General features: G+C 41.7%; 1 protein-coding gene and 1 pseudogene across 1 annotated transcript; both read right to left on the bottom strand.

Moving 5' to 3' along the window:
- Window positions 1–5,994: 5,994 nt before the first annotated feature.
- On the bottom strand, window positions 5,995–99,417 carry LOC113888425 (multidrug resistance-associated protein 4-like). Its single transcript, XM_027535551.1, has 20 exons — window positions 98,970–99,417; window positions 87,000–87,110; window positions 86,335–86,455; window positions 80,865–81,089; window positions 73,431–73,520; window positions 72,256–72,419; window positions 70,971–71,096; window positions 69,174–69,423; window positions 58,077–58,178; window positions 44,806–44,895; window positions 43,454–43,645; window positions 34,231–34,325; window positions 33,921–34,007; window positions 26,853–26,949; window positions 23,879–24,046; window positions 22,416–22,556; window positions 21,598–21,635; window positions 21,109–21,203; window positions 8,508–8,654; window positions 5,995–6,458 (listed from the first exon to the last, which is right to left on the bottom strand). Exons 1-20 carry the CDS (start codon window positions 99,023–99,025, stop codon window positions 6,301–6,303), a joined length of 2,553 nt encoding a protein of 850 aa, XP_027391352.1. The 5' UTR covers window positions 99,026–99,417; the 3' UTR covers window positions 5,995–6,300.
- Window positions 99,418–119,086: 19,669 nt separating this feature from the next.
- On the bottom strand, window positions 119,087–119,513 carry LOC113888427 (annotated as a pseudogene).
- Between the last annotated feature and the right edge of the window lie 23,043 nt (window positions 119,514–142,556).

Here is a 142,556-nt window from a genome sequence, read left to right on the forward strand (position 1 = left end):
TGCAAAGAATTGACTCATTGGAAAAGACTCTGATGCTGGGAGGATTGGGGGCAGGAGGAGAAGGGGACGACAGAGGATGAGATGGTTGGATGGCATGACTGACTCCATGGATGTGAGTCTGAGTGAACTCTGGGAGTTGGTGATGGACAGGGAGGCCTGAAGCATGCTGATTCATGGGGTCGCAAGAGTCGGACATGACTGAGTGACTGAACTGAACTGATGACAAGTTTTCTCATAACACAAGATCCACAATTCTCTAGATCTGGCCAACAAGCAAAGAAGTAATGGTTATGCCATGCTTCCAAATACCAATAATGGATGACACTTCATAAGACTTGTCATGAGTCCAAATCTCAAGTATTTCACAGGCTTTACATAATCTCATTCTCACATCAATATGAGGAGGATTATCTTCTCCATTTGCAAAGCAGGAAACTGATACTCAGAGAGCTTATTGATTTGCTCAAATTCAAACAATTCAGTCATTATGACCCCAAGTCTTTTCTTTTAACTTCTTCCTGATACTGTATCACATACAGAGACTGTATCACACATAGATACTGTATCATACATCATATATTTCCCCTTCTGTCTGCATTTTCTAACCCTGTTGGGTTTCTTGTGTTCTATCTGGTTTCCCATGAGGGAGCCAGTTCTAGATTCCCAGCTATTTAGGGAATAACAGCCTGTTCAGTTCAGAGAGCAAAATGATCATTAAAAGATCTTAAAAGTGCTCACTGGGCTTCCCTGGTGGCTCAGTAGTAAAGAATCTGCCTGCCAATGCAGGAGATGTGGGTTTGATCACTGGATCAGGAAGATCCTCTGGAGAAGGAAATGGCAACCCACTCCAGTATTCTTGCCTGTGAAATCCCATGGACAGAGGAGGAGCACTGCAGTCCATGGGGTCACAAAGAGTTGAATGCAACTAAGCGACTAAATGGCAACAGCAAGGGTTCATTCTGTTCATAGTTTTTCAGGCACTCTGTCTACCAGATCTAATTCCTTGAATCTATTCATCACCTCCATTTTATAACCATAAGAGATTTGATTTAGGTCAAACCTGAATGGCCTAGTGGTTTTCCCTACTCTCTTCATTTAAGCCTAAATTTTACAATAAGGAATTAATGATCAGAGCCATAGTCAGCTTCAGGTCTTGTTTTTGCTGACTGTATAGAGCTTCTTCATTTTCAGCTGAAAAGGACATAATCAATCTGATTGGTGTGTTGATCATTTGGTGATGTCCTTTGGTAAACTGTCCCTTGTGTTGCTGGAAGAGGGTGTTTTCTATGACCTTGTTCTCTTGACAAAACTCTGTTAGCCTATGCCCTGCTTCATTTTGTACTCCAAAAGCCAGACTTGCCTGTTACTCCAGGTATCTCTTGATTTCCTACTTTTGCATTACAATTCCTTATGATGAAAAGGACATCTTTTTTTTGGTTTTAGATCTAGAAGGTATTGTAGGTCTTCACAGAACCAGTCAACTTCAGCTTCTTTGGCATTAGTATGAGGCATAGACTTGTAGTACTGTGATGTTGAATGGTTTGCCTTGGAAGAGAACAGATCATTCTGTCGTTTTTGAGTTTGTACCCAAGGACTGCATTTCAGACTCTTTTGTTAACTATGACAGCTTCTCCGTTTCTTCTAAGGGATTCTTGCCCACAGAAATAGATACAATGGTCATCTGAATTAAATTCGCCCATTCCTGTCCATTTTAGTTCACTGATTCCTAAGATGCCAATATTCACTCTTGTCATCCCCTGTTGACCACATTCAATTTACATTGATTCATGGACCTAACATTCCAGTCCCTATGCAATATCATTCTTTACAGCATTGGACTTTACTTTTACCAACAGACACATCCACAACTGAGTGTCATTTCCACTTCAGCCCAGCTGCTTCATTCTTTCTGGAGCTGTTAGCAGTTGCCCTCTGCCTTCCCCAGTAAATATGGATACCTCCCAACCTTGGAGGGCTCATCTTCCAAGTGTCATATATTTTTGCTTTCAACTGTCACGGGCTCTCACAGCAAGAATACTGGAAGTCGGTTATCATTTCCTCCTCAAAGTTGGAAGCCATGTTTCGTCAAGAACTCTCAGTAGACCTGTCCCCTATCTTGGGTGGCCCTGAATGGTATGACTCATAGTTTCATTGTAAGGTTACACCAACCCTTCACCAGGACAAGGCTGTGATCCATGAGGAAGAAAGGAAATGAGGATTCAGTCATTTAAGTTCGGCCAAGCTGTTGATTGTTGTTGTTGTTTTCTCTTCCTGAATGAGGGATGTGTGAGGAACAAAGGTTTTGCAATTTGGTTTTCCTCAAAAAAATTAAAGCATTTTGCTGAGGGCAGCTGTGTGCAACTTCTGATGCTCAGAGAAGTCCCTCTTTTTTTAATTTAATAAGTGATTTTTTTGATATTTTAAAATTTATTTATTTTTAATTGAAGGATAATTAAAATGCCTAAATTTAACTTCCACATCTTACCTTCATTTTCATTTGTCTTATTTGTAGGAAGACTTCTTGGAGGTGATGATTTCAATGACAAAAGCAGTGCATAATTGAGACTATTTACTCCATGTTATTTGGGACTTTGGAAAACTATATGAAAATTATGTTAATTTGAAATATTTAGTGACCAATGGTCAGTTTTGAAAACAACTGGTGTTTATTCTATGAGTCTACATAAGAAAGTATCCCTTAAAATCTTCAAGAATTACAAACCTAGAATCTCTGTAATACAAACTCATGAGATGATATTTATGGGCCTGGAAACTGTGTATGACAATAAATTTAATACAACATAATGCCGATGTCATCAGACAACTTTTCTCACTTAAAAATACATATGATGTTTTAAAAATAACTACTCATTACTTAGTGCTCAACATGCATTCAGATGTTATGAAAATAATAATATTAAAACAACTTCATTTTGCCTTCCCACAACATTTATGGAGTTGGTATTATTTTCTCTATTTTACTGAGAGGAGACTGGCTTTGTGTGGCAGAGACAGGAAGAGGGAGAGCTGGGATTCAAGCTTGGAAAGAGAGACTTCAGGGCTTCCCATGCCACTGTACTTCAAAGTTGTTGACATCATAAATGATTATCAGGTGGAATCGCACTACAAAAATTGATTTTTTTATGCTGCTTTTCCTTCATCCTTTTTGAAATGGTGAACAGCTCCAATTTGCCCAACAACTATAATGTGACCGAACAGGCAACTTCTCTGGTAGAGTCAGTGTACAATATGGTGCACAAACTCATGATTGCCCTCTGTTGGGATGTGGTCTCTGAGTGACATCGTCTGAGTAGATGGACTGTCCTGCAGTGTGGACCACTACTCAGAACCCAGGGTTTCCCTTCCCACACTTGGCATCACTATTACAAAATATTAAATAAATTATCTAATATATTGTTTAAGAGAATGAGAAGGAATTAAATGATGAAAAGTACACCAAATAAACACTTTAGAAGTAATAAAAATGATCAAGAATCTTCCAAGGTTTATAAAATACACCAAGGATAAGCAGAATCATCAAAAGTGAGTTGAAAACAATTGGCACAAACTATTTCTTTTAAAACAAAACTGAACAACCCCCTTCCAGCCCCTTCCCTTCCCTCCTCTCATTGGTGATGGGGAAGAAAGACTGATTCCCACATAGCAACTCTGCTTCCAGCAGCACCTCCAGCCCCACCATCCACAGCAGCCTTTTCTTTTCATCTAGGATCAAAGGTCACCTCCTAAAAGCTCCGCCCACCTCCTGGACCAGGCTCCATAACTGCCTCCAGCCCCCACATCCACTTTGCCTTCCAGGACTTCCTCCACAGAGCTCCCACAATTAGGATTCCAAAGGCAGCAAGGGGTGAATCTCTGGATGTCTCCCTCCCAAAGGGAGGCTGCAGGAGACCACCCAGGAGGGGAGGGATCTGGCTCACCCCTGTTCTTCAGGACCTCAACTCTAAGCACTGTTTGTTGAAGGGAAGGAGGGAGAGAGGGAAATACCACCCACCACCTCACACACGCAACTCACAAACTGTACACCCCAACAACCAGCAATACCTCCTCAGACCCTACATTCCAGATGGGCCTGTCTCCTACTTCATTCAAACTCCTTCCAGGAGTAGCCAGTCTTCACCTCAACTCCCTCCATACCTCCTGGATTTTCAACCCTTTGCACTCTGACCTCCTCACATCTGAAACCTGCTTCTCAGGTCACCAACACCTCCTGATTCCAAATCAAGCAACAAGTTTTCACAGACTCACCTTCTCATTTGCACTGAGCAGATGTGTCCTTCCTTGATTCCCCAACCTACTTCCTTCTTTCTCTCTTGCTGTTCACTGTGTCTCCTCTCCTCCCCTTCTCTCTCTGCTTTTTCTCTGATATCGAGTCTTCTTATATTGGCCCCTAAAAATGCTTCCCTCTCTCTGGGCAATCTTGTCATCTTCACAGATTCAGCTACTACCTGCTCAGTGAAGGGTACACAGGCTCCATGCTCATCCCAGGTCTCTCCCTCAAACACCAAACTCTTACTTCCAATGACCTACAGGACACCTCCACCTTCAACTTCAAGATAACTGAACTACAAGTGGCAGAGCTGGGATTGGAAATCAGCAAGACTGGAATTTTCCCTCCTCTTTAATGAGAATGTTTCCTACTGAAATCAGGTAGTATCTATCCCTGTTCCTCTATACATCATGCAAAAATATGTGACAATCTGACTATGACCACTAACTAACCATGTGCTAGTAAGCACATGGCATAAACCCAAGTTAGCCCACCTTACCATAGCAAAGAAACAGAACCATTCACAAAATATTTTCAAAGTAATTCACAATCACTGTTAAAATGTGACACTGTTTTCAAGCAAAAATAGTTTCTGGGGATAAATTACATAGTTAAACCCAGAAGGGCACATTTATAAAATAAGTTTGCAGAAGAGAAAAAAAAAAAATCAGACATCTTTGCAGTAAAAGTCCTCTGCCTCTGAGTCCCAGAGTAGTTCACACTGGTAACAGTTGAAGCCATGCCCACAGGCTACACTGTCTGCAGTCAGATGTCTGCTGCATTTTTGTGTGCAGCTTTTGACAATGCATTTCATTTCCAAAATTAACACCTGAGAAGAAAAATAAAATTCCCCACAGACTAAATAACTGAAAAGTAGACAGAATTAAATAACAGAAAAATACACCCCACATGAGCAATGATACTGAATGAGGAGATGAGAGTGGAGATGACCCTACATCATTCTTTAGAACCTCAAGTTCACAGACAAAAGAGAGACTCGATAGAAGGTATTCCTGTAGGTCTTTCTCTCTCTCTCTCTCTTAAGACACCTTAAGACAGAGCAATCAACCTGTGAAAAGAATAACTGCCTACAAAACAAAAGACATTTTCTGAAATGACTTTGATCCTGGAATCAAATTACTGGCTTAAAGGCTTTGTATCTTTAATAACTGCTCTCTATTGCCCTTGTTGGACTTCCCACGTGGCTCAGTGGTGAAGAATCTGCCTGCCAATGCAGGAGACCTGGGTCTGGAAGATCCCCTGGACAAGGTAATTGCAACCCACTCAAGTATTCTTACCTTAGAAATCCCATGGACAGAGGAACCTCGTGGGCTATAGTCCATGGGGTCACAAAGAGTCAGACACAATTTAGCAACTAAACAACAACCTTTTCCTCGTTAAAGTATTATTTTCACCTTATTTTTACCAATCTTTTATTTGTAAGTAACCACAATTGGCTTTATCCAAATAAAATAGTGCAGTAAATATTTGTCCTCTGTGGTAATACAATGCATTGTGCATGTCTGACTCTTTGCAACCCCATGGACTATAGCCCGCCAGGCTCCTCTGCCCATGGAATTTTCCAGGCAAGAATACTGGAGTGGCTTGCCATTTCCTTCTCCAGAGGATCTTCTTGACCCAAGGATTGAACTCTTGTCTCTTGTGTCTCCTGCATTGGCAAGTGAATTCTTTAACACTGAGCCACTTGGGAAGCCCAATACAATGCATAATTTAGTTCATCTAGGCTATCTTTCCATGAGAGGTGATTTTTTTCTCTATTATGAAATGTGCTCACAATAAGGGAATCCACACCAGACATCTGGAAGGCAGAGGGAGAACCACTTACCCAGCCTGTCGCTGCTTCAGACCAACCTTGATGTGACTGGGTAGCCACTCCTGCCCCAGGTGTCACTCATGTTAGCTCAGCCTCCCAATGACAGCTGCACCCTTCTCTCACAAATATAACCTTTACTGAGGATAACAGGGCATATCACCAGGCTGAAAGCCCACCCTCAGCCCCTGTGAGAAAGCCTCGAGAAACAGGCATTCTGCTCTTCCCTGTGAGAACTCTGACAGGACTGGTACATTACCTGGATGAAATCTTGAAATATCAGGGGCAGCGAGTCATCCATATGCCCAATGTCTTTCGAGAAGCGATTTAAAATCCTTCCTGAAAGAACAGGATACAAGAAAATACTCATTTCCTCATAAAGGAGCCTTAAGAGAAACAATACGTGCACAAATCAAAACAATATTTTTAAAGCACATGTATTTATGGATTTCTCTGATGATACAGTGGATAAGAATCTGCTTGTCAATGCAGGGGACATTACAAATTCCACTTTTGAAAATAAAAGATAGGAAAGAGTTCAATTTAATATACCACTAAAAGAGTAAGTAATTTACAGCCCCTAAGCCTTTTGGGCAAAGCAGGCCTATCTTTGCAATACTTATTTGGGCTTCTATTTTCTTGAAGGAATGAAGTCGTGCTAAGAGCTAAAGGAGGGGGACACAAGATAAATATTAGTGTGCTGACTGCTCTAAAATTAGTGGCCTTCAGGATTTAAACTTGATCCCAAGTCCTTCAATATAAGTAAGTCAGCATCTGGAGAAGCCTACAGGTCTTGACTATAAAGAGCCTGGTTAACTGTGGTCATGAACACTCAGAGGCTGTGAGAACAGAAATTCAGTCCCACTTAATGCTCCCAACTTTGTGACTATAGTTTTCACACTAACAGGCAAAGTGGAGGAACTTCATACCCATAATAGCATAAATTCCTCCAACCCCTTCCTCACTCTGGCTTCATAATAACCTGAGATCTGTGTGGGCCTCTGCAGTTTACTATCCTGTGCTCTGCTCACAGCCTGGACTAAACAACGTGTGCTGAATAAATCTGAACAGATTTATGAGCTGCTGCCCTCGACATTCTTATTTAATCCTCACAACAGTCTTGTGGAACAGAATGGGCAGTGGTTATTCCCATTTCACAGGAGAGAAGCTCCCAGACACCATGTCCTCATCCTCATTGAGGTTCATTAGGCACTGATCCTGTGCTAAGTGCTGTGAATTATTAACCTGCTTAATGCCCACAATACCAAGATATTGGTAAGTGTGTGAATAGTATCCTCATTTTATAGGTAAGAAGATCAAGACACAGAGAAATTAAATAATTAGCACAGAAGTATTCACATAACTATAACTATTACTATTAGTAACTAGCAACAGGACTGAACCCAGCCAGTTGGCTCCAGAGTCCACACTTAAGACCATGACAGCATCCTGCCTGGAGATTTGCCTGGCTAGGAGAATATACCTGCTTTGGCCTCAGTCACATGCTGAGTTGATGACCAGGCTGAGCCTACACTTGTCCTCCTTCCAGTCACATCCCTGCCTCGACAGGCCCTGTCAGTCATCACCTGTGAGAAAACAAAGCCACCCTGGGCCTCAGCACAAGTACAACCAACTGAACAGAGTGGGCATGTTCACTAAAGAACTGACTCTTCACAGAAACCCAGGTCAGGAGGCTGTCTCCTGAAGCAATACAGGTCAAAGGCCTCAAAGTAGAGGAAGCAACCACTGGAAAACCATCAGGGACACTCTTACTTAATACTGAAGATCCACCTGCTATGTACCACAAGACCTCTTAAATATAACCAAAAGTCCATTATAAAACTAGAGAGTTGATTTTATTGAAGATGATGTATACTTTTAACTGATCTTGTGTTTTAATCAATTTTCCATTACCATTTAGATAAACCTCAAAATATGAGCACATGTCAGACCTCTGTGATCCCAGAAATGGATGAGCAATGAAAAAGAGAAACACATAGCCTGTCTCCTATAGAGATGTTCCTGGAAGAAGGTCCTTCCTAGTTAGCTTAACATTATTAACACGGGAACATTTCAACAACTAGTCAAAAATATTTCAACACATTTGCATCATATGTTGGGTGCTTCATATGTCTTACAAATGGATTCATAAATCATCCTGCAAAGTAAACATTCATTTATCTTTATAGACACACATAAATTGGAATAAAAGGTTACATACTCCTATTCAGATTTTCTCTGGTAGGAAAGAATATCAGTGAAGCTTTTCATAGAAAATGAATGGTGATTTTCTTCTAAGCATCTCTTCCATTTTCAAATATCAAATGTAATCAGGAATTAAATGTGTTAAAAAGACATATTCACTGAGAAACCTGGTGTCTGACTTACCTATTGGATTTCTATAGAAGAACAATACTGGAGCTCTCAAAATGGACCACAAAATTTTGTTATGCAAAGTTTGTGAAGCGTTAACAAGGACGTAGAATATCAACAGAGACCTTGTGATGCCAAAAAGGATGGTAGAAAAAGTTAAACCTGAAATAAAGAAACATCACTCAGTACAAGATCTCTGCCTTATCCTCAATGATGTTAAAGCATGACAGACAGTTTATAAAGATATTGTGTATTTTATTCTATAAATAAGATTTATATAAAAATTTATACATGTAGACTATAGAATACATTTATATATATATAAATGTATATATATGTAAATATACATATGAAATAGGTTGTATAAGAACTTGATGCTGTCACAAAATACATTTATAAAGAAGAATATGAAAATCACTATTTTTCTTTCACTAAATAGAAACAACACAGGGGGGAAATGTCTTATATAAATTACAGTTTCATTCTAGGCTTTCCTAATTCACTTACAAGTTCTAATAACAACTCACAAGAAAGATAATTACAGGGCTCCCTTGGTAGTTCAGTGCTGGAGAGTCCGTCTGCCAATGCAGGAGACATGGGTTCGATCCCTGACCCAGGTGGATCTCACATGTCTCAGAGCAGCTTAGCCTGTGCTAACTATTGAGCTTGTGCTCTAGAGCCCAGGAACCACAACTACTAAAGCCCACTGGCTGCATCTACTGAAGTCCACACACCCTAGAGCCCATGCTCTGAAACAAGAGAAGCCATGCAATGAGAAACCTGCACATCACAATTAGAGTAGACTCTGCCCTTGGCAACTAGAGAAAGTCCACACAGCGATGAAGACCCAGCATAGCCAAAAATAAATAAAACAAACAAACAAACAAAAAAAAACTTTAAAACAAAAAGAAAGATGATTATGAAAAACAGTTGATCTTCTTCCCTTTGCCACATTTCAAATCCCACTAGTTACATATTCCACAATCAAAGCATACCTCAGTTTTAGATATCAGTGTGAGAAGGAAGAGGAACAGGAGAAATGACTTACCATTTCCTTGTAAACAGTAAATTTACAGGAAAATTTACTTCTATGTAAAATAGCTACTTGAGAATCTACTTTTATAGCACAGAAAATTCTACTCAGTGGTGATCTAAATGAGAAGGAAACAAAAAAAATGGGGATATATGTGCACTGTACATATGACTGATGGCACTTTGTTGTACAGCAAAATCTCACACGACACTGTAAAGCAACTGTACTCCAGTGAAAATTAATAAAAATCAAATAAATAAAAAATAACATAGCAATTTCTATGTCCAAGTAGTTTTAAAGAGTACAGAAGGACCATATTAAGTTGCAAACAGACAACTTAATTATTTGCAACTAACAATTAATTAGTTTGCAAACTATTGCTATTCAAGAAATAGCAAGAAACTATTATATTTTGACAAGAGATAATTATAACCTAAATAATAATTTATAGATAATCTAAACAAGCAACTAACCTCTCACTAAGTTTTTTAAGGAAACACAAAGCATTTGTAAATAAATATTATCATTTAAAAAATTTTATCAATGATAAATGAGCATCACTATGCATATAAAACCACATCCAAAGTCAGAAGGAGCAGCCCCACATCCAAGGTCAGGGAAAACCTAGTAAGATGGTAGGCACTGGAGTGGCTGTGAGGAGATACCCCATGTCTAAGGGCAAAGGAGCAGCCCCAGCAAGACAGTAGAAGTGGCGAATTCATGTTTAGAATCAAACCCAATTCCTGCCAGAGATGCTCAGAGGGCTCAAATGAACCTTGTGTGCACCAGGACCCAGAGTCCCCACAGAGACTGAGACAGAACTGTGTTTGAGAGTTTCCTGTGGAGGTATGGGGTTGGCAGTGGTCTGCTGCAGGGACAGGAGCTCTGGGTGTGGGTATGGCATAAGTCCTCTTGGAGGAGGTTGCCATTAACCCCACCATAGAGCTGTCAGAACTTACACAGGACTGGGAAATAGACTCTTGGAGGGCACAACAGAACCTTGTGCACCAGGACCAAGGAGGAAGGAACAGTGACCCCAGAGGAGACTTGCCTATGGGTGTCCAGGAGTCTCTGGTGAAGGTGTGGGTTGGTGGTGGACTGCAGCAGGGTTAGGGGCACGGTCTTTAGCATTACATGCATGGGATCTTGTGAGGGAAGTCACCATTATATTCATTCAGTTCAGTTCAGCTCAGTTCACTGGCTCAGTCGTGTCTGACTCTATGCGACCTCATGAATCACAGCACGTGAGGCCTCCCTGTCCATCATCAACACCTGGAGTTCACTCAAACTCATGTCGATCAAGTCGGTAATGCCATCCAGATATCTTATCCTCTGTCGTCCCCTTCTCCTCCTGCCCCCAATCCCTCCCAGCATCAGGGTCTTTTCCAATGAGTCAACTCTTTGCATGAGGTGGCCAAAGTATTGGAGGTTCAGCTTTAGCATCAGTCGTTCCAATGAACAGCCAGGACTGATCTCCTTTTGGATGGACTGGTTGTATCTCCTTGCAGTCTAAGGAACTCTCAAGAGTCTTCTCCAGCACCACAGTTCAAAAGCATCAATTCTTCAGTGCTCAGCTTTCTTCACAGTCTAATTCGCACATCTATACATGACTACTGGAAAATCATAGCCTTGACTAGACGGACCTTTGTTGGCAAAGTAATGTCTCTGCTTTTCAATATGCTATCTAGATTGGTCATAACTTTCCTTCCAAAGAGTATGCATCTTTTATTTCATGGCTGCAGTCACCATCTGCAGTGATTTTGGAGCCCCAAAAAATAAAGTCTGACACTGTTTCCACTGTTTCCCCGTCTATTTGCCATGAAGTGATGGGACCGGATGCCATGATCTTCATTTTCTGAATGTTGAGCTTTAAGCCAACTTTTTCACTCTCCTCCTTCACTTTCATCAAGAGGCTTTTTTAGTTCCTCTTCACTTTGTGCCATAAGGGTGGTGTCCTCTGCATATCTGAGGTTATAGATATTTCTCCAAGCAATCTTTATTCCAGATTGTGCTTCTTCCAGCCCAGCATTTCTCATGATGTACACTGCTTATAAGTTAAATAAGCAGGGTGACAATATACAGCCTTGATGTACTCCTTTTCCTATTTGGAACCAGTCTGCTGTTCCATGTCTAGTTCAAGCTGTTGCTTCCTGACCTGCAAATAGGTTTCTCAAGAGGCAGGTCAGGTGGTTTGGTATACCCATCTCTTTCAGAATTTTCCACAGTTTATTATGATCCACACAGTCAAAGGCTTTGGCATAGTCAATAAAGCAGAAATAGATGTTTTTCTGGAATTCTCTTGCTTTTTTGATGATCCAGCGGATGTTGGCAATTTGATCTCTGGTTCCTCTGCCTTTTCTAAAACCAGCTTGAACATCAGGAAGTTCACCATTCACGTATTGCTGAAGCCTAGCTTGGAGAATTTTGAGCATTACTTTACTAGCATGTGAGATGAGTGCAATTGTGCGGTAGTTGGAGCATTCTTTGGCATTGCCTTTTTTGGGGATTGGAATGAAAACTGACCTTTTCCAGTCCTGTGGCCACTGCTGAGTTTTCCAAATTTGCTGGCATATTGAGTACAGCACTTTCACAGCATCATCTTTCAGGATTTGAAATAGCTCACCTTGAATTCCATCACCTCCACTACCTTTGTTCATGGTGATGCTTTCTAAGGCCCACTTGACTTCACATTCCAGGATGTCTGGCTCTAGGTGAGTGATCACACCATCATGATTATCTGGGTAATGAACTCTTTTTTGTACAGTTCTCATGTGTATTCTTCTTAATATCTTCTGCTTCTCCTAGGTCCATACCATTTCTGTCCTTTATCAAGCCAATCTTTGCATGAAATATTCCCTTGGTATCTCTAATTTTCTTGAAGAGATCTCCAGTCTTTACCATTCTGTTATTTTCCCCCATTTCTTTGCACTGATCTCTGAGGAAGGCTTTCTTATCTCTTCTTGCTATTCTTTGGAACTCTGCATTCAGATGCTTATATCTTTCCTTTTCTCCTTTGCTTTTCACTTCTCTTCTTTTCACAGCTATTTGTAAGGCCTCCCCAGACAGCCATTTTGCTTTTTTGCATTTCTTTTCCATGGGGATGGTCTTGATCCCTGTTTCCTATACAATGTCACAAACTTCCGACCATAGCTCATCAGGCACTCTGTCTATTACATCTAGTCCCTTAAATCTATTTCTCATTTCCACTGTATAATCATAAGGGATTTGATTTAGGTCATACCTGAATGGTCTAGTGGTTTTCCCTACTTTCTTCAATTTAAGTCTGAATTTGACAATAAGTAGTTCACGATCTGAGCCACAGTGAGCTCCAAGTCTTGTTTTTGCTGACTGTATACAGCTTCTCTATCTTTGGCTGCAAATAATATAATCAATCTGACTTCGGTGCGACCATCTGGTGATTTCCATGTGTAGAGTCTTCTCTTGTGTTGTTGGAAGAGGGTGTTTGCTAAGACCAGTGTGTTTTCTTAGCAAAACTCTATTAGCCTTTGCCCTGCTTCATTCCGTACTCCAAGGCCAAATTTGCCTGTTACTCCAGGTGTTTCTTGACTTCCTACTTTTGTGTTTCAATCCCGTATAATGAAAAGGACATCTTTTGGGGGTGATAGTACTAAAAAGTTAGGACTTCCCTGGTGGCTCAGATGGTAAAACATCTGTCTACAATGCAGGAGACCCGGGTTCAATCTCTGGGTCAGGAAGATCCCCCCGAGAAGGAAATGGCAATCCACTCAAGTACTATTGCCTGGAAAATCCCATGGACAGAGGAGCCTGGTAGGCTGCAGTCCATGGGGTTGAAAAGAGTCAGACTGAGCAACTTCACTTTCATTTTCACTTTCTAAAGGGTCTTGTAGGTTTTCATACCTCCACCATAGTTTATCTTTATTACCTCCACCATAGTTTGGCCCAAGATAAGTAGCAGGGAGGGAACACAGCTCCACCCATCAACAGAAAATCGGATTAAAGATTTACTGAGCATAGACCTGCCCATCAGAACAGGACCCAGTATCTCCCTTAGTCAGTCTCTCCCATCAGGAAGCTTCCATAAGCTTCTTATCATTCTCCATCAGAGGGCAGACAGACTGAAAGCCACAATCACAAAAAACTAACCAATCTAATTACATGGACCACAGCCTTGTCTAACTCAATGAAACTATGAGCCATGTCATGTAGGAGTACCTAAGACTGATGGGTCATGGTGGAGAGTTCTAACAAAATGTGGTCCACTGGAGAAGGGAATGACAAACCACTTCAGTATTCCAGTCTTGAGAACCCCATGAACAGTATGAAAAGGCAAAAAGATAGGACACTGAAAGATGAACTCCCCAGTTGGTAGGTACCCAATATGCTACTAGAGAACAGTGGAGAAATAACTCCAGAAAGAATGAAGAGACAGAGCCAAAGCAAAAATAACAGCCAGTTGTGGATGTGACTGGTGATAGAAGCAAGGTCCGATGTTGTAAAGAGCAACATTGCAAAGGAACCTGGACTATTAGGTCCATGAATCCAGGCAAATTGGAAGTGATCAAACAGGAGATGGCAAGAGTGAATGCCATCAAATTCCTAAAATTCCACATTTTAGGAATCAGTGAACTAAAATGGACTGGAATGGGTGAATGTAACTCAGAAGAACTTTATATCTACTACTGTGCACAGGAATCCATTAGAAGAAATGGAGTAGCCATCATATTCAACGAAAGAGTCCAAAATGCAGTGCTTGGATGCAATCTCAAAAAACACAGAATGATCTCTGTTCGTTTCCAAGGCAAACCATTCAGTATCACGGTAATCTAAGTCTATGTCCTGACCAGTAATGCCAAAGAGGTTGAAGTTGAACAGTTCTATGAAGACCTACAGGACCTTCTAGAATTAACACCCAAAAAAGATGTCCTTTTCATTATAGAGAACTGGAATGCAAAAGTAGGAAGTCAAGAAACACCCAGAGTAACAGGCAAATCTGGCCTTGGAGTACAGAATGAAGCAGGGCAAAGGCTCTTAGCATTCTGCCAAGAGAATACACTGGTCATAGCAAATACCTTCTTCCAACAACACAAGAGAAGACTCTACACATGGACATCACCAGATGGTCAACATCTAATTCAAATTGATTATATTCTTTGCAGCCAAAGATGGAGATGTTCTATACAGTCAGCAAAAACAAGACCGGGAGCTGACTGTGGCTCAGATCATGAATTCATTATTGCCAAATTCAGACTTAAATTGAAGAAAGGGAAAGCCACTACCATTCAGGTATGACCCAAATCAAATCCCTTATGATTATACAGTGGAAATGAGAAATAGATTTAAGGGACTAGATCTGATAGAATGCCAGATGAACTATGGATGGAGGTTTGTGACATTGTACAGTAGACAAGGAGCAAGACCTCCCCAAGAAAAAGAAATGCAAAAGAACAAAATGGCTGTCTGAGGAGGCCTTACAAATAGCTGTGAAAAGAAGAAAAGCAAAAAGCAAAGGAGAAAAGGAAAGATATACCCATTTAAATGCAGAGTTCCAAAGAATAGCAAGGAGAGATAAGAAAGCATTCCTCAGTGATCAGTGCAAAGAAATAGAGAAAAACAATAGAATGGTAAAGACTGGAGATCTCTTCAAGAAAATTAGAGATACCAAGGGAACATTTCATGCAAAGATGGGCTCAATAAAGGACAGAAATGTTATGGACTTAACAGAAGCAGAAGATATTATGAAGAGGTGGCAAGAATACACATAAGAACTGTACAAAAAAGATCTTCACGACCCAGATAATCATGATGTTGTGATCACTCACCTAGAGGCAGACATCCTGGAATGTGAAGGCAAGTGGGCCTTAGTAAGCATCACTACAAACAAAGCTAGTGGAGGTGATGGAAATCCAGTTGAGCTATTTCAAATCCTAAAAGATGATACTGTGAAAGTGCTGTACTCAATATGTCAGCAAATTTGGAAAACTCAGCAGGGGCCACAGGACTGGAAAAGGTCAGTTTTCATTCCAATCCCAAAGAAAGGAAATGAATGCTCAAACTACTGCACATTTGCTCCTATCTCACACGCTAGCAAAGAAATGTTCAAAATTCTCCAAGCCAGGCTTCAGCAATACGTGAACCATGAACTTCTAGATGTTCAAGCTGGTTTTAGAAAAGGCAGAGGAACCAGAGATCAAATTGCCAACACCTGCTGGATCATGGAAAAAAGCAAGAGAGTTCCAGAAAAACATCTATTTCTCCTTTATTGACTATGTCAAAGCCTTTGACTGTGTGGATCACAATAAACTGTGGAAAATTCTGAACGAGATGGGAATATCAAACCACCTGACCTGCCTCTTGACATATCTGTATGCAGATCGTAAGCAACAGTTAGAACTGGACATGGAACAACAGACTGGTTCCAAATAGGAAAAGGAGTATGTCAAGGCTGTATTTTGTCATCATGCTTATTTAACTTATATGCAGAGTACATCATGAGAAACACTGGGCTGGATGAAGTACTAACTGGAATAAAGATTGCTTGGAGAAATACCAATAACCTCAGATATGCAGATGACATTACCCTTATTGTAGAAATGAAGAACTAAAGAGTCTCTTGATGAAAGTGAAAGAGGAGAGGGAAAAAGTTGGCTTAAAGTTCAACATTCAGAAAACTAAGATCATGGCATGTGGTCCCATCACTTTATGGCAAACAGATGCGGAAACAGTGGAAACAGTGACAGACTTTATTTTTTGGGACTCCAAAATCACTGCAGATGGTGATTGCAGCCATGAAATTAAAAGACGCTTACTCCTTGGAAGAAAAGTTATGACCAACCGAGACAGCATATTAAAAAGCAGAGACATTACTTTGCCAATAAAGGTCTGTCTAGTCAAGGCTATGGTTTTTCCAATAGTCATGTATGGATGTGAGAGTTGGACTATAAAGAAAGCTGAATGCCAAAGAATTGATGCTTTTGAACTATGATGTTGGAGAAGACTCTTGAGAGTCCCTTGGACTGCAAGGAGATCCAACCAGTCCATCCTAAAGAAAAGGACTGATGTTGAAGCTGAAACTCCAATACTTTGGCTACCTGATGCAAAGAGCTGACTCATTTGAAAAGACCCTGATGCTGGGAAAGATTGAGGGCAGGAGGAGAAGGGGACGACAGAGGATGAAATGATGGGATGGCATCACTGACTCAATGGGCATGAGTTTGAGTAAACTCTGGGAGTTGGTGACGGACAGGGAAGCCTGGTGTGCAGCAGTACGTGGGGTCACAACGTCGGACTGACTGAGCAACTGATCTGATCTGAACTAAACTGATCCATATAAAAATGAAAATAGCCCTCCGAACATCTCTTCAACTCACAATGGTAAATAAAGGAGTGATGACCCTTGTAATAAATATTCCTTCATGTAGTGTTTTTCCATTCAGCTGACACATCAGTGTTAAACTCTGAAACCTGCTCAGATTCCTGAATTCCATCAACAAGCATTTGCCTTAGCCCACTACCCTATATGAATATAAAACAGAATCCTTTCCTTCTTCCTTTAAGCCCCCATAGTCCACCAATTAAGAAGGTAAACAGCTAACGTATTTGGATTTCTTAGCAAGTGATTCATAAAATAAATACCAAATTTCAAAGAGTGGATTTTTATATAACACATTCTTTGTAGCCAGTTTATACAAGTGTTTCCTGTGGGAATATTGTTATTTATTTATTTTTACTGGAATATACTTGCTTTACAATGTTGTGTTAGTTTCTGTACAAGGAAGTAAATCAGCAATATGTACATATATCCCGTCCTCCTATACCTCCCCTTCTCAATTAATCCCACCCCTCAATGTCCTCAGAGAGCACTGTACTGAGTTCCCTGTACTATCCAGCAAGTTCCCACTAGCTATCTAGTGTATGGTAGTGTATATCCTAACCTGTCCATTCATCTCCTACACCTCCCCCACATGTTTCCACACATACGTTCTCTACATCACTATCTCTATTCCTGCAAATAGGTTCATCTGTACCATTTTGCTAGAGTTCACATATATGTGTTAATATGTGCTTTTTTTTTTTTTTGCTTTTCTTTCTGACTTACTTCACTCTGTATAACAGACTCTAGGTCCACCCATGTCTCTACAAATCAGCTAATTTCATTCTTTTTTGTAGCTGAGTAATATCCCATTATATATAGGTATCATAAATGAGATGAAAACACAATCCTCAGAATGGGAGAAAATAACTGTAAACTAAGCAACTGACAAGGGATTAACCTTCAAAATATACAAACAGTTTATGCAGCTCAATATCAAAAAAACAAACAATCCAATCAAAAAATAAGTGGAAGACATAAATAGACATTTCTCCAAAGAAAACATACCAATGGTCAACATGAAAAAAAAAAAAAGTCTATATCACTAATTATTAGAGAAATGCAGATCGAAACTACAATGAGGTATCACCTCACATCAATCAGAATGGCCATCAGCAAAAAATCTTACAATAAATGCTGGAAAGGCTGTAGAGAGAAGGGAACCCTCTTGCACTATGGTGGGAATGTAAATTGATATAACTACTATGGAGAACAGTATGGAGGTTCATTACAAACTAAAAATAGAACTACCATATGACCTTGGTAGTCCAGGAGCCCCAGTTCTAGACATATACCCAGAGAAAAACATAGTCCAAAAGGATACATACCAGGATATATGCACCCCAATGCTCATTGCAGCACTGTTTACAACAGCTAACATGTGAAAGCAACCTAAATAACCATTGGCAGGAATGGACAAAGAAGAGGTGGTACATACATACAATGGACTATTACACAGTCATTAAAAAAGAATGAAATAATGCCATTTGCCACAACATGGGTGGGCCTAGAGATTGTCAGGCTGAATGAAGTAAGTCAGAGAGGAAAAATATTGTAAAACATCCCTTATAGGTGGAACCTAAAAAGAAATTATACAAATAAATGTATTTATGTAACAGAAACATACTGACAGACTTAGAGAATGAAATTATGGTTGTCAGGGGGAAGAAGAAAGGGGAAGAGATAGTTAGGGAGTTTGGGATCAACATGCACACTCTTCTATATTTAAAGTGGGTAACCAATAAGAACCTACTGTATAACACAGGGAACTCTGCTCAGTTATGTGATAGCCTGGACGGGGGGTGGGGAAGGGATTTGGAGGAGAATGAATATATGTATGGCTGAGTGTCTTTGTTGTCCACCTGAAACTATCACAACATTGTTAATCATCTATGTGTGCATGCTAAGTCACTTCAGTCATGTCCAACTCTTTGCAACCCTATGGACCATAGCCCATCAGGCTCCTCAGTCCATGGTGCTGGAAGCCAGCACAGGAGTACCCTCCCATGACAAGGTCATGCGGGAGAGCCCTGATGGCCAAGGTGAGTCAGGACTCAAGGGGCCCCCTGGATCTGCTTGAGCATCTACCCCAAAACCAGAATCTGTCTGTTTTACTATTTTACGACTTCCACCAACTCCTCTGATATTAACAGGGGGCTATCCTCAACCACCTTTCTCTGAAGGAAATCAACTTACGGCCCTAGTTAATAAGTCTCCTGGGCATAATAGGAGTGTTTCAATCCAAACCCCTCAGATGGCTCTCTTAACTTGCCTGACAGGTTTATCCGGACTCCTACACCTACACATATGATTGTTTACAGCCTCCCAACTGCAAGAGGCATGGGCAGCTTAAGATATTCAAATAGTATAGAGCCTCTTGGGGAGTTAGAAATTATTAGAATAGAACTAGTAGAAGATTTCATTGTTGAGCTAATGCTTGCTGCCAAGTTTCCATATCCCTTACCCACTGTGTCCCTGGGAGTATAATTAATTAATTAATATAGTTGGTATATAGAAAAAATAAGTAGTGGCCTTGGTGTTAACAACTTTAGACCCTTGAGGTAGTAAATTCTTTCCTTGCTAAAGCCCACTGCACATTTGCCTTATAGGAATGCAACTTTATCTAGTGCTTTCAGAGAGTGGCGCCAAACTTTAGAAAATTACTTTTAGAGAAAATAAGTTTTCTGGTTAACTAACCTTTATCAGAACAAAAAGTCATAAAATGTTAATAGGCCTCCTGGCCAGAAGATGATGTAAATCACCTAAAGCATTTGTATACGATAAGTTTGCAGAAAAGAAAGCCTGGTCTCGATGAGGGTCAAGGACTGCTGACTTTGCATGACTCTGCATTCACTATTATCCTCTATGTACAACTTAGGGTATAAAAACTCCTTTTGAAAATAAAGCTATTGGCCTTGCTCATCAGGCTTGGTCTCCCTGTGTCATTCTTGTTTCCTTTTCTCTCCTTTTCTTCTCTGTTCTTCTTTCAGGATGACTAATTGGAGCGTGGGGGCTCTCTGAGACCACTTAACTGCCCGGGCTTCTAAGACCCACTCAAGAAGGTGCCTAAGGTGGGGCACCTTCAGCTATTCGAGAGGGCACCTGTGGCCTCTGTGGTCAGAGAAAGTTCAGTGTTACGAACTTTATTGGTTTTCTGCATAAACCAGTTAGATCAAGCCTCTTTCTCTCCCCTTTTATCTATCCTCTTTCGCCAACGCCGTTCTCCTGAGGGAATCGCTGGATCCAACTGGGGCTGGACCCTGGTACCATGGGATATCACAGGCAAGAATACTGGAGTTGGATGCCATTCCCTTCTCCAGGGATCGAACCCAGGTTTCCTGCATTGTAGGCAGATTCTTTACTATCTGAGCAACCAGTGAAACCCAATCATTTATAATCCAATATAAAATTATTTTATTATTTTTATTTATAATTTAAAAATTAATTAATTGATATTATTATTATTTATTATTATGCCCCAATGTTCATAGTAGTAAATATTTATAATAGCCAGGACATGGCAGCAATCTAAATGTCCATCAACAAATGAATGGATAAAAGATATTTAAAATTTTAGATGATGACATCTTTTAAACACTATGTAATATTATATATATTCTAAGCTCTTGTGAATACAGTGAGTCATGTTAATATTAGTCACATGTTAAATTAATCACATATCTGGAGATAAGATAACACTGTGAACTCAAGGCAAGAAAGAGAAGGAATCTATCCCCAGATGCTGGATTCCCCCTGCTTAGCTTCTCAAGTAATTAGTGATGCCCAAGAGATGAGCAGTGTGGTGAAGGGATTTTGCATACCTTCAAGATCAATAAAAGCCAGAGCTTATTCAGACAGAATTGGAAAACTCTGAACCACAGAGTAGGGATCTGTTTCTAATCCCATTGCCCATTCATATAACAATATAAGATTTAGCTAAAGCAACCTATTAGAATAGACAATACCATGTATTTACAGTGGCTGATTTTCTGAATGTGCAATCCTGGTTTAACTACCAAAACCAGTGCACAATAAATCAAGAATCTCCATTCAACTTCTTTCTTCTAGATTTTAAAGATAATTGTTCTAGTTAATTCACAGAGTAAATGCAAATCAAACTCTTAAATCTGTTGAGACATTACCGAATTATGCCTGGAAGCCCTAGATGCTCACACAGGCTCCTTGTAAGCACCTCACACTCTCATATAATAGACCGGAGAATTCAACTTTACCTGAATAGGCTCCTAAATACCAGTTCAGATCAAGCATCACAATTGTCTCTCCTTTTCCATATACCTCAAAATACAGGGCACTTTGTAAATTTGCCCTATAGAACAGGGAAGAAAAAAATATTATGCTTCAGACAGAATGTATTCAAATATATATATATAAAAAAACTCAATTTGAGAAATGTATTTTATGCTAGAAAAATGGTTCCCAGTTCACAGGGCTCTGTGTCCATCTACCTTATAAAGATTCAATTTGAATCACAACCTTCAGTTTTCAAAATCATCTATGAGGAAGCTGCTGAGGGTCAGACCTGGGGAGAGACAACGGGAGCGTCACTCTCCACCAGCAGGAACTTTACTTTTTCTTCAGGGAAACTATGTGAGGGTCAGAAGAGGAGGCTGAACAAGCCCCTCCCTTCTCCCCCTGACTGTGGGAAAGTGAGATTTCATGCAGATTTCACAGCACTTTGGGTCAGATCAGGAATCACTCACCAGTATGCAAGCCACCAATCCTGCAGGGCGTAGGCAACCTGGAGCAGGAAACAACAGTCACTCACACACTGACGTCACTGAGCCTCACACCCCGCTCAATAGGATGGGGGATGGAAAGGCTCCAGAAAACAGAGATGGTCCTTTCAGCCCAGGCCTGTGCCAAGCCCCACACCTCAGATGGCTACAGGTCAAGGGAGGGCATCTTACATTTTAAACTCTTTAAAAGATATTCTTTTTTCCCTGGAAGTTCTCCATCACGTACATAATACCGATAACCTTCACTTATTTTGCTCCCCACAGATAACGTATCTCAAAGCAAACACAAGTGAATTGCAAAATGCAGTAATCATAGTGCAAATGTAAGAAAAAAACATTCGACAAGTACTGTGATGGTCAGCTGTCTGTGTCAGCTTGGGCAGGCCAGTGTCCAATGATTCAACACTCGTCTAGATGTTGCCATGAAGGTATTTTGTGGATGTGGGTCACATCCATCATCAGAACTTCAGTAGAGGAGATCACACTCAACACTGTGGTGGCCTCATCCAGTCAGTCAAAGGCCCTAAGAGCAAAACCTGAGGCCGCTTGGAAGAAGAAGAAATTCTGCCTCAGACAGCAGGGTCGGCTCCTGCCAGACGTTCCAGCCTTCAGGCCTGCCTTTCTGGTTTCACATTCACCCAGCTAGATCCTACAACTGCATGAGCCAGTTCTTTGAGATAAATATCTTCATATACATATTAAAAATAATGATAACATAAATACAGTATAAATATGTAAATACCAAGCTGAGGGCACACACCAAAATAAATGTCCTTATTTACCTGAGCTGCAATGTTCACTAGAATAAGGAAAATGATGATAAACCATTGAGCACCAGCTGTGAAGTAATCGTTGTAGGTCTTAATACCAACTTTTCCTTCCAAACGGTCCTCTAGAGGAAGTGTGACCTCTATATTCTCAGTCTGGGAGGGAAAAATCGCAGTGAGAGACAAAATTTTAAATAAGGAATCCCCGAATGTGAAAAGTTCAACAAAGCCCTCGACAGCAAAGCTGTGGGGAGACAGACACATCTCATACACTAGTACGAGTGCAAGATGGTCCATCTCCTATGGAGAGGAGTGTGGGAATATCTGGCCAAACCATGTGTGCATTTATCTTTGGACCCAGCCATCCCACTCCTAAGAATCTGTTAGAAATAAGAAAGTATCATTTGTACAAGGTTATTCACTGTTGGGTGGCTTTGCTTAAAGTCAGTCATGACTCTCAGCAGAAGCTTGTTCCAAAATAATACACACAATGATATGAAGCTTATGTATCCTTCTAGATAATTTGTGTCATTCAATCATAGAAACACGAAACATACAGCATACTTGTGGTTCAAAATACTAGCTAAATACAGTAAACTGAGGTCACAGAGTGAATTTGAGTAAAATGGGTTTGGATAGTAAGAGACAAGCCTATTATCTGAATCTATTTGATTCCTAAATTTCAGAGAGTGATTTCTGAGTTTAGAAATTGAAGAATTAATCCAAATGCTTATCAGAATCATCCAGAGTTTGGATACTGAAGAATATCTATGTATGTTTTTAAGGGAGATCTAGTGCATTTCCGCATTTCTGTCTGAAGGACTTAGAATGCATTATAGAGTCACAGGAGCCCAGGATGTCTTCAGCTCTGTCTTGACCACTGGGATTCAAGGTGGATTAGACGTGGTTCTCAGACTTAAAGGATAAGAAAGGAAGATGGGAACTAACTCCAAAGTCTGCTGTTTATCAGGTTCTTTGCACATGCTACCTCTGATCTATCATAAATCATCTGACCATGAGGCAAAATACTACGATCAGTCACCTGCAGTGCCAGAACATTCCAACATATAGAAAAAGTAACTGATTTAATGTGGCACCATCAGGACTCAGTCTAAGGGGGTCTTCATATTAAGCCTCTGGATGCATAAGGGAAGCTGGGGGCCGCCACAATGAGTAGGATGTAACTATGGTAAATGAAAGAGTTCACATATCACTGTGAGTCACATACATCCAGGAAGTCATAGCAGTACACCCACTACTGATCTCCATAAGATCCTCCATCCTACACCCAAAGGAGACCCACAAGCAGGCTTGCTCCCTTCATGCTCTTCTAACTCTACCAGTTCCATGGAACAGGGCCTTGGAATCTTAGGATCTACTTTAGGACAAATGAAGATGTCACAGGTGGAATTGACTGAAGCTCCATGAGTCTATCAAGAGCAGACATACAGTGGCATGTTGCAGAATGAGAAACTCACATCTTGAAGCTCTGGAGCAGCACCTCTCATCAAGGGTCTGGACTGATTCTTCAGGGTAGAAGATTCCAGATCTGGAGATGGTTCTTCCTCATTCCTCTTTAAAAGGAAATCAAAATCTACCCCAGATTTAAGGAGCCCAATGTAAGTCCCATGTTGTACTATTTTGCCCTAAAATAAAGAATTTGAGAGGAATATATTTGTATTAGATAATAGTAATATAATCTGAACACTAATCAACTAAAGTTAACTGGTCATAAATTATGATTTTCCTAAGAAAATGATCCTTGGATCTGACATTGTGGTTGACAAATCTAATGCAGTTCAACTCTACTCAGAACAGAATATTTTATTCTCTGCTAAACCCTGTGTCAGGTTCTGAGGGATATGAAAGACATGTGTGATCATGTGTTAAGAACACAGGCCACTGACATAACTACCGTGGGCACTTAGGGAAGCAAGAAGTACAGAGGTTGGTGGGAGGATCAGCACAGTCTTTTTAGACAACACTGGAATTGAGAAACACCTCATGTGAGAAGCAGAATTTTTAAAAAAATTAATCGGGGAAGATATTCCAGGAGAGAAAAATACTGACACAAAGTGGACACAGCACAACTATATAGGTAACAGTCATTTGTGAAAACTTCACTGACCACTGCCATTTTCATAGTATCATGCACTCAGCTGGGACAGTACATGTAGGAACCAGCCCTGGAGAGAGAACCCAGGAGCTGCATCTTCACAGTATTTTATAGCTTCTCCACAAATGCAGGAAGTTCCTAGCTGAAAATTCAATATTCCACCTGTTAAAGCAACTAAACAAGGAGGCCATGAGATCGGGGTGGCGCTAATGCCTTGGCAGCCAGCAAACCAAAATCTAAGCCACAATCAGTGTACCCAGATCCAAGGAAAAAACTTAGGAACAATCAACCACAAGCAGCCAACGAGGCTTCCCCAAATCAGGTCTCTATTTAAGCTACAGCCAATCTAATCATTTTCTTTGAACACATGTGACACATCCTTGCACAGTTTCCCTCCCTTACAAAGTCATATAAAATAATGCAGATATTTTCACAATTTTCTCACCCCATGAAACAAGACTCAGCTGATTTAGTCAGTGGCAAACAAAATATGGAAAGTTATGACCAACCTAGATAGCATATTCAAAAGCAGAGACATTACTTTGCCAACAAAGGTCTGTCTAGTCAAGGCTATGGTTTTTCTAGTGGTCATGTATGGATGTGAGAGTTGGACTGTGAAGAAAGCTGAGCACTGAAGAATTGATGCTTTTGAATTGTGGTGTTGGAGAATACTCTTGAGAGTCCCTTGGACTGCAAGGAGATCCAACCAGTCCATTCTAAAGGAGATCAGTCCTGGGTGTTCTTTGGAAGGAATGATGCTAAAGCTGAAACTCCACTACTTTGGCCACCTCACGCGAAGAGTTGACTCATTAGAAAAGACTCTGATGCTGGGAGGGATTGGGGGCAGGAGGAAAAGGGGACGACAGAAGATTAGATGGCTGGATGGCATCACCGACTGGATGGACATGAGTTTGAGTGAACTCCAGGAGTTGGTGATGGACAGGGAGGCCTGGCGTGCTGCAATTCATGGGGTCGCAAAGAGTTGGACACGACTGAGCAACTGAATTGAACTGAACTGAAACAAAATATTATAAAAAATCCTAAAATGAAAAACTCATAAAATGAAAGCAGCTCTGGTTAAGACAAGTCAGGTGGAAGAAGATGACCCAGGACCCTCGCTGGACCCCTTCTCACCCTATCCCCTGAGGTGTCCCCTTGGAGAAACTCAGTGAAGACTTTGAATATCATCTGACACTGCAGAATGAGAAAATTATTCAGGATACATTGTGTTATTTCATTTGGGAGGCAAAATTCATGCACCTTTTAAATGAAATTACCACTTTCCACTTCACATCTGTAAGACACACAAGGAAACGACTGGTGGTACAAAGGTTGTAGCTATACTCTGCAAGCAAGTACTGACAATTTCGAGAGGAGAGTCATCCTCTCCCTTCTGCGAATGGGACCAGATAAGAGTAAGGAATCTTTTAAATCCTACATCAGACCATATCACTCCTCTGCTCTGGACTGTCCAAAACTTCCATCCCACTTCCACCCACTGCCCAGTGCTCAGAGACCAGCTCCCTCCACATCCCCCTGTTCATTTTCCCCAGAGACACTGGTCTTCCTGTTGTTCCTCCAAACTGCCACGTCAGCTCCTTCCTTAGGACCCCCTGCCTCAGACCCACCTATCCCAGGTAATTGCATGGCTCCCACCTTCATGTCACTCAGGCCATGTGAGGCACTAGCTCTTTAAGCAGGCAGCCAGGATGCCAGCTCCATCCCTCTCTCTCTGTCACTTTTGTCCCCATAAGAACAGGAGCCCAATAAGGCAGAGGTTTGTCATCCTGCTGCACAGACTCCCACACATATTAGGCATGGAAAGAGACAATGAGATCAGCAACTGGGGACACCAGCAGAGTGGGCGTCTCTGACCCGGGTGCTCAGATACCCAACCTCACTTCTGGTGTTAATGGAAGATGCTCTTTAGCAAACTGCTAAATGACAATCTCATGGTTACAAACAGGTCTTAGTATCTCTAATTTTCAAATAATATACTTTGACTTAAATCCTGGAAGGGGAAAACAAAAAGTTCTATATAAAAGAGCATCATTATCCTTAACAAATTTCACAAGAACAGTGATGACTCAGTAACCCTGTGGTAGCACTTTTATACATTTCAGGGTTTATGTGGCTCAGAGCATAGTAGTGACATTTCTACAGGTCTTTGGATTCTTTGTCAAAGGCATGAACACCACTTTTGAGAAGAAGAAGCTGTAAAACTGAGGGAGAAGAAGGTGTTTACCTTGAATCCAAGGAGAGTGACCTGCTGAGAGGCCTGGCTTTCAGCACACCTGAGTGCTAGCAAGTTTCACAGGCGGCTAGAAATTACTTACACCTTTCAATATCAGAATCCAACTTGCAGCTTTTAGGTACTGCCACTGATGCGTCACTAAGATTGTGATCTTCTCCCTCAAGGCTTGACAAATACACCTACAAATGTAAAACGTACAGTATACAAAAGCACATTAATGGGGCTGCTCCAAATTGGGAACATATTTTGTAAACATGAGACAAAGACAGACAGCAAAGATCTGTAGTTTAAATACCAAATCAATAATACAAATTGAATAAACATAAATCAATAAATCTGACTAGGTCCTCACAGTCATCAGCAGCAAACTTTAAAGAATAGTTACACTAAAAAATTCTAAAAAGCAATCCCATGAAGAAGGTATTAACAGCTAAGGCTTTTTTGCCTAAAACTCAGCTTAACCCATGTACATGTTTCATAAAGAAAAACAACTAATACTGGAATTCTAAAACTTGACTGAACTAAAACACTTTTATCTCTATGCAGGAATGGAAAAGAGGAATCTATGTCATATAAAAAAGTGTACATTTTTCTTAGGCAGTTTGATGTACATATTGCAACAAAAAATAGATTCTTGGTAACTTTAGCCAGAGTGCATTTTCCAGATACTTCTTCCAAAATAGTACTAGATAGAAAATTAATGCCAGTGTGGCATCCATCAGTCTCTATAACATTCCCAGTCTCATCCAGGAAGCAAGTCTTTTTTCACTAAGGCTGAACACCTTCCAAATATGAAAATGAAAGAATGGAATCCAAATTACAGCAGGAATCATCCAACAGCAGCTTTAATTTCTTTTCTACAATAAAAAAAAACTGCTGCTACATTTTAAACGCAGACCCCCAGGAAGTGGTGCCAGTCCTATCCAGGAAGTAATTTTTTTTTTTTTTACTTGCACTAAAAACTTTCTGAATGTGAAAATGAAAGATGAGAGTCCAAACAATCCAAATCTTACTCTGATTTGATCACCCAAGGCTCAAAGGACACACAATTTCCTTAGCCAAGACCTCCTCAGAATTCAAACTTCAGTGTTTTGTTTGTTTTCTTTTTTTCATAGTAACCCCTCAGACTCCTCCTACATTTTGAAGGCAGACCCCTAGGGACTCAGCCCCAGTGTCACCCCCAGAGGGTCTACAGCCTCTCCAGGGAAGCAAGTGAGTGGGTCCAGGGCCCCAGTGACCACAGGCAGGGCTCCAGGCAGGTACTCTGGGAGCCCGAGCCCCTCGTAGAGCAAATCTCAGGGACCTGGGCCAGAGCTCAGCCTGTGAGTGAGTCAGATGGAGAGTCTGGAGGCAGCAGACTGAAGCTCAGTCCCTCTCACGAGCCTGATGACATCAGACAAGTGACTAAACTTCAGACACTTTTTAGGGGACTTCCCAGGTGATACTTCCAGTGGTTGGGAATCCACATGCAAGTGCAGGGGACACAGGTTAGATCCCTGGCAGCCTGGTAGGGGGACTAAGATCCCACATGCCTCAGAGTGCCTGAGCCTGTGCATCACAGCTAGAGAGGCTGTGTGTCGCCAACGGAAGATGCCACATGAAGCAAGATGACCCTGTGTGCTGCAACTAGGACCTGATGCAGTCAAATAAATAAATAAAAATTAATTAATTAAATATAATACTATTTCTCCAAACCACTCTACTTTCCAGGTTTTTAGAGTAAATATTTCCAAGCCATGCCATAAAAATGATTGCTTCAACAGTCAGTTGTTTAATTGTTATTCCTATGTAAGAGCTAGGTTAATCTTATAATAACCATATGAAAGTGAAGTCCCTCAGTCATGTCTGACTCTTTTCGATCCCATGGACTCTAGCCTACCAGGATCCTCCGTCAATGGGATTTTCCAGGCAAGAGTACTGGAGTGGGTTGCCAATTCCTTCTCCAAGGGATCTTCCTGACCCAGGGATTGAACCTGCGTCTCCCACATTGTAGGCAGACACTTTACTGCCTGAGCCACCAGGGAAGTCTAGAAGAATGGAAGTACACCAGTCTGGCAGTACACCAAGAAGTATAATACCATGTATAATTCTATAATGGACTGCGTTAAGAGTGGACACATCCAATGGTACAGGGATGTGTACCAAATAAAACAAAGAAGACAGAGTCCCCACCTTCATTCATCCAGTCAGCAGAGGTTTGTGAGCCAGGCACTGTCTTACATGCCAAGGATACACCCTCAGGTCATGACAGGAGACAACACTATATACCATGTAAATGGGGACACACAGAACGAGTATAGAAAACGTCCTTTCAGGCCATGACATGTGCTGTGAAGGAAAAGAAAAGGGGGCTGCTGTCTTAGATAGGGAGGCACAGGAGCCCTGAGACTCTCTGGGGAAACATCCCTAGAAGAAGACACAGCAGGTGCAGGGGTCCTGGGACTGAACAAGCTGGGCTGAGGCACCTCCCTGCATTCACAGCTTATGGGGGCTTGGAGGGATACTCATAAATGGTCAAGTGCAGCCCTCTGTGGGCTGTTGGAAGACACAGGGCACAGGTACCCCTTGGAGGAGAAGGGAGAATGGCAGGGCCTGTTTTTCACCTTCTTTCTGTGCCCTGGCACATTATTCCCTAGCTTGGGGACAGATGGACCAGAATATACAGACAGGGGTGAGAAAAAAGTGAAAATGAAAGTGTTGGTTGCTGAGTCTTGTCTGATTCTTTGTGACCCCATGGACTGTAGCCTGCCAGGCTCCTCTGTCCATGGGGTTCTCCAGGCAAGAATACTGGAGTAGGTTGCCATTCCCTTCTCCAGGAAGGGGTGAGAAAGGGCTCCCACGAATCCAGCACAGCTAGAAAGGCTGGTGGGAGCAGACAGAAAAGAATCCTGTTCTCTTTTTGAGGACCTGGAGCTGCATCCTGAACATGGTTGGCAGGGGGTTCTGTGAAGGGCTGGAGCAGGAGGGTGAGCTGTGTAGACAGCAGTGTTGGAGTCTGATCAGGACAGACCCAAAGACCTGATGACACAGCATACAGGGGTCTGGTGATATGGGGCTGAAACATGTTAAAATCCAAGATAGACACAGATAACACTGCATCAGTTCCCTTAAGGCTGATAGCCTTCTGTAGGTGATGCTGCTACTGCTGCTAAGTCGCTTCAGTCGTGTCTGACTCTGTGCAACCCCATAGACAGCAGCCCACCAGGCTTCCCCGTCCCTGGGATTCTCCAAGCAAGAACACTGGAGTGGGTTGCCATTTCCTTCTCCAATGCATGAAAGTGAAAAGTGAAAGTGAAGTTGCTCAGTCATGTCCGACTCTAGCGACTCCATGGACTGCAGCTCACCAGGCTCCTCTGTCTATGGGATTTTCTAGGCAAAAGTACTGGAGTGGGGTGCCATTGCCTTCTCCTCTGTAGGTGACAGAACCCACATAATGTCTGCAACATACAGATGTAAATTCACAGAACCTTAATAAACTTGGAAGTATATTCACAACTGAAGGAAACTGTTAACAGCAAGTAGAGTGTGAGTCATTCACTTGTAATATAAAAAATCCCCATTTCTAATACAAAATACTCCCTGGCAAGCTGCAGTTCATGGGGTCACAAAGAGTTGGATACGCCTGAGCCACTGAACAATAACCCCATTACTAAGCTTCGACATGCCCACCATCACTCATAGCATATTATTCCATCCAACTTTCTAACTAGAGAACATTCTCCCCTTGCTGCTGAGTGATTTCATAAACTGCCTTCATGCTCTCTGCTTTAAGTTTCCCTAGAGAATGTGGCTGTGATTAGCAAGCAACAATCTAAACAAGCTTGCTTCCATCAAGGGTACATTTCAAGTCATTAAACCCAAAATGTTTAAGAAAACTTTACAAATACTTCCTGTGTTTGAATAAGAACTTGGGAGAACTACTGTGATCAGCACACTGTTCTCATCAATCAGAATACCTCCCTCTCCCCTCCCCATGACACAGATGCTATGGCCAGCAGAAACTGTTCAGGAAATGATGGAGAACTTGTGCAGCCTCACATAAGATGGGGTGGCAGACATTTGTAGATTCAGGTCAGGGTCCTGGGAAGAGGGAGCCTAAGCTACTCATGATGCCAGGAGGGTGGGGGTGGGAAATCCCTGTCACAGCACTAGCCCCAGTCACTGAACTCATGACAAGTCACAAGGCACTTCTCTAAGGGAAAATTCATCCAGTCAAGATCAAAATAGCGTGGGAAAAGGGGGCCAGATTAGAGAACTGGAGGCCATGCCATGTGTCAGCTCCTCTGCTACCTTGGATTCTGAAAGATGCGATTCTACTATGCAGTTTTGTTTTGTTTTTTTAATTGTGGTAAAATATATTGTTGATGTTGTTCAGCCCCTAAGTTATGTCTGACTCTTTGTGACCCCATGGACTGTAGCCCACCCAACTCCTCTGTTCCTGGGATTCTCCAAGCAAGAATACTTGAGTGAGCTGCCATTTCCTTCACCAGGGGGGTCTTCCCAACCCAGGAATCCAACCTGCATCTCCTGCTTGGCAGGTGGATTCTTTATCACTGAGCTACCAGAGAAACCCTGTGGTACAATATACCTAACATGAAATTTACCATTTCTGCTATTTTAAGCATACAGTTGAGTGGCGTTAAGTACATTCACATTGTTGTGCAGCCATCACCAATATCCATCTCCACAACTCTTTTCATCACCCCAGCACTAAGCATGTTTTTCATACGAGCTGGTTCCATCAAAGTCTAACAACCTCTGCTTAGTGGATGTGGAATCCCAGCTCCTCGTGTCCAGAGGTCAGAGCTCCTCACATATCCGTTGACTCTGCTGAAGTTTCTACTCTGTTACTCTGGACCTGCTGTAAATCAGTCATGTCCCCTCAAAATCCACTTGTTGACATCTTAGCCATTAGTGCCTTAGAATTTCATGACAGGGACTTTAAAGAAGTAACTGTTACCCTTAATTACTCTGGGCCTAATTTAATCTGTCGGGGGTGCTTAGATGAAGAGGAGACTAAGACATAAAGGCAGAGACACAGGCTTGTAAATCAGTGAAGTTAGAACACACCCTCTCACCACCCACAAATATAAACTTAAAATGACTTAACGACTTAAACTTAAAACATGACACCATAAAACTTCTAGAAGAGAACATAGGTAAAATATTCTCTGACATAAAGATATCTATGTTTTCTTAGGTTAGTCTCCCAAGGCAATAGAAATAAAAACAAAATAAACAAATCGAACCTAATCAAATGTACAAGCTTTTGCACAACAAAGAAAACCAGAAAACAAAAAGACAACATACGGAATGGGAGAAAACATTTCCAAATGATGCAACGGACAAGGGGGTAATCTGCAAAATATACAAACATTTCATACAAATCAATAACAAAAACAAAACAAACAACCCAATTGAAAAATTAGCAGAAGAACTAAATAGACATTTCTCCAAAGGATGTGTGTGTGTGTGTGTGTGTGTGTGTGTGTGTGTGTGTATAGATAGATAGATAGATAGATGGCCAATAGGCACATGAAAAGATGATCAACATTATGAATTATTAGAAAAATGCAAATCAAAACTACAGTGATGTACTACTTCATACCAGTCAGAATGGCCATCATTAAAATAACAATGGCTGGAAAGGATACAAAGAAAATATAGCTTTCCTACACTGTTGGTCAAAATGTAAGTTGGTAGAGGCAGTATGGAAAATAGTTTGGAGGTTCCTTAGAAAATTAAAAATAGAATTACCCTATAATCTAGCAATCTCACTCCTAGGCATATATCCAGACAAAACCACAAAAAGACACATGTACCTCTACGCTCATAGAAGCGCTATTCACAACACCCAAGACAAGGGAACAACCTATATGTCAACTGACAGCTGAATGGATAAAGAAAGCAAGAACGAATGCCATTTTCAGAAACATGGTTGCACCTGGAGATTATCATACTAAGTGAAGTAAGTCAGAAAGGGAAAGACAAATATCATATGATATCATTAATATGTGGAATATAAAATATTGCAAAAATTAAATTATCTACAAAACCAGATTTATAGACCTATAGAACAGACTCTGATGTAGAATAAATCATTCTTAAATTCTAGACTTTACTAAGTGTTTTCAAACCTACAGAGTAATAAGCATAAACCAAGGGTCTTTCAAGTCAGTACCGAAACTTTGCTTCTCACAAGCCTTAAAAAAATGATGGAGGATTAACAGATAAAGAAGCTGTGGTACATATATACAATGGAATACTACTCAGCCATAAAAAGGAATGCATTCAAGTCAGTTCTAATGAGATGGACGAACCTAGAGCCTATTATACAGAGTGAATTAAGTCAGAAAGAGAAATATAAATATCGTATACTGATACATATACATGGAATCTAAAAATATGGTATTGATGAATTTATGTTTAGGGCAGCCATGGAGTAACAGACATATAGAAAAGACCTAAGGACACCAGGGTGAGGGAAGGAGGGGGAGGGTGAGATGTATGGAGAGAGTAGCATGGAAACTGACCTTACAAAATGTAAAATAGATAGCCAATGGGAATTTGTTTTATGACTCAAGGAACTCAAACAGGGGCTCGGTGATGAAGGGTAAATAGGGTGGGAGGGAAGTTTGGGAGGGAGGGGACATGGATGTAACTATGGCTGATTCTTGTTGATGTATGACAGAAAGCCACAAAATACTGTAAAGCAATTATCCTTCAATTAAAAATATAAATAAATAAAAGAAAAAAAATGATGGTGGAAAAGAACTGCCAGCCAAATACGAGGTTACCAAGTCCTGTTTTCTGACTTAAAAACCGTGTATCATCTTTCTTATTCCTGGGGTCTGGATACATCAACTGCAATTAGCAGTGGGAATCTGCCATTTATCCCTCACACCCTGAAGCACAGACCCCACTGGTCTCCACACACTGGAACACCTTCTGTATTGTCCTTTCTTGACCTCATCATGATGCAAGATTTCTCTACGATGGATCTTCTGTAGAGGGAAGGGAGGGAAGGGAGGGGCACGAGGGCAGAGTGAGCTGAGTCCCCTGAAGCAAAAAGGCTTTCCTGAGCTGTCTTCCCTGATCTCCTTAGGGTTCCTGGAAAGCATAGATGATAGAAACACAGGAGCAAACTCACTGTTCGAACAAGTGCCTGCTGACTTCTACGTCCACTGCACTGAATGGATCATCCAGGAGGTAGACGTCTGCATCCTGATACACAGCTCTAGAAAACATAGACAGATGTCAGGAGAGGACACTTCATACTGCCTGGGTTTCATCTCTGAATCATGATTGTGTCCAACAACTTCATGTTCAATCCAAGAGTCCATAGAAAGAACCAAGACCCTGCTTCACACAGGCCCACCCAGTGAGCCGGGTCTGCATGCTCACGTCCACTAGGAGCCGCGGAGGAGGAGGGGCAGGATGGCAACCGAAACCGCATTTACCTGGCGAGGCTGACCCGGGCTTTCTGTCCTTCACTCAGCGGGGTTCCTCTGTCTCCTATCACAGTTTCATCTCCATCCTCCAGAAGCTTAAAATCCTATGTAGAGATAGAAAAGGGATAGAGAATAAGATTTAAAATGTGTTCTCCTCCTCTCATAGCTCAGTTGGTTAAGAATCTGCCTACAATCAGGAGACCCCAGTTTGATTTCTGGGTTGAGAAGATCCCCTGGAGAAGGGGTAGGCTACCCACTCCAGTATTCTTGGGCTTCTCTTGTGGCTCAGCTGGTAAAGAATCCACCTGCAATGCAGAAGACCCCAGTTTGATTCCTGGGTTGAGAAGATCCCCTGGAGAAGGGATAAGCTACCCACTCCAGTATTCTTGGGCTTCCCTTGTGGCTCAGCTGGTAAAGAATCCACCTGCAATGCAGGAGACCCCAGTTCGATTCCCGGGTTGAGAAGACCCCTGGAGGAAGGGAAAGGCTACCCACTACAGTATTCTGGCCTGGAGAATTCCATGGACTATATAGTCCATGGAGTCTCAAGGAGTCAGACATGAATGAGCAACTTTCACTTTCCTCTCATCCTATATTTTTTTTTTTTTAGCCAAACCATGTAGCTTGTGGGATCTTAGTTCTCTGACTAGGGACTGAACCCACAGTCTCAGCCATGAAAGCATGGAGCCCTAACCACTGAACCACCAGGGAATTCCCATCCTCCTAATCCTTTAGTACCAGCTCTTCATACAAGCATTTGATGAAGGGCAATGGGAATGTTTCATAGTGATTAAACTATACCCTTGAACAACAACAACAACAACAACAAACCTCTTTGGTTTCCCATTTGTTTTCATTCTATAGTTTTTCACAGCATTTATGAATTTGACTATTTTCACACTTACTTATTGAAGATCGAGCTGTAAACCAGGCATTATTCAGGGCATGATGAATTCAGCCAGAAAGAAACAAAGTCCTAGAGTTTCTTTCCATAGTGTGAGATGGATGATATAAGAAATTAACCTGAGTGCAAGTACTGCAGACAGAAAGGAAAAGCAAGCTGGCTAAGGGGGATGGAGAGTAAAGGAGGGAAGTGAGTCCACACTGGGGTGTGAGGCTCTGCTCAGAGAGGGTGTGAGCAGATCTGGGGAGGAGGAGGGACTCAGGAAGACCTGGAAAGGCTGCTGCACACAGAGGGATGGGTGAGTACAGGGGCCACAGGGAGATGCCCAGGGTATTCAGGACAAGGAGGCAGGAGAGCAGAGTAAGAATGAGGGGAGTGAGGGCAGAGACAGAGCAGGAGGAGCCCTGGCATCACTCCCAGTAACTGGGGAAGAGGGAGAAGGGAGGACTTACCTGGCCTGAGGTTTTTTAAAGAATCACTTCTATGCTTTGTAGAAAACAGGCAGTAAGGGGGAATGGGTGAGGGTAACTACAATTGAGGAGGCAACTGGAATAATCCAGATGATAGATGATGGTGGTCAGGACCAAAGTGGGAGCAGCAGGAATGGAGCGACAGGGTCACACTCCAGACACACTTGGAAGGTGGAGTCTGTAAGACCTGCCAATGGGATCGGAGCAGGCTGTAAGAGAAGAGGAGGACTGTGGTGTCTGAGACATGAGGAAAGGGAAGGACAGGGTCTCCATTTACTGAGTTGGGGAAGATGGTAGATGTCGGTTTAGAAGACTTCACTTGTGGACAATGTGAGATGATATCATGGTGCAGCTGGACATGCAAGTGTGAAGGTCTGTGCTAGAGACACAGGTATGAGAGCTGGTGGCCAGGGTGGTGAAGGCACAGGACTTGTTTTATCAGGCAATGAGTGTGTCTTAAATTTCCAATTTTGCTGAACATGATGTCAGCTTCCCACTTCCACAGAAGGAATAGGACCTGACTGGAGTCTTCACAGTGATACTTAAGACCAGTTATAGAGTGACAGACAAGAACTATACAAGAAAAGGAGCAAAAAAAAAAAAAAAAAAAAAAGCAGGCTGGGCATGAAAAACTAAAGGGAAACAGTGTATTCAAGGAACACAGAGCAGATCAGCTAAACCAAGTAGATGCTTGCCCATGGAAGCAGATAACATTCAAAGTTAAGAAGGATATGAAGCTTTGATTTGAGAATTGGGGAACCTATCATAAGTTTTATCTGAATACTATTTAAGAAATAAATAGAAAAATCTGTTTATTTTCCCCAGAGTACCTGGGGGAAAAAAAAAAAAAAAAGATGACAAGAACATCCACAAAACCACAAAATAGCAATCAAGTTTAAGTTACACAGTTATTATATTAGAAATTTTAGACTGCCTGTAATTATCACTGGACAGATCCTGGTATAGACAAACAGCACTCATTTCTTTGTCTCTACTTTAGCAAATTTGGGCGGGGTGGGGGGAAGCAAGTGGCACACCAGGGTCTCCATGATAAACAAATCCTTAGATCTCCTAAGTCTCACTTTCCTGTTCTACAGAATGTGCTGTAGAAACAAGAGTCACTAAACTCAAGGATGCTGTGAGAATCTAAAGTGTAGGAAAACCCTCCATAAATGGAAAAAGGACAGGAATTGATAACTTGATACTAGTGACTGATCACATTCTTAGTAAACAAAGAAACTGAGACTCAATCCCTGAGCCTGCTGACTCCTGGACCTTGGAGTTATCTCATCAGCCTGAATTGATATTCCCAATGTGATTACTTCATATCTCCCTATTTTATTACAGAAAAGTTTTCAGCTCAATAAGCTTAAAGGTTTACTTCAATTAGATCTAGTTTAATACATCTAGTTATTAACATATGTAATACAAAAAAAAATTGCTTTTTTAAACTATTTTTTTCCTCCAAGATTAGGCAGATGTGAGCACAGGGAGAACTGTAAGGAGAAATCTTTATAATATTTATATGCATTTAAGTATGGATGAATGAAGAGAAAAAGGCTGTGTTAGTAACAGTTGCTGCCATTAACTGAAACTCTGACTTGTTTGTATTGCACAGGCGTGGCCTGTAGCCTTTAGGGTAATCCCACCCCTCCACCATGTAATAATAGAAGAGACTCAGACAAACACCGGGAGTTACTATCCGGGACTATTTTTCTCTAAAGGTCAAACCTTTTCTACTACACGTGCAGTCTCTGTATCTTCAGGCCAAGATGACTCTGCTGCCGCCGCTGCTGCTTAATCACTTTTGTGTCTGACTGTCTGCGATCACATGGACTGTAGACCGCCAGGCTCCTCTGTCCATGGAATTCTCCAGGCAAGAGTACTAGAGAAGGTTTCCATGCCCTCCTTCAGGGAATCTTCCCAACCCAGGGATCCTGTGTTGCAAGCAGATTACCACTGAGCCACCAAGGAAGCCCAAAATAACTCTAGACACCTCTACTATCTGTGACCATCTCATGTCCATCCACTTACACATGGATTCCAAAAGGAGATAAGCAGAGGCTCTCATAACTCATTAAATGGTTCCCAAGTGCTGCAAAGACCTTGCTAACCCCTTGATAATTGCTAATCAGTCTTAGAGGACATTTCAGAGCAGCAACAAAACCTCTTGGAAAACCGCTGAATCAGTGTCCTCATTTTGCTGTGGAAACCTCAGGCAGGTAACAGGACGTGTTCACAGTGAGAGCAGGAGTGACACAGCCAGGTTCAGGACTCCCCTCTCACTACTCCTCTGTCCTAGGCCACCTTCCTGCCAAGGAGAGAATGGGCACCAGGGGCCCCAACTCTCTGTCCTGACCATGCAAACAGGAGAGCAGTCCATCTTTGTAAATATTTGTCTCATCACATACAGAAGAATCGCTGTGAAGCCCAGTCTTGCAGGGCCCCTTCTCACAGAATCTGCTGCATGGATAGTCCAGGGTGAGGGAAGCCTCAGAACACTGTCCTCGGTACTGGTCCAGTCATGCCACATGGCTGCAGCAAAGCATTGCTCCCCAGGGAGAACGATGGCCCCTGAGGAAAATGCTGAATGGTAGCCACTGTCCCACAGCTGCTGTTCTCCAGAGATGCTCAAATGTGGGAGAGAAAGACAGGGCTGAGCTTCACCAGAAAGGCAAGGTCATGAGAGAAACACTCACACCTGGCCTGGGTCTTTGGAGTCTGATGTGGGCAGCAGGAGCTGGACATGATTAAGGTAAAGAGAAAACGCCTGAGATCTGTTTATTCTGCATCCCACTTTCCACCTTCATCCATCACCTGCTTTTTGAAAAGTTCTTTCTTTTAAACTTCCTCAAGCCAGCACAGCACCGAGGACAAGAATGGAGTCTAGAGTTGTGCAGAAACAGATCTGAACTTGAGCTCCAAATGTTAAGGACAGCTGTTTCATCTCCCAAGCTTCAGCTTTACCAATAAAAATGAGGAATTTAACATCGAGGACACTTATAAAGAATAACTTACATACCTTCTTATGTGTGTATACACATACGTGTGAGAGAGAGAAAATTATTTGCATGTAGGCTCTGAATGGGAGCTGCAGTTCTCACTGTTTGCCTTTGCTTCCCCCTTTTCTTACACAGTATTTGTAGTGCAGCGTTAGTCACTCAGTTATGTCCGACTCTTTTGACCCCTATGGACCACAGCGTGCCAGGCTCCTCTGTTCATGGAATTTTCCAGGCAAAAATACTGGAGTGGGTTCCACTCCCTTCTCCAGGGATCTTTTGGACCCAGGGATTAAACCCGGGTCTCCCACATTGCAGGCAGATCCTTTACCATCTGAGCCACCAGGGAAGTCCATGTATTTGCTCTTAAATTGTTTTTAAATTTTTGGTTGCGCCTTGCAGCATGTAGGATCTTAACTTTTGACCAAAGATCGAACCTATGCCCCCTGCATTGGGAGCATGGAATTTTAACCACTGGATCACCACATTATAAACACCATTTGATATTTGGCAAAACTAATACAATTATGTAAAGTTTAAAAATAAAATAAAATTGGAAGAATAAAAAAAAAAAATAAAGTGAATAGTAGCTATACTGAAAAAAAAAAAAAAAAAAAAATCCAGCTCATTCCTGCTACCTTGATACTGCAACCAGGAACGGTTAATTTTGAACTCATACTGGATCTGCTTCTGTGACTGTAATCCTTATCTTGCTGCTTTTGTTACTGCAGGCATGCACAATGGCCTGCCTCAAGGAGACAGCCTGACCCTGCCCACCTGTGAAGGGTTATAAGGAAGTGAAACTAACTTATCTCCCAGCATGAGGCTTGCTACTTTATAAGATATTCACAAGAATTAAATGATCTTTTTACTTTGTTTCCTCATGTCCAACCATCTCTGATTCACAGAAGAATGTGACATCCTGCCCCAGATGAGATGGCTATTTTGAGGTGCTAACCTGCCATGTCAGCTATTTGTAAGGTCTCCTCAGAGAATCATTTTGTCTTTTTGCATTTCTTTTTCTTGGGATGGTCTTGATCACTACCTCCTGTACCATGTCGTGAACCTTTGTTGATAGTTCTTCAGTCACTCTATCAGATCTAATCCCTTGAATATATTTGTCACTTCCACTCTATAATCATAAGGGATTTGATTTATGTCATACCTGAATGGTCTAGTGGTTTTCCCTACTTTCTTCAATTTAAGTCTGAATTCGGCAATAAGGTGTTCATGATCTGAGCCACAGTCAGCTCCCAGTCTTGTTTTTGCTGACTGTATAGAGCTTTTCCATCTTTGGCTGCAATGAATATAATCAGTCTGATTTTGGTGTTGACCATCTGGTGATGTCCATGTGTAGAGTCTTCTCTTGTATTGTTGGAAGAGGGTGTTTGCTCTGACCAGTGTGTTCTCTTGGCAAAACTTGGTTAGCCTTTGCCCTGCTTCATTCTGTACTCCAAGGCCAAATTTGCTTGTTATTCCAGGTGTCTCTTGTCTTCCTATTTTTGCATTCCAGTCCCTTGTAATGAAAAGGACATCTTTTTGGGGTGTTAGTTCTAGAAGGTCTTGTAGGCCCTCACAGAACCATTCAACTTTAGCTTCTTCAGCATTACTGGTCAGGGCATAGACTTGGATTACCATGATATTCAATGGTTCACCTTGGAAACAAACAGAGATCATTCTGTTGTTTTTGAGGTTGCATCCAAGTACTGCATTACAGACTATCTTGTTGACTGTGATGGCTACTCCATTTCTTCTAAGGGATTGTTGCCCACAGTAGTAGATAGAATGGTCATCTGAGTTAAATTCACCCATGTCCAGCATTCCAGTCCATTTTAGTTCACTGATTCCTACAATGTCAATGTTCACCCTTGCCATCTCCTGTTTGACCCCTTCCAATTTGTCTTGATCCATGGACCTAACATTCCAAGTTCCTGTGGAATATGGTTCTTTAAAGCATTGGACTTTACTTCCATCACCAGTCACATCCACAACTGGGTGTTGTTTTTGCTTTGGCTCTCTCTCTCTTCATTCTTTCCGGAGTTATTTCTCCACTGATCTCCAATAGCATACTTGGCACCTACTGATATGGGGAGTTCATCTTTCAGTGTCCTATATTTTTGCCTTTTCATACTGTTCATGCAGTTCTCAAGGCAAGAATACTGAAGTGGCTTGCCATTCCCATCTCCAGTGGACCACGTTTTGTCAAATAATCAGGCACAACTGAGTGACTGAACTGATACTGATACTGAACCTGCCATCTTCTCTGTCAGTGGCTTCCTGAATAAAGTCCCTTCCTTGCCTCAATACCTCATCTCAGATTTATTGGCCTACAGTGCAGCAAGAAGAGTGAGCTTGTATTCAGTTCAGTGGCGCAGTCATGTCCAACTCTTTGAGACCCCATGGACTACAGCATGCCCAGCTTCACTGTCCATCACCATCTTCCAGAGCTTGCTCAAACTTACATCCATTAAGTCAGTGATGCCATCCAACCATCTCATCTTCAGTTATTTCTTTCTCTTCTTGCCTTCAATCCTTCCCAGTATCAGGGTCTTTTCCAATGAGTCAGTTCTTCGCATCAGATGGCCACAGTATTGGAACTTCAGCTTCAGCATCAGTCTTTCCAATGAATATTCAGGATTGATTTCCTTTAGGACTGGTTTGATATTCTTGCAGTCCAAGGGGCTCTTAAGAGTCTTCTCCAACACCAAAGTTCAAAAGCATCAGTTCTTTGGCACTCAGTTTTCTTCATGGTCCAACTCTCACATCCATTCATGACTACTGTAAAAACCATAGCCTTTACTAGATGGATCTTTGTCAACAAAGTAAAGTCTCTGCTTTCTAATACACTGTCTATGCTGATCATAGCTTTTCTTCCAAGGAGCAAGCATTTTTAATTTCATGGCTTCAGTCACCATCTTCAGTGATTTTGGAGCCCAAGAAAACAAAGTGTGTCACTGTTTCCATTGTTTCCGTATCTATTTGCCATGAAGTGTTGGGATTGGATGCCATGATCTTAGTTTTTTGAGTATTGAGTTTTAAGCCAGCTTTTTCACTCTCCTCTTTCACCTGCATCAAGAGGCTCTTCAGTTCCTCTTCACTTTCTGCCATAAGGGTGGTGTCATCCACATATCTGAGGTTATTGATATTCCTCCCAGCAATCTTGATTCCAGCTTGTGCTTCATGATATTGTTACTGAGTCCACAGTATGAAAAGAGTGGACTCATTAACAATATCATTTCCACAAAAGAATGATCTCCCATTAACAACAACCCAGGAGAAAGAAACAAGAGCATTAAACAAGCAATTCTGTTTTGTTCACATCATCACAAAATGCTGCTCATCTGATACAATCTATGATGTTCAAGTCATTGTTCAGGCAAAATTACTATTGCTTCACAAAGCAAGTTTGGAGCCTTCAACACTGCACCTTTGAAAGACTGTCCCAATCTTTTTCTACAGTACAAAAGAACACAATGCACTGAACAGGCCCTGAGGAGGAGAAGCCCTTTAATGCTATCATTTAGATTTTTATAACCTAAGAGAGTAACACAGTATTTACCAGTATTTACATTTTTCTTTCTTTTTTGCCAGATTATATTGTCTTATCAGGTAATTTCATTTTTACCATTCATTCACTGATTTCATCTAAATTTCAGAGTTTCACCTTGCCGTTTTCTGTGAAATGCAGTCTTTTCTGAAAACAATCTCTCCCCCAGTGAAACAATGCTGTATTAAGAAGAAATGTTAAAGCATTCTCTCTTTTCTTTAAATAAAAATACCAGTCATAACCAAGTACAGAGAAAAATCTAGAGACTAAAAGGGCCTGAGGAGGTACCAACTAAGTGCAGGGGGCAGACCTCATGTGGAGTCTGATTCAAATCAATGGTAAAGGAGACTTCTCAGATGATTAGCAATATGTAAACTAGAAGGTTGATAATATTGAGGAATTTGGGTTATACTTCAGATGAACTAATATGTATTTTCCAAAGGCTCTCCTATCTCTTAGAGAAAAACTAGTAAAATATCTGTGTGTTAGTCTTTCAGTGGTGTCTGACTCTTTGCAACCCAATGGACTGTAGCCCACCAGGCAAGAATATTGGAGTGCGTAATCATTCTCTTCTCCAGGGGATCTTCCGAGCCCAGGGATCAAACCCACATCTCCTGAACTGCAAGCAGGGTCTTTATCATCTGAGCCACTAGGGAAGCTGTGAAAGTGAAAGTCACTCTTTCATGTCCAATTCTTTGCAACTCCATGAACTATAGAGTCCATGGAATTCTCCCGGCTAGAATACTGCAGTGGGTAGTCGTTCCCATCTCCAGGAGATCTTCCCAATCCAGGGATCGAACCAAGGTCTCCCACATTGCAGGCAGACTCTTTATCAGCTGAGACAAATGCTTTACAGATGAACTAATCTGAGGTCTAGGATCTGCTCCAGAATAACCTGGGGTGGGAGTGGGGCTGGCAGAGGGCAGGGGTGGAGATGCAGCAAGACTGGCCACCAGCTGCTCCTGCTTGAAACTGGGGAGTGGGCACATGAGGGTTCATTACACTGCGCACTCTAATTTTAGAAATTTTTGTAATTGTCCACTACGAAAATAAGTTAAAAGTGAAACTTCACAAAGTGAAACAACCCCCTCTTCAACAAAGCATTCTGTGAGTGTCCTTATGACATCAGGATTGAAGGACTAGCATATATGCCTTCATACTCACTCAGAAGACCGGTGTAAATATTATAGAACACTGAACGATATTTCAAACTTTAAAAAATAAAAAGAACTTTCAACAAACTTTACTGATAGTTTAAACCAAGTCTGTCATTTGAAATTCTAGTACATGCTACTCAAAAGTCCTTACTCACCTCTCCCAAAGCACAAGCCTTTATTACTTCTTCATATCGGTCTTCTTCATATTTCTTCCCAAATAAAATGTTACTCCTCACAGTTCCTGAGAACACCCAAGGCTGCTGAGAAACATATGCGATCCTCCCGTGCGCGCTGACCTGCCCCTGGCTCGGGGGCAGCTCCCCCAGCACAGCACGTAACAGTGATGACTGAAACAGATGGCAATACACACACATGAACAGGGAGCACTCAGGATGAAACACATCCCATAGCACAGCTGACCCCAGGCTGGTGCGTGATACACAATAGAACACTTGCATTTAGAACAGGATAAAGTACAGCCCCGGAAGTTTGGACAAAAACAATTTAAAATAACTCTATTGGTCAATGCAAATGAATAGTTGATAAGGAATATTAATAAAATACTATAACAATCTCTTCTGCCCAAGAGGAGCCCCCAAATGAAGCACTACACTCAGCAAAAACTAAAAATGTTTAATATCCTTCACTAGCAGAGCAGCCCAGCAGGATGTATATTTCATGTATCTGATGTTTAATGCAATTGTTCCTGCATCCAGGTATCCTTCACTTAACAAACACTTATCCTTAAAAAGCTATTTGTGAAGAATATATCCAAAGATGATTACTTAAAAGAATTCTGAAATGAGTTGTGTCTAAAGAGAAAAAGTCCATCATAGAGGAAATCATCACCCTCTCATGTACACATCCACATTTAGGTTTCTGTATTCCGTTGTTTCACAACACAGGACACTAAGTGCAAGTGCACGTCTTTCAAATCTCTTGTGACACACAGAAGTGATGTATCTGTGTCTACACCATCAGAGTGCTCACCACACTGGGCTGGTTGCCTCTGGACAGTAGAGACGTCGGGATCTGGTTCACATCTGTGTCTTTAGCTCCAGCACGTGGCTGAACATTAACTACACGTGCACTGAAAGGATCACATCAAGTCCCATGAGGAAATGCTCAGAGCTTCCTGGAAGAGCCTTCACCACCTCCAGACTTCCTAGAGGGGCCACTGTGATGAAAATAAGTCCCCGCTGTTTCCATCCAACCTGAATAGCTGTCACATCAATCATTTCATTCACTGAGATGTCCAAATTCCTGACAATGGTTCCCAACTGTGCAATGTGAAGAACCAAGAAAGAAAACACAGTGTGTGCTTATCTAGATTTACTTGGCTATGAAACCTTCTTGCAAAACTAATATTCCATGGAACACAGATTGAGAAACGCTGTTCTAGGTACACCCAATTCAAACTGTGTCATGCATAGCCCTGGGCTCAACTCTGAGAATTTAACAAGGGCAATGGTGTTGCATCAAGCTGACAAAAGGCATCACAACTTACCTTTCCTGCACCCACAGGTCCAACCACAGCTAACAGTTCACCAGGTCTGGCAGTAAAGAAAAGGTCTTGTAGGGTTGGGGTTCCTGATTTCTGCAAATTAAAGTTTATAAAAATGTGCCCGTTTCATAAAGTAACATACATTACTTCAGAAGGTAGAGAAAATTATGTAATAGTCACTGATATGCTAATGTAACCCACATTTTTTCTCCTTCCTATTTTAAGATAGTAAGTCCTGGAGGCCTTTTCATCCAATCATACATATCTCTTTGGGGGTTAACAAGGCTCATTCTTTTACCAGATTTCCATAAGGACATAGCTCTAGACACCCACAGAATTTTAGTAGTAGAAATGACAAGGCACCTGCCTGAAATGCAAACTGAATAATGCACATAATGCATTATTAATATAATGTACTTATATTGCAATTATAATGCAGCTTGTGAGGCTTTTAATCATTTATAAGTTTTCATCATGACCCTTGGTTTTAACTGTCTCATTAATCTCTGCAGTTCAATTCAGTTCAGTCACTCAGTCGTGTCCAACTCTTTGCAACCCCATGGACTGCAGCATGCAAGGCTTCCCTGTCCATCACCAACTCCCACAGCTCACTCAAACTCATGTCCGTGCAGTTGGTGACGCCATCCACCCAGCTCATTCTTTGTCATCCCCTTCTCCCTTTGCTTTCACTTTTTCCCAGCATCAGGGTCTTTTCCAGTGAGTCAGTTCTTCACATCAGGTGGCCAAAGTGTTGGAGCTTCAGCTTCAGCATAAGTCCTTCCAATGAATGTTCAAGACTGATTTCCTGAAGATGGCGGAGGAATAGGACGGGGAGAACACTTTCTCCCCCACAAATTCATCAAAAGAACACTTAAACGCTGAGTAAATTCCACAAAACAACTTCTGAATGCTGGCAGAGGACATCAGGCACCCAAAAAAGCAGCCCATTGTCTTCAAAATGAGGTAGGAAAAATATAAAACACACACACAAAAGAGACAAAAGAGGTAGGGACGGAGCTCTGTCCTGGGAAGGGAGTCTTAAAAAGAGAGAAGTTTCCAAACACCAGGAAACACTCTCACTGCCGAGTCTGTGGCAAGCCTTGGAAGCACAGAGGGCAACATAATAGGGAGGAAAAATAAGTAAATAATTAAAACCCACAGATTACAAGCCCAACAGTAACTCCCCGAGAGGAGAAGCAGCGCAGACGCCTGCACCTGCCACTAGCAAGTGGGGGCTGCGTTGCTTACAGTAAGGATCAGGTCTGAATGCCCCAAAGCTAATCAGAGCGAACTAATTTGGGCTAGCAAACCAGACTGTGGGATAGCTACCAGGCGAAAAGCCCTAAGACACCACCAGGCCCGCACACAGAACAAAGGGCTGAACAGAACTAGTTGGCTGCAGACCATCCCCCTCTGGTGACAGGCAGCCAGAGCCGGAAGGGGGCAATCGCAGACCCAGAGAGACATTATCTACCTAACTGCAAGCAGGCTTCTTTGCTAACTAAGACTTCTTGGGGTTCTGGACAGTCATTATCTGCCTGAGAAGGTATGCTGGTTGTACAACCAGAAAACCAAGCGGCAGAGATGGGAAAGGCGATAAGTCGCAGTGACCGCACTCACCAAACACCTCATCACCGGAGCTGCTCAGAGCTGGGAAGGGCACAAAACGCAGGCCCAAATGAGTCTGCACCTCTGAGGACTACCTGAGTGCCTGAATCTGAGCAGCTTAGACCTGGGAGGTGCATGCAGCCCAGGGCCGGCCTCAGACGGTTCCCGGCAGAGCAATCTAGAGCCTGAGCTATATGGGCAGGAGGCTGCGCATGCCGGGAGCGGGGGCAGACCCAGTGCGGCTGAGACACTGCAAGTACACGCCAGTGTTATTTGTTTGCAAAGTCCCTCCCTCCCCACAGCGCCACTGAACAAGAGAGCCTAAAAGAAAGTGTCCACCACCGCCCTCTATGTGTCAGGGCGGAAATCAGACACTGAAGAGACCAGCAAACAGAAGAAGTTAAAACCAAGGGAACCGCCTTGGAAGTGACAGGTGTAATAGATTAAAACCCTGTAGTTAGTACCAACCACATGCTGCTGCTGCTAAGTCGCTTCAGTCGTGTCCGACTCTGTGCGACCCCATAGACGGAAACCCACCAGTCTCCCCCGTCCCTGGGATTCTCCAGGCAAGAACACTGGAGCAGGTTGCCATTTCCTTCTCCAATGCATGAAAGTGAAAAGTGAAAGGGAAGTCGCTCAGTCATGTCTGACTCTTAGCAACCCCATGGACTACAGCCTACCAGGATCCTCCATCCATGGGATTTTCCAGGCAAGAGTACTGGAGTGGGGAGCCATTGCCTTTTCCAACCAACCACATAGGAAGGGGCATATAGATCTTGAGAAATATAAGCCGGACCAAGGATCTATCTGAAAATGAACTGACCTCACACTGCCCACAACACCAGAGAAAGTCCTAGATATATTTTTACTATTTTTACAATCATTCATTTCTTTTTTTTTTCTTTTAACTTTTTAAAAAAATTTTAAGTCCTCTGCTGCTGCTGCTAAGTCGCTTCAGTCGTGTCCGACTCTGTGCGACCCCATAGACGGCAGCCCATCAGGCTCCCCCGTCCCTGGGATTCTCCAGGCAAGAACACTAGAGTGGGTTGCCATTTCCTTCTCCAATGCAGGAAAGTGAAAAGTTAAAGTGAAGTCGCTCAGTCATGTCTTAGCGACCCCATGGACTGCAGCCCACCAGACTCCTCCATCCATGGGATTTTCCAGGAAAAAGTACTGGAGTGGGGTGCCATTGCCTTCTCCATTTAAGTCCTCTATTACTCCTTTAATTTTCATTTTTATAACCTACTATTACTTTTCAAAACAAAAGACTATTTTTTAAAGCAAACTTCATATATATATATATTTAAATAACTTTTGTGACTTTGTTTTTTTTTTTCTTCTTATTTTCTTTAATATTGTATTTTTGAAAATCCAACCTCTACTCTAGAATTTTAATCTTTGCTTTTTGATATTTGTTATCAATTTTGTACCTTTAAGAATCCAATCTTCAGTACCCATCTTTACATGGGAGCGAGATCACTGGCTTGACTGCTCTCTCCCACTTTGGACTCTCCTTTTTCTCCACCAGGTCACCTCTATCTTCTCGCTCCCCCTTCTCTTCTCTACCCAACTCTCTGAAGCTCTGTGTGTTCCAGACAGTGGAGAACACTTAGGGAACTGATTACTGGCTGGATCTGTCTCTCTCTTTTTCATCCCCACCCCCCCCCCCTTTATCCTCCTGGCCACCTCTGTCTCCTTTCTCCCTCTTCTCTTCTCTGTATAACTTCAAGAACATCTCTGAGCAGTCCAGACTGTGGAGCACATATAAGGAAGTGATTACTGGCTAGCTTGCTCTCTCTTCTTTTGATTCCATCTCATCTCATTCGGGTCACCTCTAACTCCCTCCTCCGTTTTCTCTTCTCCATGTAACTCTGAACCTCTCTGGGTGTCCTTCACTGTGGAGAAACTTTTCATCTTTAACCTAGATGTTTTATCAATGGTGCTGTATAGAAGGAGAAGTCTTGAGACTACTGTAAAAATAAGACTGAAAACCAGAAGCAGGAGGCTTAAGTCCAATTCCTGAGAACATCAGAGAACACCTGACTCCAGGGAACATTAATCAATAGGAGCTCATCAAATGCCTCCATACCTACATTGAAACCAAGCACCACCCAAGGGCCAACAAGTTCCAGAGCAAGACATACCACGCAAATTCTTCAGCAACACAGGAACACAGCCCTGAGCTTCAATATACATACAGGCTGCCCAAAGTTACTCCAAAACCATTGACATCTCATAACTTGTTACTAGACACTTCATTGCTCCAGAGAGAAGAAATCCAGCTCCCCCACCAGAACACCGACACAAGCTTCCCTAACCAAGAAACCTTGACAAGCCACCAATACAACCCCACCCATAGTGAGGAAACTCCATAATAAAGAGAACTCCACAAACTGCCAGAATACAGAAAGTCTACCCCAAACTCAGCAATATAAACAAGATGAAGAGACAGAGGAATACACAGCAGGTAAAGGAACAGGACAAAGGCCCACCAAACCAAACAAAAGAGGAAGAGATAGGGAATCTACCTGATAAAGAATTCCGAATAGTGATAGTGAAAATGATCCAAAGTCTTGAAATAACAATGGAATCACAGACAAATAGCCTGGAGACAAGGATTGAGAAAATGCAAGAAAGATTTAACAAGGACCTAGAAGAAATAAAAAAGAGTCAATATATAAGGAATAATGCAATAAATGAGATCAAAAACACTCTGGAGGCTACAAATAGTAGAATAATGGAGGCAGAAGATTGGATTAGTGAAATAGAAGATAGAATGGTAGAAATAAATGAATCAGAGAGGAAAAAAGAAAAACGAATTAAAAGAAATGAGGACAATCTCAGAGACCTCCAGGACATTACTAAATGCTTCAACATTCGAATCATAGGAGTCCCAGAAGAAGACAAAAAGAAATACCATGAGAAAATACTTGAGGAGATAATAGTTGAAAACTTCCCTAAAATGGGGAAGGAAATAATCACCCAAGTCCAAGAACCCCAGAGAATCCCAAACAGGATAAACCCAAGGCAAAACACCTCAAGACACATATTAATCAAATTAACAAAGATCAAACACAAAGAACAAATATTAAAAGCAGCAAGGGAAACACAACAAATAACACACAAGGGGATTCCCATAAGGGTAACAGCTGATCTTTCAATAGAAACTCTTCAGGCCTGGAGGGAATGGCAAGACATACTTAAAGTGATGAAAGAAAATAACCTACAGCCCAGATTACTGTACCCAGCAAGGATCTCATTTAAATATGAAGGAGAAATCAAAAGCTTTACAGACAAGCAAAAGCTGAGAGAATTCAGCATCACCAAACCAGCTCTCCAACAAATGCTAAAGGATATTCTCTAGACAGGAGACACAAAAACAGTGTATAAACTTGAACCCAAAACAGTAAGGTAAATGGCAATGGGATCATACTTATCAATAATTACCTTAAACACAGATGGGTTGAATGCCCCAACCAAAAGACAAAGACTAGCTGGATGGATACAAAAACAAGACCCCTATATATGTTGTCTACAAGGGACCCACTTCAAAACAGGGGACACATACGGACTGAAAGTGAAGGGCTGGTAAAAGATATTCCATGCAAATAGAGACCAAAAGAAAGCAGGAGTAGCAATACTCATATTAGATAAAATAGACTTTAAAACAAAGGCTGTGAAAAGAGACAAAGAAGGTCACTACATAATGATCAAAGGATCAATCCAAGAAGAAGATATAACAATTATAAATATATATGCACCCAATATAGGAGCACCACAATATGTAAGACAAATGCTAACAAGGATGAAAGGAGAAATTAACAATAACACAATAATAGTGGGAGACTTTAATACCCATTCACGCCTATGGATAGATCAACTAAACAGAAAATTAATAAAGAAACACAAACTTTAAATGATACAATAGACCAGTTAGACCTAACTGATATCTAGAGGACATTTCACTCCAAAACAATGAATTTCACATTTTTCTCAAGCGCACACGGAACCTTCTCCAGGATAGATCACATCCTGGGCCATAAATCTAGCCTTGGTAAATTCAAAAAAATTAAAATCATTCCAAACATCTTTTCTGACCACAATGCAGTAAGATTAGATCTCAATTACAGGAGAAAAACTATTAAAAATTCCAACATATGGAGGCTGAACAAGACGCTGCTGAATAACCAACAAATCACAGAAGAAATTAAAAAAGAAATCAAAATATGCATAGAGATGAATGAAAATGAAAACACAACAACCCAAAACCTGTGGGACACTGTAAAAGCAGTGCTAAGGGGAAAGTTCATAGCAATACAGGCATACCTCAAGAAACAAGAAAAAAGTCAAATAAATAACCTAACCCTACACCTAAAGCAACTAGAAAAGGAAGAAATGAAGAACCCCAGGGTTAGTAGAAGGAAAGAAATCTTAAAAATCAGGGCAGAAATAAATGCAAAAGAAACAAAGGAGACCAGAGCAAAAATCAAGAAATCCAAAAGCTGATTCTTTGAAAGGATAAATAAAATTGACAAACCATTAGCCAGACTCATCAAGAAACAAAGGGAGAAAAATCAAGTCAATAAAATTAGAAATGAAAATGGAGAGATCACAACAGACAACACAGAAATACAAAGGATCATAAGAGACTACTATCAGCAATTATATGCCAATAAAATGGACAACATGGAAGAAATGGACAAATTCTTAGAAAAGTACAACTTTCCAAAATTGGACCAGGAAGAAATAGAAATCTTAATAGATCCATCACAAGCACAGAAATTGAAATGGTAATCAGAAGTTTTCCAGCAAACAAAAGCCCAGGTCCAGATGGCCTTACAGCTGATTCTACCAAAAATTTAGAGAAGAGCTAACACCTATCCTACTCAAACTCTTCCAGAAAATTGAAGAGGAAGATTAACTTCCACACTCATTCTATGAGGCCACCATCACCCTAATACCAAAACCTGACAAAGATGCCACAAAAAAAGAAAACTACAGGCCAATATCACTAATGACATAGATGCAAAAATCCTGAACAAAATTCTAGCAATCAGACTCCAACAACACACAAAAAAGATCATACACCATGACCAAGTGGGCTTTATCCCAGGGATGCAAGGATTCTTCAATATCCACAAATCAATCAATGTAATATACCACATTAACAAATTGAAAAATAAAAGCCATATGATTATCTCAATAGATGCAGAGAAAGTCTTTGACAAAATTCAACACCCATTTATGATAAAAGCTCTCCAGAAAGCAGGAATAGAAGGTACATACCTCAACATAATAAAAGCTATATATGACAAACCCACAGTAAACATGATCCTCAATGGTGAAAAATTGAAAGCATTTCTCCTAAAGTCAGGAAAAAGACAAGGGTGCCCACTTTCACCATTACTATTCAACATAGTTTTGGAAGTTTTGGCCACAGCAATAAGAACAGGAAAAGAAATAAAAGGAATCCAAATTGGAAAAGAAGAAGTAAAACTCTCACTGTTTGCAGATGACATGATCCTCTACATAGAAAACCTAAAGACTCCACCAGAAAATTGCTAGAGCTAATCAATGAATATAGTAAAGTTGCAGGATATAAAATCAACACACAGAAATTCCTTGCATTCCTATACACTAATAATGAGAAAATAGAAAGAGAAATTAAGAAACAATTCCATTCACCATTGCAACGAAAAGAATAAAATATTTAGGAATATATCTACCTAAAGAAATTAAAGACCTATATATAGAAAACCATAAAACACTGCTGAAATAAATCAAAGAGGACACTAACAGATGGAGAAATATACTGTGTTCATGGATCAGAAGAATCAATATAGTGAAAATGAGTATACTACCCAAAGCAATCTATAGATTCAATGCAATCCCTATCAAGCTACCAATGGTATTTTTCACAGAGCTAGAACAAATAACTGCACAATTTGTATGGAAATACAAAAAAACCTCGAATAGCCAAAGCAATCTTGAGAAAGAAGAATGGAACTGGAGGAATCAACCTGCCTGACTTCAGGTTCTACTCCAAACCACAGTCATCAAGACAGTATGGTACTGGCACAAAGACAGAAATATAGATCAATGGAACAAAATAGAAAGCCCAGAGATAAACCCACACACATATGGACACCTTATCTTTGACAAAGGAGGCAAGAATATACAATGGAGAAAAGACAATCTCTTTAACAAGTGGTGCTGGGAAAACTGGTCAACCACTTGTAAAAGAATGAAACTAGAACACTTTCTAACACCATACACAAAAATAAACTCAAAATGGATTAAAGATCTAAATGTAAGCCCAGAAACTGTAAAACTCCTAGAGGAGAACATAGGCAAAACACTCTCCGACATACATCACAGCGGGATCCTCTACGACCCACCTCCCAGAATACTGGAAATAAAAGCAAAAATAAACAAATGGGATCTAATTAAAATTAAAAGCTTCTGCACAACAAAAGAAACTATAAGCAAGGTGAAAAGACAGCCTTCAGAATGGGAGAAAATAATAGCAAATGAAGAAACTGACAAACAACTAATCTCAAAAATATACAAGCAACTCCTGAGCTCAATTATAGAAAAATAAACAACCCAATCAAAAAATGGGCCAAAGAACTAAATAGACATTTCTCCAAAGAAGTCATACAGATGGCTAACAAACACATGAAAAGATGCTCAACATCACTCATTATCAGAGAAATGCAAATCAAAACCACTATGAGGTACCATTTCACGCCAGTCAGAATGGCTGTGATCCAAAAGTCTACAAGCAATAAATGCTGGAGAGGATGTGGAGAAAAGGGAACCCTCTTACACTATTGGTGGGAATGCAAACTAGTACAGTCACTATGGAGAACAGTGTGGAGATTCCTTAAAAAACTGGAAATAGAACTGCCATATGACCCAACAATCCCAATGCTGGGCATACACACTGAGGAAACCACAATTAAAAGAGACATGTGTACCCCAATGTTCATCACAGCACTGTTTATAATAGCAAGGACATGAAAACAACCTAGATGTCCATCAGCAGATGAATGGATCAGAAAGCTGTGGTACATATACACAATGGAGAATTACTCAGCCATTAAAAAGAATACATTTGAATCAGTTCTAATGAGATGGATGAAACTGGAGCCGATGATACAGAGTGAAATAAGCCAGAAAGAAAAACACCAATATAGTATACTAACACATATATATGGAATTTAGAAAGATGGTAATGATAACTCTATATGTGAGACAGCAAAAGAGACACAGATGTATAGAACAGTCTTTTGGACTCTCTGGGAGAGGGAGGGGGGCGATGATTCGGAAGAATGGCATTGAAACATATATAATATCATATAAGAAACGAATCGCCAGTCCAGTTCGATGTAGGATACAGGAAGCTTGGGGCTGGTTCACTGGGATGACCCAGAGGGATGATATGGGGGCGGAGGTGGGAGGGGGGTTCAGGATTGGGAACACGTGTACACCCGTGGCAGATTCATGTCCATGTATGGCAAAACCAATACAATATTGTAAAGTAATTAGCCTCTAATTAAAATAAATAAGTTTAAATTAAAAAAAAATACTTCAAAAGCAAAAATTAAATAAATAAACTCATAGGAAAAGAGATCAGATATGTGGTTATCAGAGGCGGTGGTTGGGGGAACTGGATGAAGGCTGTGAAAAGGTACAAATTTTCAGTTATGAGCTAAGTAAGTACCAGGATTGTAAGATACAACACAACTGTATGTTATATACGAAAGTTGTTAAGAGAGTAAATCCTAAGAGTTTTCATCACTAGGAAAAAATTTATTTAGTGTCATACCTATGTCAGAGGATGGTGTTTACATTTATTGTGATAATCATTTCATGATGCACATTCATGCTGTACATCTTAAACTTACACAGTGCTGTGTGTCAATTATATCTCAATAAAACTGTAAGAGAAAGAAAAAAAAAAAGGACTAATTTCCTTTAAGATTGACAGGTTTGATCTCTTTTTTGTCCAAGGGACTCTCAAGAGTCTTCTCCAGCACACCAGTTCAAAAGCATCAATCAATCCCCACAAAGTAGCAGCATAAGTTCCTGGCATGCTACTAAGTCACTTCAGTTGTGTCTGACTCTGTGCGACCCCATAGACGGCAGCCCACCAGGCTCCCCCGTCCCTGGGATTCTCCAGGCAAGAACATTGGAGTGGGTTGCCATTTCCTTCTCCAATGCATGAAAGTGAAAAGTGAAAGTGAAGTCGCTCAGTCGTGCCCGACCCTCAGCGACCCCATGGATTGCAGCCTGCCAGGCTCCTCCGTCCATGGGATTTTCCAGGCAGAAGTACTGGAGTGGGGTGCCATTGCCTTCTCCGAAGTTCCTGGCATGCCTGGCCTTTAATTAAATAATTTGAAATCTCCACTAATCTCTCCAATTTCATTTGATAAACAGTGAACCTCAGTAGTGCTCAGCAAGCAAAGGGGTACTTTATATAATAGTCACTCTTGGCAAATTGTTATTAATAATGGTCCAAGCTCTAATTTTTAACAAGAGCTCTAATTTAATACCACCACCACCACCAACAACAACAAAAAGTGGGGAATAAATTAATTATGACATGAGGAATCAAAGTGATAAAGCCTCAATTTTATATGTATTTATATGCATTACCTGTCTTGGCTGAACGGAGGATAATAAAGTACTTCTACTGAAGAAAAACAGGCAGCTTATTTACTGTCTGAGCCACCAGAGAAGCCCAAAGGAACAAAATAACAACAAAATCCATGGAGATACATGCACTAGTACCCCCACCCAATGCAATGGAGGACAAAATATTCATTGTGCCAATAACAAGTCACATTCTTGAGAGACTTACAGGTTCATGTATGTCTTTACATATCATAAGTGTTAAGAAAATTGTCAATAGCTGTCAATGCTTAAAAAAGAATGGTGACACTTGACTCTAAAGTGCCCCAAAGACTAAAAACATGACTCTGAATTTAAAGTCTGGATATTCCTCAAAATGAAAAATTTCTCCAGAAAGAAATGAACTACTTATAAAGCATTCACATGCTAAAAAATGACAATTATTTTGCATGTTCAAAAACACTATCCCCAGATTAAACAACAACAACAACAAAAACTATAAATCTACCACTAAGAAGCTAGATGTTAAAACATAAGAAATATTTTTTAACCTTCTCCACTTCTTTATTCTTTTCTGACACTTAGAGTTCCTATTTTATTACTCATCACTCATTTATGACTAGCAATCAATGAGTCACATACCAACATCAGCTCCCTGTCACCACCCCTCACAGTTTCCCAGGGTCAGACACTGAGTTCTCTCCCTGTTCAGGCTTTAGGATCGGGCACTACTCTGCCGAGACCAGTAGAGGGCAGCACTCAGCAGCGCAGACGTGCCGGGTCCAGTCAATTCCTGGTTATCCAGACTCAGGGGATGCTGATTCAACAAGGATCATCAGCTGAGCCCCAACTCTGTACCAGACATAGTTGAAAACCCCATGAATAAATGGAAGCTCCCACAGGACCATTTATTTTACAGCTTCAAGATTGAGACCAAGTTCCATCATTTCATGAATGAAACCTGGGTCCCTGAGACCTGCCCCTACCTGCTCACCTGGATGTCTAGTGGAGCAGGTTACAGAGTTCATGTCTATCTCCTGCCTCCCAACCCAGCAGGGGCTTCATTCAGATTCAGCTTCTCTTTTTATTTTATTTATTTATTTATTTTGGGGTTACACTTCTTTTTTTTTTTTTTAAACTTTACAATATTGTATTGGTTCTGCCATATATCGAAATGAATCCACCACAGGATTTGGGAGAATGGCATTGAAATATGTATAATATCATATATGAAACGAGTTGCCAGTCCAGGTTCGATGCACGATACTGGATGCTTGGGGCTGGTGCACTGGGACGACCCAAAGGGATGGTATGGGGAGGGCGGAGGGAGGAGGGTTCAGGATGGGGAACACATGTATGCCTGTGGTGGATTCATTTTGATATATGTCAGCTTCTCTTTTTAAAACCCCAGTGTCTGTGTCCCCCCATCCAAGGGATTTCTCACCCATGATCTAACCTGACAGCCATAATTACTAATGACCCCAGCAAGGGGTACAGTCCTTCCATAGGCAAGGCCAGGACAACATAACAGGCCATTCTGTTTTACAATGCAAGTTGCACAAAAGTCTGAGAACATGTTATTATGTTCTTGAAAGAAAAACAAAATAGCTCATTTTAAAATGCTGCATAATTTGGTACAAAAGAAATTTGGTAATGGGTCATTAAAAAATATGTGTTAGCATTCACATGGAGTGGTATTTATAATGGAATTTTAGTGCTTTCCATAAATGCTTCAAGAGTACTGTGATGAGAAATATGAAGCAGGAGGTAAATCTACCGGAATAAGGTATGAGAAACTCTCAGGATAGGTCAGGCACCTTCTGTGAGTTGCCGCATGCAACTGGCATAGGGCTGTGGTTTTATATATTCGGGAACATATTATCCTACTGTGCTATTGATGGAGATGGCAGGCACTTAATCAGAAGTTGGTGAACACCATGCAGGTGGCAAAACAGTCACAGGCATGAAAGACAGGAGGAGTCTACAGAGTCTAGACACTTGCCCTATGGTCCGCACTCTGACAGCAGCCAGGCTTCTGAGCTCTGCTCTGGAGAGTGGACCCTCTGGTAGAGACATCTTCCTGAGTCCTCCTGGCTCTTGGGTGGGAACAGTTTCCTGCCTTTGCTAATTTCTGGGTTGTCTCACCCACCACCATTTTGCTGTTTCTGCTTTTCCCCACTCTTATCATCTATGTAACTAATTCCCTGCATGGAACTCCCTCTCCCATGGTGGGGTTCTTTATTCCTGACTAATCCACGCTGATACAGGAGGATGTGCACAGAGGACCAGGGAACCATGGAGGCAGGAACATTTCAATCATTGATAAAAGAGGCAGCATTGCATGTGCAATTTTGAAAGCAGACCCTTGTTTTTTTCTGTTTGCCAGAAAGTCATAAATAAACTAAGTGTTGGAAAATCACCAGTTCTCCCTGTCAGTTTCCACACACTGCAGCCCTTCAACTAGGAATCACTGGTGCTCACTACCCATACCTGCTGCTTCCTTCCTGCCCCTGGCTCCTATGAAAGTAGTCAGAACCATCCAGAAGCTTAGGATGGGGGAGCCCCCACTCTACCCCACAGCAAAGATCCAGATCATGGCCTCACTGCATATACAATAAAGTGATCTGATAATCAAGGCAAAAAATGTGCACTAATTCCCCAAAGCCTCTTTAGCAACTGTCTGTGTATTCATTAGTTAAACCATTCTACACTGCAGCATTTTGTCCATCCAGTCCTGTAAATTTTAACATCATAAACACATGTACTTTAAATTCAAAATGTGCTAATACTTTGAAAGCTCTCTTGAAAATGAAATAAAGAGCAACACGTCAAACTTCTTAGGCTGATTTTTACACTTAATCTCCATTAGCTGCAAACCTTATTCCTGATTTTGAGAATTTTTATAACATACTCTCAATATATGGGCAAATCACATTTTACACCATGTGGAAAACCTCATCATTCTCCCATAAACCTATGTCTTCAGTTGTCAATTAGTAGTCATGATCTTGGGGTGGAGGACTTGTTACCTTATCCCAAGAAGCAGTGAAATCATTCATGTCCACTATCATTTCACCATCTGATAGCAGCTGAGGGTTAAGCTGTGGTATCTCATCAAGTAATAGGAAGTTCTACAGAAAAAGGAGAAACACATATTGTTAAACTGCAAGAACAAAGCACAAACAAAAATAATTGCTTTCCTGGAATTTATAATAGAAGATTTTATACAGCCTACATATCATTTTGTCAGCTGTACTTAAACTAGTTTTGTTTCATATCAGAACATACTAAATAATATATATTATATAGAATAATATATATCATATGGTATACATAATCATTAATGTAGTATATATAGTATGCATAAAGTCTTTTATATACATATATATGTATATATATAACCATATTTATATATAAAACACATATAAGAATATTTTATATACAAACACTGTTTTTTAATTGCTCAGTCAAGTATTACTCTTCTGAGACCTGCATGGGATTTTCTGGGCAAGAATACTGGAATGGGTTGCCATTTCCTTCTCTGGGCTATCTTCCCAACCTAGGGATCAAACCTGCATTTCTTGCATCTCCTGCATTGCCAGGAGTATTCTTTACTACTGTGCCACCTGGGAAGTCATATAAACATAAGGTTATTTACCACTAGTACCACTAGTACCACCTGGGAAGCCCTATATATATATAAATGTGCAGATATATATATATATATATATATATATATATATATATAAATAAAATAAACAGTTCCTGGCCATGATCAAAGTAGTTACTTTCTCAACAAGTATCCTGGTTACTCCTTAAAGAGAAAATATGACTCCAAACTTCAACACATTTAGAACCTGGATATTTTTATTGTTTAACTTTTGAGTTACTAATAACAAACAGGAGAATTGGTATGAAATGATTCCATAAATATTGAATCCCACCATATGCCAAGCACCATTGACACTGCTAGGAACACAGCGAGGAAGGCCATGCCCAGGCCTTCAGTGATCAACGGGCACAGGACAGGCTGGGACAACAAGACCAATGGCAGAGATGCCAAACGAAAACCCTGTTTTGCATCATGACCTGTTTTGCCTGTTTTGCATCATGACCTTTCTCTAGACACTTAAATACACTCTGCTTTTTTCCTAATGTTTTTAAGTCAGTATCATTGTTTTCCATTAATTATCACTTAAGTCGTTATTCTAAAAATGAAGTGTTCTTAAATTTCTCTTAAAAATATTTTACAAGCATCTTTCCACAATCACTGTCTCTTCTTCTTGGACACTGCCCTCTGTCCTACAACAGGAATGACTGTAGCTCCCACTTCTTGCCATGTTCACATTGCTTAGCAGTTATTCAGTGGAATGTAGCTGATTAAAACCAACTCCTGAGAACCACTACAAAGCTAGCATAATCTTATGCAGGAAAACTCCCTCCTGTCCTTCAAATGCTAGACATAATCCAACAAGAAAAGCTACTATGGCAGAGAAATAGAGTAAACAACTGAGACAACCCCAGTGCCATCACCTCCTCCAAGAACCATGAAAATGTGGCAGAGACTGCTGGCTGTCCTCAAAATCTGCTCTCATTCTTTCCAAACCCCAGATTTTATCTGCAGCCTGGAAGGAAGCCCTCGCTCTCCAGGCTCCCAAGCAGATACAAGCAGCCACGTGATTAAATCCAGATCAGTGGAGAGTGACAATGTCCAGAACCTTCCTCTGCCCCATGGCCTGGGCTCTGGAGGCTGCTGGCTTGGTCAAGGCCATACACAATAGAGTAACAAGAAAGAGTCTGGGACCTCCCTAGTGATGCAGTAGATAAGAATCTGCCTGTCAGTGCAGGGGACACGAATTTGATCCCTGGTCCAGGAGATTCTACATGCCACAGAGCAACTAAGCCCATGTGCCACAACTACTGAGTCTGAGCTCTAGAGCCCAAGTGCCACAACTACCGAAGCCTGGGCACCTGGAGCCCATGCTCCACAAGAGAAGTCACCACAGTGAGAAGCTTGCTTGCCACAGCTGGAGAAAAATCTGTGCAGCAATGAAGACCCAGCACAGATATAATTAAATTTTTGCTTAAAAAAAAGAGTCTGAGTCGTTAACACCATGGAGGATGATTCCCACAAAAAAAAGTCTACTGAAATCCTAAATTATTACCTCAAAATATGACTTAAAAACAGGGTTGCTGCAGATGTAATCAATTAAGGTGAGATCACACGGGAGTAGGGTAGGCCTCAAATCCAACAGAGGCGAGGAAGGATTCCCTCTTGCAGGATTCAGAGGGATGGTGACCCTGCTGACTCCTTGACTTCAGACTTCTAGGCTCCAGGACTGAGAAACAATCAATTTCTGGGGTTTTAAGCACCTGTTTGTAGTACTTGGTTACAGCAGCCCCAGGAAACCCATCAGTTAGTTCAGTTCAGTCGCTCAGTCATGTCCGACTCTTTGCGACCCCATGAATCACAGTATGCCAGACCTCCCTGTCCATCACTAACTTCCGAAGTCCACGCAAACTCATGTCCATCGAGTCAGTGATCCCATCCAGGCATCTCATCCTCTGTCGTCCCCTTCTCCTCCTGCTCCCAATCCCTCCCAGCATCAGGGTCTTTTCCAATGAATCAACTCTTTGCATGAGGTGGCCAAAGTATTGGAGTTTCAGCTTCAGCATCAGTACTTCCAAAGAACACTCAGGACTGATCTCCTTTAAGATAGACACGATGGATCTCCTTGCAGTCCAAGGGACTCTCAAGAGTCTTCTCCAACACCAGAGTTCAAAAGCATCAATTCTTCAGTGCTCAGCTTTCCTCACAGTCCAACTTTCACATCCATACATGACCACTGGAAAAACTATAGCCTTGACGAGACAGACCTTTGTTGGCAAAATAATGTCTCTGCTTTTGAATATGCTATCTAGGTTGGTCATAACTTTCCTTCCAAGGAGTAAGCGTCTTTTCATTTCATGGCTGCAGTCACCATCTGCAGTGATTTTGGAGCCCAGAAAAATAAAGTCTGACACTGTTTCCACTGTTTCCCCATCGATTTCCCATGAAGCGATGGGACCAGATGCCATGATCTTCGTTTTCTGAACATTGAGCTTTAAGCCCACTTTTTCACTCTCCTCTTTCACTTTCATCAGGAGGCTTTTTGGTTCCTCTTCACTTTCTGCCATAAGGGTGGTGTCATCTGCATATCTGAGGTTATTGATATTTCTCCCAGCAATCTTGATTCCAGCTTATGCTTCTTCCAGACCAGCATTTCGTATGATGTACTCTGCATAGAAGTTAAATAAGCAGGATGACAATATACAGCCTTGATGTACTACTCCTTTTCCTATTTGGAACCAGTCTGTTGTTCCATGTCCAGTTCTAACTGTTGCTTCCTGACCTGCATGTAGGTTTCTCAAGAGGCAGGTCAGGTGGTCTGGTACTCCCATCTCTTTCAGAATTTTCCACAGTTTATTGTGATCCACAGTCAAAGGCTTTGGCATAGTCAATAAAGCAGAAATAGATGTTTTTCTGGAACTCTCTTGCTTTTTCGATGATCCAGCAGATGTTGGCAATTTGATCTCTGGTTCCTCTGCCTTTTGTAAAACCAGCTTGAACAACTGGAAGTTCATGGCTCACGTACTGCTGAAGCCTGGATTGCAGAATTTTGAGCATTACTTTACTAGCGTGTGAGATGAGTGCAATTGTGCTGTAGTTTGAGCATTCTTTGGCATTGCCTTTCTTTGAGATTGGAATGAAAACTGACTTTTTCCAGTCCTGTAGCCACTGCTGAGGAAACCCATAACAGAGCCTTATAAGGACACTTGCATGAGAGAAAAATAAACTATCTGTATAAGCAGCTTTAACATGGGTAATTCTAGGATTCATAGGCAAACTGAGTCCAAAGCAACATAGGAGGAAACTGAAATAAGCATCTGAGGATGTGGGAGAAAGAAAAACAACACATAAACAGTAACCTATTACCCTAAAAATCATAAACACATTTAAAGTCCTTGACACCCATAATATCATGCCCCCAAATCATAAATGTGATTGTGATCTTCTACTACAAAAGAACAACTGGTAAAAACTGAACATGAAAACCTGCTTCTATGCAAGAAAAGAAAGACATTGTGATTCCTGCATCTCTCTCAAAGACCAGCTGGTGGGAGACGCCACTACTTGTTCCCTCCTCCTCTCATGCAGGCTCACTGAGAGCCTAACACTGGGCATGGCTCCTCCTCCCCGCCCCGAGCCCGAGTCCAGCAGGAGACAGGGTGGACGGACGGTGGTCTGAGGACTCCTCTGCAGACTCTCAACCATCGCAGCCCGAGTTCTCTCTCCACACCACCTCTTCCATAGTCAGCCAGGTACCAGGTCTCACCTGTTCTGACACAGCTCATCCCTCTCCCAATGCTTTTCTCTCAAAACAATATGATTTCAGAATTTCACCCACTATTAACCACTGAAAATATTAATACAACTTTTATTTTGCTGGTTCCTTCCCCAGCCCTCCTCAACACCATCAAACCGATCCCAACACCACTTCTTCCTGATCTCTTTACAGCACCTCTGAGCGTCCACCACACTTAACACACCCAGAGACCCATCAGTACCTAAGTCCACACTCCCCAGGTAGCCTCTGCCTGGATATCCTGAGTACTAACCCCGTCCATCCTTCCGAGTCCATCTCAAATGCTAACCCTCCATGGAACCATTCAGGACAATCCAGGCTGGCACTGCACTCCCTACCTCTGAATCCCCAGAGAGATAATAAATCACATACAGGGGAGACACTACATCATTCATGCACCTACAGTCACAACTCCAACTGAGACTAAGCTTTGCACAGAGTCAACCCATCATGGGTAAGGCAAGGAACAGACTGTTGGGCTGGTTCAAATCAGTACAAACACTGACTGCATGACTACTATAGCCTTACACAGTCTGAGATAACACGGCAACAAGCAAAAGGTTACACATGTATGTTATACATTTTTATCTAGACAGAAATTCCAATTTTAGCTTAAATGTGTTACCAAGACAAAAATAATGTTAAGTATGTGCACAATAGAACATAAATTTTCCACTTTCAAAAAAAGAAGAAGAAAGTAAAGAACAAGCACTAATTAAGGAATTAAATCTATTGAGTGCTTGTTCACAAATAATAGGTCTGAGTAGGGAAAGAGTCACAGGCTTCCAGGGGTTAAATGACACTCCATTCAGCACATGACCAACTCATGAAGGTGCAGAAGTGCTGGCTGGATTCTTCTCCAGGACTCAGGCTAATGGAAAAGCTGAAATTAAATTTCTTTTAGACCCAGAACAGGTTCTGCAGGAAAGTATCAACATCAGAACTGTAGCCAAAAAGATTGAGTTCCCAGTGGCTGGAAATGGAAAACCTGTTTTATGAACAATGTAACCTCAGAGACTCATTTTATGGCATGTAAAATCACTGAAGACTTTCAGTGCTTCGGAGACAAGATATTTACAATCCTAGTGGAGTCATTCAATGCCAAGACCTTCAGATCCCTTTTCTTATTAAGAAAAAAATAGAGGGACTTCTTGGACCTATAAAATCATAATAAATCCTCATATTCTCGATATGAAAAAAGGAAATTGAAAAGCATGTATAAACAAGAAGACACAAAACTATGAAGACCACATGTAGGCCTGCCTGTGGGTATGGACAACCACACCATCTCTAAGGTAGGCAGGGGTGGTGGGTTTCCTTCCTAGGACTCCAAGATATGACCTGAGAAGAAATCCTAGGAGATGACCATCCAGTCTACTGAGTCCCAGGCTGTGGGGGACACGGGGCAGCAGAGCTCAACCCCACACAGTAAGCTAAACTCCTCATGTCCAGCACACTTCCAGCCCATCTGTGGTCAGACCTCACCCAGCTCTAACTACCTGGTCAATAAACTCAGCTGACCTTTTCTTCCACTCTTGCTGCCCTTTTCACCTTCTAATTGGACATTAACCCATCTAAGTGAGAGGCAGGCTGAGGAAGAAAATGAACACCCAATCATTGTCTATTACCTGTTAGATAACAGCATAGGAAGTAAATAACAGGATAGGAACTATATAACAGGATAGGAACTAAAGAGCCTCTTGATGAAAATGAAAGAATGAAAAGTCAGCTTAAAACTCAACATTCAGAAAACTAAGATCATCGCATCTGGTCCCATCACTTCATGGCAAATATTTGGGGAAACAATGGAAACAGTGACAGACTTTATTTTCTTGGGCTCCAAAATCACTGAAGATGGTGACTGCAGCCACGAAATTAAAAGACACTTGCTCTTTGGAAGAAAAGCTATGACCAACCTAGACAGCATATTAAAAAGCAGAGACATTACTTTGCCAACAAAGGTCCTTCTAGTCAAAGCTATGTTTGTTCCAGTAGTCATGTATGGATGTGAGAGTTGGGCTATAAAGAAAGCTACGTGTGGAAGAATTGATGCTTTTGAACTGTGGTGTTGGAGAAGACTCTTGACAGTCCCTTGGACTATAAGGAGATCCAACCAGTCAATCATAAAGGAAATCAGTCCTGAATATTCACTGGAAGGACTCATGCTGAAGCTTAAACTCCAATATTTTGGCCACCTGATATGAAGAACTGACTCATTTGAAAAGACCCTAATGCTGGGAAAGATTGAAGGCAGGAGAAGAAGGAGACAACAGAGGATGAGGTGGTTGGATGGTATCACTGACTCAATGAACATGAGTTTGAGCAAGCTTCAGGAGTTGGTGATAGACAGGGAAGCCTGGCATGCTGCCTTCCATGGAGTTGCAAAGAGTCAGACACAACTAAGCAACGGAATTGAACTGAACAGGATAGAAAGCTGAATCAGGTCAAGGACAGTCAGTGAAGTGGGCCTTATAGCAAATATTTAGATATTTCTAAGCATGTCAGAATTCAAAATCAAGTTCATGCTCTCCTCCCCAAGTTTGGTTCTCCTCTAGTACTCATTATTTGAGTGAATCCAGGTGATTTTATAGCCCCAAAATGTGAAGCATGAGATATCCACCTTTTCCACCCTCAATACCCAATTCAAGATGTGCCCCGAGTATCTCTCAAATCTGGCCAAGTCTCTCTATTCCACACTAAACCTAACCACATCATCTCATCCCTGGATGAAATGTCTGGCTCTAGGTGGGTGATCACACCATCATGATTATCTGGGTCGTGAAGATCTTTTTTGTACAGTTCTTCTGTGTATTCTTGCCACCTCTTCTTAATATCTTCTGCTTCTGTTAGGTCCATACCATTTCTGTCGTGCAATGAGCCCATCTTTGCATGAAATATTCCCTTGGTATCTCTAATTTTCTTGAGATATCTCTGGTCTTTCCTATTATATTGTTTTCCTTTATTTCTTTGCATTGATCACTGAGGAAGGCTCTCTTATCTCTCCTTGCTATTCTTTGGAACTCTGCATTCAAATGGGTATATCTTTCCTTTTCTCCTTTGATTTTTGCTTCTCTTCTTTTCACAGCTATTTGTAAGGCCTCCTCAGACAGACATTTTGCATTTTTTGCAATTATTTTTCTTGGGGATGGTCTTGATCCCTGTCTCCTGTACAATGTCATGAACCTGTGTTCATAGTTCTGACAGAATGTGGTCCACTGGAGAAAGGAATGGCAAACAACTTCAGTATTCTTACCTTGAGAACTCCATGAACAATATGAAAAGGAAAAAAGATAGGACACAGAAAGATGAACTCCCCAGATCAGTAGGTACCCAATTTGCTACTGGAGATCAGTGGAGAAATAACTCCAGAAAGAATGAAGGGATGAAGCCAAAGCAAAAACAACACCCATTTGTGGATGTGACTGGTGATAGAAGCAAGGTCCAATGCTATAAAGAGCAATATTGCATAGGAACCTGAAATGTTAGGTCCATGAATCAAGGCAAATTGGAAGTGGTCAAACAGGAGGTGGCAAGAGTGAACATCAACATTCTAGGAATCAGCGAACCAAAATGGACTGGAATGGGTGAATTTAACCCCAATGACCATTATATCTACTACTGCGGGCAGGAATCCCTTAGAAGAAATGGAGTAGCCATCATGGTCAACAAAAGAGTCCCAAATGCAGTACTTGGATGCAATCTCAAAAACTACAGAATGATCTCTGTTCGTTTCCAACACAAACCATTCAATATCATGGTAATCCAAGTCTAGGCTCCGACCAGTAACACTGAAGAAGCTGAAGTTGAATGGTTCTATGAAGCCCTACAAGACCTTTTAGAACTAACACCCCAAAAAGATATCCTTTTCATTGTAGGGGACTGGAATGCAAAAGTAGGAAGTCACAAAATATCTGGAGTAACAGGCAAATCTGGCCTTGTGTACAGAATGAGGGAGGGCAAAGGTTAATAGAGTTTTGCCAAGAGAACGCAGTGATCATAATAAACACCCTCTTCCAACAACACAAGACAAGACTCTACACATGGGCATCACCAGATGGTCAACACCGAAATCAGATTGATTATATTATTTGCAGCCAAAGATGGAGAAGCTCTATACAGTCAGCAAAAACAAGACCGGGAGCTAACTGTGGCTCAGATCATGAACTCCTTATTGCCAAATTCAGACTTAAATTGAAGAAAGTGGGGGAAACCACTAGACCATTCAAATCACTTTTGATTCTGCCCAAATCAAAAGTGCTTCCTTCATCAGAACACAAAGCAGCTTGACAAAGAAAATCTGTCAGCCCCGGAAAAGTCAAAGTTTTCCCCACATCATAATTGTAATATTACTATACACATCTACATGGGAAGAAATTTCAAGTCTCAGACAGTTTAACTGAATTTTGGTGGAAAAGGAATAAAAAATCCTAGTGAATTAGAAACTCCAAAGTATGATAATATGGGTTTAAAGACACTGATGCTGGGTAAGATCAATGCAGGAGGAGAAGGGGATGACACAGGATGAGATGGTTGGATGGCATCACCAACTCAATGGACATGAGTTTGACTAGGCTTTGGGAGTTGGTGATGGACAGGGAGGCCTGGTGTGCTACAATCCATGGGGTTACAAAGAGTTGGACACAACCAAGCAACTGAATTGAACTGAACTGAACTATGTGATTTTGATGAACTAGACAACTAAATATTTTAAAGAGTTGTAGAAACTATATGGGCTGAAGAAGCATCTAATATCTAAATGAAAGTCTTACTCCAATTACTTCAACCCACCAGGAAGCAAGGGCTTCCCTGGTGGCTCAAAGGGTGAAGTGTCTGCCTGCAATGCAGGAGACCTGGGTTCAATCCCTGAGTTGGGAAGATCCCCTGGAAAAGGAAATGGCAACCCACTCCAGTACTCTTGCCTGGAAAATCCCATGGATGGAGAAGCCTGGTAGGCTATAGTCCATGGGGTCACAAAGAGTCGGACATGACTGAGCGACTTCACTTTACTTCACCAGGAAGCAGTTTCCCATGACAACACTTACTCTTCTCACCACTCTTATTCTCAGCCACTTGTCCCATCTTTACTGAAAATAGCTACTTGCTGACAGATCTCTAAATTCCTAGACCAACTTCCTGCCAGACATCTTGTATACACAAGGGAAATTTTAGGTTTTCTGCCCAGATCACAAGTGCTTCCTTCATCAGAACACGAAGAAGCCTGACAAAGAAAATTTGTCAGCCCCAGAAAATTCAATATTCTCCCCAGGTCATAATTTTAATATTACTGCACACATCTACATGGGAAGAAATTTCAGGCCTCTGACAGTTCAATTGCATTTTGCTGGGAAAGGAATAAAAAACTCTACCCAAATATTTGAGCACAATTCCCTGAAAACCTTCTGCAGGATCCCTTTCATGCCACAGTTCCTGGTGTATCACACAATCTACCAAAGAATCAGAGTTATTACTTTTTTCCACTACAACCATACTTAATGATTAGGCATTTGTAAGAGCCCAGACATGATGAAGCTGGAAGTTTTCTTCAGTTAAATATTTTCTGAGCATCTTCTATTTGAGAGGACTACAAAGATGAATGAGGCACTGTATCTGCCCTTTAGGTAAGTCTGGAGCTCAGGGAGGGAAAGAAATCCATTTACACCTGGCTTAGTGAGGACAAAGTCACGTCCAAGAGCTCAAAGGAGGAGAAAGGGATTCAAGAGGGTGTGATAGTTACTTTTTTTAAATATAAATTTATTTATTTTAATTGGAGGTTAATTACTTTACAATACTGTATTGGTTTTGCCATACATCAACATGAATCCGCCACGGGTATACACGTGTTCCCCATCCTGAACCCCCGTCCCTCCTCCCTCCCCACACCATCCCTCTGGGTGATAGTTACTTTTATGTTAATTTAGGTAAACCAAAGTCCCCAGACATTTGTTCAAACATGTATTACAGTGAAAGTATTTTTCAGATGAGATGGACACTTAAATAAGTAGACTCTCAGTAGAGCATAGAGCAGATTATCCTCAATAATGTAGGTGGGCCTCATCCAATTAGTTAAAGGCCTTAAGAAAAATTAGACTAATATCAACAATAATAAAACCACAGCCACACAACACACACATGAAGCTTCCATCTTGGACAAATTACCGTGTCACTCATTACATCACTACAGTCCAAGGATATTCCTGAATGTCTTATTTCAAGACATGAAAGCTATGAAAAAGAAATTTTGTAAACTGCATGGACCATCCCTTATCAGTGTTGCTAGAAGTCCCATAAGAACGAATGATAAACTCAGGGAATCAGAAATGACCCAGTATGGCTGATCTGTTTTATGGGGAATAGTTTTTTTATGGTATAGAAACCTCATCAGACACACACAAATCTCATTTGAGTCAGCACAGGAGATGCAGTCTGCTTCCTTCCTTCTCTTGCTTTGGGTCACTTTAATTGCCCTGCAGGCATCACTGCATGTAGAGCCTGTGCCACTGCTATTGATATTACTGCCCCTAAATGAGCAGGGATCCTACGTTCTTTGTAATGCATTCTACCTAAGAGGAGACAGGAGAATGTAAGACAGTTTGGAATGACTGACATATTTGACACTGAGAGAGGTAAATCTCACCTAACTCGAACACAGTGACACCACAGAAATGGAGGCAATTTACAAAGAATCCACCTGCAATGGAAAAAAGTTATCTGTCACCAAACCTCGATTCTTCGGATGCTGACAATGGCCTCTGACACCTTCTCGACAGCCATGGGGAAGTAGAGGGTGCTCGAAAACCGCAGAGCCTCGAACAGTGTCACCACCACAAACACTTGGCTGGCTGTAATCCGGTTGTCAAGGAGCTCATTGGTGATGAAGGTGACAAAAATCATGATTTTGCTGACAGTGAAAAATGATGCCAAATTCATTCCTCTAAGGTAGGAACTTTTCAGAATCTTGGAAATTTCCTTCCTAGAAAGGACAGTAGTAAATAGCATTTTTAAGAACTATTGACATCCAACGCATGAATTCAAGTGCCCTGTGTGAGTGGCCCCTTTTGAGGAAGTGGACACAAATTAAGGTAAACCATCAATCATGTCATGGAGACACTCAGAGTGCACTCCTGGAACTCTGCTCCAAACCAAGGACTACACACTTCATCACCACTTCACTTTTCCAACTAAATGAAGTCTTAATGTCACACTTTTAAAAAACTGGGCTCAATCTGACAGATTTGAACATACATTCAGCAAGCATTCACAACCACATATCCTGTGTTGGCTCCTCATTGATGACAGAAAAAAATGCCCACCCCCATCAGGACCTCATGAACTTGGAGAGGAAAAGAATAATAAACCTCAGGACTTCCCTGATAGTCCCGTAAATAAGAATTGGCCTCCCAATGCAGCGGACATAGGCTCTGTCTCTGGTCTGGAAGATTCCACATGCTGCAGAGCAACTAAGCCTGTGAGCCACAACTACTGAGCCCGAGCTCTAGAGCCAGTGCACTACTGCAACTACTGAAGCCTGTGCACCTGGAGCCTGTGCTCCGCAACAAGAGAAGCCACCAGTTAGAAGCCCAAGAACATCAATGAAAAAGCAGCCCCCACCCACCACAACTACCGAAATCCTGTGTGAGACAATTAAGACCAAGCACAACCAAAAATAAATGAATAAAGAAATAAAAAAGATGTAGTATGAAGCGTGTGTACACTTTTAAAAAAGAATAAACACAAAATTTGTGAGACACCAAGACATTAGACTGAGGCAGCCAGCACATCCCTACAGGAGCACAGAGCTAAGTCATATAACTCAGAGCAGTAGAGACAGGACAAGTCACACACATGTAGACCCTGAGAAGATGAGCAGGAGTCAGTTAGGATTGGCAGAGACCAGAGAAGAAGGAAGATGAGCGTGTATTTCCAGCAGAGGGTGGGGCCCCCACAAAGATGCAAATTGAGAGGTGACAGGGTACTCCCAGAAAATTCTAAGTACCCTGTGCTAGAGTATAAAAGCTCATCAGATATTTAAATGAAACATTTTTTAAAAATCTACAAACATAAAGCAAAGACAGATAGTATTTTCATGGCTCTGTTTGGAACGAGTAATACTGATCCATAATGTTTGGCCTGATACAGGTACACTCAATCTATAATCTCCCCATTTATGCTATATTAACACATATTATAGCTTTAGTTTAAATATCATCTCAAACACTAATATCTTAGAATCATTGCTTATTTGGAATTTGGAGCATTAAGAAGTATTTGGAATTTCATTTCTGTATAAGTAAGAATCATATGTATTTCAAAAAGATGGTAAATGGAAGAGCAGCTGAAAATTACATCTCTACTATTCCCCTTAACCCTCTTGCCACATATGGGGGGATGGAGGGGTAGTATTTAAATTTACCTTAATGTAAAAACTCGGTAAGACTTCTAAACCATTTAGTAAAAATAGGAAATAAAACAGTACAAACATACACTGTGATACATTAAAAAAAAAAAAAAGAAACTTACCTTCTCAGTTTGGAAATAAGGTCTATAAATGACTTTTCCCAAGCATTCATTTTTATTGTTTTGATGCCACTTATAACTTCACTCATGGTACTGATCCTGTCATCTGTGAGAGCTGCGGTCTTACTCCTGAGGGGACAGACATGAGAGATGAGCCTTAGTGATCACAGCATAACTTTCTGTAGCAGCAACAGGGGGCACAGGGAGGGATCAGTGATCAAATTATTTTCTATAGCTCTTTTGAGATGACAACGCAGGCAAGTCCTACTCAAAGTACAAATTGAGAAAATCTTCAATTAGGAAGTCAACCATTCAGTCCCATTCAAGAAGTAACTTGAGAACTTGCCATATCAGCTAAGGAAGACCTGAAATGAGTCAGATACAAACCATCTTCCCAAGGAGGTTGTGCTTGGGCAGAGAAGGCAGAAACGGATGTACCAGAAGACAGTGTCTATGATGTAAAAAAATAGGAGTAAAATTCTGGGGAGCTGAAAAGATGGGGCTTTTAATTCCACTGGGAAAAGAGAGCAAGAAAATCTTTAGAGACCTGGTAGCATTGGAACAGAGCCTTGAAAGATAAGGAACATCTCTCCACAGCAAAGACAGGAAAGGAAATTTCAAATAGACAAAAATATCACATGTAAAGTCACACATAGAAAGAAAAAACTCAAGGAAAAAAATCTTCAAACAGCACAATACCTCCATCACCTGACAACCTGACAGTGACCCACCTCCAACCCTCTGAGACCTGCTTCAGGTCTATCTCATCACCATTAGGCCCTTCATCACCAGCCACTGTTCTATCACATATGCTGCTGGGACTGTGGGGTTTTATAAAGACACAATTAAGGTCAACCTTGCCCTTGGGGTGCCTATAACTTAATGGAAACATTGAAATAAAACAAGACATAAATACACTACCTGAAGGTGGCTCTAAAACAAGCTTAACAAAAATAAATTCATCTAGAAATGGGCCTGTAAAATTATTACTCTTTTTAATAATGTTTAAATAACTTGGACATTGGTAAATTCTTCTTAAGGACTCTCCACTTATTCAGGTACAGTATCAGGAGGAGCCAGTGAGGGCCGTCACCTTTTCTGTTTAAAGATCAGCCTTCAGCTTAAGGCTGGAGCCTCTACTGGCTAAGCCTGAAGGGTCTACAACCCATGCAAAGAAGATTAGAAAAGGCATTGGTTTTGTTTCTGAACAGAAGCATCGACTTCATTGGCAGACTGTGGATGTTACCAAGCACGTATCACCTATTTTTTAAACCAGTGTTTCTCTTACCGGAGTGATGAAAACAACTTTCCCAAGCAGCTTTGCAAAAGCAGAAGAATAACGAGAATTGCCATCCCAGCAAGGCACGACATTCCTATTTGCATCCAGAGCAGGGTGGTCACTGCGATAGCCTGCAGTGGCCCCACCCACAGATAGTGCAAGAACATTGTTACCTTAAAAGAGAAAGACAAAGCCTTCTTGAGACTGTATACAATCAAAATCAGTAAAGACACAGTGTAGATCTGCTCTGAAAGAACAGACAGGAACCTAAACAGGGATATCTCAGTGGGTTTTAAACCAGCTAAAGCAGAAACCCATGTCCAGCCCAGACGACGCTGTTCCTGGCAGCACAGGGCCAGCTTCAGGGACATCCAGGGAGAACCCGACCTGAAGGAAGATGCTGATTTTGTCTACACCACAAATGAGCTCAGGGCATCCCCAAACTCTCACTTCCCCCTATATTCAGCCCCCATCTCACTCTAGCACCCAAGAAAACCTGATATTATGATAAGTACCACACTCTCTAGTAATTATTTATGTACTTACCTCCCTAATGGGCTGTGGTTTCTCCACAGCAAAAACTAAATCATATTCAACCTTGAAACTGAGTAGTGGCCTTACTTCATGCTTGATGAATGAATAACTGAAAGAGAAGTGTCTGACCAATAGCTACAAGGCCCTGGATACTGTGATCTATTCATAAAGTAAGTGGAAAAAAGGGTGTGAGGGGACAGAAGAGAGTAGGCTGTGTCTGGCTGAGGGCCACCCACTTGGCATTATTCCTCACAGGCTCCCTATGCAGCAGGCACTGAACAGGGCACAGGGGAAAGAACAAGCCCTGCCCATCAGGCCTTCATCAGCCAGAGGAGGAGGGAGACAGTTCAGGCAGCAACACTGACTCCACGTACCAAGAAGGGCCATGCCAGGAGGACCCCTAGGGACACTCACTGAGCCAGGCAACACTGCTGCCTATCTATTACTAGAAAAACAAAACCCTCATCTACAGGACAATCCAGATTATTACATCTAAGTTGCACATAGAGGAAATGAGAGTTGGGTAAAGAGAACACTTAAGTCCTCAACAGAACCCTGGCCGACACCAAATGCTGGCATCTGGCATCCCAATGAGCTGAACCCAGTGAGAAAGGCAGGACATGGAAGAGGATCTCTCAGGGGCAGCTCACCTGGTCAAACCTGTTCACATCGTTGGACAGCAGGTTGACTATCTGGCCTGTGGTGGTCTTCCCCACGGCTGAGCTACTTAGGCGAAGTGCCTGAAATGAGAGAGGGAGACAGAGATCCAGATTCCTAAGGTGATAGCAAGTCACTCTAAGAACATAACAAAATAAAGCATATTTTCCTGGGATCTTGCCTGGTGTCAGGATGACAGCAGGGGTCTAGAGACCCACCTTCATCCTTCCTATACTCAGTGTGGCAGCAACCTCAGCCACAATGATGGTAAAGGAAGGAGAGGGAGGTAGAAGCAAATCCCCCACCTAGTTTCTCAGTGAACTTGGACCTGCCTGAAGTGTAAAGGGTATAGATTTAGACTTAGGGGTCAACTAAAGTACTTTTGAGGCAAATTATATGAGAGTGGAGAGACTGCATTAAGGAAACAAAATAAGAGACTTGGACTATAAATCTGGAATCAATCATTAATTCTTTGGGTGATGTCATTTTAACACTTTGGGTTTAGTTTCTTCATTCTAAAGAGTATGGAATCTTCATTCTGAAGAGTATGAAAGGGAATCTTCATTCCCTTTCATTCTGAAATGAGTATAATGCTCAAAACACTATTCCTGTGAGGAACTTCTGTTCTTAATGCCAGTCTTCTGAATTTAAAAAACACAGCCTGTGTTTCACAGTCCCTTTATTTGGCAAAGACCTCTGAAAAATGCCCTAGAAAGCTGAGGAACCTGAACAGACACCACGAGTTGCTTCAACAAACCATCAAAGTGGAGGCTCTGATCCAAACAAACTGTTATGGTTCATAAAAACTTCTCATTTGGTCCTTGAGTTAAACAGAAAACTCAGCAATCAAGTGTTAATGTAAAACAGTACAGCTGGGATGGAAGAGAGTATAGCAGTTCCTCAAAAAAGTAAACATAAAATCAGCATACATTATAGCAGAACCACTTTTGCGGATGTACTCAAAAGAACTGAACACACAAACTTGATCTTTTTGCACACCTGTGTGCAAAAGTTCACAACAGCCAAAGGTGGAAATAATTCAAAACTCCACTGACAGATGAATGGATACAAACAATGTTGTATAGACCTAGCACTTCAGTTTGGTTCAGTTCAGTCACTCAGTCGTGTCCGACTCTTTGTGACCCCATGAATCGCAGCACACCAGGCCTCCCTGTCCATCACCAACTCCCGGAGTTCACCCAGACTCACGTCCATCGAGTCAGTGATGCCAGGGAGCCATCTCATCCTCTGTCGTCACCTTCTCTTCCTGCTCCCAATCCCTCCCAGCATCAGTCTTTTCCAATGAGTCAACTCTTCTCATGAGGTAGCCAAAGTACTGGAGTTTCAGCTTTAGCATCATTCCTTCCAAAGAACACCCAGGGCTGATCTCCTTCAGAAAGGACTGGTTGGATCTCCTTGCAGTCCAAGGGACTCTCAAGAGTCTTCTCCAACACCACAGTTTAAAAGCATCAACTCTTCGGCGCTCAGCTTTCTTCACAGTCCAACACACACATCCATACATGACCACAGGAAAAACCATAGCCTTGACTAGACAGACCTTTGTTGGCAAAGTAATGTCTCTGCTTTTCAATATGCTATCTAGGTTGGTCATAACTTTCCTTCCAAGAAGTAAGTGTCTTTTAATTTCATGGATGAAATCACCATCTGCAGTGATTTTGGAGCCCCCAAAAATAAAGTCTGACACTGTTCCCACTGTTTCCCCATCTATTTCCCATGAAGTGATGGGACCGGATGCCATGATCTTCATTTCTGAATGTTGAGCTTTAAGCAAACTTTTTCACTCTCCACTTTCACTTTCATCAAGAGGCTTTTTAGTTCCTCTTCACTTTCTGCATAAGAGTGGTGTCATCTGCATATCGGAGGTTACTGATATTTCTCCCAGGAATCTTGATTCCAGCTTGTGCTTCTTCCAGCCCAGTGTGTCTCATGATGTACTCTGCATAGAAGTTAAATAAGCAGGATGACAATATACAGCCTTGACGTACTCCTTTTCCTATTTGGAACCAGTCTGTTTCATGTCCAGTTCTAACTGTTGCTTCCTGACTGGCATACAAATTTCTCAAGAGGCAGGTCAGGTGGTCTGGTATTCCCATCTCTTTCAGAATTTTCCACAGCTTATTGTGATCCACACAGTCAAAGGATTTGGCATAGTGAATAAAGCAGAAATAGATGCTTTTCTGGAACTTTCTTGCTTTTTCGATGATCCAGCAGATGTTGGCAATTTGATCTCTGGTTCCTCTGCCTTTTCTAAAACCAGCTTGAACATCTGGAAGTTCACGGTTCACGTATTTCTGAGGCCTGGCTTGGAGAATTTTGAGCATTACTTTACTAGCGTGTGAGATGAGTGCAATTGTGTGGTGGTTTGAGCATTCTTTGCATTGCCTTTCTTTGGGATTGGAAGGAAAACTGACCTTTTGCAGTCCTGTGGCCACTGCTGAGTTTTCCAAATTTGCTGGCATATTGAGTGCACCACTATCACAGCATCATCTTTCAGGATTTGAAATAGCTCAACTGGAATTCCATCACCTCCACTAGCTTTGTTCCTAGTGATGCTTTCTAAGTCCCACTTGACTTCACATTCCAGGATGTCTGGCTCTAGGTCAGTGATCACACCTTTGTGATTATCTGGGTCGTGAAGATCTTTTTTGTACAGTTCTTCTGTGTATTCTTGCCACCTCTTCTTAATATCTTCTGCTTCTGTTAGGTCCATATCATTTCTGTCCTTTTTCAAGCCCATCTTTGCATGAAATGTTCCCTTGGTATCTCTAATTTTCTTGAAGAGATCTCTAGTCTTTACCATTCTGTTGTTTTCCTCTCTTTCTTTGCATTGATTGCTGAGGAAGGCTTTCTTATCTTTTCTTGCTATTCTTTGGAACTCTGCATTCAGGTGCTTATATCTTTCCTTTTCTCCTTTGCTTTTCACTTCTCTTCTTTTCACAGCTATATGTAAGTCCTCCTCAGACAGCTATTTTGCTTTTTTGCATTTCTTTGCCGTGGGGATGGTCTTGATCCCGTCTCCTGTACAATGTCACAAACCTCAGTCCATAGTTCATCAGGCACTCTGTCTATCAGATCTAGTCCCTTAAATCTATTCCTCACTTCCACTGTATAATCATAAGGGATTTGATTTAGGTCATACCTGAATGGTCTAGTGGTTTTCCTGACTTTCTTCAATTTAAGTCTCAATTGGGCAATAAGGAGTTCATGATCTGAGTCACAGTCAGCTCCTGGTCTTGTTTTTTGTTGAATGTATAGAGCTTCTCCATCTTTGGCTGCAAAGAATATAATCAATCTCATTTCAGTGTTGACCATCTGGTGATGTCCGTGTGTAGAGTCTTCTCTTGTGTTGTTGGAAGAGGGTGTTTGCTATGACCAGTGCATTTTCTTGGCAAAACTCTATTAGCCTTTGCCCTGCTTCATTCCATACTCTAAGGCCAAATTTGCCTGTTATTCCAGGTGTTTCTTGACTTCCTACTTTTGCATTCCAGTCCCCTATAATGAAAAGAACATCTTTTTTGGGTGTTAGTTCTAAAAAGTCTTGTAGGTCTTCACAGAACCTTTCAACTTCAGCTTCTTCAGCATTACTGGTTGGGGCATAGACTTGGATTAGTGTGATACTGAATGGTTCTCCTTGGAAACGAACAGAGATCATTCTGTCATTTTTGAGATAGCATCCAAATACTGCATTTCGGACTCTTTTGTTGACCATGATGGCTACTCCATTTCTTCTAAGGGATTCCTGCCCGCAATAGTAGACATAATGGTCATCTGAGTTAAATTCACCCATTCCAGTCCATTTTAGTTTGCTGATTCCTAGAATGTCGACATTCACTCTTGCCATCTCTTGTGTGACCTTTTTAAGCCTGAATAACATAGACCTATAATGGAATGTTATTCAGGCTTAAAAAGAAATTAAATTCTGTCACCGGATTCAACATAGATGAACCTTGAAGACATTGTGCTACATGACACAAGCTAGTCACAAAATGACAAACATTGTGTGATTCCACTTATACACAGCACCTAAAGTAGTTAAATTTGGAGAGAGAAGTAGAATGGTGATGGATGAGGGGAGGGAAGTTCTGAATAATGTGATACTTGATGTGAATAAACTGTGTACTTAAAAAGAGTTAAAATAGTAAATATTTTATTGTATATATTTTGCCACAATTTAAAAAATTAATGATCAAAAACCAAAAGTAATTTTACCAACACTGTGGAAATGTGAATAAACAACACGTCATTTTACATACGATACCTCCCGAAAGATCATTCCGAGTTCAGCTGAAAAGAGCACTAAAATGCTGAATGGGGCTTTTTAGGAAGCTACACATGTGCAGCCTTAGAGAGCTCCTGGAGATGTGCTCCAGCCTGGAATCCATGCTGCAGACAAATTACATCTCTGAGCTTAGTAGCCATTCCATTTCTAACAGTCACCCTGATTTCTTCCCAGGACCAGGGATTAGAAGTTGAATAAGAACCACAAACATTCAGAGTTGCTCTGTAGCACCAGATTTGCTGGTGCTAAGGCCACCTGTAACTTGCAAAAAAGGTGTCTTATTCCTGCACTTCAGCAGGATTCTAGATGCAAGGCTGGCGCTAGTGCTAAGTCACTGCAGTCATGTCCGACTCTTTGCAACCCTATGGACTGTAGCCCACCAGGCTCCTCTGTCCATGGGACTCTCCAGGCTAGAATACTGTAGTGAGCTGCCATTTCCTTCTCCAGGGGATCTTCCTGACTCAGGAATTGAACCCAGGTCTCCTTCATTGCAGGCAGATTCTTTAACATCTGAGCTACCAGGGATGCCCTAGATGCAAGGCTAGGCACAAGGAAATTTGTCTTTCCCACATTTCTTGAATTTCAGATTAAGTCTATGGCTTAACCTCTAAAATTCCTGACTTCATACAGGGACAGTTCTTTCAGGCATAATCAAGCCCGCAAATGAACACATTTGGGAGAAATTTATATTCACACAAGCATATGGGCCAGGTCAGATCAGATTTCCCAAAGGTGATGTTCCAAAGAGTTTGTTGGAAAGAAGAAAAACAGGTGGACTATGGCTCACCTGTACAGCGAAGAGTAAGCTTTGACTGAACCATCACCTCGCACCTAACTTAAGGCTTTCACAGTACAGTTCTGGTGAATTCCATGCATATTTATGGGAACTAAGCATGATCTAGGAAGACAAACATCATTTTGGGGGAAATCTAAATATTTGTCTGCTAAATGCTGAACTGTGAAAGAGAATAGGGTTTCCCTGGTGGTTAAAAATCTACCTCTCCTGGAGGAGGAAATGGCAACGCACTTTCATATTCTTGCCTGGGAAAGTCCATGGACAGAGGAGCCTGGCGGGCTACAGTTCATGGGGTCACAGAGCACAACTTAGTGACTGAGCAAGCATGCACGTACACAAGATGATGATGGAGGACAAGGAAGACCCCTGACTAGAGTGGACGGGCACTGCTGCCATTTCCACATCACCCAAGAGGAAACTTGCTCACGTGCAATAGCCAAACACAGAGCATGAGATGTCAGGGCCCTGGATTCACACAGCCCTGATATTAATAAGACTCTGTTCAGGGAAAGAAGAGAAGACACTTCACATTTTGCAAAGAAAATCATTCCTAAGAAATAGAAGCTCTAGATAAGTAGCAACCAGGCAAAAGAAGCAATAATTTTGATTTAAATTGTTTGGTTTTAGTTTTCAATAAGGATTTTATTTTTTAATAAAAATTATATATATTTAAGGTGTGCAACATGATGTTTTATTAAAAATACACATTGGGAAACGATTTCTGTAGTAAAACCAATTAACATATTCATCATCTCATGTAGTTATCATTATGTGTGTATGAAGTGAGATCACTTAAGATCTACTCTCTCAGCAACTTACAAGTATACAATACAGTTAAGTAAGGATTTGAAAAAAAGCAAACAACCCAGAGCAACAAGATACCCAGGAACAAGTTCATACAGAGCCCTTTAGCTCCTGACAGAGTGAATCTGTGGCAATTTCTTTGTAAAGACACCTGAAATTCTTACTCCTTTTATATTAGCTAATACCAGTGTAAATTATGAAATAATTTTATGGCATTTCTCAATAGAAAATCACTGAATACACCAAACCAGGTCTTATTAAAACTGTTATAATGCATACTAAAGACAAAAAGGAAATATTGTATTATGAAAATAACTTGAAAGAACAGCAACAAATTCTCTCCAAAATTATTAAAGACAATGGAAAATTTCAAGTTTTATCCCAAATATCCAACTATTTTCTTTAATAGCATTTTAAAAAAGCATAGCTATAGAATATAGTGAGTAAGTCTGTATTTGGTATGGATTTAATTTATATGTTTATTTAGGTAACACAATTTTACTGAATATGATTAGTGAAGTGAAAGTCACTCAGTCGTGTCTGACTCTTTGCGACCCCATGGACTATAGAGTCCATGAAATTTGCCAGGTCAGAATACTGGAGTTGGGTAACCTTTCCCTTCTCCAGGGGATCTTCCCAACCCAGGGATCAAACCCAGGCCTCCTGCATTGCAGGCGGATTCTTTACCACCTAAGTCACGAGGGAAGGCCAAGAATACTTGTTGGGTAGCCTATCCCTTCTCCGGAGAATCTTCCCAACCCAGGAATCGAACTGGGGTCTCCTGCATTGCAAGTGGATTCTTTACCAACTGAGCTATCAGTTGAATATGATTAGATGGGCCATATAAAAATAAAATAATTCCATTTCTCAAACACATTCCATTCTCCTAGGTTTAATTTTATAGATCCAATCACTGAAGTTCATTTTCAAATATAACTTTGATATAAATGAAGGTTTTAATGAACAACAACAGAATTTCCATAAATACTAGTTTGAGATTTAGGGATGAAAACACTGAAAATCAATGTGATACTTTTGATACTTATTTTTTAGTTAGATTTTGTTACAAATGTAATAGATACTATGCAACAGCCTATGGCTAGATGTTGAAGGCAGCCTTGATCTGATCTCAATAGAAAACTTTCCATTATATATTGGTAAAGTTTGCTTAAACAACAACAAACTTGGCTAGATACAAATAGCAAGCTTCTCTGTTACTGTTTAGTCGGTTCCAACTCTTTGCAGCCCCATGGACTGTAGCTGCTAGGCTCCATGGCATTCTCCAGGCAAGGATACTGGAGAGGTTTGCCATTTCCTTCTCCAGGGGCTCTTCAAGACCCAGGAATTGAACCAGTGTCTCCTGCATTGGCAGGCTGATTACCACTGAGCCATCTAAAAGCCCGAGCACACTGCTCTAGTAAGGTATAAATGATCCTAGTTACAAATTGTTTAATTTACAGAGAACTTTCCCAAAATGTCCTTGATACTTCAGGGGAGGTACACATTGTGTTACCCGGTGGCACTCACCTTGCGGTAGATCATGTGGCACATGGCTACTCTCAGCCTCATCCCCACGCGCTGCATGTGGTAGAAGTACAAGTGGTGCAGAACGGCCCACACGAGCACGCAGGCACTCAGCCCTGCCGCGTAGCCGTAGGCTTCGTGCAAAGCGGCAGAATCATTGGGATCATAGTTTTCAACATAACTAATCATTTTCCCCAAAAACATGGGCTGAATTACTCTGGTCCCTTCCTAAATGGAAAAAAAAAAAAAAAAAGCCTTAATTAGAGATGCAAGCCATATCAAATTTTTTAACACAAGTTTTAATTTTATTATTAGTATGTTAAAAAGGCATTTTGACAAAATGCTACATCCATGGCTAATCAAAAAAAAAAAAAAAAATCCAGATCTACTCTTTTCTATAAGATAAGCAGACAATAGTTTTAACCTTAGCCCAAATGCTTTAGTACACTGGGCTTAGTACACTCTGGAAGCTGTGTACTTTAGATATTGCAACCAGTACTTTAGAATGCATTTGGCAAAATACCAATTATACCTTAAGATGAATAAGAACAAAAGTAGCAGAGGGTAAGGAATTTGCTTCCATAAACAAGCCCTGCTGTCAGCCTGCCCCTGTCCCTTGTACTCTCAACATCCCAGCCCAACAGTAAGTCACGCATAGGAGACATGCTTTTACCATCTTCTGTTTAAGAATCTTTACAAACTGAGACATTGGCACAAACACACCCACTGTCTCCCACCCTGAACTGCACATGTCTATAGATGAAGAGCACAGAGCCCATCCTCTGCCAGAGTATCACAAAGAAACCAGGCTGGGGAGGTTCCCAGGCCCCTGGCCCCAGCAGGCTCTGTATCATTATGTCTCTACCCACTAGAAGCTGGGATGTCCCCCAGAGTCAAAAATTAAACATGGCAGAAGTCAAGGTAAAAAAAAAAAAAAAAAAGATGCTCTTGTGGTCTGCCATCAACCACACATTGAAGGTGCTGGTTTGGAAGAAATGTTACCAATCGTCTCTTCCCCAAAGCAAAAATTAAAATCCTATTCCAACGAGTTGGAGGAAATTGAGGCTTACCCCCTGAGTAAGACTTAAGGAAAACAATTTTCTTTCCCAAAACTAAAGGAAAAAAAAAAAAAAAAGCACAACACTTGCTCACTTTGCCAGACGGCCACTCCAACACACAACCTAATTCTTCCCTTTTGAAGGTCCCCTTCTCCCTCATCAAGGAAAACCAAACACTCAATACAAATCCAGGTTACCAAAAGTAAACACCTCGGCCCTCAACATCATTTCCTCCACAGACCTCTCAAAAGACAAAAGACCAAAAGTATGGAAATCTTTCAAGAACTCGACTTTGGAACAAGATTTTCCTTTTAAGCAATCCCTCCTTACTAACACAGATGTGATAATCAACTGACAGGCTTGCTTTTGATAGCTCTCTTCTGCCTGAGTTGAGGAACCCACATGCAAGAGGAAGTGAAGGAGAATCCAAAACATCAAACATGAAACACAACTAACAGCATTTTCTGCTCAACTAGTGCCCAACGAGGATCTTTACAGAAAGCTGTTCCCATTCCTGAAATGGATGTGACATTAAACCCCAGGATTCCTGTCTTTCTCTGCACACACGCACCCACATGTTCACAGGCTGCACCAACTGCCTCACCTTCCACAAGGACATGAAAGGCTTTATCTACTACAGAGAAGAGATCACTGTTGAGCTGAAAATTATGAGTATGATGATCAGATCAGAGTAGGAGCATCAGTTCTCAAGAACACAAAAGTAACTGTCTGTCACATTTCCAGCAAGCCCCATCATTCACCCCTAGAGGTTCTAAGAGCCCCTCACACTGTACACTGTAAAACAGACTTTGTATAGACTTCACTGAAATAGAAATCTGGAGGCTCACACAGGGAGGCAAGAATGTCAGCCTAGGTATGGCCGAGGGCAGTCCATTGCTGCAGCCTACAAGCCTGGGACTTTCCACCAGAAGCCAGCACTAGCACCTGCCATCCTAAATGTCCCCAAACTTGTGATTTTCTTTGGGAATCATTGTTGCCTATTACTTAGCTCTCCATTTGAGCCTATATGGTTATAAATACAGGAGAAATAAGAGTAAAGTCACCAAAGAGAATACTGATAGATGCAACAAATTCACCAAGAAGGAGTACAAAATAAAGGCAGGTCATTACTGCCTTTGTATCTGGAATTTTCTGCTGAGAGTCAATATTTAATAACCCAGTTGAGCAAACAGCCTCATTAAGGAGTAATGCCATGATCTTCCCTGATGGCCAGTGGTTAAGAATCTTCCTACCAATGCAGGGAACACAGGTTCTATCCCTGGTCCAGGAAAATAGCATATGCCACGGAGCAACTAAACCTATGACCACAAATTATGCCAACAAGTCCTAGAGCCTGTGCTCCACAACTAGAGAAGCCACCACAATGAGAAGCCCAAGCACCATCACTAGAGAGTAGCCTCCGCTTGCCACAACTAGAGAAAGCCTGACTGCAGCAATGAAGACCTAGCACAGCCAAGGAAACAAAGACCACAAAAGGATGGTAAGGAGGGGAAGGTGGTTTCTGAAAGGCTCCTGGTCCATCTGAAGGCAGCATGATGCTGCTGCCACTGTTAACACCCTAGCCATTTGCAGCCCACAGGGGACATGGTCACCTGGACTCTACCCTCATTTATGATCCCATCTGACTTACCTGCTGCAGGAAGTTCTTAGCATCCTATTTATTTATTGTGATTTCCTGGCCGGTGCTAGTGGTAAAGAACCTACCTGCTGATGCAGCAGACATAAGAGATGCAGGTTTGATCCCTGGATCAGGAAGATCTACTGGAGAAGGGCATGGCAACCTACTCTAATATTCTCGCCTGGAGAATCCCATGGCCAGAAGGAGCCTGGTAGGCTATAGTCCATAGGGTCACACAGAGTTGGACATGAATGAAGCGACTTAGAATTTACACAGGCCAAGTTCAAGGTGCATCTATCTAAGACCTTTAAGACAAAGCTCTCAAGACAAGCCTTCCTGACCCTGGACAAGCTCATTGAGATGATCAGGCTCATAAATCAGAGCACTGAGATGGAAACTCAAGCTGTCCTTTTTGCTTCCTGTGACCACGGGCATGCTATGTAACTACTTAGACTCAGTGTCCTCTATTCTGAAATGCAGACTATATGATACCTAAAACTTTGTTGAGTCAGCCAAAGGAATAAAAGTGATATTACATATAAAGTGCTCATAGCAGTTCCTAATGCATAACTTTTTTTGAGTACTTACTATTGTTTGGGTGTGTGTGCTCAGTCATTAAGTCATGTCCCACTCTTTGCAACCCCAAGGATTGTAGCCTGCCAGGTTCCTCTGTCTATGGGATTTCCCAGGCAGGAATACCCAGGAGTGGCCTGCCATTTCCTTCTCCAGGGAGCTTCCTGACTCCAGGACCAAACCCATGTCTGCTGTATTGGGAAGTGGATTCTTTACCACTGAACCACCAGGGAAGCCCCACTTACTAAACTAATAGTACTTCTGTGGCCACCACCATGTCTACTGAGTTTGAGCTCTTGTTACTGCTAACAGTACTTCTAGTACTACTACCGAGAATGAGGCCCCCTATTCACCAAGTCCTAGATTCCCCACTTCTCTGCCATGACTGCCCAACAACCAGCCTCCTACAAAAGGGGACAGGGCTCTACCAGTTGCACCTTATGCAGCCCCAGGCCTGGTCTTCCTAGATCCCCAGCAGGAAGTATTCCTGGGGCTGGACAACTTGGAAATCAACACTCCATCCTTCCCTTCACAAGACACTGAGGTATCTACATGGTCAGAGCCCTCTCAAAGGTGGAACTCTGACCCACATACCTGTCCCCATCCTCTGACACAATGGCCAACCCACATTTGTTGTCAATGAGAGCTCCATCTCCCAGGACCATCCAGTCACCTGGGAGCTAGCAGATTCTCTCCAGTTGTGTGGGGTGGACTTCACCTGCCCAGCTGTCCACTGCCTGCAGTGCCCTTCAGCACAGCACAGCCTTTAAACAAGAGCCATGATGCCCACCTGTAAACCACCTGACCCACTCACCTCACCCCAACACAATGGACTGAGGACAGCTCACACCTTCTTCACCTAAAACAACCCTTTCACAGCAACTGCATCTTCCATCCCTCCTGCTCTCACACACTCACAGGCCACCCGTGTCCCTAAGGCAGCACTCAGGGACTACGGAGAGCACGAGCCACACAGAGGGGTCTGCAGCAGAACCCCAGCAGGCTCAGCCAGAACAGGGGGCTGACGGCACTGTGTCCCCAGGTGACAGCACTGTGTCACTGGGGGATTTTGACCCAGGACTTCCAGGGTCATGGAGGTCACTGACTTCACAGCTTTCTGCCTTTGGTTTGCCCTCCACATCCCCTCCTCCACCCTCTGCCAATGCCAGGATACCAAAACTGCTCCTTCAGCCATCAAACTAGCCCCACAGTCAGGACAGAAACCAGCATGGTTGGTGCCTGGATTCTCCACGATTCGTGGTGAAGCTGGAACTCCTCCCCAAGGGGTCTCTGGCCTGGGTGACCTGGCCCATGGCAAGGGGGCAGCCCAGGGAAATGTGTGCACTTGGGAGCTCTGGCAAATCCAGCCCAGACACAGGGCCCCAGGTTCTGTTCCACAGGAAGTGGATGATCCCTTTTTAGGAAACCATTTATCAGATGTGACGGGCAAGTTAACAATTACTTGCTGAGGGTCTGTAAAATGTCTTATGTTACTGGGGCTCAGGTCCAAGTTTACTTCCTCCAAACCAGGAGGCACATATTCCTTGAGGTTGTAGGATCTTCTTTTGGTCAAGGATCACTTTTAGCATTTATATCATTCCTTGAGTGCTAACAAGATCCTAATATGGTATAACATGTCTTTTCTTTTCCATGCAATCCATCCACGACACTATGGTTTAAGGGTTAAAAGGAAAATATTCCATTGGCCAAAAAGTTAATTTGGGTTTTTCCATAGTATGTTATGGTGGTTCAATGGTTCAGAATCCATGTGCTAATGCAGGACACATGGGTTCAATCCTTGGCCTAGGAGGACCCCACATGCTGTGGGGCAACTAACCCCATGTGCCACAACTACTGAGCCTGTGCTCTAGAGCCCCCAGGCCACAACTACTGAAGCCCGTGTGCCCTAGAGCCCGTGCTCTGCAACAAGAGAAGCCACTGCAATGAAAAGCCTGCACACCGCAACTAGAGAGTAGCCCCCGTTCGCTGCAACTAGAGAAATTCCACGCACAACAATGAAGACTCATAGCCTAAATAAATAAATAAATATTTTTTTCAAAAGATACAACCACTGAGCTACATCATGTTTCCTAGACGAAATTTAGCCTCAAACCTTAAACCACTGACCTCTCTCCACACTTGTCCATCTCAGTACCGACCCGCGTATGGTGAAAAGCAATGTACCATATGTAAAAGCTTTTACCTCAAGAAACATAAAAAATCCCAAAACTACATAGGAGGTCCAGTAACACTTTATGATTGCTTTTGTTAAAGAAGGCTCCCGTGCATCTCTCTTGGCTCTCTCAACTTCTCGATTCCAGTACCTGCGATGAGAAACAAAGCACAGTGAAGAACAGCGTGTCCACCAAAGGGAAAATGGGGGATGGGAGAGAGACCAGCCGGCACTACAGGGCTCTCTGCGGCTGCTGCATAGATGCTGGCTAACTGCTCACAGGTCTCCTGAAAGATGAGTGGTGCAGACTCTGAAGCACCAGAGAAACAGGCCTTGAGGGGAAAAATCCCAGATTCTGAAAACAAGTTCCTGCCAAGCTTTGCTGGACTCACAGTTCATGAGCAGCTCAGGAGGGCAGACACCCTCCTCCAGGGGCCCCACCTCCAGGGACAGAGCTCAGCCTCCAGGGCTGTGGCTGCAGGCTCCCTCCACGTCCACAGATGCACAGAGAACATGGACTCCCCCAGCCTCCAAAGTGGGCTAAGCCTGGGGTCAGCCTGAGGGGATGAGTGTGTAGTGTCAGGAGAGGAGGCTCAGAAGAACCCAGAGGAAGGCAAAGCCTCCCCCACATGTACCTTTAGCCCCATGTGGAAATTCTCACTCTCCCTTCCCTTCTCCCTGCTGCCTGTGCTCACCCTTGCAGCTCTTCTCCAAGGCGCTGGGAGCGATCTTCTGGAAGCACCGGGTACATGTCATCTTGTTCTAACTTCCGTTTGTGACCAATTTTAAACAAAGGGTTTAGCCACCTGTTAAAAATTGAAAGGAGAGTCACATATATTCAAATTACACATCTCTGTCTAATTAGATCCTATATTCATGGGCATCAGAAAAAATACATTTTAAATACATAGAGATATAGGGGAAAAATTAGATATGTGTTTACACACACACACACACACATATATATATATATATATGTACACATGCTAATTCCACACACTGAGAGGCCCTAAAATGTGTAATATACTGGTAGCAAAGAACATTCCAGCCCTCAGATCTTGAGGTTTTGTTTTATTTTTATTTTTAACGTACCTGGTTACAATTTTTTCTCTTGTGGTAAGAACTTTTAAGGTCTACTTTCTTAGCAGCTTTCAAACATGCAATACAATATGGTTAACTATTATATAATCACCATACTGGACATTAGAGCCCTATAATGTATTTATTTTATAACTGGAAGTTTCTGCCTTTTAGCCTCCTTCACCTAGATCTTGACTTTTTAATATCCTTTTTCCCTAAAAGGAACGAAGTTTCCTTGAAGAAATGACTGGTTCTATGGATGGGGCAGTGTGTGTCAACACCTGATAATTATTTTTATTTTACTGTGAATGCCTGACATTAAGTTTTAGAGACATCCACTTTATAGACATCCATCTCCAATGAACACGCACCAGATACACAACTAGATAAAGAGCCAGGCCACCCCACCCATGAAGTTCCCGCTTTTAGAAAGCTCTGGTTGACCTGATAACAGGCCATCTCACTGACAGCTTCCTTCTTCCTTCTCATACTTTAATTGCCACTCTTATTTTTTTTTAATTCACCAATAAAAAGTGAACCTGTGACATCCTAGACACCCGATACTCCAACCCCATAAAAGGCAGAACCCCAAGTCCAGGCTTGCTCATGAGCTCTCTCTCTCTACCCAGGACCTCACTGTGTCACTCAGGTACCCTCCAGGACTTGTGAGTGATGCATCTTGTCATTCCAAAGTTCCCTGATGGTTGTTGCTGAGACACCACAAGACCTGGTCCAGTCACAACACTGGCTCCAGAAAGGGAATGTCTGTAGGGGCTGCTTAACTAGTACTGGCCCAGGTAAGCACAGTCCCAAGCATTCCCAGCAACAGCATCACTATATACAGGCTGAGACCAATAGACAGAGAAAGTCCAAGATGCGCCTGGGACATCTTGGGCCATAAAATAAGGAAACACTCAAGGAATCATGAGGATGTGTAGGAAGGACAGCAAAGCCAGCTTGAATGGCTCTCACTAGTCAAACCTGGGATACTTTGAGAATCAAAATAAATAAAGGACAATGAATTATAACCCTTTAACTAATGAAGGAACCCATGAATACTTGCTGTTATATAAACAGGAGACAATAAATGTAGGCAAACCAAAGGAACAATAAAGTCAGAAAATAATCAATAGAAGTTAAATCTAGTGCATGAAAATTTGATGTAGAATATAATATTTATATAACGGCAACTTATGTGCAAATTACATAATTTAAATGGAAAAAACAGTAACTGTACAGAGGATCCCCTGAAAAAAGACCCTATTCAAATCCATTTATGCATTATTTAAATGATAATAGCTAATATGCAGAAATAGTCCAAATATGAGCATCATTTTATTGATCTTGCCAGGGTAAGCAAATTTTCAAAGCCAGACTAATAACCCATGGAAGAGAGATCACATTTCTTTTATTCCACTTTTCCTAGGACAGCATGGATACAGAGGAGATGCTCAAGAATTGTTTGTTGAATGTATGAATGTCCATGAATCAATAAAGAAGCAATAAGAGAGACCGGACTTCAGATTTTGCTAATCCTGGTACCTTGGCACCACCAAAGCAGCCCAGTCCAGGAGTCAGAAGGCTGAACTTTAGATATAGCAGTGTACTGAGGACCCAGGGCCTCAACTGTCCTCCTCCCATTTCCTTCTCCACTCCAGTTTAGCATCTCCATGACTTTTAATATCTCTATCTATCAATTTCCTTTCAAAGCACAAGTATAAATCTGTGAGCTTTACCATAAGCCAATGTGAAACATGGTAGGTCATTTATCCTACAGTCATTCCTCACAGAAAACACACAGGAAATTAGCACTGGGACTTACCCAGATGATGACACCCTGCCCCCAAAGGCTCTCTTTAAAATTCCTCTTGCACATAATTTTAAAATTCTTTAAAATTTAAAAGGCTCAAAATCAGTAATCCTTCAGTTCAGTTTAGCTGCTCAGTCATGTCTGACTCTTTTTTTTTTGTTTTTTGTTTTTAATTTATTTATTTTAATTAGAGGTTAATTACAATATTGTATTAGTTTTGCCATACATCAACATGAATCCACCACCCCATGAATCACAGCATGCCAGGTCTCCCTGTCCATCACCAACTTCTGGAATTCACTCAGACTCACGTCCATCGAGTCAGTGATGCCATCCAGCCATCTCATCCTCTGTCATCCCCTTCTCCTCCTGCCCCCAATCCCTCCCAGCATCAGAGTCTTTTCCAATGAGTCAACTCTTCGCATGAGGTGGCCAAAGTACTGGAGTTTCAGCTTTAGCATCATTCCTTCCTAAGAAATCCCAGGGCTGATCTCCTTCAGAAAGGACTGGTTGGATCTCCTTGCAGTCCAAGGGACTCTCAAGAGTTTCTTGCCTTGAGAACCCCATGAACAGTATGAAAAGGCAAAATTATAGGATACTGAAAGAGGAACTCCCCAGGTCAGTAGGTGCCCAATGCTACTGGAGATCAGTGGAGAAATAACTCCAGAAAGAATGAAGGGATGGAGCCAAAGCAAAAACAATACCCAGTTGTGGATGTGACTGGTGATAGAAGCAAGGTCTGATGCTGTAAAGAGCAATATTGCATAGGAATCTGGAATGTCAGGTCCATGAATCAAGGCAAATTGGAAGTGGTCAAACAGGAGATGGCAAGAGTGAATGTCGACATTCTAGGAATCAGCAAACTAAAATGGACTGGAATGGGTGAATTTAACTCTGATGACCATTATATCTACTACTGAGGGCAAGAATCCCTTAGAAGAAATGGAGTAACCATCATGCTCAACAAAAGAGTCCGAAATGCAGTACTTGGATGCAATCTCAGAAACGACAAATGATCTCTGTTCGTTTCCATAGCAAACCATTCAATATCACAGTAATCCAAGTCTATGCCCCAACCAGTAATGCTGAAGAAGCTGAAGTTGAATGGTTCTATGAAGACCTATAAGACCTTTTAGAACTAACACCCCAAATAGATGTCCTTTTCATTATAGGGGACTGGAATACAAAAGAAGGAAGTCAAGACCTAGAGTAACAGGCAAATCTGGCCTTGGAATATGGAATGAAGCAGGGCAAAGACTAATAGAGTTTTGCCAAGAAAAGGCACTGGTCATAGCAAACACCCTCTTCCAACGACACAAGAGAAGACTCTACACATGGACATCACCAGATGGTCAACACCAAAATCAGATTGATTATATTCTTTGCAGCCAAAGATAGAGAAGCTCTATACAGTAATCCTTAGGGAAATACAAATCAAAACTCTGAGACATCATGCATGCTCAGTCACTAAGTCACGTCTGACTCTTTTTGACCTCATGGACTTTATGTACCCCACCAGACTCTGTCCATGGTATTTCCCAGGCAAGGATACTGGAGTGTTTTTGCCATTTCCTTCTCCAGGGGAACTGCCCAACCCAGGGATTGGCCCCTCCATCTCCTGTATTGGCAGGAGGGTTCTTTACAAACACTGAACCATCTGGGAAGCCCCACTGAGACATCACCACACACATATTAGGAGGGCTACTATGAAAATAAATAAGAGAAAATAAGTGTTGGCAAAGATTTGGAGAACCTGGAACCCTTGTATACTGACAGTGGGATTGTAAAGTGGTGTATCACAAAGGACAAATATTTTATGCATTTACATGAAGTCCTCAGAGCAGTCAAATTCTGAGAGAAACAAAGCAGCCCTGTGGTTGCTAGGGGCTGGGAGCCAGGGAAGTGGGGAGTTAGTGTTTTAATAGCACACCAGGCTTCCCTGGTGGCTCAGAGGATAAAGTGTCTGCCTGCAAAGCAGGAGACTAGGGTTTGATCCCTGGGTGGGAAAATCCCCTGGAGAAGGAAATGGAAACCCACTCCAGTATTCTTGCCTGGAGAATCCCATGGACAGAGGAGCCTGGCGGGCTACAGTCCACAGGGTCGCAAAGAGTCGGACACGACTGAGCGACTTCACACACACACACACACACACACACACACACACACAGGATGAAAAGAGTTCTGGAAATTGGTTGTACAGTAATGTGAAGAGAGTTAACAATACTGATCCATTTGATTAAAAATCATCCAGATGGTAAATTTATGTTGTGTACATTTCCCACAGTTTTAAAAAATTTAATGAGAAACAAAAATGGCAACTGATGTGCCTCATTTGGAAATGTTCCTGTGTTAGAGTCTAGACTTTGCCACTTCCTGGGTATATGACCGTGAACTAGCCACATAACCTATTAGTATTGGCCTCTCGAAAGTGGGGTGAACACCTGAAGAGAACACCTCCCTGGGATGCTGAGAGGGTCAGTGATGCTCTGAACAGGACAAAATCCCACCAGACAAAGAGCAGCTGTCACTACAACAGTGCTCTTGAGTAATCCCATGTGGATCCCAATAGAAAGCCTCTTATAACTTTGATAGATGAGGTTACAACAATAGCAGCACTCAACAGGAAGAAATATTCCTTTTCTTTTCTGGCAAGGATTCAGCCAGTGAAAAGCCATGGACTCTTTGATGAACAGCCCTCTCAACTTCCTTTTCTCTTTATAAAAGTGCTCTATATCTCTTGCCCTTTGGGGACTTGCACATGGGGTCACTCTGGTTGCAAAGCTTGAACTGCAATTTGCGGGGAGCCGGTGAGGCATTCCACTCGTGACAAAGGTCATGAGGAAGGAGGCTCGGCATACGCAAAGGCGGGATCGAGCCTCAGGAGTCCCCCCGGATATTCTCGAGCATTTTCCCCCAAAAAACCAGAGTCTGCCTACTTTATTGCTTTGTGCTCTCACCTCTGACTTTACTGGGGGCTGTCCCCTACCACCATCTCTCTCTCTCTCTGTCAAAGAGTTAACTTACAGCTCCAATTAATAAAGTTCCTGGGCAATTAGGAGTGTTTAAATCCAAACCCCTCAGATGGCTCTCTAACTCGCCTGACAAGTTTACCCGGACTCCTGCAGCTATGCATACGATTGTTTACAGTCTCCTAGCTTCCAGAGGCACGGGAAGCTTAAGATATTCAAATAGCTTAGAGCCTCTCAAAGAGTTAAAAACTGTCAGAATAAACTAGTAAAGGATTTCATTGATGAGTCAATGCTTGTTGCCAAGTTTTCACATCCCCTGAATTGTATCCTTGAATGTGTATTAATTAATAGTTGGTATATAGTAAAAAATAAGTAGTGGCCTTGGTGTTAGTAACTTTAGACCCTTAAGGTAATAAATTCTTTCTTTGTTGTAAACCCATTACACATCCGCCCTATAGGAATGCAGTTTTATCTTTGGAAGATGGTGCCAAACCTTAAAATAATTACTCTTAGAGAAAATAAGTCTTTGTTGATAAGTCCTTGTCAAGAGTCATAAAATGTTAGTAGGCCTTCTGGCCAGAAGATGATGTAAATCACCTAAACCATTTGTATACGATAAATTTGCAGGAAAGAAACCTTGGTTTTTGATAAGAATCAAAGACTGCTAACTTTGCATCCCCTATTATCCTCTATGTGTAACTTAGGGTATAAAAGCCCCTGTTGAAAATAAAGCTATGGGCCTTGCTCACCAACGCTTGGTCTCCCCATGTCATTCTTCACTTTAACTTCCAGCTGAGTCTCCATCTGGAGCGCGGAACCCACCACGCTTACTAATTATGCCTGGGCTTCTAAGACCCACTCGAGAAGGTGTCTAGGGTGAGGCACCTTCCGCTATTCGAGAGGGCGCCTGCGGCCTACGTAAGTGGTGCAAACTTCTTGTCTTGAAGTTTTATTGGTCTCCCGCGTAAACCAAGCTACTCAGCTTCTTATCTCCACTGAATTTTCCTACTGAGCTATCCTCATTCTATTGTTCTCTATATCTCTAATTAGCATATAGTCGCCTAGGCCGTCTCTCCTTCGAATACCCTGGATCAGCTGGGGCTGGTCCCCGGCAGCAATTCTCTGCTGATCCCGAATAAACTCATCTTTGCTGGAGAAATATCTGACAGTCTATTTGTTTCAGGTCAACAGAAAGAAGGGAGTACTCATGATCAGGAGACCCATGGAAGACTCAGAAAGGCAAATTATCCACTTGACACACCTGAAAAGACATAGCCTGGTACCTCTTCAAGCTGAGGAGATGCAGGACTAGAAAGAGCCCCACAGTCAAGAATAAAATAAACTACAGGAGATAAATTTAAATTTGTTAGGCAGTTTATTTTGCCAAATGATATAGAAGTAAATCTGAATGCACCTTTGATATGTTCTACATCTTGGTTGAGGCCATAGCTATTGTATAAAATTACAAAAATTCATTAAACTGAACATTTACAGGGAACAGATTAAGGCCAAAGAGCCCTGTAGAGCTCACCCAGCCTCCACCGACAACATGTGGATCTCTCACTGTTAATGAACAACAACTGGTATTCTGAAAATGCTGCAAAGAATCCTAGTTTGAAATTAAACATTTCTATGCTTTTACAACTGATAGTTACTAAGGGCCTTACAGGACAAACCTCCCTAAACTATCTCAGCCCTCAGCCAGTTCACATCCTCCTCATGTCATCAGCTTCTTTGACAAGAGTCTCTAGACAGTCTGTCTTAAGACCAGTGGCAGTTTCCACATCCACACTCCCTTTGCAAGGGGACAGTTCATGGACTGAAACGTGGCCAGTGTCAGGGGAGCGAGGATGTAACCACTCCCTAATGGCCAAGTGCATCTAATCCAAGGCCCTGCCCCATCCTCATCCCTGGGGACAGGTCCTGCACTCACCCCCTAACCTGCTGGCCTCTGGGAAGAGGGGGGAGAGAAATGCAGAGCTCACCCTAGAGCCTGCAGTGAGGAGAGCAGGGACATCGCCAGGGAGAGTCTCAGCAGACTGGACACGGTTCATAAACTACATCACTTATTCACATTAATGGGGATGAGGAGAAATGAGCTCTTTCAGGGGGGAAAAACAGGTGCCTATCATATCAAATACTAAAAATAATTCTGTGAGCTATGCTTAGTCACTCAGTCATGTCCAACTCTTTGTGGCCCCATGGACTGTAGCCCACCAGGCTCCTCTGTCCATGGGGATTTTCCAGGCAAGAATACTAGAGTAGATTGCCATGTCCTCCTCCAGGGGATCTTCCCAACCCAAGGATCGAACCCAGGTCTCCTACATTGCAGGCAAATTCTTTACCATCTGAACCACCAGGGAAGCCCAAAAATATTCTAGCTGCCTTTAATGTTAGAATTGAAACAGAAAAGAGCTAAAATAAAATGCTTACAGAGATTTAAATGATGCTAGGATTTTTAAAAGACATATTACAAAAGCAACAGTAGAAACCAAAAAGAAAAGCTCAATATAATAAATGACATATAAATTAAAACCTCTAAACTGAATTAAAGTACAAGTGAAAATCTGAAAAAGTATTATATGCACTATTACAGGTTATTTCAAAAATATAAATGCCTCTTAGGAAAAAAATCCATTAATAGAAAATTCAAAGAAAGACAAATAAATGGTCAAGACATACATTTCTCTTTACAAATTAAATAGATTCAAATTAAAACTGTTTGAATTATTTTTAAATTTAGACCTAGAAAAAAAATGTAATTTAGGTACTCAAAGTTGGCAATGAAGTAAGCACAGTAGGGCTGTTAAGAGGGGAATTGGTCCAAATCTTATGGAAAAAAGCCTTTCACCAATTATTCTACTTCTGGAAATATAGAAAAAAAGATCCATCAAAATATATGGTCATGGATATGCATCACATCCTTGTTAGCAATAAACTGTGTTAACAAAAATGAAAGACTGCATACATTTCAATTAAATACCACATTTGACAGAAACAGACTCACAGACTTAGAGAAGAAACATGGTTGCCAGGGAGAGTGATGGGGGCAAGGGATAGATAGAGAGTTTGGGAGAGACATGTACACACTGCTGTATTTAAGATGGCTAACCAACAAAGACCTACTGTATAGCAGAGGAAACTCTGCTCAGTGTTATATGGCAGCATGGATAGGAGGGGGTTTGAGGGAGAGTGGATACATGTATACGTATGGCTGAGTCCATCTGATGTCCACCTGAAACTATCACAGAATTGGATATAGCTCAATAGAAAATAAAAAGTTTAATTCAGAGAATAAATTTTAAAAGTACCACATTTTGAATACTATTTAATGCTACAAATAAATGTTAACCATTGAAAATTAAGAAGGAATCAGGATTCAAAGACATTTAATTTTATAGAAACAGTGTACATAACTAATAGAACACTGTAATGCAATAATACTCCAGTAAAATTTAATTTTAAAAACCACAAGCTATAATTTCTATTAAAAAATAAAAGGAGAACTGTGCGTGTGCATGAAGATTTCTAGGAGAAGGATGGAGAAACAACCAAAATACCAACAAGTGTACTTAGCTAATAGAAATTAATTTTTATTCCTTTCTTCTTCTTCTATAGTTTTAAATTACTTACATAAATAGAAAAATTTATATTCTTTTCTAAAATTCACAACAACTACCATTAGCTATAATGCATGACTTCTTTTAGACCCTAAATCCAATGTGTGCTGTGAAAACACTAAAACCCCAGTGAGGTAATTTGTATAAAGTGAGTAAGCTAGTTACTGGCATTAGTTACAAGTTTAGAAAGCAGGTGAAATGTATGGATGTGAGAGTTGGACCATAAAGAAAGCCAGGCGCCAAAGAATTGATGCTTTTGAACCGTGGGAAAAGAGATAAAACCAGTCCATCCTAAAGGAAATCAGTCCTGAATATTCATTGGAAGAACTGATGCTGAAGCTGAAACTCCAAAACTTTGGCCAACTGATGAGAAGAACTGACTCATTGGAAAAGACCCTGATGCTGGGAAAGACTGAAGGCAGGAGAAGAAGGGGACAGCAGAGGATAAGATGGTTGGGTGGTATCACTGACTCAATGGACATGAGTTTGAGCAAGCTCTGGGAGTTGGTGATGGACAGGGAAGCCTGGCGTGCTGCAGTCCATGGGGTCACAAAGAGTTGGACACGACTAAGTGCCTGAACTGAACTGAAATGTGAGAAAAGGAAACACCCAATGAGAAGATGAAAACTCAGTTCTTCTCTCCAAGGTGGACCTTGTCTCTGGGCAGCACTTCCTGCCTAGGCTCATTCCAACTTTCCCCGTGACAGCAAGTGGAGGACACAAGGAAATCATGAAGGTAGCTCAGACTTTACATACAGGACGGTGATCATGGTCAATGTCTCACTTCGCAAAGTCTGGGCCCATTTTTAAAAGTTAACATTGAAGTAACATTACCAATGGGAGGATTAAAACAGAAGCCAGCCTCCACCTTCCATCAGAATCACCTGGAGCTTGTTTAACCCCCATTGCCAGGGTTTCTAACTTTCCAGAATTGGTCTAGAAGGCGTGCAGGGGGAATTTGATTTCTAACAAGCTCCCAGGTAAGGAGGATGCTACAGGTCTGAGAGGCATATTTTGAGAACAGTCACCCTAAAGCTTGATTTATAGAGATGTTTCATATGCATCATCTCCAGCAGCAAGAACTTTAAGAATTTCCCTTGAGAGACTCCTGCTAACAAGACCAAAGGTGTCTTTAGAATTGAATTCTCTCTGCATTTAAGAACAAGGATCCCAATAGAAGCAGCTCAGTGTAGCAGTTACATACAGGGTGAAAAAGACTTCGGGAACCAGACTGCTTGGTTTGGGGTCCAAGTCTTTCACCACTAGCTGTGTGATGGTAGGCAACTTACTCAACCTTCCAGAGTTTGAGGGAGAAAGGATACATGCATATGTATGACTGAGTCCCTTTGCTGTTCACCTAAAACTATCACAACATTGTTAATTGGCTACACTTCAAGGTAAAATAAAAAGTTTTAAAAAAGTACTCAACCTCTCTGCTTCAGTGCCTTCAGATGTGAAATAAGAGGTACCAGCTCCTTCTGCCTCAACAGGAAAACTGGAAATGGGTGTCTACCCAAATTAATGAGAAGTCCTAACCTTTCCACTTCCAGGCACAGGCACTTTGAAAATCAACAAACAGAACATGCCTGGAGAGTTTCTGGCTCTGCCTAAAGTTAACGAGATGTTTGCTTGCTTCATTATTATTTGCGGTAACCATACCATATTCCTTCTTCAAGGCCTCTCTTTGCTTGCTTCTGCTGCTTAGTCACTTCTGTGTGATCCCATGGGCTGTAGCCCACCAGGCTCCTCGTCCATGGAATTCTCTAAGCAAGAGTATTGGAGTGGGTTGCCATGCCCTCTTCCAAGGGATCTTCTCGACCCAGGGATCGAACCCAGGTATGCTGCATTTCAGGCAGATTCTTTAACACTGAGCCACCAGGGAAGGCCCCCTCTTTCCTTAAAGACCACCAAATGGCCAAGAGATGTAGCTGCACACACTAAATACACCACAATCAAAAAAATCATAAGAGCTTCCATCCCATGGGGATCCCCAAGGATCTCCCATATAAAAAAAGGAAATATCAGAATATACGGGAAAGATGAATGGCTTAGGGTCCAGGAACAAAAGATCTAATAATCCAAGTATGATTAAAGTCCAACTAGTTAGTAGTTTCAGTTACTACACAGAAAACTTTAGTTAAGAGCTTTCCCTCTCTGAGCTGTTTTTCATCTGTGTGTTTCCTCCCAGGTCAGGGATCCTTTAGTGATTTCAAACCCATAGGACATGTGGGCAGGATCACCTACCTCAAGACCATGCACTGCTTCTCTAAAGGCTAGATATTTGGATAAGACCCCACAGGTTCTTCAGGGACCCCATCCCCAGAGTGGTCCTCCTCAAAGGTGGAAGAGGAAATATTCACAGTAAGGAAAGGGGATGGTCAAATACATAACTCCAATCAAGGCTTTGTGTCCCAGGCAAAAACAAAACATAGTCAAGAATAGTAACCCCATTCATTACATAAAAACTGTGTTTTTACACACATAAAATTTGTTACAACTAGGACCAGGACATACAGCGAGAGAGAGACACACAGAGGAAGAGGGAGACATGGTCATAAACCCACAGAGGGAGCCTGGTACAGTTGGAACTCAGCTGTCACCGAAAGAATATGGAAAAAGGTGGGGACATTGTTGGAAGATGACAAGGATCCAGGGCATTAATTAGATAAATGAAGCTGTTCATAACCTGTTTTCTTAAGGGGGAAACAAGGCTGCCAATCTAGGTCAGAATTGAGAATTCCTGAGCAGTACTGGGGAAGGCCACTAAGGATGGAGAGAGAGAGAGAGAATGAGAGAGAGAGTGATGTTGAGATGAGGAGGGCACTCCTCGCTGAGCAGCCTAGATTCTCAGCCTCCCTGCCTCCTGATCCTGCCGCTGCCCCTCCTGCTCACAGGCACAGGAGGTTGGCAGGCGGTGAGCTGGAAGGCAGGGAGACCCTGTACCGGGCCACCAGGTCACTCCCGCAGATCCTGCCGCCCCTCCCCACAACCACTGAAGCGCTGTCCAGGAAGCAGGCAAGGACCTCCCGCGGCCAGCGTGAAGTGACCCCACCAGTACAAGCAACCAGCGGAAAACGGAAGCGCTCCCTGGGCCTGACCCCGGACCGTGTCAGCCCCTGAAAGGCGCAGGCGGCGTCAGACACTTGCCCTGAGGCAGCGCGGGTGTCAGCCCAGGCGGGCTCTCACCAGGAGAAGAGCCGGGAGCAGAAGTTCGCATCCTGCAGCGGGTTGGGCTTCCGCATCTTGCCGGCGGGGGCGGGCGCGGGCCGGGGTCGCGCTGCTCTGGCGGCGGCGCTGCTCCTGGAGGCGCTTGCGGGGAGGCTGGAGGGTCAGTCCCACCGCGGTCCCCTCTTAGGGAGACAGAACCACCTGCTTCAGGGAGTGGAGCACTGGTGCTCTGCCAGGCCCTGACCTCCCTTGGCCTCCCGCTCCGCACCTCTGCTCGTGAGGCCTGGAGCGGTGGGGGCCCCAGGACCAAGGGATGGCCAGGCAGACCCTGTCAGGGGCTACACGCAGGTGTGAGATGAGGCTGCAGGCTCAGTTGATGGAACCAGTTAGGGGAACTGCGTACACAAGGTGCCTAACAGAGGCGACTACGTTTGGGCACCGGGCTGCAAATGCTACCAAAGGGCGCGCCCTGAGCCCAGGCCCCCACCCAGAAGACGGAGAAGGAGGGGAAGGCTACATGAGAACCGCCCCTTAGCTGTGGTGAAGACCAGGAGACAGCTGGCAGAAGGAGATAGCAGCCCGCTCTCTGGGCATGCTGCCCTCATCAGGACCAAACAAGGACGCTGTGGGAGGGTCTCCAATTGTAATGGAGCTGGACCCTGTGGGGCTTTCCTGGAATAGATCCCACCCCATGCCCTCTGCCTGTCTCTTGTTTGTAGAAAAGCTTCAGTCTCCCAGGCCTCCTCTGAGTCACAAAAGGCTGGCTCAAGGATGACTGGAAGAATGTGAATATGTAATAACCTAAAAACTTTTTCAATAGATTAGCCATGCAGCAGTCACAGAATCTTTAGTTCCTCCCTGAAGTAGGTAGATAAAAATGTCTGATGCATATTCCTGAGTTGTTCTGCAGAGACTAAAACCCCCACCAGATGGAAGAAGTTAACTGCATGATGACCATAAGCAGGGAGCCCCCACACCAGCTGGAACCTGAGCACTGATGATGTTAAACCCTGATGCTTCCCTGTTACCTCATCATCAACCAGTCAGAGAATAGTGCAGGAGTTAGTCAGTCAGAGAATAGTGCAGGAATTAGTCACACCACCTGGACTATCACCCTTTGTTGTTGTTTGTTTGGTCAGTAAGTCCTGTCTGACTCTGCAACCCTTTGGACTAACTCACCAGGCTCCTCTGTCCATGGGATTTCCTAGATAAGAATACTGGAGTGGGTTGCTGTTTCCTTCCCAACTCAGGGATCAAACCCATGTCTCCTGCATTGATAGGCAGATTCTTTACCACTGAGCCACCCCAAAATCCTCCCCAAAATCCATCATAAAGTTTGGGTCTTTAAAGCATGAGCTGCCTGTACTTCTTTTTGGCCATTGCAATAAACCTTTCTTTGCCCCAAACTACAACATTTGGGTTTTTTGGCCTCACTGTACCTTGGACACAGGAACTTGGATTGGACAACACAACCTGTAGCCAAGCGTTTGACCTTACACAACAGCAGAGTTTAGAAGATTATGTTTGTAGAGCTGCAAGGTAACAGATTAGAGGAGCTCAAATGATTTTAGAAGATGAATCCATGCTGCCATTAGGGACAGGTTTTGGCATCTCACACACTACACTGTGTGGAGAACTTCTGTGAGCTTTTTACTGCCCTCTTAGATTAGGAAAGGGGAACATGGAGCGTGCGAGAGACTGCATTATGATTTCTTTCATCAGATGCTCAGGGCCTTGTGGAATAGCAATGGCATATGTTATAGAACCCAGGTTAGGCACTTTCTGGGGACCTTACTTTACTTTTGACTCTAACAATGCCCTATTCAAGAAAGTGTTATCGTATCTATTTTAGGGATAAGAAAGATAAGGCTCAAGGACAGCTCCTGCCCAAGGTCTTTGAAGGAGTAAATGATGAATCCTGATTTGGGCTCAAGTCCAAGTCCAGCATGGTCTGTCTCACTGGTGGATGTACAGTGTACATGCAAAGTGTGTACAGTAGTACACTGTATGAACTGAATGAAGAAAATCTTGAACTTCCACTCATAAGTCTTTAGTTATTTGTATAACCATCTTACCAGCTCAGTAGTTTCTCTTACCTTCCACCCTAAATGAAGAAAGATCAAAATCTGTAGCACTTTTAACAAGATCATGTTGCTATTCTTTGACAATTTCCCTTGTACCTTGGTTAAAATGGTGTTATTAATAATGGCTTTTGAGGACTTCCCTAGTGGAACAGTGGATGAGGATCAGACTGCCAGTGCAGGGGACATGGGTTCCATTCCTAGTCCGGGGAGATTCCACATGCTGAGGCGCAACTAAACCCATGTGACAGAACCCGTGTGCCCTAGAACCTATGCTCTGCCACAAGAGAAGCCACCACCATGAGAAGCCCATGCACTACAACTGGAAAGTAGCCCCTGCCCTCTGCAACTAAAGAAAGCCTATGTGCAGCAACGAAGACTCAGCACAGCCAAAAGTAAATAAGTAAATTGTTTTCTAAAATAATGGCTTTTGGCTTTAGTTATGCAAAATGAATAAGTTCTACACAACTGGTGTACAGAAATGTGGCTATAGTTGACCAATATTGCCCTGTGTATTTTTACTTTTCTCAGACAGTAGATCTTAGACATTCTCAACATTAAAAAGGAAAATGGTTAAGGTGTGAAGTGATGGCTATGTTGATTGCCCTGGTTGTGGTATTTTACTATACACACACACACACACACACACATATATATTCCAGGCATTAGGTTGTTTGTATGTCTTAAATATTTACACTTTGGATTGTCAATTATATATCAATAAAGCAGGGGAGATATGATTTTATAGAAAACCTTAATATATTCAAACATTGTTATAGGTCAAACATAAAAATGGCAGAAACTTGATCATTTTCTGTTGATTGGCATGATGGGGCTGTATCACACTACTTTCTTGATATTTCATGACTGTTTAAATTTTCTGTTGCAAAAAAAGACAATTAGAGCTGAAAATCTGTAATTTTTCAATTACATCCTTTCTAATGTTGCTCTTTCTCAGATAATGCAATCTATAACCTATATAATCAGTCCTCACCTAATTTATAATTCTGTTTTAAATTCCCTACATTTCCCAGTCCTGTAAGCACTCAGCTACTAGTTCTACTTCAAAAATGAAGAAATTTCTTGCTGAGGTTGGAAGACTAGTGACTTCTCTGCCAGACTCCCCACACTGTTCTCTCCAGTTCCAACAACTATCTCAGGACCATAATTAGCCATCGCCAAACTACCAAATACACTCAGTCCTTCAGTGTCTTCTGTCTTTTTGGCTTTTAACTAAGATCTCTTGAAACTTCTTGGCATTCTTTTCTGAACATTAACTAATATGATATTTTGAAGAGATGTTGAAATCCAGTGCTGAATTGCACAGAGAAAACTGGATCTGGAGCCAGGGGACCAGAGCTCTAGATGCTTCACTTATTACAGTACCTGTCTCAGGTCTACAATAGGAAATCCCTCCTCTTCCTACTCCCTAGAGGGTTATCATGAGCCTCGCAATTTGTGAATGTACTTTGTAAAACCAAAGGCAACATACAAATAAAAGGGTTTCCTTTCATCATTGAGCAGATGTTTAGTGACTGCATTCTAGGCGCATGGCCATAGGCCAGCACAGAGCTTACAAACAGGGGAAGATGTGATAAGGCCTCTATCTGCACTTGTTTCTTGATCTTAAATGGCTCAATACTTTAACTAAAAATCAATAGCAAGTGATGAGGAGGATATAGAGAAACTGGAACCCTCATACATTGCTGGTGGGAATGTAAAATGGTACAGACACAAAGTTACTATATGAACCAGCAATTCTCCTCCTAGGTAGATAAATGAAACAACTATCCACATGAAAACTTTTATATAAATGACATAGCAGCACTATTCATAAAAGTGCAAAATGAATTGGGATCGGGGATCCAAGTGTACATCAACCGATAAATGGATAAAATGAAATGTGGCATTACTATGGCATTAATTTTAAATATTACTTTGTATGTAACTAAAAAGATAGATACGTTGATGCATGCTAGAACATGGACGAACACTGAACGTATTATGCTAAGTTAATGAAGCCAGCCATTGGCTCTAGTGAGGATGACAAGACGACATCTAAGGAGATTTGATCTTTTTGCACTTGATTAATTTCCAAACAAATCTCAGGGACACATGATGCAAATTTGTACCTGAACCAACTATAAATTATTAAATAGCCCATATAATATTTGCCAACTAATCACAGCATCAAGTGTTAAATCTGCAGCAGGTTTAAGAGCAGTACCAAAATGGTTCAGCTGAGACAGTGCTGCTCCTCAAGCATTTTCAATGAAGACCTAAAGGACAAATGGCATTCACATTTAAACATACTTCATTGGGTATACACAGTTCTGAATATGGTGACAATTTATTTGTTACTCCTCCTTCCAGTAATCTAACCACCTTGTAACCTCAGGAGCGGACACCTGGCTCAAATCTAGCCAATCAAAATCTGCCATGTCCATGCCCAGAGAACTTGGCCCATGGCCATGCCCATGGCCCATGTGACCTTATGGCCCACACCAGGCCAACTGGCTTTTATTCTTGAGAATATTTTTGTTGTTTTTCATTTTTGTTTTTCCTAAATTTAGAAAGAGAAACTCTCTCGTTCCTTTCTGGTGAGGGAGTTATAAGGATACGACCTACAACTGCTGGTGTCCCTGTCTTCCATTTACATGGAGAGACCTGAAAGAATAAAGCAGGAATCCAAAGGAAAGTCATTCAGCCAACAACTGTTTATTAAACACCTCCTGTGTGCCAAGAACTATTTCAGGAAGGATGCATAAGTGAACAGCATGACAGGATAAAGGAGAGTCTTGGTGACATCAAGTCTCTGGGGTTCCTGAGGTGTGACCTGCTGGAGCAGAAGCTGTTACTTCCCAGCTCATACCCTCTGGCATTCTTCCAAAATTAAGGCAGCTCACTGCTTATCTGCAACTCTCTGCTGAAGGGCCTTTTGTCTGCCTGTGGAAACACACTGGGGCCATATTCAAGTCAAGTCAAAACCCCTGGAGTCAACACTCAACCAATGATGGATGCAGAGTGGGTGGACAAATGCCCCAGTGCCCTTGCCTATCAGTTGCAATAATTCTGTCTCCCAGGATGACCTCACAGGAAGGAGTCCAGTTGCCTGAGTAATAAACTTGCTAACACACTGCTTATTGGCTTCCTTCCCTTCTCTGTCTCACTTCTCTACTCCCTACAAGTGTTTCCTGGAATCACTTCCAAAATAAATTACTTCCATTCACATCCTTGTCTCAGGATCTGCTACTGGGGAACCCAAACTAAGAACCGTCCTTCTAACCACTGAGAAATATGTTCTCTCCCTTGTACCCATAAAAATTATAACTAATAATACTGTAAACCCTGGGTTATTCAATATAGTAGCACTGTCCACAAGAGGATTCTGAGGATTTAATATGCATCTGGTCCAAACTGAGATACATTGTAAGTGTAAAGTGCATAATGGATATCAAAGACAGTATAAAACAATTTTTGGCTCAATAACAATCTTTACCTTGATTACATGTTGAAATAATATTATTTTTGACACACTGGTTTAAAAATATCTAATATTAACTGCACTTGTTCCTTTTTGCCATTTAACAAGGTTAGTACAAAATTTCAAAATTGTGGTTCACTTTCTATTTCTGCGGACCCAAAATAGGGTGGTAGCTCTAGATAAAGAAGTGAGAAAGGGCAGCTGGCCTTTGGCCCAAAGCTGGTAGTTTTGGTTAGAAAGCCTGAGATGCCATCTCTTCAAATGACTGGTCTGTAAGAATACATTTAAGCCCATGTTATGTATCCATGCAGACTTCAGACTCAAACCATGAAGTATAGCTTTCTTGTATCCTGGTGAGAAATGCTACTCTGGCTATATTAAGGACAAAATTCCAAACCAAGTTTCCACTTCCTTTACCATCTAGTGTGTATGTGTAATTTGTCATTTTTAAGCAGTCAGGCAATTTATTTTTAATTGTTATTTAAAACAGCCAGGCACATTATTTCTAGCACACATCTGTGTATCCTATAGGATCACCACATCTACTCTGTTACCTTCGAACAACTTTTCTTATTTCAAATTTAAACTTTCATCCAGCAATGGGCTATCAAGCATTGCCATCCTTCTCTGCCTATTAGTTAACGTGTTCAGTTTCTGAAAAACAACCATCTCTGTATTGTAATGGAACTTCTTTGTACATCCATTTAGGTGTTTTATTACATTTTCCTTTTTTAAAACAAATACATGAAAGATGGAAAAAATTAATATGCTAACACTAACAATAATGCAATTAACATGAAGATAAAACATGAAGTAGATCAAATGAGGTATCTTTTCCATCTATATTGGATGCATATTGAAAGTAAGCTGTTCGATTTTATGTTTGTTTGTTGGTGTTTTGGCTGCATCATGTGCAGCTTGTGGGATCTTAGTTACCCAACTAGGGATGGAACCCAGGCCCCCCATCAGTGGAAGCATGGAATCCTAACTCCTGGACCATCATGGAATTCCCTATATTCCCTAAATGAAAGAAAATATTTTTTTAATCTATGAATTACCTATAGCAAGTTTATTCATAATTGCCAAAATTTGGAAGCTACCAAGATGTCCTTCAGTAGGTGAATAGATAAACTGGTCCAAACAGACAATGGAATATTATTCAGCATTAAAAAAAAAAAAAAAAAAGATGAGTTACTGAGCCATGAGAGGACATGGAGGATACTTAAATGCTCATTATTAAGTGCAAGTAGCCAATCTGAAAAGGCTGAGTACTATGTAATTCTAAGTATATGACATTCTCAAAAAGGCAAAACTATGAAGACAGTAAAAAGAGGATTGCCAAAGAATAAAGGTGTGAGTTAAGGGATGAATAGGGGTAGCAGAGAGGATTTTTAGGGCAGTAAAAATTATTCTACATGATACCAGGATGATGGAAATGTCATTATACTTTTGTCCAAACCCAAAAAACACACAACACCAAGAGTGAACCCTATTGTAAACTACAGACTTTGGGTGATGTGTCAATGTGGGTTCATCAGTTGAACAAAATGTCACTCTGTTGCGGGATGTTGACAGTGGGAAGGCTGTGGAGTGTGTGGAAAGGGGGATAAGGTCACCTCTATCTCCACCTTTAGATATTGCTTTATTGTCACCAATAGAAAGCCAACATTAAAAAAAAAATTATAGAAGGATAATTGCTGTAGATAACTTTGTTGGTTTCTGTCAAACCTCAACATGAATCAGCCACAGGGATACATAAGCCCCCTCCCTTTTGAACCTCCCTCTCATCTCCCGCCCCATCCCACCCCTCTAGGTTGATACAGAGCCCCTTGTTTGAGTTTTCTAAGCCATACAGCAAATTCCCTTTGGATATCTATTTTACATGTGGTAATCTATGTTTCCATGTTACTCTTTCCATACATCTTACCCTCTCCTCCCCTCTCCCCAAATCTGTAAGTCTATTCTCTATGTCTATTTCTCCATTGCTGCCCTGCAAATAAATTCTTCAGTACCATTTTTCTAGATTCCGTATATGTGCATTAGAATATAATATTTATCTTTCTCCTTCTGACTCATTTCACTCTGTATAAGTTCTAGGTTAATCAACCTCATCAGAACTGACTCAAATGTGTTCCTTTTTATGGCTGAGTAATATTCCATCATGTATATGTACCACAGCTTCTTTATTCATTCATCTATTGATGGACATCTAGGGTACTTCCATGTTCTAGCTATTGTAAACAGTGCTGAAATGAACAATGGGATACATAGGTCTTTTTCAACCCTGGTTTCCTCAGGGTATATGCCTAGGAATGGGATTCCTGGGTCACATGGTGGTTGTATTCCTAGTTTTTAAGGACTTTCCATACCATCTTCCATAGTGACTGTATAAATTTACATTCCCACCAACAGTGCAAGAGCATTCCATTTTCTCCACACCCTCTCCAGCATTTATTGTTTTTAGACTTTTTGATGATGCCCATTCTGACTGGTGTGAGATGATATCTCATTGTCATTTTGATTTGCATTTCTCTAATAATGAGCGATGTTGAGCATCTTTTCATGTGTTTGTTAGCCATCTGTATGTCTTCTTTGGAGAAATGTCTGTTTAGGTTTTTTCCCACTTTTTGATTGGGTTGCTTGTTTTTCTAGCATTGAGTTGTATGAGCTGCTTGTATATTTTGGAAATTAATCCTTTGTCAGTTGTTTCATTTGCTATTGCTTTCTCCCATTCTAAGGATTGTCTTTTCACCTTCTTATAGTCTCCTTTGCTGTGCAAAAGCTTTTAAGTTTAATCAGGTCCCACTTGCTTACTTTTGTTTTTATTTCCATTACTCTAGGAGGTGGTCAGAAAGGATCTTGCTTTGACTTATGCCATCGAGTGTTCTGCCTATGTTTTCCTCTAAAAGTTTTATAGTTTCTGGTCTTACATTTAGGTCTTTAATCCAGTTTGAGTTTATCTTTGTGTATGGTCTTAGGAAGTGTTCCAGTTTCATTCTATTACATGTAGCTGTCCAGTTTTCCCAACACCATTTATAGAAAAGGCTGTCATTGCCCCACTGTATATTCTTGCTTCCTTTGTCAAAAATAAGGTATCTATAGGTGTATTGGTTTATTTCTGGACTTTCTACCTTGTTCCATTGGTCTATATTTCTGTTTTTGTGCCAGTACCATGCTGTCTTGATGACTGTAACTTTGTAGTATAACCTGATGTCAGGAAGTTGATTTCTCCAGTTCCATTCTTCTTTCTCAGGGCTGCTTTGGCTATTTGTTGTCTTTTCTGTTTCAATATGAATTGTGAAATTTTTTTGTTCTAGTTCTGTGGAAAATGCCATTGGTAATTTGATAAGCATCATGTTGAATCTGTAGATTGCATTTGGTAGTATAGTCATTTATACAATATTGATTCTTCCTACCCAGGAACATGAAATATCTCTACATCTGTTTATGTCATCTTTGATTTCTTTCATCAGTGTCTTATAATTTTCTGTGTACAATTCTTTTGTCTCCTTAGGTAAGTTTATTCCTAGATATTTAATTATTTTTGTTGCAATGGTGAATGTAATGGATTCCTTAATTTCTCTTTCTAATTTTTCATTGTTAGTGTATAGAAATGCAAGTGATTCCCATGTATTGATTTTGTATCCTGCAACTTTGCTAAATTCACTGATTAGCTCTAGTAATTTTCTGATACTATTTTTTTTTTTTATGTACAGTATCATGTCATCTGCAAACATTGAAAGCTTTACTTCTTTTCTGATCTGGATTCCTTTTATTTCTTTTTCTTCTCTGATCTCTGTAGCTAGGACTTCCAGAACTTTGCTGAATAATAGTGAAAGCCAAAACTTTTGCATCAATATTTCTGATGTGCTTGATGTAATTTAGAACCAGGAAGCTAGATGTGTATGAAGATACTTTGCTGGGGCAAATGGTTGCCACAGAGCAAATTGACATGGGGTCAGAGTCGTGTCCAGTAGAACAACTGAAACGCTGTGGTCTCCAGACTGGGACCACAGACAGTATGATCATAACGGTGGGGAAATCAACCTGCACAGCAGATACAGGGACTTTTTAAAAATTGCCAAGGCCAAGAAAACACAATCCTAAAGTATATCTGAGCTTAAAAAACAAAAATAACACAGATTATGTAATAACATGCTGTAGAATAATTTTTTTTTGTTTTTAAGAATTAGATTCTTTGGTCATATTTTACGTGAGAACAGATCTTACTTACCCATCTACCAGATATACTTGCTGAATATCTACTATATGTCAGTCACTCACCACTTTGTTTACAGGTAAAATGTAAACTAATCTTTATGAGGAAAGGAAGAAAGAATCCTGTTAGTTTCATTTTCAGCTTTTAAGAAATGAACTAAGAGTTATAATTGCTGGGTCTGTCCTGGTTTTGGCTTCCCTGGTGGCCCACATGCTAAAGACACCATGGACCGCTCCCTGGGACTCAAGTGCCTACTCAACAGCCTGCCCACAGGAGGTCTTAAGAAACACAGGTCTGGTGAATGACAAGGATATCTACACCCCACCACAAAGAGGAGGACACTACAACTTCTGAAAATATTTCATGTAACTCAAAAAGTTTCTCCATCTCTCTGAACCAAAGAGGGGACTATGCTTCCTCCACTGCCTGAGATAAACAGGGCTAGTCGCCAACACTGGTCAGTGGAGATGAGCATAGATGACAGAGACAAAACTATTCAGGCTACTTAGATGACAGCCTCAGGCTCCCTAGGGTCTATTCTACTGCTAGGCTGGCCCTAGAGAAATCCTGTTTTGATAAGAGAAGAGAAAGAGGAAAGACCACAGCACATTCTTCTTCTGACATGAAGGACAGTTACTAAGCAGTGAACTGATGCACAGAGAAAAGTACATAAGCAAGAAGTCAAAGTTTGGTTTGTTTACCCCTCAAATAAACAAATAAATGTGAATGAGCTAATAAGTGCATATCAGTACAAGAGGAAAATAAGTAACTTTAGACTTTTTTTCCATATATGAAAACCATCTGAAAGATATATGAAGAAAATAAAAACACTCAAGTGTTATTTCTGGAACAAATAAACAAAGTGTAGTATAAACGTACAATGAAATATCACTCAGCATTAAAAAGGAAGTAAATTCTGACACATGTTGCAGCATGGATGAACCTTGAAGACTATGATGTTCTGACTTATAATTAGAAATAGAGTTGGTCTTCATGCTGCTCCCCAGCTCAGAGCTCCTGAAACCTTTAGGAGAACTAAGAGTGATGAGATGTACTTTGTTAGTTATAACAAAAGTTATAACAAACCCCTTTCAGCCACACCTGAGTTTTTGAATGCCTGCTTATCAGTGAAACCAAATACCTGATTAAAGGATGGAACTTTCAATCCCACCTTCCACATCCAGGAGGAGAGGGACTGGAAAAAATTCAACCACCAATGGCCAATGCTTTAATCAACCTTGCCTAACTATGCTTCTATGAAGCCTCAATAAAAAACCAGTAGGATGGGATTCACCGAACTTTCTGGCTAGTGAATATGTGCAGGCGCTGGGAGGGTGACTGTCCTGGAGAGGGCTTGGAAGCCCTTGCCACTCCCCCCTACTTTGCTCTCCACATCTCTTCCATCTGGCTGTTCCTGAGTTGAATCCTTTTACTATAAGCCAGTAATCTAGTTGAGTAAACTGTTTTCCTGAGTTGTTAGTCACCCCAGAAAATTACCAAACCCAAAGAGGAGGTTACGGGAACCCTGATTTATGACCAATCCATGAGAATAACAGGTAATGACCTGGACTCATGACTGGATTCTAAAGTTGAGAAGAAGGGGTAGTTTTGTGGGACTGAGTCCTTAACTGAAGACAAGGTCTAACACTAACTCCAGGCAGATAATTGTAGGACACAGTTATGTCTGGAGAATTGGAGAATTGGTTAGTACACACTTGGTGTCCAGAACTACCGAGTAACTAAAACACAAATACTGTGATTCCAGTTATATGAGGTGCCTAGAGTAGTCAAATTCATAGAGACACAAAGTAGAATGGTGTTTGCTGGGGGTTGGGAGAGGGTGGGGTGTCTAATGAATACAGAGTTCAGGTGGGGGATGAAAAAGTTCTGGAGATGGACAGTGGTGATGGTTGCACAACAACGTGAATATAATTAATGCCACAGAAGAGGATATTTAAAAATGGTTAAAATGTTTCACTTTGTGTTATATATGTTTTAACACATCAAATGTGAAAGTGTTAGTTGCTCAGTTGTGTTCAACTCTTTGCTACCCCATAGACTATAACCCACCAGGCTTCTCTGTCAATGGGATTCTTGAGGCAAGAATTACTGGAGTGGTTTGCCATTTCCTTCTTCAGGAGATCCTCCCAACCCAGGTATGGAACCTGGGTCTCTTGCACTGCAGGCGGACTCTTTACCATCTTAGCCATCAGGGAAAGGTACATTCATATTCATTGGAAGGACTGATGCTAAACCTGAAGCTTCCATACTTTGGCTGACTGAGGGCTGGAGGAGAAGGGGGCAACAGAGGATGAGATGGTTGGATGGCATCACAAACTCAATGGACATGAGTCTGAGTAAACGAGTGAAGGACAGGGAAGCCTGGAGAGCTGTAGTCCATGGAATCACAAAGAATAGGACGCAACTTAGTGACTGAACAACAACCAGCACCAGGTGAGGGAGGAGAAAATTCATTTTTCTTTTACCCTTCTAGGCTCTCTGGCTGGGGCCTTGGAAATTCAAATGATGTAAGACAGATGAACAAGAGAAAAACAGCTTATTAACCTGTGCGGTATGCACATGTATGCAAAAAGTTTTTTGCCATTTACAGACAGTTGCTGTACTCAGATGTGTTTGTAAAATGTTTCATCTTTAAGAAGATTCATAGGAAGGACTTTTGACAAGTATAGGTTTCTGATAAGTTTCAAGTCATGAACTAAACTTTGTAAGAAACTATAGTCCTAATGGAAAACCTGATGTTTTCATAAAATAAAGAGATCCAGGTATAAAGAACAGACTTTTGGACTCTGTGGGAGGAGCCAAATGTGGCATGATTTGAGAGAATAGCATTGAAACATGTATATTACCATATGTGAAATAGATGATCAGTCCAAGTTCGATGCCTGAAACAGGGGACTCAAAACTGGTCCACCAGGATGACCAAAGGCATGGGATGAGGAGGGGAATGGGAGGGGGGTTTGGGATGGGGAACACATGTACACCCGTGGCTGATTCATATCAATGTATGGCAAAAACCATCACAATACTGTAAAGTAATTAGCCTCCAATTAAAATAATAAAAAATGGTTATAATTTTTTTTGTCTAAAATATTACTAGCTTAAGTTTGTGTATTCCAGATATAAGGAAACCCTTTCCCTCAAGCTAATTTATGACTTACAACAATTTGAAAAATTACACCTTTGTAAGTAGAATTAAAATATTGGTCTTTTCTTTCTACCTGATGCCTCCAAAACCTGGAAATCTTAGGTTTCTAGAAGCTGTGTCAGATAAATAAGGAAGGCCATCTCCAAACGGGAGCAACTCTTCCACCTTTGGTTGAATGACACTTGTGTTTTCTGAACTCAGTTTCTCATCTGTAAAATGGGTACCAAAAAGAAATATCTGGGACTTCCCTGGCAGTCCAGTGGTTAAGAATTCACCTTGCAATGCAGGGGACTCGTGTTGGATCCCTGTTTGAGAAACTAAGATCCCACATGGCAGTGGAGCAACTGAGTCCAAGCACCACAACTATTGAGTCTGACCACTCCATATAAGAGAGTCCATGCAACCCAACAAAAGATCTCACTTGACACAGTGTAGATCCTGAGTGCCACAGCTAAGACCCAACAAAGCCAAATTAAAAAAAAAAATTAAAAAGTAATGTCTATTTCATGGAGTTATTGTTTATGTGAAAGTTCTTGTTGCAATTTTTGATGCAGAAGGGATGTTCAATAAGTGGAGGTTATTATAGCAAGGTATTTTACCTGAATATTAAATTAATTGCCCTTGCTATGGTCTGAATGTTCATGATAAAGGAATGAAAACAGAATTCTTGAGGTTATAGCTTAAAGGCCACTGGTGTTGGCATAAAGAGCACAGCTTGCAAGAAAACTTAGCTAAGCAAGTTTTTCTCCAGCAAAGAGAGATTAAAACCCAAGTCACAGGAGAGCAAAGGTCAGGGAACAAGAGGCAGAGAGCTGGAGAGCCGTGTCCCCCATGTTCACCATCCTCAATCTCCAAAGCAAGGAAAAAGTAGGAGGGATACAGGATATGACAGAACCCCCCCGCCCCCGCAAGTACGGCTGGTGCCTTACCTCCTGCTAGAAGCCAGGTGAGTTGGCAGCTTTGTAGAGGAGACTCCCATGCCATCATCTTGTATTACAAGTAAAATAGAAACCCCTGATTTCCCTCTTAGGGTCTGGAAAATTCAGAAAGAGGGAGGCAGCAGGCTTACAGAGTCTGTGAGCCAGGATGAGAGAATGCCACAGAGGGAGATGAAGTGTGTACCATCCAGCTGGGGAGAGATGAGAACCCAGTTACACCCTTCCTTACCAAACCTGATTTTAAAAACAAAATACATGTTAAAGACATTCGCCAAGGAAAAGCAGAAGCCAGACTTTGCTAAAGTTCGGACTCTTTGTGACCCTGTGGACTGTAGCCCACCAAATTCCTCCATCTATGGGATTCTCCAGGCAAGAATACTGGAGTGGGTTGCCATTTCCTTCTCCATGGGATCTTCCCGACCCAGGGATCAAACCCAGGTCTCCTGCATTGCAGGAAGATGCTTTAACCTCTGAGCCACCAGGGAAGCCCCCGAGACAGCACTAGGAAGATAAATAAGAACTTCTCCTAAACCTAGATCATCTACTTTGTAATCAGGTTAGATCTATAATCCCTATTCTTCATCCTCTATGTTACAAGTGGTGCGGGAGAAGGAAATATCTCATTCTGGGAGAAGTGGGAGTACCAGGAAACAGCTTCTAAGTAAGGGTCCTTGGCTTTATGCAGGAAAGAATTGAATAGTGAGCTGAAGTAGAGAGAAAATGGACTTATTCAGGTAGACACACACTCCATACTAAGAATGTGGACCCTCTTAGAGGACCCAGGGTATGGGGTTGTGAGTTGCTATGGGCTGGATAATTTCATATGATAATGAGTGGGAGGGATATTCTTGCTATTCCAGGGAAGAGATGGGGATTTTCAAGAATTGAACCATCTAACACTTTTGAAATGGAGCAAGACCCTATGGTCCTAGCCCCCCATGTCCTCTGCCTGTCTAATGTCTGTGGAAAAACTTTAGCCACAGAATAAAAGTTTAATTAGAGAAGTGAGAACATGCAGAAACAAAGGAAAAGTCAAACGAGACCAAATAATAATAACGCAGTCATTAAACATAGTCAAGGACCTCTCAATTCCTTCTCAAGGGTTATAGATAATATTCTGAGCCATAGCCTCTGAGCCGTGTTATAGGTACTCAAAACCCCCAACCATGTAGGTAAAAGAACTACATAATGACCAGACTGTAGTCATGACATAAACTGCAACAATTCTGAGAACTGACCTTGAGAAATTGGAACCAACCCTGGAACTTAAGATTAACTGTACTTAAAACAATCAAGATGAAGCTTGTCAGACCACTGGTGACCAATTTGAAGATGACTGTCAAAGCTGACTCTCTTTTTCAACATATAGCTCTCTCCCTCTGTCTTTTAAAAGCTCTTGTGCACTGATTGTCAAGGGTTGAGGGAGTCAGCCTTTGGAGAGGTATCCACCCTCACCTGCCCCATACCGGCATCCAAAATAAAGTAAATGTTTCTTTCCACCAACCTGGTCTCTTTATTGGTTTTTGAGTGGGGAACAGTTGGGACTTCCCCTACCCCACCACCTTCGGTATCACTTTTTTGCCCACATATCGTCAGCCTTGTAACTATCACAGCACCTTTCATGGCACAAGGGGACTGATTTTTAGTGTTATAATGAAGGTGCTATGAGTTAGAGGTCAGAGACCAGACCATGCTCAAAACCATCTTGACTGTAGCTAGTTTGAGCCAATTTTTGTGGGATCCTATTTTTCTCAAAATCTGTGTCCCCCTCCTGATTTTTTTTAATGATTGTGCCCCCTTCCTTCCCGTATCACAAGCATAGACACACGGTTTCCATAGCAAGGAGGCAGGCTTAGCCTGTCACCTGGGAGTCTAGACCTGGTTTCCTCTGAACTCTGATGCCTACATCATTCCCTTTCCCATTTAACTAACACACAGTTGTCTTCTTCAAATGAAGGGCACCAAGGACTCCCACTTATTTCAGAGGACCATCAAGTCTCAGCCACAAGCAAGTTAACCTTATGGGCAAAAAAACAATAAATCAAACAAAATTGATTATATCAATGGCTTCCGTTTTTGGACCTTTAAGCAGAGAGGAGAAATTGGTCTCTTTCTCCTCATCAAGATTATCTCCATAGGTAACAAAGGAAACAGTCATTAAAGGTAAGATGGCATCCTTAATATTCCGTGAGGCTGGGCTGTGATGGAACAGTCACCAACAAAGCCCATCAACAATTCCCTGGGAGTAAAAGTAGAATCTAGGTAATAAAATAGTGTTACCTTTTATCTCTCCCTTTGTGCTGAGTCAAGTTTCACTTGCTCACAGGGTACCTCTGCAGAGGCCTCTCACCCGGACCTTCAGACAAGACTCCCTGGTGCAAAATAGCTCTGCTAACACCTCAGCTCCGATGGCTGTATGTAAAATCGATGCACCCAGCACTGTGATTCAAGATGGCGGTCAGGGGCCGTGTGCAGAGACGCTGCTCCAGGCCCTGCGGTCTGGAGCCACAGGAAGCACAGCTGAGCCTGTTCTTTGAGAACCCTGCCTCTTCCACCAGCCCAGCTGACAGGAATCACATATAGCAGCCCCATGGAGACTTTTCAGGGACAGCATGTACTCTAAAGCACATTCTATTGGCACGAGCCACACCTTGGAGAGGGACTTCCCAGGTGGCTCAGCGGTAAATGTCCCATCTGCCAATGCAGGAGACTTGCGTTGATCCTGGGTCAGGAAGATTCCCTGGAGAAGGAATTCTCCAGTATTCTTGCCTGGACAATTCTATGGTATTCTGGTGGGCTGTAGTCCATGGATCTGCAAAGACTCAGACATGACTAGTGACTTACCCTTTTTCACGCTTTCTAGCAATGAAAGCAGCTGCCATTTGGGAAGAAATGAGATCTTTTGCTTCGGACAAAGGTTCTCAGTTGGCTGCAGGGTGGAATCACCTGCGGGGTTTTAAAAAGTGTTGACTCCTGCCTCCCCTCCTCTGAGATTCTGACTTAAGTGAGATGAGGATTCAGCACTGGTATTTGACAGAACTCTCCTGGTGGTCTGAATTTATAGCCAAGTTTGCAAACCACTGACATTTGCCATATTTAAGATATAAAGGATTGTACCTGGACGAGGAAATACAGTGATTCTGTAGGAGCAGAAGTGTGCGTTTCTGGGTATAAAGTGTAGATGTGGTGGATAACGTCGGGGCCTGTGACACTTCTTACTTGTACTGCTGCCTTCCTGGCCTCTCATTCCAGGCCTTTCCACGATGCTCACCTGGACGCCTGGAGTCTGCTGCCCCCTCGTGGTAGTTTTCAGTATGGCACAGCTGTCCCTGAAGACTTCATACAAGCCCAGCCTTAACTTTAGTCACTTCAGTTACGTCGGACTCTTTGTGACCCCATGGACTGCTGCACACCAGGCCTCCCTGTCCATCACCAATTTCCGGAGCTTGCTCAAACTTATGTCTATTAACTGGATAATGCCATCCAACCATCTCATCCTCTATTGTCCCCTTCTCCTCCCACCTTCAATCTTTCCCATCATCAGGGTCTTTTCCAATAGGTCAGTTCTTCACATCAGGTGGCCAAATTATTGGAGTTTCAGCATCAGGCCTTCCAATGAATATTCAGGACTAATTTCCTTTAGGATTGACTAGTTGGATTATCTCCTTGCAGTCCAAGGGACTCTTAAGAGTCTTCTCCAACACCACAGTTCAAAAGCATCAATTTTTTGGTGCTCAGCTTTCTTTATAGTCCAACTCTCACATCCATACATGATGACTAGAAAAACCATAGCTTTGACTAGATAGACCTTTGTCAGCAAAGTAATGTGCTTTTTAATATTCTATCTAGGTTGGCCATAGCTTTTCTTCCAAGGAGCAAGTGTCTTAATTTTATGGCTGCAGTCACCATCTGCAGTGATTTTGGAGCCCCAAAATATAAAGTCTCTCACAGTTTCCATTGTTTCCCCACCTATATGCCATGAAGTGATGGGACCGAATGCCATGATCTTCGTTTTTTGAATGTTGAGTTCTCAGCCAGCAGTTTCACTCTCCTCTTTCACCTTCATTAAGAGGCTTTTTAGTTTCTCTTTGATTTCTGCCTCAAGGGTGGTGTCATCTGCCTATCTAAGGTTACTGGTATTTCTCCCAGCAATCTTGATTCCAGCTTGTGCTTCATCCAGCCCAGCATGTCTCATGATGTACTCTGCATATAAGTTAAATAAGCAGGGTGACAATATACAGCCTTGATGTACCCTTTTCCTGATTTGGAACCATTCTGTTGTTCCAAGTCCGGTTCTAACTGTTTCTTCTTGACCTGCATACAGACTTCTCAGAAGGCAGGTCAGGTGGCCTGGTATTCCTATCTCTAAGAATTTTCCACAGTTTTTTGTGATCCGCACAGTCAAAGGCTTTGGTGTAGTCAATAGGAGAGAAGTAGATAGTCAATAAGACAGAAGTAGATGTTTTTCTGAAACTCTTGCTTTTTTGATGATCCAATAGATGTTGGCAATTTGATCTCTGGTACCTCTGCCTTTTCTAAATCCAGCTTGAACATCTGGGAGTTCACAGTTTATGTAGTATTGAAGGCCCACTTGGAGAATTTTGAGCGTTACTAGCGTGTGAGATGAGTGCAGTTGTGCGGTAGTTTGAGCATTCCTTGGCATTACCGTTCTTTGGGAATGGAATGAAAACTGACCTTTTCCAGTCCAATGGCTACTGCTGATTTTTCCAAGTTTGTGGCATATAGAGTGGAGCACTTTCACAGTATCATCTTTTAGGATTTGAAATAGCTCCACTGGAATTCCATCACCTCCACTAACTTTGTTCCTAGTGATGCTTCCTAAGGCACACTTGACTTCGCATTCCAGGATGTCTGGCTCTAGGTCAGTGATCACACCATCATGATTATCTTGGTCGTGAAGATCTTTTTTGTACAGTTCTTCTGTGTATTCTTGCCACCTCTTCTTAATATCTTCTGCTTCTGTTAGGTCCATACTATTTCTGTCCTTTATTGAGCCCATCTTGGCATGAAATGTTTCCTTGTTATCTCTAATTTTCTTGAAGAGATCTCTAGTCTTTCCCATTCTATTGTTTTCCTCTATTTCTTTGCATTGATCACGGAGGAAGACTTTCTCATCTCTCCTTGCTATTCTTTGGAACTCTGCACTCAAATGGGCATATCTTTTCTTTTCTCTTTTGCCTTATTTTCTCTTCTTTTCTCAGCTATTTGTAAGGCCTCCTCAGACAACTATTTTGCCTTTTTGCATTTCCTTTTTTGCGGGTGGTCTTGATCACTGCCTCCTGTACAGTGTCACGAACCTCTGTCCATAGTTCTTCATGCACTCTATCAGGTCTAATCCCTTAAATCTATTTGTCACTTACACTGTATAATCATAAGGGATTTGATTTGAGCCTTAGTTCATCACAAACCTATGAGGAGTATTCCCAAGGTGTAGTTTGCTGGGAAGGAAATCCTGGGAACTATACATGATGAGCAGCTCGGCAGTAACTTCAGGAGTTGCTCCAGCAAAAGAAAGCTCAGGAAGCTCCAGGTTAATGGCCAAGCATGGGTGTGTCACATGGCTATGACTGGAGCCTTCCTGTGCCTGGTGTCTGAGGTGTGTGTGTGAGCTCAGTCGTGACAACTCTTTGGGACCCCATGGAAAGAGGAATGGGATTCTCCAGGTAGTAATACTGGAGTGGGTTGCCATTTCCTCCTCCAGGGGCTCTTTCTGATCCAGGGATCAAAGTTGTGTCTCTTGGGTCTCCTGAACTGACAGGTGGGTTCCTTACCCCTAGCACCCCCCTGGGGTTTTGAGGAAATTGGTCTTATCATCCAGGTGCTTCCCAGGTGGCTCAGTGGTTAAAAAAAAAAAAAAAAAAAATCTGCCTGCCAATGCAGGAGAAACAGGAGATTCAAGTTTAATCCCTGGGTCAGGAAGTCCGCCTGGAGGAAGAAATGGCAACCCATTCCAATATTCTTGCCTGGAGAATCCCTTGGACAGAGGAGCCTGGTGGGCTATAGTCATAGGGTCACAAAGAGTTGGACATGACTGAGCACAGACTGAGCACAAGTGCCTATGATATCTAGCATCAAGACATGCAGAGGTGTAATGTAATGAGACTCCCCATAAACAGCAACTGCCCCTTATTCTGCTCTGCATGGCAGAATGTGTTCTTATTTAACTATCACGTTTACTTTTTTAGTATATAAAAATTTATTACTATCATGCTTTCATCATCAAAATTTATGAACTTGGTCTTTCCTTCTTGCCTTTGTATAAGGCCAAAAGAGAGATACTGGCTACTTTGACAACCTTAAAGTGAACTCCAGGAATGTCACCATCAGCATGACCTTAGTGACTACATCCAGCGACCAGAATTTCATAGTTTTCCTCAATAAAATTTAAACAACCATCATTGAGTACAAAGGCTGTGATTTTTTTTTGGCATTCTTGATGAGCTGAACCCTGATGGCAGAATTTGGTTGTTTGACTTCAACCCCTACTTTTTCAAGCTCAATTCCCTTTTCATGAGAAGTACCTCCAAAGGGGTTGGCCCTCAGGGCTGTGCCCAAATGGGCTTTCTTGTACTGTTTATCATGACCAGAAGTGTCTGGTCTCGTCAATGGCTACAGAGCTTCCTGGCAGTATGAAGGTCGTGACACTTGCCCATCCTACTGGTGCCATGGGCCTAAGTGAAAGACTATCATGTTTAATTTTAATGCAAGCTCAGAGGGTATTAGGACCACTATCTTACAGACAAGGAAACAAGCCTACAGAGCTTAAGGACCTTGATCAATGTCATACAACTCCTAACTAACAAATGATTCTGAGCACAGGCTGGTGGGACCACAGTCTGTCCCCACTCCTCCCATGTCTCAGCAGGACCCAGAGGTCTCCCTGCCCAAAGACCTGCTCGGTGGCTTCAGCCTGACCCCCTGGTGGGTCCGTGTGGTCCCTTCAGGCGCCCACACCACCTATGTTCCTGGTGCCCCTGACTCAGGTCCTTCCTTCTTCAGGGAAGCCCTAGAGCCCCACGGTTGGCAGGAGGCTGCAAGCCAACTCCCAGAGTTGGGTCAGGCCAGGTTGTGAGGAGAATCAGGAGAGAAGCAGGAAGGTGTGAGTTCATGGTCAGCACCTTCCTTTGACCTGGAACCTCCCTCTCTTCTCCCTGACACTTCCTGCCCCTCAGGGAAGCTCCTCTCCATGCCCCCACCCCACAATTACAAATGCTCCTGTAGCTCTGCTGTGGGTCAGAGTCACCAGGGGAGGGGGAAGAATGCAGAGTCCTGGGCTCCAGCCCCAAAGATCTGATCCAACATCCCAGTGGATTCTGATGCAGGGGGTCCTCTGAGCACATTCTGAGAAGATTCTAACAGATCTGCCACTCACAACTGTGAGCCCTGGGTCAAGAGTATAATGAAGCCCATCCTATATGTTTAAATATTTTAAAGTTATAAATCAAGCTAACACACTGTCAAGTACACCTTCGTAACCACCTGGCAGACTGGAGTTCCTGGACCCCGGAGTTTGGAGCCAGAAGGCAGGACAGCAGAGGGAGGGGCCAACCCAGTCCCCAGCCCTCCCCCTACGCTTCCCACCTCTGGCTCTGACCCTCTTTGTGCCCTGAGGAATCTGCTGCTCAAGCAAGAGCATCACAGCCTTCAATTTCAAGCTCAGGCCACCCTCTTCTGCTCCACAACAGCTGTATCTTGACCACCTGTCAGGCTGGGAAATGGGACCTAGAAGGGGGATGACATCAGCTCTGAGAGCAGGGATTCTAGGGTCCAGGTGCTCAGAGCAGGGACTGGGAGCTGCCAGGGGTTGGCGGGGGGGAGACTCCAGGTGGCCACACCCCCTTGTCCTCTCTGGCGTGGAGGGTGCAACTACAGGATGACCAAAGCAGGGCCTCTAAACCAGTTCTTCTCTAACTGTAATGTGAGCAGAACTCACCTGGAATCTGTAGGTCTGGGTTAGAGACACAATTCCATGTTCCTAACAGCCTCCTGGAGAAGGCAATGGCAACCCACTCCAGTACTCTTGCCTGGAAAATCCCATGGACGGCAGAGCCTGGTTGGCTGCTGTCTATGTGATCACACAGAGTCGGACACGACTGAAGCAACTTAGCAGCAGCAGCAGCAACAGCCTCCCAGGCCAAGCCGACTCTGCTGATCTACAGGTCACACTTAGAACAACAGAGGTCTAGGGCAGGGTGGGCAAAGTGTTTCTACAAAGGACTATAAAGTACATTTTCAGGTGTTGTGAGCCCCACAATCTCTGCAACCCCTCAGCTCTGCTGGTGGCACACAAATGAGGCCACAGACAAATGTCAGTGAATGAGTGTGAAGTGAAAGTCATTCAGTTGTGTCTGACTCTTTGCGACCCCATGGACTATACAGTCCATGGAATTCTCCAGGCCAGAATACTGGAGTGGGTAGTCTTTCCCTTCTCCAGGAGATCTTCCCAACCCAGGGACTGAACCCAGGTCTCCTGCATTGCAGGCGGATTCTTTACCAGCTGAGCCACAAGCAAAGTCCAAGAATACTAGAATGGGTTGCCTATCTCTTCAGCAGATCTTCCCTACCCAGGAATCAAACCTGGGTCTCCTAAATTGCAGGCAGATTCTTTACCAACTGAGCTATCAGGGAATGAGTGTGGCTTGAATACTGAAAATAGAATTTCATACCATTTTACTATAAAACAAAATAAATATTCTTCTTTGGAATCCTTCAACCATTTAAAAATATAAAAACAATTCTTAACTCATGGGACATAAGGAACAGATCATGGATCAGGCTTAGCCCCAAATCTTTAAAATATATGGATGTTTGAACATAACCACAATACCAACATCACACCTAAAAATACTTAGCAATAATTCTGTAATATCATCAATACTTTCAATGTTTGGGTTTCTAATTGTCTCATTGTAGATTCACCCCTGTTCTTAATAGACAATCACTGTCTAATATATCCTTTTATTCCCTTCCCTGTTCCCCAAGTAGTTCAGTGTCTCATACCCTGTGAATGTTGCCATACTACAATTCACCAGTAGACTGCTCTAGTAACCATGACATTTGCTAACTTCACTTGGCATTTACACAAAACACCAGTTGTATACAATTTGCAATTATATATGAATATCTGAACACAGAAATTGAAAATAGACTATTTGCTCTGAATAAAATGCATAAAACATCACTACATCCCAATTTCAAGGAAAAATTATTGATGTCAAACAAATTCCAACTTATTTTTTTAAAACAATGAACATGGGAAGTCCATGTCACTATGTTGAGCTTTACCTTTATTATGTCAACATTTTTAGTGTTAATGGAGGCCCTTATGTATTTATATTCTTCTGCTTAAGAAAAGAGCAAATTGAATCTATTTGCATAATTGATCTGTGTTAAATACTGATTGCAAATGTATAGCCTGAATTGTATTAAGTGTTCCTACCTCTGAATAAGGGCTTCCCAGGTAGCTCAGTGGGTACAGAATATGCCTGCAAGGCAGGAGATGCAAGAGACACGGGTTTGATCCTTCGGTGAGGAAGATCCCCTGAAGAAGGGAATGGCAACCCATCCAACTCCAATATTCTAGCCTGGAGAATCTCATGGACAGAGGAGCCTGGTGGGCTACAGTCCATGAGTTCACAAAGAGTTGGACATGACTGAAGCAACTGAGCACACCTCTGAATAAAACAGTTTATTTTCCAAACCTACTCTGGCCTGTTGTGAAGAACAAAGAATCAGGATGTCATATTCGGATAGAGTCTTTAAGGCCATCTAATAGAGCCTCCTCAGCTAACAGCAGACTAAAGCCTTATTATGAAATCACACAGCAATGTGATGGTTTTGTGCAATTTGCCATCTTTCTTCCAGTAATATTGCCATTTTTCCTCCATTCCTACCCTACAGGAAGCACACTATTAAAAAACCTAACTGAATAATAATATTTCATTTTATGAAAATATTTTATATTTATATATGTAAATATTTAGTGGAAATATTTTATTTGCACAAAACTCAAACTGTGCAATTCATCCTCCTTTTTTCTGTCCTCTAAAAACATTCAGCAAAGATTTACTGGGTCCTGCTATGGACAATGGAGAAGGCAATGGCACCCCACTCCAGTATTCTTGCCTGGAAAATCCCATGGATGAAGGAGCCTGGTGGGCTACAGTCCATGGGGTCGCTAAGAGTTGGACACGACTGAGCGTCTTCACTTTCACTGTTCACTCTCATGCATTGGAGAAGGAAATGGCAACCCACTCCAGTGTTCTTGCCTTGAGAATCCCAGGGACTGGGGAGCCTGGTGGGCTGCCGTCTATGGGGTCGCACAGAGTTGGACACGACTGAAGCGACTTAGCAGCAGCAGCAGCTGAAGCAGCTATGGACAAATAAGATCTTTTCCTCCTGCTCAGCTGGGTCTTCCATTTGAGCTCACATGTTGCAATTCCCTAGAAAAGTGTTAAGACAACTTTAAGAAATCAGCCTGCATTATATTTCTAATAAGCAGCTTATATGACTCTTTCCAGCAGATGTCAAAGTAATTCTGAATCATTTGTTATCCTATCTTCCTATATCCAAATTAGCATAATACTAGAATGTCCTCTCTGTTCTGAAAAGCAAGTTCTCTCTGCAGGGCAGGCTGTAAACCTTGCTCTTGACAGTTCTCACCAGGTTTACCCAAAGACCAACTTCTTCTTGGGTTGTGACAACTATTATAAACTAAAGAAGGGATCTGAACTTTATCCAACTAGTTTTTATTTGAAGGAATGATCCTAGGTTCATTTTTTTTTTCAGTTTTATTTATTTATTTTACTTTACAATATTGTATTGGTTTTGCCATACATTGACATGAATCTACCATGGGTGTACATGTGTTCCCCATCCTGAACCCCCCTCCCAGCTCCCTCCCCATCCTGTCCCTCTGGGTCATCCCAGTGCACCAGCACCCTGTATCATGCATAGAACCTGGACTGGTGATTTGTTTCACATATGATAATTTACACATTTCAATGCCATTCTCCCATATCATCCCGCCCTCGCCCTCTCCCACAGAATCCAAAAGACTGTTCTATACATCTGTGTCTCTTTTGCTGTCTCGCATACTAGGTTCATTTTAAAAATGAGCTTGTACCTGGAATGAATTGCCAAGGAACAAGGAGAATCAACCACAGAGTAAATATTATCAAGTGTAGGTTTACTTGGTCTTCAGAATTGACCTTTATCATTAAGAAACAACCCTAATCATCGCTAGTAATTCTCCTTATGTTGAAATCTTCTTTGTCTGAAATCAGTAGAGCTGCCCTAGTTTCCTTAGGGTTACTGTTGGCATGAATATCTTTTTCTATATTGTTACTTTCAACTTGTCTGTGTGTTTATATTTAAAGTGATTCTTTTATAAATAGTGTATAATTGATATTGATTTCCTAAGGAAAAAAAAGTCTAATAATCTTTATTTAATTAATTAAAATGTTTGATTTGTTTATATTTCTTATAATCACTGATATGTTTGTGTTTTAAGTCTATATCTTGTTTTCTTTTTTCTGTTTCTTCTATATGGTTTTGTTCCTCCTTTCCTATCATATTTTGGTTAATTGAGTAAATTTTAGTAATCCATTCTATTGCCTCTATCATCCTTTTAGGTATGCCTTTGGTATTTTTTTTTTAATAGTTGTTTCTGTTGCTGTTGTTTAGTCATCCAGTCATGTCTATCCCATAGACTGCAGCATGCAAGACTTCCCTGTCCCTTACCATCTCCCGAAGTTTGCCCAAGTTTCATGTCCATTGCATTGGTGATGCCATCCAGCAATCTTATCCTCTGATACCCTCTTCTCCTTCTGCCTTCAATCTTTCCCAGAATCAAGGACTTTTCCAATTAGTTGTCTGTTCACTTCAGATGACAGAGAAGGCAATGGCACCCTACTTCAGTACTCTTGCCTGGAAAATCCCATGGACAGAAGAGCCTGGTGGGCTGCAGTCCATGGGGTCACTAAGAGTTGGGCATGACTGAGCGACTTCACTTTCACTTTTCACTTTCATGCATTGGAGAAGGAAATGGCAACCCACTCCAGTGTTCTTGCCTGGAGAATCCCAGGGATGGGGAAGCCTGGTGGGCTGCCATCCATGGGGTTGCACAGAGTTGGACACAACTGAAGTGACTTAGCAGCAGTCACTTCAGATGAACAAAATACTGGAGTTTCAACTTCAGCATCAGTCCTTCCAATGACTCCAACAAGTCCTTCCAATGTCCAATAGTTGTTCTAGAGATTACAATATACATGTTTAACTTGTCACCATCTAGTTTGAATGGCAATGTTTCCTTTACTCACTCCCATCCCCACCCTTTGTGCTACAGTATTTTACTTCTGTACATGTTATAAGGGATAGATGTACTTAGTTCTCGTTAGATTTCAGAGATGATGAAAAATGAGTTTAGCTCAACTCCTAGTTTCTGATTTTGACATATCACCTGCAATTCATCTAGAAAAAAGAGTTTAAAAACATCATCCATCTGAGAGTACAAATGAGATCATAATTGCAATAATACTCCAAATCTCAATGTTCTGTCTTCCCACAAGCTTAAATACAGCCAATTCACATAGCCCCAGAAGACCCAAACTACTGGGGGTCGGGAGAGGGAGTATCCTGGAGCTGTCCCTTTCTGTTTGGATTTGAGGAGGTCATGTGATTTTCATAAGGCCACTCAGGCCATTTGTGTGAATTGAGGGCATGGAATCAGATCTTTTGATTCTAGGCTGACAGGGTTCTAACTGGACTTGGGGCTTATACTTCATATATGGTGTCACTGGGTAGAACACTTTTTTTGTTTGTTTGTTTGTTTGTTTTAAGTTATATTTCTTGTTGTTACACGGTGCTTGAATTACCCCTTTTCCCTGTTTGTTTCTGAACTAAGATTTTCTAATTCCAATCTCTGTTATCAGAAGAAAGCTCTATCAGAAAACTTAACAATCCCATTTGAAACAATTGAGAGCCTTGTGCATTGTTTCTCAGTGCCTGGCAGACTCTTCAGAATTACCTGGGGAAAATAGGGAGGTCCAACCTGGACCAACTGAATCAGATGTATTAGGGCAGGAGAGGGGGGAAGATTACAACAGGAATCTGCATAGTAACAAGCCTCTTCCCCAGCTGACTGTGACATCTGCTAAATATGTGAATTCAACTCACCTACAGTTTAAATAAAATTCAGTGAAATAATGTGAATCTGAAAACAGGTTTTCAGACTGTTTCTTGACCTTAATAGGAAATTATTTAAAATAAAATTCTATGCAAGAATATATCCTCCTAAATAGATTTTAAAATATAGGTAAGATCAATATTAAATATTTATAAAGAGGTTATTAATCAAACAGGACAGTGTTCCTTCCACAATGGTTCAACACACCTGGCGAGGCCAGCAGTTAAGGGTACCTGATACATCCAAGTCTGATGCCTATGGGCAGGTAAGCAGCCTGCTGTCTACTCAACAGTCATCAGCCTGTTATGGGTCCTATAACCTCAGCATACATTTGTGAGAGTATCAGTGTTCCTTGTATATTAAAACATTTTTTCTACTTGACTTCTTTCATGGATGGATCTGTAAGGTGGAAGTTCTAAATAAAATGTTGAACTTACGGATCTGAACAAACAAAAAGTTAAACAATTAAGAATAAAGATGAATAATTTTTGCATTCAGATTCCAAAAACACTGGAAAGTGAGCTATCCAATATGAAATAATTAATGATTTTTGGAGAAGCCCACTGCAAAGATCCCCAAATACTACAACACATGTCATTTGTGTTCTTCACCCCTTTGCCACAACACCCTCTGTGCTACAAAAGAAACAATGAATGTTGAGATTAGACTTGCTGTTGCATCTGATACAAAGTCTGAGTCAGCTCTATTGTTCCAAATGTTAGTGCCTGATAAAGGGAGAGACATAAAATAGAGTTCGTTAAAATATTATTTAACATATTGTGTCTTATACTATAAAGTGTAAACTGAATGATACTTTATTTTTTTGTAATAAAGTTTGTAATTTTTTCTTAAGAAAGTTAAATTTATATAAATTGTCCATTATACTGTATGCAAAGCATATAAATTATAATAAAAAGACAATTCAATAAAGATTGAGCAAAATAATTGAAAAGGCCTCTCACTAAAGGAAATCTACATGGCAAATAAACAGATGCAAAGATGTTGAACATCAAAGTTTACTTTCACCACCAGACACATCCACAACTGAGCATCCTTTCCACTTTGGCCCGGCCTCTTCATTCTTTTGGAGCTATTCTCAGCTCTTCCCCAATAGCATATTGGATACCTACTGACCTTGGGTCTCATATTCCAGTGCCATATCTTTTTGCCTTTTCATACTATTCACGGGTTTCTCAAGGCAAGAATACTGAAGTGTTTTGCCATTCCTTTCTCCAGTAGATGTTTTGTCAGGACTCTCCACAATGAACCATCCATCTTGGGTGGCCATGCATAGCATGGCTCATAACTTCATTGAGTTATGCAAGGCTGTGATCCATGTGATCACCATGGTTAGCTTTCTGTGATTGTGGTTTGCATTTTAGAGGCTGGGAGATTATCATTCTTGCTTCATGATGGGAGGGACTGGCTGTGGGAAAAACTGAGCTTGCTCTGGTGGGTAGGGCCTTATCAGTTCAGTTCAGTCCCTCAGTCATGTCCGACTCTTTGCGACCCCATGAATCGCAGCACTCCAGGCCTCCCTGTCCATCACCAACTCCCAGAGTTCACTCAGACTCACATCCATTGAGTCAGTGATGCCATGCAGCCATCTCATCCTCTGTCATCCTCTTTTCTTCCTGCCCCCAATCCCTCCCAGCATCAGAGTCTTTTCCAATGAGTCAACTCTTCGCATGAGGTGGCCAAAGAACTGGAGTTTCAGCTTTAGCATCATTCCTTCCAAAGAAATCCCAGGGCTGATCTCCTTCAGAATGGACTGGTTGGATCTTCTTGCAGTCCAAGGGACTCTCAAGAGTCTTCTCCAACACCACAGTTCAAAAGCATCAATTCTTCGGCGCTCAGCCTTCTTCACAGTCCAACTCTCACATCCATACATGACCACAGGAAAAACCATAGCCTTGACTAGACGGACCTTTGTTGGCAAAGTAATGTCTCTGCTTTTGAATATGCTATCTAGGTTGGTCATAACTTTCCTTCCAAGGAATAAGCGTCTTTTAATTTCATGGCTGCTGAAGCCTGGCTTGGAGAATTTTGAGCATTATTTTACTAGCATGAGATGAGTGCAATTGTGCGGTAGTTTGAGCATTCTTTGACATTGCCTTTCTCTGGGATCAGACTGAAAACTGACCTTTTCCAGTCCTGTGGCCACTGCTGAGTTTTCCAAATTTGCTGGCATATTGAGTGCAGCACTTTCACAGCATCATCTTTCAGGATTTGAAATAGCTCAACTGGAATTCCATCACCTCCACTAGCTTTGTTCCTAGTGATGCTTTCTAAGGCCCACTTGACTTCACATTCCAGGATTACTGGATCTAGGTCAGTGACCACACCATCGTGATTTTCTGGGTCATGAAGATCTTTTTTGTACAGTTTTTCTGTGTGTATTCTTGCCACCTCTTCTTGATATCTTCTGCTTCTGTTAGGTCCATATCTTTTCTGTCCTTTATCGAGCCCATCTTTGCATGAAATGTTCCCTTGGTATCTCTAATTTTCTGGAAGAGATCTCTAGTCTTTCCCATTCTGTTATGTACCTCTATTTCTTTGCACTGACCGCTGAGGAAGGTTTTCTTATCCCTTCTTGCTATTCTTTGGAACTCTGCATTCACATGCTTATATCTTACATTTTCTCCTTTGCTTTTTGCTTCTCTTCTTTTCACAGCTATTTGTAAGGCCTCCCCAGACAGCCATTTTGCTTTTGTGCATTTCTTTTGCATGGGGATGGTCTTGATCCGTGTCTCCTGTACAATATCACGAACCTCATACCGTAGTTCATCAGACATTCTATCTATCAGATCTAGGCCCTTAAATCTATTTCTCACTTCCACTGTATAATCATCAGTTCATTCAGTTTGGTCACTCAGTCGTGTCCGACTCTTTGCAACCCCATGAATCGCAGCACTCCAGGCCTCCCTGTTTATCACCAACTCCCGGATTTCACCCAGCCTCACATCCATCTAGTCGGTGATGCCATCCAGCCATCTCATCCTCTGTCGTCCCCTTCTTCTCCTGCCCCCAATTCCTCCCAGCAGCAGAGTCTTTTCCAATGAGTCAACTCTTCACAGGAGGTGGCCAAAGTATTGGAGTTTCAGCTTTAGCATCATTCCTTCCAAAGAAATCCCAGGGCTGATCTCCTTCAGAATGGACTGGTTGGATCTCCTTGCAGTCCAAGGCACTCTCAAGAGTCTTCTCCAACACCACAGTTCAAAAGCATCAATTCTTCGGCACTCAGCTTTCTTCACAGTCCAACTCTCACATCCATACATGACCACAGGAAAAACCATAGCCTTGACTAGACGGACCTTTGTTGGCAAAGTAATGTCTCTGCTTTTGAATATGCTATCTAGGTTGGTCATAACTTTCCTTCCAAGGAATAAGCGTCTTTTAATTTCATGGCTGCAGTCACCATCTGCAGTGGTTTTGGAGCCCCCAAAAATAATGTCTGACACTGTTTCCACTGTTTCTCCATCTATTTCCCATGAAGTGATGGGACCGAATGCCATGATCTTCATTTTCTGAATGTTGAGGTTTAAGCCAAATTTTCACTCTCCTCTTTCACTTTCATCAAGAGGCTTTTGAGTTCCTCTTCACTTTCTGCCATAAGGGTGGTGTCATCTGCATATCTGAGGTTATTGATATCTCTCCCAGCAATCTTGATACAAGCTTGTGTTTCCTCCAGCCCAGCGTTTCTCATGATGTACTCTGCATATAAGTTAAATAAACAGGGTGACAATATACAGCCTTGACATACTCCTTTTCCTATTGGAACCAGTCTGTTGTTCCTTGTCCAGTTCTAACTGTTGCTTCCTGACCTGCATACAAATTTCTCAAGAGGCAGGTCAGGTGGTGTGGTATTTCCATCTCTTTCGGAATTTTCCACAATTTATTGTGATCCACACAGTCAAAGGCTTTGGCATAGTCAATAAAGCAGAAATAGATGTTTTTCTGGAACTCTCTTGCTTTTTCCATGATCCAGCAGATGTTGGCAATTTGATGTCTGGTTCCTCTGCCTTTTCTAAAACCAGCTTGAACATCAGGAAGTTCATGGTTCACATATTGCTGAAGCCCGGCTTGGAGAATTTTGAGCATTAGTTTACTAGCGTGTGAGATGAGTGCAATTGTACGGTAGTTTGAGCATTTTTTGGCATTACCTTTCTTTGGGATTGGAATGAAAACTGGCCTTTTCCAGTCCTGTGGCCACTGCTGAGTTTTCCAAATTTGCTGGCATATTGAATGCAGCACTTTCACAGCATCAACTTAGGTCATACCTGAATGGTCTAGTGGTTTTCCCAACTTTCTTCAATTTAAGTCTGTATTTGGTAATAAGGAGTTCATGATCTGAGCCACAGTCAGCTCCTGGTCTTGTTTTTGTTTACTGTACAGAGCTTCTCCATCCTTGGCTGAAAAAATATAATTAATCCGATTTTGGTGTTGACCATCTGGTGATGTCCATGTGTAGAGTCTTCTCTTGTGTTGTTGGAAGAGGGTGTTTGCTATGACCAGTGCATTTTCTTGGCAAAACTCTATTAGTCTTTGCCCTGCTTCATTCCGTATTCCAAGTCCAAATTTGCCTGTTATTCCAGATGTTTCTTGACTTCCTACTTTTGCATTCCAGTCCCCTATAATGAAAAGGACATCTTTTTGGGGTGTTAGTTCTATAAGGTCTTGTAGGTCTTCACAGAAGCATTCAACTTCAGCTTCTTCAGCATTACTGGTTGGGGCATAGACTTGGATTAGTGTGATATTGTATGGTTTGCCTTGGAAACGAACAGAGATCATTCTGTCGTTTTTGAGATTGCATCCAAGTACTGCATTTCGGACTCTTTTGTTGACCATGATGGCTACTCCATTTCTTCTGAGGGACTCCTGCCAACAGTAGTAGATATAATGGTCATCTGAGTTAAATTCACCCATTCAAATCCATTTTAGTTCGCTGATTCCTAGAATGTCAACGTTCACTCTTGCCATCTTGTTTGACCACTTCCAATTTGCCTTGATTCATGGACCTGACATTCCAGGTTCCTATGCAATATTGTTCTTTACAGCATGGGACCTTGCTTCTATCACCAGTCACATCCACAGTTGGGTATTGTTTTTGCTTTGTCTCCTTGGACAATTCATTTCCGAGTGTTAGACAAGAGCCGTGTTTCGAGCCCTGTAAAGGGTCCGCCTTCCTGCAACAAATGGCGACTCTGGCAGGGACTCTTCTTCGCTGAGACTGACATCCTGACCACTCAGGTACTCAGGGGCCAACTTGCCTGCCAATGGACCAGACCCAGCGGCCACAACTGGGACCCTTTTGTCCCTGGTCTCCTCCTGATGCGGACAGCCAGCCAGAGTGCCCTGACCGGCCCCTACAGTGGATTGGTCTATAGAGAAGACAGCTGACCTGATCTCACTTTAAAATGATACTCAAGCAGGAGAAACTGCACTATACCAGGATGAGATGACAACATCAGAGGTAGACAGCTTGCCCAAGATGCTGGACCTGATTTGTATGATCAATTATATTTTCTTGACTTCTTAGACCTCTGCATATAAATCAAATGCTTTTCTATCATAGGCCTGATTCTATGCTAGTTTTAGAAATCAATTCAATTGTTGGGTTTGTGGCCAATTACCTGTGTCTAGTTCTGGGTTATCTTGTTAAATTTCCCTACTACAAGACTCTAACTGGTTGGCCCTGAGAAAATTTACTTGAAAAAAAAAAATATAGTCATATTCAGGTTACTGTTATATTACTAGATGGGACCCCTCACTAGGCCAATTAATTATGCCTGCTCTGACTCTGGCCATAAATTTTTTCTATTACTCAAGCTCAATCAGAGCAACAAGAAAAGTTTCAGCAAAGGAGGAAAAAATCACCCACAATTATGGGATGGATTTATATAGATAACACCAGGCTATGGTAATTTAGATTTAAAGTCTCCTCTGTGTTGGAAACAATTAGATCATACTAAGGGCAGACACACTGAAACTATACTCACAGAAAACTAGTCAATCTAATCACACTAGGACCACAGCCTTGTCTAACTCAAAGAAACTAAGCCATGCCCGTGGGGCAACCCAAGACGGGCAGGCCATGGTGGAGAGATCTGACAAAATGTGGTCCACTGGAGAAGGGAATGGCAAACCACTTCAGTATTCTTGCCTTGAGAACCCCATGAACAGTATGAAAAGGCAAAATGATAGGATACTGAAAGAGGAACTCCCCAGGTCAGTAGGTGCCCAATATGCTACTGGAGAACAGTGGAGAAATAACTCCAGAAAGAATGAAGGGCCTTCTCAGTAAATCGTTAATCCAATTTTCTGCTTATGGATGGGACTGAGCTCCTTCCCTGTTAGTTGTCTGGATATGAGATGTGAGAGGTGGACCCAAGGTAGAGCTGAGCAAGAATTGATGCTTTCAAACTATGTGGCTGAAGAAGACTCTTGAGAGTCCAAGGGGACAGCAAGAAGATCAAACCAGTCAATACTAAAGGAAATCATCCCCGAATATTCATTGGAAGGAATGATGCTGAAGCTGAAATATTTTGGCGACCTGATGCAAAGAGTCAACTCACTGGAAAAGACCCTGATGCTGAGAACGATTGAGAGCAAGAGGTAAAGGGGGTGACAGAGGATGAGATGGATAGTATCACTGACTCAATGGACATGAAATTGAGCAAACTCTGGGAGATCGTGAAGGACAGAGAAGCCTGGCATACTGCAGTTCATGGGGTTTGCAAAGAGTTGGACATGACTTAGTGACTGAACAACAACAAACATATTCAATGTCACTAGCCATTAAGAACATGCAAATAAAAACCAAATGAGATACCATTGCACATCCATTAGAGTAGTTAGAATTAAAAAAAAAAAAAAAAAAAAGGGCAGGGGGGAGCTAAGATGGTGGAGGAATAGGACAGGGAGACCACTTTCTCCCCCACAAATTCATCAAAAGAAAATTTAAACGCTGAGTAAATTCCACAAAACAACATCTGAATGCTGGCAGAGAACATCAGGCACCCAGAAAAGCAGCCCATTGTCTTCGAAAGGAGGTATGAAAAAATATAAAAGACAAAAAAGGAGACAAAAGAGGGAGGGACGGAGCTCCATCCCGGGAAGGGAGTCTTAAAAAGAGAGAAGTTTCCAAACACCAGGAAACATTCTCACTGCTGAGTCTGTGCAGAGCCTTGGAAGCACAGAGGGCAACATAACAGGGAGGAAAAATAAATAAACAATTAAAACCCACAGATTATGAGCCCATCAGTAACTCCCCCAGCAGAGAAGCAGTGCAGATGCCAGCACCTGCCACTAGCAAGCTGGGGCTGGGCAGGGAGGCGTGGGCTACATCCCTTAGAGTAAGGAACTGGCTTGAATGCCCTGAGCACTATCTGAGTGAAATAACTTGGGCTAGCAAACCAGACTGTGGGATATCTACCACGCGAAAAGCCAGCCCTAACCTAAGATACCAACAGGCCCGCACACAAAACAAAGGACTGAAACAGAGATAGTTGGCTACAGACCACCCCCTCCGGTGACAGGCAGCCAGAGCCAGAAGGGGGAAATCACAGCCCCAGAGAGACATTATCTACAAAACTGTAAGCAGGCTTCTTTGCTAACTAAGACTTCTTGGGGTTTGGGATGGTCAACATCCACCTGAGAAGGTGTGCCGGTTGTACACCCAGAAAACCAAGTGGTGGGGAGGCGATAAGTCGCTGTGACTGCGCTCACCAAACACCTCATCACCTGAGCTGCTCGGACCTGAGAAGGGCACAAAACTCAGGCCCAACTGAGAGTCTGCGCCTCTGAGGACTACCCGAGTGCCTGAACCTGAGCGGCTTAGACCTGGGAGGTGCATGCAGCCCAGGGCAAGCCTCGGATGGTTCCCGGTGGAGCAACCTAGAGCCTGAGCAGTGTGGGCAGGGAAGGTACAAGCGCTGTGAGAGGGGGCAGACCCAGTGTGGCTGAGGCACTGCGAGCACATGCCAGTGTTATTTGTTTGCAGCATCCCTCCCTTCCCACAGCGCGACTGAACAAGTGAGCCTAAAAAAAAAGTGTCCACCACTGCCCCCTTTGTGTCAGGGCAGAAATCAGACACTGAAGAGACCAGCAAATAGAAGAAGCTAAAACAGAGGGAACCGCCTTGGAAGCAACAGGTGCAATAGATTAAAGCCCTGTCGTTAGTACCAACTATATAGGAAGGGGCCTATAGATCTTGAGAAATATAAGCTGGACCAAGGACCTAGCCGAAAATGAACTGAACCCACAATACCCACAACAACACCAGAGAAAGTCCTAGATATATTTTTATGATCATTCTTTCTTTCTTTTTTTTTTTTTTTTAATTTTCAAGTCCTCTATTACTCCTTTAATTTTCACTTTTATAACCTACTATTACTTTGCAAAAAAAAAAAAAGACCCTATTTTTTTAAAGCAAACTTCATATATATATTTTTTATAATTTTTCTGACTTTGTTTTTATTTTTTTCTTCTTTTCTTTAACATTGTATTTCTGAAATTCCAAACTCTACTCTAGATTTTTAATTTTTGCTTCTTGGTATTTGTTATCAAATTTGTACCTATATATCCTTTATAATTTTTTGACTGTTTTTTTTTTTTTTCTCTTTCTTTCTCTTCTTCTTCTCTTTAACATTGTATTCTTGAAATTCCGAACTCTACTCTAAATTTTTAATTTTTGCTTTTTGGTATTTGTTATCAATTTTGTACCTTTAAGAACCCAATCTTCAGTACCCATTTTTACTTGGGAGTGAGATTACTGGCTTGACTGCTCTCTTCCTCTTTGGACTCTCCTTTTTCTCCATGAGGTCGCCTGTGTCTCCTCCCTAACCCCTCTCTGCTCTACCCAACTCTGTGAATTTCTGTGTTCCAAACGGTGTAGAACACTTTGGTTCAGTTCAGTTCAGTCACTCAGTCGTGTCCAACTCTTTGTGACCCCATGAATCACAGCACTCCAGATCTCCCTGTTTATCACTAACTCTCAGAGTTCACTCAGACTCATGTCCATTGAGAAAGTGATGCCATCCAGCCATCTCATCCTCTGTCATCCCCTTCTCCTCCTGCCCCCAATCCCTCCCAGCATCAGAGTCTTTTCCAATGAGTCAACTCTTCGCATGAGGTGGCCAAAGTACTGGAGTTTCAGCTTTAGCATCATTCCTTCCAAAGAAATCCCAGGGCTGATCTCCTTCAGAATGCACTGGTTGGATCTCCTTGCAGTCCAAGGGATTCTCAAGAGTCTTCTCCAATACCACAGTTCAAAGGCATAAATTCTTCAGTGCTCAGCCTTCTCCAAAGTCCAACTCTCACATCCATACATGACCACAGGAAAAACCATAGCCTTGACTAGACGAACCTTTGTTGGCAAAGTAATGTCTCTGCTTTTCAATATGCTATCTAGGTTGGACATAACTTTCCTTCCAAGGAGTAAGCATCTTTTAATTTCATGGCTGCAGTCATCATCTGCAGTGATTTTGGAGCCCCAAAAAATAAAGCCTGACATTGTTTCCACTGTTTCCCCATCTATTTCCCATGAAGTGATGGGACCGGATGCCATGATCTTCATTTTCTGAATGTTGAGCTTTAAGCCAACTTTTTCACTCCACTTTCACTTTCATCAAGAGGCTTTTTAGTTCCTCTTCACTTTCTGCCATAAGGGTGGTATCATCTGTATATCTGAGGTTATTGATATTTCTCCTGGAATCTTGATTTCAGCTTGTGTTTCTTCTAGTCCAGCATTTCTCACGATGTATCCATATAAGTTAAATAAGCAGGATGACAATATACAGCCTTGACGTACTTCTTTTCCTATTTCAAAACAGACTGTTGTTCCATGCCCAGTTCTAACTGTTGCTTCCTGACCTGCATACAGGTTTCTCAAGAGGCAGGTCAGGTGGTCTGGTATTCCCATGTCTTTCAGAATTTTCCACAGTTTATTGTGATCCAGGCAGTCAAAGGCTTTGGCATAGTCAATAAAGCAGAACTGGCTCGATCTGTCTCTGTCCTTTTCATTCCCCCCTTTTATCCTCCTGGCCACCTGTCTCCTTCCTCCCTCTTCTCTTCTCTGTATAACTCCGTGAACATCTCTGAGCTGTCCAGTTGTGGAGTGCACATACGGAAGTGATTACTGGCTAGCCTGCTCTCTCCTCTATTGATTCTACCTCATCTCATTCAGGTCACCTCTAACTCCCTCCTCCCTCTTCTCTTCTCCAAGTAACTCTGTGAGCATTTCTGGGTGTCACTCACTGTGGAGAAACTTTTCATCTTTAACCTAGATGTTTTATCAGTGGTGTTGTATAGAAGGAGAAGTTTTGAGACTACTGTAAAAATAAGACTGAAGCAGGAGGCTTAAGTCCAAACCCTGACTCCAGGGAATTCCTGCCCCCAGGAAACATTAATCGACAGGATCTCATCAAATGCCTCCATACCTACACTGAAACCAAGCACCACCCAAGGGCCAACAAGTTCAAGAGCAAGACATACCAAGCAAATTCTCCAGCAACACAGGAACACAGCCCTGAGCTCCAATATACAGGCTTCCCAAAGTTACTACAAAAACATATAATAACTCATTACTGGACACTTCATTGCACTCCAGAGAGATGAAACCCAGCTCCACCCACCAGAACACCGACACAAGCTTCCCTAACCAAGAAACCTTGACAAGCCACCTGTACAAACCCATCCACAGTGAGGAAACTCCACAATAAAAAGAACTCCACAAACTGCCAGAATACAGAAAGGACACCCCAAACTCAGCAATATAAACAAGATGAAGAGACAGAGGAATACCCAGTAGGTAAAGGAACAGGATAAATGCCCATTAAACCAAACAAAAGAGGAAGAGATAGAGAATCTACCTGATAAAGACTTCCGAATAATGATAGTGAAAATGATCCAAAATCTTGAAATAAAAATGGATTCACAGACAAATAGCCTGGACACAAGGATTGAGAAGATGCAAGAAAGGTTTAACAAGGACCTAGAAGAAATAAAAAAGAGTCAATATATAATGAATAATGCAATAAATGAGATTAAAAACACTCTGGAGGCAACGAATAGTAGAATAACAAAGGCAGAAGATAGGATAAGTGAATTAGAAGATAGAATGGTAGATATAAATGAAACAGAGGAAAAAAGAAAAATGAATTAAAAGGAATGAGGACAATCTCAGAGACCTCCAGGATAATATTAAATGCTACAACATTCGTATCATAGGAGTCCCAAAAGAAGAAGACAAAAAGAAAGACCATGAGAAAATACTTGAGGAGATAATAGTTGAAAACTTCCCTAAAATGGGGAAGGCAATAATCACCCAAGTCCAAGAAAACTAGAGAGTCCCAAATAGGATAAACCCAAGGCAAAACACCCCAAGACACATATTAATCAAATTAACAAAAATTAAACACAAAGAAAAAATATTAAAAGCAGCAAGGGAAAAACAACTAATATCACACAAGGGAATTCCCATAAGGATAATAGCTGATCTTTCAATAGAAACTCTTCAAGCCAGGAGGGAATGGCAAGACATACTTAAAGTGATGAAAGAAAATAACCTACAGCCCAGATTGTTGTACCCAGCAAGGATCTTATTCAAATACGAAGGAGAAATCAAAAGCTTCACAGACAAGCAAAAGTTCAGAGAATTCAGCATCACCAAACCAGCTCTCCAACAAATGCTAAAGGATATTCTCTAGAAAGGAGACACAAAAAGGGTATATAAACTCGAACCCAAAACAATAAAGTAAATGGCAATGGAATCATACTTATCAATAATTACCTTAAACACAGATGGGTTGAATGCCCCAACCAAAAGACAAAGACTGGCTTAATGGATACAAAAACAAGACCCCTATATATGTTGTCTACAAGAGACCCACCTCAAAACAGGGGACACATACAGACTGAAAGTTAAGGGCTGAAGAAGATTTTCCATGCAAATAGAGACCAAAAGAAAGCAGGAGTAACACTACTCATGTCAGATAAATAGACTTTAAACAAAGGCAGTGAAAAGAGACAAAGAAGGACACTACATAATGATCAAAGGATCAATCCAAGAAGAAGATACAACAATTATAAATATATATGCACCCAACATAAGAGCACCACAAGATGTAAGACAAATGCTAACAAGGATGAAAGGGGAAATTAACAATAACACAATAATAGTGGGAGACTTTAATACCCCACTCACACCTAAGGATAGATCAACTAAACAGAAAATTAACAAGGAAACACAAACTTTAAATGATGCAATAGACCAGTTAGACCTAATTGAATCTATAGGACATTTCACCCCACAACAATGAACTTCACCTTTTTCTCAAGTGCACACGGAACCTTCTCCAGGATAGATCACATTCTGTGCCATAAATCTAGCCTTGGTAAATTCAAAAAAATTGAAATCATTCCAAGCATCTTTTCTGACCACAATGCAGTAAGATTAGATCTCAACTACCGGAGAAAAACTATTAAAAAATCCAACATATGGAGGATGAACAAGACCCTGCTGAATAACCAACAAATCACAGAAGAAATCAAAAAAGAAGTCAAAATATGCATAGAAACAAATGAAAATGAAAACACAACAACCCCAAACCTGTGGGACACTGTAAAAGCAGTTCTAAGGGGAAAGTTCATAGCCATACAGGCATACCTCAAGAAACAAGAAAAAAGTCAAATAAATAACCTAACTCTACACCTAAAGCAACTAGAAAAGGAAGAAATGAAGAACCCCAGGGTTAGTAGAAGGAAAGAAATCTTAAAAATTAGGGCAGAAATAAATGCAAAAGAAACAAAAGAGACCATAGCAAAAATCAACAAAGCCAAAAGCTGGTTCTTTGAAAGGATAAATAAAATTGACAAACCATTAGCCAGACTCATCAAGAAACAAAGGGAGAAAAACCAAATCAATAAAATTAGAAATGAAAATGGAGAGATCACAACAGACAACAACAAATACAAAGCATCATAAGAGACTACTATCAGCAATTATATGCCAATAAAATGGACAACGTGGGAGAAATGGACAAATTCTTAGAAAAGTACAACTTTCCAAAACTGGACCAGGAAGAAATAGAAAATCTTAACAGACACATCACAAGCATGGAAATGGAAACTGTAATCAGAAATCCTCCAGCAAACAAAAGCCCAGGTCCAGACAGCTTCACAATGAATTCTACCAAAAATTTAGAGAAGAGCTAACACCTATCCTACTCAAACTCTTCCAGAAAATTGCAGAGGAAGGTAAACTTCCAAACTCATTCTATGAGGCCACCATCACCCTAATACCAAAACCTGACAAAGATGCCACAAAAAAGAAAACTACAGGCCAATATCACTAATGAACATAGATGCAAAAATCCTTAACAAAATTCTAGCAATCAGAATCCAACAACACATTAAAAAGCTCATACACCATGACCAAGTGGGCTTTATCCCAGGGATGCAAGGTTCTTCAATATCCACAAGTCAATCAATGTAATACACCACATTAACAAATTGAAAAATAAAAACCATATGATTATCTCAATAGATGCAGAGAACGCCTTTGACAAAATTCAACATCCATTTATGATAAAAACTCTCCAGAAAGCAGGAATAGAAGGAACATACATCAATATAATAAAAGCTATATATGACAAATCCACAGTAAACATTATCCTCAATGGTGAAAAATTGAAAGCATTTCCCTTAAAGTCAGGAACAAGACAAGGGTGCTCACTCTCACCACTACTATTCAACATAGTTTTGGGAGTTTTCGCCACAGCAATCAGAGCAGAAAAATAAATAAAAGGAATCCAAATTGGAAAAGAAGAAGTAAAACTCTCTGTTTACAGATGACATGATCCTCTACATAGAAAACCCTAAGGACTCCACCAGAAAATTACTGGAACTAATCAATGAATATAGTAAAATTGCAGGATATAAAATCAACACACAGAAATCCCTTGCATTCCTATACACTAATAATGAGAAAATAGAAAGAGAAATTAAGGAAACAATTCCATTCACCATTGCAACAAAAAGAATAAAATATTTAGGAATATATCTACCTAAAGAAAATAAAGACCTATATATAGAAAACTATAAAACACTGGTGAAAGAAATCAAAGAGGACACTAATAGATGGAGAAATATACCATGTTCGTGGATTGGAAGAATCAATATAGTGAAAATGAGTATACTACCCAAAGCAATTTATAGATTCAATGCAATCCCTATCAAGCTACCAACGGTATTCTTCACAGAGCTAGAACAAATAATTAGACAATTTGTATGGAAATACAAAAACCCTCGAATAGCCAAAGCAATCTTGAGAAAGAAGAATGGAACTGGAAGAATCAACCTGCCTGACTTCAGGCTCTACTACAAAGCCACAGTCATCAAGACAGTATGGTACTGGCACAAAGACAGAAATATAGATCAGTGGAACAAAATAGAAAGCCCAGAGATAAATCCACGCACATATGGACACCTTATCTTTGACAAAGGAGGCAAGAACATGCAATGGATTAAAGACAATCTCTTTAACAAGTGGTGCTGGGAAAACTGGTCAACCATTTGTAAAAGAATGAAAGTAAAACACTTTCTAACACCATACACAAAAACAAACTCAAAATGGATTAAAGATCTAAACGTAAGACCAGAAACTATAAAACTCCTAGAGGAGAACATAGGCAAAACACTCTCCAACATACATCACAGCGGGATCCTCTACGACCCACCTCCCAGAATATTGGAAATAAAAGCAAAAATAAACAAATGGGACCTAATTAAACTTAAAAGCTTCTGCACAACAAAGGAAACTCTAAGCAAGGTGAAAAGACAGCCTTCATAATGGGAGAAAATAATAGCAAATGGAGCAACTGACAAACAACTAATCTCAAAAAATATACAAGCAACTTCTACAGCTCAATTCCAGAAAAATAAATGATCCAATCAAAAAATGGGCCAAAGAACTAAATAGACATTTCTCCAAAGAAGACATACAGATGGCTAGCAAACACATGAAAAGATGCTCAACATCACTCATTATCAGAGAAATGCAAATCAAAACCACTATGAGGTACCATTTCACACCAGTCAGAATGGCTGCAATCCAAAAGTCTACAAGCAATAAATGCTGGAGAGGGTGTGGAGAAAAGGGAACCCTCTTACACTGTTGGTGGGAATGCAAACTAGTACAGCCACTATGGAGAACAGTGTGGAGATTCCTTAAAAAACTGGAAATAGAACTGCCTTATGATCCAGCAATCCCACTGTTGGGCATACACACTGAGGAAACCAGAATTGAGACACGTGTACCCCAATATTCATCACAGCACTGTTTATAAAAGCCAGGACAGGGAAGCAACCTAGATGTCCATCAGCAGATGAATGGATCAGAAAGCTGTGGTACATATACACAATGGAGTATTACTCAGCCATTAAAAAGAATACATTTGAATCAGTTCTAATGAGGTAGATGAAACTGGAGCCTGTTATACAGAGTGAAGTAAGCCAGAAAGAAAAACACCAATACAGTATACTAACGCACATATATGGACTTTAGAAAGATGGTAACAATAACCCTGTACACGAGACAGCAAAAGAGACACTGATGTATAGAACAGTCTTGTGGACTCTGTGGGAGAGGGAGAGGGTGGGATGATTTGGGAGAATGACATTGAAACATGTATAATATCATATATGAAATGAGTCACCAGTCCAGGTTCGATGCACGATACTGGATGCTTGGGGCTGGTGGGCTGGGACGACTCAGAGGGATGGTATGGGGAGGGAGGAGGGAGGAGGGAGGAGGGCTCAGGATGGGGAACACGTGTATACCTGTGGCAGATTCATGTTGATGTGTGGCAGAGCCAATACAATATTGTAAAGTTAGAAAAAAAAAAAAAGAGCAACCCATTTTCATGCATACAAAAGATTCAAATGTTTAAGACAGCCATTTTGGTGGTAAACCTGTCTTCAAAACAAATTCATTTTAACTATTATCCTTAATTAACAAAAATTAAACTTTTCATTGAAAAAAAAATCTGTTAATACCATTGGTGAGGATGTGAGGGAGATGGAATTTTCATTCAGTTCTTAACACAGAGAGATTTATTTTCTCACAGTTCTGAAGGCCAGAAATTCTAAATCAGGCTGCAGACTTGTATGTTTACTATACACACCAGCCATGATGAGAAGGCAATGGCACCCCACTCCGGTACTCTTGCCTGGAAAATCCCATCAACGGAGGAGCCTTGTAGGCTGCTGTCCATGGGTCGCTAAGAGTTGGACACGACTGAGCGTCTTCACTTTCATTTTTCATTTTCATGTATTAAAGAAGGAAACGGCAACCCACTCCAGTGTTCTTGCCTGGAGAATCCCAGGGACGAGGGAGCCTGGTGGGCTGCCGTCTATGGGGTTGCATAGAGTTGGACACAACTGAAGTGACTTAGCAGCAGCAACAGCAGCAGTCAGCCATGATGCTTCCTTATAAAGTCCACTAGTGGCA

Source organism: Bos indicus x Bos taurus, unplaced genomic scaffold (genome assembly GCF_003369695.1).
Source record: "Bos indicus x Bos taurus breed Angus x Brahman F1 hybrid unplaced genomic scaffold, Bos_hybrid_MaternalHap_v2.0 SuperScaffold_100126, whole genome shotgun sequence".
Taxonomy (NCBI): Eukaryota; Metazoa; Chordata; class Mammalia; order Artiodactyla; family Bovidae; genus Bos; species Bos indicus x Bos taurus.

Excerpts from the sequence above, each read along its gene's own strand:
- LOC113888425 (XM_027535551.1), bottom strand. The coding sequence starts at position 99,025 with ATGCGGAAGCCCAACCCGCTGCAGGATGCGAACTTCTGCTCCCGGCTC. Across the intron at positions 58,179-69,173 it reads TCAGCATCCGAAGAATCGAG|AACTTCCTATTACTTGATGA; the intron begins GTTTGGTGACAG and ends CTTTTTCTGTAG. Across the intron at positions 24,047-26,852 it reads GGATTCTGATATTGAAAGGT|GGCAAAATAGTACAACATGG; the intron begins GTAAGTAATTTC and ends TCTTTATTTTAG.